The sequence below is a fragment of the Python bivittatus genome, unplaced genomic scaffold (genome assembly GCF_059951505.1).
Source record: "Python bivittatus isolate LINGU-HERP-01145 unplaced genomic scaffold, Pbiv_v1 ctg000700_np1212, whole genome shotgun sequence".
Classification (NCBI taxonomy): domain Eukaryota; kingdom Metazoa; phylum Chordata; class Lepidosauria; order Squamata; family Pythonidae; genus Python; species Python bivittatus.
Genome location: NW_028277098.1, coordinates 11,629,318 through 11,773,496, shown reverse-complemented (window position 1 = coordinate 11,773,496; position 144,179 = coordinate 11,629,318).

Here is a 144,179-nt window from a genome sequence, read left to right as displayed (position 1 = left end):
ACGTAGTGTTTTTATACAAATGCTACAGGGTCAATTATTTTTTTCTAGGATACACTGACATTTTTGATACAGACATTAAGACAGTTTCCCATTGTTTAAACGAACTGGGGATCTCCAAATTCTTGTTCCAGTAGGTCTTTAAAATAAAATTCATTTATTCATTACAATATCTATAAGACTAATGAAGGCTAATTGTAGTCTTTTTGGTTTTGTAAGATGTGCTGATCACTTCTAATAATAAAGAAAATTATGCTGATCAAAATCAAGGTCAATAAATGTTGTAGTTGCAAATAGTGCCAGTAGGTGGCAACACACAAATAGATATACCCTTTTACATATGAATTTTTTTTTAATCATCATCCAATAATTGATATAAAATAAAAATCCAACATCCATTCAAATCAGTCCGCATTCTCTCTCAGCTTCATAAATTCAAGTTTCAGTCGATCTCTGATTCCATTATTCCCTCTCCCCACCTAAAGAAACACTAAAATATTTTGCTGATTTTTTTTTCAACCTTTTTGATGTGCGCAGCACACAGCCCTACTCTTTCAGGTACACTGAGCATTTGAAAATCTGGAGGTAGAGTTCCACTGAATATTTTCACTTGGAAACAAAATGAGGTAGATTCCTCCATATCTCCTTGAGTTTAAAATCAACCTGAATTGCCTCATTCCAACTGAGGAATTGAGTAATAGGAGAAATTTATGTGAGCATTTTTAAAAATTTAAATAAAAATAAAGTGCATGGAGAGGTATGGGGCTTAGATTCAAATACATATTTTTGTGACATAGAAACTTCACTTTAATATTGAGACATAACATCATTTGAAATGTAAAGCTTCTTTTAAAAAACACAGATTACCCAATCCCCTTCAAAACCAGATCTGTGGATCTGAAAGAAGACCAATTGTCAATTATCAGTCTGACAAGTTGCATTAAGGAGGATTGGATATTGCTACAATTTTCTAGCTAAACAAAAACACATTAATACCTAAACCTTTAAACAAATGCAAAGAGACGATTAGGCCAAAAAAAAAAAAAAGGACTTATTGATCAGAAATATAATTTCGAATCTATCAGTCACTGATTTCAAACCACTTTTTTGCACTTTTTCCCACAAAGGTATTTTACGAAAGCAAGCACAGCAGTAGTTTATTTTATTTTGTTTTATTTTGTTTCCTTTTCCTTTTCCTTTTTTTTTACACATGGTAAAATTCCCAATCTACATACCAGAGGCAAAGTTTCATGGAAGATTTTGAATCAGGAACAGTGCAAACTTGGCATCCATTCTACCTCAAGTGACTTAAACACAGTAGGGTATAGAAGATAGCATTCCCCCTGAGGTCCAAGAACCTGTTATTATAAAGATCAAAGGAGCAAACACTCCAATAAGGCAGCTAAATTGGAAAATCCTAGTAAGAACTCTACTCTACAATAGCACGCAAAGCACACAGAAAACTCAGATAAAGGCTTGAGGGCTGCACCTGTCTTTGCATGCTATAAAGATAGTTGGATTGGAGTTACTTTTGTCATTTTTATTTTCTATTTTATTTCTTAATTGCATTTGATTCGTTTCATTCTAGGTAGGGTTAGGAAGGTAGAAGGAAAGAGGGAGGGGAAAAAAGAGTAGAAGGAAACACAGTGCAAAGGTAAAGAATGGGTAGGAATCCAGTGGTAGATGGGTGCAAGGGAAAGAGAAAGATATGGAGACTGAGTCACCACAATGCTGTACTTTTGCACTTCTGGCCTTAGATATGACACCAGATTGATTGATTGATTGATTGTGTGCCATCAAGTCATTGTCAACTCCTAGCAACCACACAGATAGATTTTCTCCATGATGATCTATCCCTAACCTGTTCTTTCAAGTCTCCCAACAGTGCACTCACTGACATTGTAACTGAGTCCATCCAACTTGCTGTTGATTGTCCTCTTCTTCTGTATCCGTCCACCTTTCCCAGCATTAAAGCCTTTCCCAGAGAGCTAGATCTTTGCATAATGTGTCTGAAATATGACACCATATAACTGAATAATAAGAATAAGAATACCCCAGTGCTGATTTTTCTAATGGTACAACTAGGATCATTTGTGCTGATATCTACTAAGGTCACAGTTGAAGGCAGAAAGTTAATGCCTTCCCATCTTCTGTGGCCCCACTTCTGATTAACCTCCTACCACAGGTATTATTCAGATTAAGAAGAATAAAACATGTTAAATCCCTCTTTATATGTAAATATCATCCACTTTGACTCACCTGGAACTTGGGACAGAAAAGACCAGGGAGCGGGGTGAGGAAGAAACTAATAACAAAATGAAATGCTGATCTTTCTAAAATAAGCTTCTCATGTTAGTCTGGCCACCACAACTCCATTTCACTGTATTATGCTACTTTGACTGACATAATTATCATTCACAAATCTGCCCTTTTTATAAATCTTGTTCTATCCTTTGGATTAAGGCCTTTTTAGGACTAAAATGTTTTTTGCAAGATCTATGAAAATGATAAATAAAATGCTTTGGAATTTACATCACTATTCATGGATTTTTCCACATTAATATCTAAATTGGGCGGGGGGGAGACCTGCCTAAAAGATTATTCCACTTCCCGCCCCTCCAGTTTAATACCTAAAATGTGTAGGTCAAATACCTTTCCTTGGCCATTGTATTTAATCAGTTACACATAATTCATAACTAGAGGGATAACAAGGTTCACTCAGCTCAGCTCAATAAATATTTGAGAAACTGTATGAAAGAAAATAAGAAATTCATACTGCATTAATAAAGGCCAGCTGAACTTCCTAGGGTGGCACAAAGCATTTAATTTGGTGAAATATATTGCAGAAATTGAGAAGAGCACAAAACTTTAAAATATTAAATGTATAACACTTTAAATAACTCTGATGTCAGTCAAATGCATATGATTCATTTTTTAAAAAGCAGTCTTTAATTTTTTCTCCACTTATCATACTTCGAGTTTGAAAAACAAATATAAAGAAGAGAGATTTGCAATGCGATGTTGAAGTGTGTCTTTGTGTCCAAATGAATCCTTCTATTCAGCCCTTCTCTTAAACAGGGCATCATCTCCCATTGATGTTCAACACTTCATCGCTATTGAACATATTCCCTGATTTGCCTTATGCTCTGCAGGCCTCAGTATCTTCCCAAGAATACTGATACTGATTTTTGATAGCTGCAATTTAGCTTTACTTCCAGCATGCACCATGTGAATTCATATGATATGAAGTGATTCCAGGATAATATAGCTGTCAAAATGGCCTCTTCATAAAGTAGACCTTTCTCTCTCTCTCTCTCTCTCCACATGCACATATGCACAGGACCTGCATAAATAATTGTTAACTCTATTACTTATTTCTGTCATTTTGAAAACAACAATTCTGACTGTAAGATGTAGCAACTGTATGGGGCAAAGAAGTTTCTAACAGTTCCATAGTATCAGATTCTGAAAGAGCTGCAAAGGTTCAAATGCCAGAATTGTTCAAATCCAATTGCCAACAGACATAGCAGAACATCCTATTTGCCTCAATCTCTAGATCAGTGTTTCTCAAACTTGGCAACTTTAAGATATGTGGACTTCAACTCCCAGAATTCTGGGAGCTGAAGTCCACACATCTTAAAGTTGCCAAGTTTGAGAAACACTGATCTAGATAAATGGAGTGTGAATTTCTTTTGGCTGAAATCAGGAGCACCTTGGGGGGGGGGGGATATTCCAGATCTTGCAGGAAAGGCACTGATGTAGTTGCATGATGCTAAGTTACCTTGCCAAGGAGGACATGCATACTGACATCCTAATACCATTCTGCATGGCCCCTAATGTTCTTTGGCTTCCATAAATTGGGTGTCATCTAAATTCAGAGCAGCAGCCATTTCTGTTTGGTAGAAATCAGAATTTGAAATTGATGTTATGCTTCCCAAGGCTATGGTTCCCCAAGCTTCTGACAGTGGTTAGGGACAGTGCTTAGAATAAGTAGCCTAGTAATATAGATTACAATGATCTTGGGGGTATAGAGCAAATATATTGGTTAAATATTTTCAAATAGTGAATATCCATAAAAGCTCCAAGAAAGTTTCTGTTTCTCGTAGCAGTATAATTATTTGGAACTACAGTATAATTACTAAATGAGGATTTTCAAATGTATGAATCAAATTAGACTATTCATTTTATATGACAACTTCATTTATTATAAGAAATAACATAAAAATGGAATCACATGCTTCAAAAACCTTGGCAGACTTCTTGAAATAGATCCAGCTATATATTGCTTTCCATGGGCTTTAGAAACACATAATAAAGCCCAGAATTTCAACATCAACTGGTAATTCACAGTTCATTATTTTCCAATTTGTTCAATATAAAGTTTTGTCATTTTTACGCTGCTGTTTGTTAACTCTGTAATTTGCAATCTAGAAACTGAAGTAGCTTAGCAGTTATGTGGCTGTAAAGCTGAAGCTGTAACAGGATTTCAAACAAATACAACAAGGAAGTTAAAAAACAAAAACAAAAAACCCAAAATGTTAATTTACGAACTTTGGTGTTCAGACTTCAGTCTGTGTAATTTAAATATTCAATGCCTTATTATTCTGTTTATTAATATTGATAATGATATTGCTTACAAATGAATCGCTATCCATTCATTCATACAGAAAAGGTATTTTTGTCACAATAAGCTGCTGGTGTGACAATTTTCTTTTCACTACAGGGTACCTCAGTTTTGAATCTGAGGAGAGAAGATACATTTCAGTGAGCTTTTCCCCAGTTGTAATCTGACTACAGCCCAATATGACAGGACAATTTTTTTGCTGCAGTGTTCTCATGACATTGCCTTCATTTCACCCCCAGTCCATGAGTGAAACCTTATCTGCCCCAGTGTTAAAGTAATATTTTTCTCCTTATTCCAACACTGTCCAAGGTCAGCCTCAATGTAAATGTGCTTGACTTTGTCACCATTACTCTGGAAGAAAATCAGATGACTGGCAGTGACTGGAACAGAGTCAACTGGCTAGGGATCAACAATGGGGGTAGCACTTTTCCTGTGAAGGTAGTTTTCTGACAACTCAAAGATGGGTGAACAGTATTGCAACTCAACAATGAGGAAAGGGCCAGATTGGGAATTACGCCTCTCCTTTTTTTGCTTCATGCCACCAGTACAAACAATTCCATCAGCAGGAGAGATTAGTAAGAGCCATTGTTCACCAATCAAAAGTCTCAATGGCAATCACACTTTCTTGTTTGCATTATCCAGCAACTGTTATTCATCATCAACACTTGGGATAACTTATAGCCAAGATACCAAGCTTAGAAACCATTAAGAATTTGATACTCCATGAATTTAAACTTTCTTTTTAAATAATCTAATTTAGTGATCCCCAATCTTTCTAAAGCACACAATCCCACACTGTGTGAAGTACTTCTTGTATTTATTCTGAATCTGGCATATTCATTTTCATTAGATAACCAGAGGTTCTAGAAATTATACAGCTTTACCTTTTTGTAACTTTACCCACTATTACCATGTTCTTCCCTATTCATCTTTTTTCTAAGGTAAAGAATTCCAAATGTGTAATTTTTACTTATAGGGGAATTATTCATTGGAAATACATTTTTGGTACATTTTTCAGTTCTATAAGATTTTTTTTTTCCTTTGAGCTAGGCCAACCACTATTTTAAGTGTGATTGCACTACAGGTGCAATATTCTTAGCAGTTTCATTTCCAGCACTTTCCCTAATAAAGTCCAAGGTTGAACTTCCTTTCTTCACAATAGCTGCACTCTAATGAGTCCCTCTTTTCATCCAGTTATGTCCCAAACCCCAAACAGTTCTTCCCTGTACTGCTGGCAGCTCTGATTCCATCTGCATATATGCAGAGTTAGATTATCTTTTCCCACAATGAATGATAGATCAGTATAAGTAATCTTGTATAAGAGGCATATGCAGAAGTGCCTCTGCTATTTTAATATTCATTCCTTCAAGATCTTTTCTGAGATCCTCATCATTTTCTTTTCTATTAATTACCCCATGGAATTTGAGGACATAACTAGACTTTATCTCCTCACTTTTCACCAATAGATTCAGATCATTTACAAACAAGTTAAAGAACAGCACATACCATAGATCCTTGGAGATATCCGTTTTGCACATCTCTCCATTGTAACAATTGCTCATTGATTTCTAGTTTCAGCCTTCCCTTCCTTAACAAGTTACCCATTCTTAAAAGGCCTTCATTACCTTCTCTTATCCCATGAATTACTAATTTGTTTATTGTAAACACATAACAAAAGCTATTTTTATTATTTACTATTGATAGAGGTCCTACATTTATTTACTATTTATCATCTATTATGCAATGGCTCTACCTTTCCTATTATGCTTATAGTCCACATCCTGCTATGGGAGCAGAACAAGAAACTTGCTTGTTACAATAAGGAAGGATCTGAAGATCTATATATAACTCATCTATTTTTTTATTTTTCAAAGTATTCAGTAATATTTGTCTGGATTATGCTACATTTAAGAAATTTGAAAGGAATTTTACTGCTGTCTGAAACTCTAAATATTTTCAAATGGGGAATTTGAAGGACTACTAAGCTCCATCAAATATAATATGACGACAAATTTTAGGAAGATTCTGAGGTCTGCAACCATGGCATGGGATTTAGAAATATACAGAAATGTATAAATCATTATGTTTCCTTCAGAGGAGCATAAACATGTGCTGCAAATTTCTTTTACATGAAGATTTTATCATCAGCTGCAATTAGTACCTGAATTTGGCAAGCCTAGCTGTCAAACTATTGACAGCCATTCTGTTCAAGAAGAGCACTCAAGAGGTACTTTCGATAACACCCTAGGAGAATTTATTGGTAACCTGGAATTATTCAAGCAGGTAACTGTGCTGGTTCTGTTGAAGCTAATTGGACATGATGGCTTAACAATAATTTTAAATTGTATTGATTTAAATAGGCATGTTTAATTCTGTGTACAAATCACAGAACTATTGGAATCCACCTTCAGTCAGAACTGACATTAGAGTCTCAGTTGGATATGGAACGTCTGCTTGATTAAATGTTAATGTCCCCCCTCTGCACTCTTTAGATTCTGATAAATCTCAGTATTTAATCAAGATAGTTCCCCTTTAATGTTTTAAGTTCTGAATAGTCTTTTTCCCCATGTGTGTCACTAGCCAATCCAGTAGCGCATCCCCCTTAAATATGCTCATAAGTTTCTACATCATCCTGCATGATAACCATCAAATCTTGGATTTTTTTCAGGTCCTCAGACAACAACATGGCAATATCTGCCCACAAAAATACAAATATATTCTCACCTCTAACTAACACCCCTATAACAGCACCATAAAAATTCCTTATGCATTTGTCCATATCATGATAGATTAAATAACCAAGGGTAAATCACACAACCCTGTCATACTCTTGTTCACTGTTGACACATTTACTACACAGTTTTTGTTTGTTGCTTTATTTCCATCATATGCTGCCTTTATCACATTCAGCAAAATAATTTAACTTGACCTGTTGGGGGAGATGGGTGGCATACAAGTTTAACAATAAATAAAATAAATAAATTAAACACTCAATAATTCAAGCCTATTTATTATATACTTTGTCTAAATAAAAATGGTACAAACAATAACAATAATAACAATAAGAGGAGGAGAAGGAGGAGGAGGAGGAGGAGGAGGAGGAGGGGAAGGCATTTGACGTCTGCCACATGATTGGATAATGAAGTGCCTAGAAATAACAGGAATCAGTAGAAGCATCAGAAGCTTTGTGCAAAGATCAATGGCACAATGGAAGACACAGTTGCTGGTCAATGGTGGTAGGCTGGGAGAGGTTAATATCAAGAGAGGAATCTTTCAGAGAGACTCACCATCATTACTACTGTTTGTCATTGCATTGCTTCCTGTGTAAACAACACTGAACAAGTCAGGCCATGGTTATCAAACATCAAAAACATCTGCCAGGCTATCCTTTACATGGATGTTCTGAAGCTGTATGGAAAAACACCATCTGAAATAGAATCACTGCTCAACACTGTCCAAATATACAGCTAAGATAATAAAGATAATAAAGTTTGGACTGGACAAATGTGCCACCCTTACCCTCAACAGGGGAAAAATAGTGAAACCTTAAGGAATCAAGATGCCCTATGGAAATAACATCAAGAGTCTGGATGAAGAAGGTCACTACAAATATCTGGGCATCCTTCAAGCTGCCAACATCAAGCACATTGAAATCAACAAGAAGGTTAGGAGTGAATACATCAGAAGAGTGAAGAAGATCTTAAAGTCAAAACTCAGTGATGGAAATACCAGCAAGGCAATTAACACCTGGGAAATTCTAGTCATTAGATACATAGCTGGAATAGTGGAGTGGATTCAAAAAGAACTAGAAGCCCTGGGTAGGAATACCAGAAAAATAATGACAATGAATCATGCCCTTCATCCATACAACAATGTTGACAGACTCTACTTACCAAGGAGCATAGGTGGATGCGGAATATTGCAAGTACACCAGACAGTTGAAGAAGAAAAAAGGGCATTGGAAGAATAACTGAAGGACAGTGAATGCATTGAATGCATTGAAACTAGTACACCATGAAGGCTTATTGAATACTGGACAGACCAAACTGGCCTAGAAGAAAGACCAAATGAAGAACAGAAAAGAGACATGGCAAGGCAAAGCATTAATGGCCAGTACACACACACACACACACACACACACACAACTAGCAGGCAAAGCAGGTAACAACAAGACCTGGCAATGGCTAAGAGCAGGAAAGTTGAAGAAAGAGACAGAGGGGCTAAATCTGGCTGCACAAGACCAAGGTCTAAGAACAAATGCATATAGACCCAGAATTGAGAAGACAGCAACAGACAACAAATACTGCCTCTGCAAAGAAGCTGAAGAAACAGAACCTACTTAGCTGCTGCAAGAAGATTGCACAGATTGACTATAAACAATGGGATGACAAAGTAGCAACAATGGCGCATTGTAATATCTGCAAGAAATACCATTTGCCTGCAAGCAAGAACTGGTGGGACCACAAAACAGACAAAGTAATAGAAAATGAAGAAGCTAAAGTGCTCTAGGAATTGTTGATAAGAAAGACAAAAAAGGCTGGATAGTGGACATTGCAATACTGTACCTGGTGACAGCAGAATAGAAGAGAAAGAACTGGAGAAAATCACAAAATACAAAGACATGCAAATAGAAATAAAATGATTGTGGCAAAAGAAAGCAAAGGTACAGTGGAACCTTGGGTTACGAATGCTTCTGTTAACGAACATTTTGGGTTACAACCAGCTCCGGCCGCAAAATTTTGCTTCGGTTTGTGAACTCCGCCTCGGGGTACAAACAGGATACGTGGCCATTTTCCCTCCTGTGACACGGTCCATGGCCATTTTTCCGCCCCTGACACGTGGTCCACGGCCATTTTCTGCCCGACACGTGGTCCGCGGCCATTTTTCCACCCCTGACATGTGGTCTGCGGCCATTTTTCCTCCCCTGACATGTGGTCCGCGGCCATTTTCTGCCCCTGACACATGGTGTGCGGCCATTTTTCTGCCCCTGACATGTGGTCCGCAGCCATTTTCTGCCCCTGACACATGGTCCGCATGTCAGGTTCAGCCGGCACTGCACGCCTAGGAACTTGCCCAGCCGCGCTTTAGTCAATTTCATCGCTCGAGCGCTAGCGCAGAAAGAGGAAATGCGAAACCGCAAGCTAACGAATGGGCCACCTGGCGCCACTTCACTAATCTGGAGCGGATGCCTTGTGTTAACGCCAGAGGGCCGCGGGCGCTATAGACAAAGGAGAGAGCCGCAGAATTGAGGAAGAGATCAGCACGCGAGGGGATGCCCCCGGCTGTGTGCGCGACAGAAGCCCCAACAAAGGCAACGACCACGCCACAGGCAACAACAATCAAAGAAACAAGAGAACTGGGCTGAACCTGCCATTCCAGTAGAAGCGGGGGATTACAGGGGCCAATCTGCAATCTAATTTGTAATATGTAACCTAGCAACGGGGCCCGCGGGGGGATTGAGACAACTATAAAGGAGTAATGTAAATGTACCAAGGCAGTCCTAGCTTTGCTTGTAACCGCTACATTCAGAACTGGTGGGACCACAAAACAGACAAAGTAATAGAAAATGAAGAAGCTAAAGTGCTCTAGGAATTGTTGATAAGAAAGACAAAAAAGGCTGGATAGTGGACATTGCAATACTGTACCTGGTGACAGCAGAATAGAAGAGAAAGAACTGGAGAAAATCACAAAATACAAAGACGTGCAAATAGAAATAAAATGATTGTGGCAAAAGAAAGCAAAGGTATAGTGGAACCTTGGGTTACAAATGCTTCTGTTAACGAACTTTTTGGGTTACGACCAGCTCCGGCCGCAAAATTTTGCTTCGGTTTGCGAACTCCGCCTTGGGGTACAAACAGGATACGCGGCCATTTTCCCTCCTGTGACACGGTCCGCGCCCATTTTCCGCCCCTGACACGTGGTCCGCGGCCATTTTTCCATCCCTAACACGTGATCCGCAGCCATTTTTCCGCCCCTGACACGTGGTCATGGGGGGGGGGAACTCTCCCTCTAAGCAATAGCCGCCTCCCTGTCCTCCACTCCAGAACGGATTAACGGTAATTACATTGAACCTTATGGGGAAATTTGCTTCGGGTTGCGACCAATTCGGGTCGCGACCAAAGTCACGGAACGAATTAAGTTCGTAAACCGAGGTTCCACTGTAGTTCCAATAGTAATAGGCGCCTTGGGTGCAATCCCAAAACATCTGGAGTACCACTTGAACACCATCGGTATTGACAAAATCACCATCAGTCAATTGCAAAAGGCAGCTTTACTTGGACCAGCTTCCATTCTGTGATGATACTTTTAACATCATCAAACAACAGCTTCTCCCTATCCCAGGTCCTTGGGAAGGGCTTGACACGTGGATAAGAATGCCAAATCCAGTCTAAACATATGGCTGACTGTGCAACCAACAATAATATAAATAATAAATGTATGTGCCACCCAACTCTCAGTGATTCTCATGCATTTTCAAACGGGGCTTCTTGTGTAAAATTAAATGTGTATACTTATGACAATCATAGGACAATATACTCTTCCTGGAAATGTTGTAAGTTTAAATTTATGTCCATGCTTCATTATGTACAGAAGCTATTGGAACACTGCAATAGATCATTCAGACACAATTTCTGCTCAAACTAATCGCAGAAAGTGGGTGATCTGTTAGGGTCTGTTAAATCTGTTAGATGTAATGAGCTATCCTGCAAAACAAAATGTGTACTGGAACTATGGTTTGGAGTAGGGAAACTTGGTCATAGTCCTTCCTTAGTCATGGAAGCAAGCAAGGTGACTTTGGGTTAGTAACTTTCTGTCAGCCCCACAACAGTGTCAGGTTCTCCAACCAGCTGGCTGAAGAGCAAACCCCTTTTCACTTCACAAATTGATGGTTCCACCATGCATGCTAGGTAAGTGAAGTGCATACAAGCAGATCCTGCAACAATGCTGGAAAAAATACTAAAAAAAAAGATAAAAAGAGGGAAACAATGAACAATGCCATACCTAGATAAGATTCATTTCAATTGAGCTTGTCCATCTCACACTGAAAACAATCATGGATATAAAAAAATGGAAAGCAGGAAGGCCACACATTGCCTATTAAAATGACATTTTTGCACTTTATGACTGGTACATATATAGAGTAGGGCATTTAATATTACATCTTTCATCTAATATTTTCGCTATGGTTGCAATTTTTAATGTGAAGTTTATTTTGCAAGAGGTTAAGGATTTAACTGTGCAAATTTAAATGGGAAAATCCTTCAGGACAAAAATGGGATTAAATCAGTCTCATACTAGAGAAGCTGGATCGAGTGGTCTTGAAATGTATGGAAATATATCGTTTAAGGTAAGAAAACTGACATCCTTAGCAAAAGGATTAGATCCATTGAAGCATCAATGGAATTTTCTTAGAACCCATTAATAGTAGTGTGCAGAGATCTGAAGTTAGAGGACAAAATGCAATTTGGACTATGCACGGGCATGCACATAGCACCTATCAGGAGTGCTTTAAAGCAGCTGAGTCTTTTCCTGGGGTTGTGTGACCTTTCACATCTGACACAGAATCTCAGGAAACAACATAACTCCAGTCTGGGCCATTATGATGAAAGAATACTTGAACACAATATTTCAACTTAAGCCATAGTGGCTCAGTGGTAATACTCTCTAGCTTTTAAAATTAATGAAGACAAGAGAAAGAAGAAGGGAGATATCAGCCAAACAATCAGCTAATAAGGTTCTCTTAAATTTTATTCCTTGCAGTTAACAGATTGCCAGTAGCTGTTCCAGAAACTAAAAAAAAATGTATTCCTCCATTCACTTGGTCACATTCTCACACAACCTAAAGTAGCTCACAGGGTTTCATGCTGCCTCCTCCTACCTTGAAGAAAAGGTTGGATGAAAGCATTAACAACAACAACACTTCACATGTAATTTTAAGGACAAACTTCTTCTGGATCAAGACATTGAGAGGTTTAGCAGTTTCATACTATTTGTTTTAAAATTTAAATAATTTAGCAATGATAGTGTACTAAAAAAAAAAGTTCCAGGAAACATATTCCTGAAATCATAATGGCATACAGTACCAGTGATAGTACAAGTAATAGAAAAAATTTACAACACTTGTGCCAGATGACCACTAAACGTTTCAGAGAATTATCATTCACAAGCCACTCAAACTCAGCAGTACAGTATAGCAGGTAACCAGGTTTCCCAAAAAAGATATTCCACAATTCCTTCCTCCATGCCCTGTGTGTTTCAGCAACTAATTTTCAGAAAGGAAACCTTTCTCCTTTACAAATGAATGAGATATGATTTTCACAGAGCTGCTTGATTTTACACATAATATACAGTAGTTTTTGGCTTGGCTCAAACCCATAAAACTGTACAGGTAGTCCTTGTTTAGCAACTGGTTCTCTTAGTGACCATTTGCAGTTACAGCGGTGATGAAAATGTAACTTTATGACCAATCCTCATATTTACAACCTTTGTAGGTCTATAAAGGAAAAGAAAGCTGAAGTAAGATCATGAGCACGGTTGTGGTTTCACTCAGTGACTGGTTTGCTTAACAACTGAGTTGCTGATCTCAATTGTGGTTGCTAAATGAGGACTACTTATATGGTATTCAATAAACCATAATGAAGCAGATTATGGCTTAGTATGATATGTGAAATCTATAGCTGAATCAGATTAGCCCAGAATTGTTGACACTGATTAGCAGACTGAAAGACTGAAGGCTTTCTCAGCCCTGCTTGAAGATGCCAGGGATTCAGCTGATGATATTCTGCAGGCAAATGTACAGCCTATCACTGGGTATCTCCCAAATTAAAATCATCAACACTTTGGGGTCTAAAACTCATAAAATAACCAACTGGGCTGAGTAGGATGTTAACATGCAGTAAAGATATTAGGGACGATCTATTATATCCACCCAGATAGACAAGAAATGGGTAGGAAAATTCCACACTTGGGGTAAAATTCTGTGCTGTATTTAGTTGAATCCCAATTCAAACAACTTTCACAGGAAAATGTTTCTACAGGATTGAGAAAATTAAAATTTAAAAAATCTTGTTTCATCTTGAAAGGGATGAGAGTACACATATTAAACAGTAAAATACCAAAGAAGGAACAAAGAGGGATGATCCATGAAAGAATAAAGTTGCAGGAAAATGTTAGAAATAAAGGGTTTAAAGCCATGTATTTATCAGGACAATAACTGAAATGCTTTGTCAAAATGTAACGCAGGCTACATTAGTTTAGGAACAATTCATTTATATTCTGAAGAGCATATGAAAACCTTTGACAATTTTGGATTTTGGCTGGTCCTAGTAAATCTGTTCGATAAAACAGCAAAAGACTCCCCTTCCCAACCCTGTAATACCTGTATCTGTTCCAGATGAATGCATGAAAGCCAGCTACAATTTGGAATTAATCCATGAATGCACCCTATCACCATGTGGCTTTGAGCAATGCTTATCCCATTTTTGTTATCTTTTATTAACTTTTTATTTTGAAACCTCTTTTCTTCTTTTACAAACAGTTCAGGTGAAAAAAGAAAAGAAAACAAACAAACAAAAAAACAGGAAAAGAGAGAGTTGAAGGAAGGAAAAAATTTTGTTTTGTTTTGTTTAATTAAAAATAGTATATCCTCCTTTTGAAATCATCAGTCTCATGATCATTTTAGAAATGGGCTTATAAGTACCTAACCTGTGCTTGTCCCATAAATTCAAAGGATAAGGAGGGAATGTCTCAGGTTTTGCTTTTAAGAACATGCTTCTGGTCCATATGCTACATACATCTAGGGAAAATGAATAAGCAAATATCTGTTTAATGATCAGAACCACAGGCACCTGCAGATAGCCATGATGATGCCAAAATGATAAAACATGCATCATGGCATAAGAATACAAATTGTACCCTCTTGTACTTGCATTGCAATGTTGATGGCAAGTATGGATGGAGTAGAGTTTGCATCACAACATTATTATGCATGTTTTATCACGCCCCATCCCCGCCCCAACACACTCCTGTCATTAGAATTCAAAGAGGGCATAGACCAAGGTGTCCCATGGCTGTGGCTAGGATAGGTTCGAATGTACTGCACATCTCTTAGCCAATTCCTATCAGCATCAAACTCAGAATTCCCTAAGTATTCTGTGTGTGTGTGTGTGTAAAACAAATGGTGGCAGGTTGTTTTCTTGCCACAGAAGATGTTTTTAAAGAACAAAAGCTTTTTCATAACATTGATCTTTTCGAAAGAAAACCTAACCCTGTTTTGGTTATAATCAATCTGACCACTAACAGGGTCAAGCTGATTGGACTTGAACTCATTGTTTTTTCTCCAAGCTCAATTTCAAAATTTAAAACAACTTTGTCATGCATATGGCATCAAAACCCATTGGGGGGGGGGGGGTATCTTCAATCAAATGGTTGATACCACCAACTTGATTTTTTTGACTCCCCCATGGACACCGTTGTATCTATTCATGATTGCACAGGGACAAGCATGCCTTAAGTAGAATGGTAAATTACAGAGGTTAAGTTCACTAACGACTACTAGGAGGACTATACAACCAGTTCCATTCTTCTAGAACTCATCAGACATAGGTAGCTTCTATATGTTAGGGGTGTGTGTGTGTGTGTGTGTGTGTGTGTATGGATGGATGGATGGATGGATGGATGGATGGATGGATAGATGGATGTTCAACCTTTTATTGGGACTTGAACTCACAGGGTTTGCATGTTGATAACTATACCACAATGAATTTATCTGATAGAGATACCTTTGGCCTGGGTGTCATCATCTTGTAAGAAGGAAAGGACAAATGTAGGTTTCATAGGGAGTGGGCTAAACTGGACTGAATCAGTCTGGGGTTATTTTGGCAGCTAATGGCAGTTTGTGGAAGAATGACCTAAATAATTTACTTTAAATATTTCGTTTCTTTTCTATGATGTTTGCTTTTTCTGTTTGTTTGTTTCTTCCCCACTCATTTTTATCTATGTAGCAGAAGAGAGAAAATGAAACCTTTTCCCTTAAATTCTTCCTTGAGACTTAAACTACAACAACAAAAAACACATACATGTATAACTGGTCCATGACCATAATAAAATTCTCTCTCTCCCAAACACATACACACACACACACGCACACTTTACATCTTTCAAGGCAATAAAGATGGGTGTCTAAATATATAATAAAAAAGAAAATTGAACATTCTTTCAGCCAATGAGAGCTGATCATTTTTCTATTCCTAAAACCTATTGCCAAAATGAATTGCTTGTTTCAGTTTTAGGAGAATAGATCTACTTATTGCTAGCAGTAGCGTAATCACCCGCTGTTCTAAGTGGCATCTCCAGAATACAGCAGCTCAGAGCTTTTATCTGCACTGTAGTCAGCCTAACCAGTAAGCAGTTAACTTGAAAAAGGAACCATTAACAAAATGCCAGACCTAGATAGCAATTTCACACAGAGAAGCAGTGCTGTCAGCATATGGTATATTTGAATAAATAAGCTCCTTGGTGCATAGAGATGATAACACAGTTTCCAGCAAAGTTCCAGTTACTGGAACTTGTGGGAGCATTGATTTTAATAGTCAGGCCATTCTGAAGGAATCCATATGCACTAAGCTCCCCAGGATGAAGGTAATCTTCTGATATTTTACTTGAAAGAAAGTTATTGTTCACATCTAAATCAGTTTCTTAAGGTATAAAATACTTTTTGTCATGCTTGTATACAACTGTGGCCCAGCTAGTTAGCATGGATTTAAGTTGGTGGATCCAAGGAGATCTCCTCTCCTCTCCTCTCCTCTCCTCTCCTCTCCTCTCCTCTCCTCTCCTCTCCTCTCCTCTCCTCTCCTCTCCCTCTTCCTCTTCCTCTTCCTCTCCCTCTCCCTCTTCTATTTCTTGTACGCTACTTCAGCCTTAGCCAGCTGTAATTAGCAAGCATACCATCTTCATAGCAAAGCTTTGATAGATAGATAGATAGATAGATAGATAGATAGATAGATAGATAGATAGATAGATAGATAGTAGTCCTTGTTTAGTGACTGCCTCATTTAGTGACTGTTTGCAGTTACAACTGTGATGAAAAAGTAATTTTGTGACCATCATAGGTCTGTAAAGCAAAGGAAAGCTGAAGTCAGATCATAAGCACAGTCATGGTTTCACTTCACAACCACTTCACTTAATGACCGAGTTGCTGGTCCCAATTCTGCTGTTCTGGTCGCTAAATGAGGACTACCTGTATAATTGTGTGTATGTATGTATGTATGTATGTACATCTGTGTGTACACACACACACACACACACACACACATTCCCAGAGGGGGAGGACGAATCAAACATAAAAAGAAAACAAATTCTGAGACATCAAGTAAAAAAATCAAAGAAAAACTTAACAATTATAAAGTTGATGTGTTCAAAGTATGGCACATTTTAAAAACAGCAGAACAAAATTCAGCCACATTCAGAGAAATAAAATCATGTTGATCAGATAGTAACAACTATAAGTAATAAGGATCTGGATGGCTTGGTAATTTAACTACATGAAAAGTTACTAGCTGGAACCAGGCATCTTATAATTGGGGCAATATAATAAAATGTGGGTTAAAGTCTTTGAATGGGATGCTCATTCACTGATTATAATAAAATTTCCTCCCCCTCCAGAATGTTTAAAATATTCAATCTGTTATTTTCCAACCTCCTTATCTTTGAGATTTCTTAATTATATGATCTAACTTCTAGAATGGCATTAAGAATGGCATTCTTCCATTTCCTTACTTTATTCACACATTGCATTTTTTTTTTTTGCTGCAGTTTTGTGATTCCATTTTTTTCTTAAAGTTTACCAATAAATAAGTTTGCACAATTGCCTGCAATTTTAATCAATCCCCATTTCCAATGGGGCATTTTTGTAATGTCAAAGAGAAAAAAGGGCTTGCTGAAAACAATGGCAGACTACATGTATCACTTTTGAACTTTTTTTTAAAGTGAAGGATTGAAGCAGAAGGCAGAGTAAAGCATCAGGCTGAGTGAATTTATAGCAGGGTGGGGAGGAGGAACAATGGGAGTATACAGGTAGTACTGTTAACCATGATCTTTATACATGACCTTAGTTCAAAAATATTGTCATCTTCTGGATATAAAGAGAACATTGATATTTCATATTTTCCACTCTGCCTTCAAAAGGTTCAGTGTTATTAAGTATAGTAATAACTTTTAAAAGCCTGTCTTCCCTGCCCAAAACTCCTAGGAATAAAGACAGACTGTGGAGTCCTTGGTGCTCTCTGAGCTTGGTTCTTTGCTTGGAGATGTTTCATTACCCAACTAGGTAACATCATCAGTGCTGGTGTCTGTGGGGTTTGTTCTCTGTTTTTATACAGTAGCTTGCCCTGCCAATGTTGATCAGGGTGTGGATTTCTCCTTGGTAGTTCCTTGATTAGGGCATTGTTTTCTGCTTGATTGTTTGTTTAGGGTTAATCCCTGCTTATTTGTATGTTGGTTGCTGAACAGAATGTGTTCTGGCCTTTTTTTCCCCCCTTCTTAGCTTTTTTTGGTCTCTTTTGAATGATGTATAAATGTGGTTTATCTCTATGTGTCTATTGATGGCTGATGTGTTTGAGTGCCAAGCATCCAGGAATTCCCTAGCATTTTGGAATTTAGCTTGGTCTAGGATGCTCACAGTTTCCCAGTTGAAACTATAGTGGAGTCTGTCCAGGTGTTGTGAGCTTAAGGAGTTTTCATTGTGTCTTCTGACTGCTAGTTGGTATTCATGGATGCCCTCTGCTAGTCTTCTGCCTGTCTGTCCTACATAATAGCTGTTAAAGTCCTTACATTGTATATTGTAGATGATTCCTGTTTTTACTTCTTGGGCTACTTTTGGTTTACTTAAGATGTTTTGGAGGGCTTTAGTAGGTTTGTGTGCCAAGGTGATGCCATGTGGTTGTAATAATCTGTTTGTTGTTTCTGAGATGTTTCTGATTAATGGCAGTGTTATCCCTTTCATAGCTTGTGTTGGTTGTGCTATAGTGGGTTGAGTGGTCAGGCATTTTTTGATAATGTTGTGTGGGTGTCCATTTTGTTGGAAGATGTTCTATAGGTGGTCTGTTTCCTTTTTCTGGTGTTCTGGGTTGCTAAGGAGACAAATAATCAAGCAGAAAACATGCAAGCAGAAAACAATACCCTAATCAAGGAACTACCAAGAAAACCACATCCCCATCAACACTGACAGGACAAGTTACTGTATATAGACAGGGAGCAAACCACACACTCACACTGATGATGTTATCTAGTTGGGTAATGAAACATCTGCAAAGCAAACAACCAAGCTCAGAGAGCACCAAAGACTCTATAGTTTAACCCTGAGTTACATGTATTCTCTTCTATTAATAAAGACAGTGTTTAGAAATAAGGAAGAAAAAAGATACTTAAACAAACCTTTAAGTGATTATAATTAAAGTAGGAGCAGGCTCCTAAAGTGTTAAGAGTGTTGTTTTCAGCCATACCTGACACTTTTATTTGTCTTTGCTTTTCTCAAAAAATGAATGATGATGACAGTAGTTCCCATCATAGAGGCTCAGTTTTAAGCATGGAAAAGGAGCCTTTTTGTACTAAGGCAACTTAGCATTCAGCTGTACTAAGGGACTCTGTGTAGGGCTTCTCCTATAAACAATGTACGTTTATTGTACCTTGCTCTCAAATATTAATCTGCTCTGAGGACTTTATGTGAAAATGATTCTGTACTTTTATTTCTTCTTTGCAACCAAGAACTTAATTCATGGGAGACAAGTATTTTACTTCCATTTTGACCATAATCCAAAAAGAAAAAAATTACATCCCTACATTATAATTAAAAGTGAAATTAAACATGGTGAGTATTCTAAAGAAAAATATGGTAAAGTACAGTAGATGAAACAGAAAGAAGATACAAGAGGCTATTTGAAAAAAATCAAATTAAAAAGAACTGATAACTGGGTGTTTGATTTTTGACAAAGAGAAGCTGAGTTATTAGTAGAAAATTTTCTGGTAAAAGAATAACATATGGGACAGGAGGACTGGACTGGGTGCTGATATGAATATGATGGCAGGAATTTAAAATAGGTTGTAGCTTTAAATTCAAAATAAATATTAATTTTCATGAATATATCCACCTGCTTATTGAATACAAAACTGTTAGAAGTTGAATTGGTGATCATGTGGCATCAAGTTGATGTTGACTCTTAACAACCACATAGATAGGTCTTCTCCAAGATCGATCCCTAAACTGGCCCTTCAATGGTACATCCATCATCAGCATAACCCATCCACCTTGCTGCTGATCATCCCCTTTTTCTCTATCCATCCACCATTCCCAGCATTATTCCCAGGATTTCTCAAGGGAGCTATATATAAAGTGTCTATTTTACCATGTTTTGTCTGAACTGTGGCTTCCTATCTTGTGTATGGTTTTTCATGAGGACAATGAGATATACTTGAATTCCTATTTTCCTAAGCACATTCCACAGCTGGACATGGCAGAACAATCAAAGCCCTTTCTATAATCAATGAAACACATACTGACCTTTTTGTTGTATTCTTTGTCTTTCTTAATTATTCTGCATGCATCAGCAATATCTCTTAATTTCTCAGCCTTTTCTAAAACTAACTTGAACATATGGGTCTAATCTTATTGGAAGATCCTAAGGATTATTTTGCTAGCATGTGAAGTTAAGGATACTGTGTGATAGTTTGCATACTGTCAAGTCTCCTTTCTTTGGTATTGTATGTAGACTGATCTCTTCTAATCTATTGGTCATTGTGTCATTCTCCAGATTTGCTGGCATAGTTTGGTCATAGTTTGGTTAGAAGTTTACTGATTCTTCTTCTGTTGCTTGCCATATTTCTATACATACTCCATCAATTCCTGTAGCCTTATGACTTGGTAATGACTGGAGTTTGGATCTAACTTCATTTTCTAGTACTAGAGGTTCATGTAAATGAGGAATATCATCTAAGATAGCTTGAATGTTGACATCTCTATTGTATAGAATTTCAGTATACTTCTTCCACCTTATTTTCAATCAGTTACTATCTGTCCGTTGGCATCCTTTAGCATACCAATTTAAGATGGGAACTTCCTTCTGAGCTTTGAGATTGAACTTGACCATAAAGCTGAACAACCCCCTCTTTTTCTGCATTAGTGGTTGGAGTATAAACTTGGATAACAATCACATTAAATATTTGACACAAACTGTAATTGATATTATTCAATATCTATATTGTACCCAAGTAATATTTTTGCTATATCCTTTCTGTCCATGATAACAACATTTAATTTTTCATGTCCTGAGTAGTAAACAGGATGATCTTCTAACTGAAAGTGTCCAACTTCAGTCCATTTCAATTTACTGATGCCTAAGCTGCATCAACAAGAGTTGAGATGGCACTGTTTCTTAAAAGAAATGATGTCTCTTAGCATGCCTGTTTATAAAGTAGAACTCCTATATGCCTCCTAAGATAAGATAAAAGTCTTTAGAAGAGAAACACATTTCTGAAGCTGTTGGGGGTAAACCTCATGCCTGAAGGCATACTATCATCACTACCTCTCCATGCAAATCTTGCTAATGATATGTGTCAATCAAACTCAGAAAAAGACAAAAGGAATTCCTGGGCAAGCACTGAGGGACCCAGAAGGAGAGAGAGGCACATATAAGAGCTCCTCTTGCTAAAATTCTACAGTTGGGCTCATCTGAGTAAGAGTACAGAATGTAATTTAAAACATAAAGGTTTGGGATTTATGTATTGGTATGTAGTATCTGTCTTCTTATAGCAGTTATTTGAGTTATCTCAATATTTTGCTTGTTTGGATTATTTTTCATCCTTTTTGTTAAACTTTCACTGGAAAAATAAAAGTTCTCTTTTTCTTTCAAATGAACTTTGTTTCCTGAACATTCTTTAACGTGTATAGTGGATAACCTCCATACTGAAACCAATAGAAACTCAGCTCATCACATCCCATAGTAAGTTCTTACATGAAGTAAATTGTCTTGCTGTGAGGCTAATGTACAGAATACCCTGCACCTTTAGGAAGCACCATCAAGTGGGCCCTTTTTAATCATAGAAACTGATAACCTCTTCTCTACTTCTCCTCTCTCCAATCATTTATAAATTGTAATGTATTAATTAAATTGATAGCCATCTATTCAACTAAAATAGTGTTCAAGGCAGCTAACAGCAAGAAAATATAAGATAAAATGCAAAGTTATAATGGGAGCTTAAAAACAAATTAATAATAAAAAATCACCATCCATCAAAGCTTACTTGAGTAAGTCAGCTTAAAAGTAGATATAGGTATGCTACTGATAGGAGGACAAACAAGATGATGCTAATTTACCTTCCAGTCAGACAGGCAATCTAAGTACCATTTAAAGGCCACCCATTTTTGTTGCTGTTTTGCTTTTCTCCATTTTTAAAATTTTTCTTTTCTTATACCTTTCCCCCCCTTTTTATGTTCTTTTAATTAAATAAGTAAAGGCAGGGGAGGTGAGATCAACCTCAACACAGTTGCAAAAGAAGGTATATTTATGGGCTCCGAATGAAAAATACAAGAACAAAATTATGGGGATAAGTCTAACAAGGTCTTTTTTGCTAGATCAGCATATGAATATCTTTGTGAACTATTAAATATTGCCCACTATGTCTCATATACTTATCTACGGCTGGAGACAGGCAAGATAAAAGTTGAGGCAAAAGTATGTCTCACTTCCATAAATCTTTGGCTAAAGCTTAACTTTAATCCTAGAGGTTTAGCACCATTAATTCTCCAGGATGACTATCAATCTATCTGGATTAAGGTTGTAAGCTCCTACATCTGGGCTTCTCCCCCTTGGTTCTTGAGATGGATTATGATCAGGTGAAACAAACCTTGAAGCAGAGGATAAAGGACACCAACATCAGGCAGATCTAGGAAAGATCCAGTCTTCCTGTCATCAGCAAATGCTAGATACCTAGTTACTCCAGTTCGCTAACTCACACACAGTTAGAAATACCCAGCCACAGGAAAGCGTTTTCCCTTGTCCACTGCCATGCTCTACTTTCTCTGGTTTTGGATAGTAAATATAAAAAAGTAGTATTGCATGAAAGGCTCTGTCCTTATGATTCTGGAGAAGTGGAAACCATAGAACATGTACTTCTTTCTTGCTCCTTCTATAGAGACATTCAAGCCAATTTTATCCTCCTTCTGATCAACAAATATTCTGACTGCTCAGATTTGAGTTATGTTATTACAGTGGATATGGCTTAGGTTTTGTGCTGCATTATGTAAGATCTGCCAGACCTTCACACCTCAAGGTCCTGATATATAGGTATATTTTATATAATTTTTGCTATTGTTGAATTTTATATAATTTTATATAATACTAGATATCATCACATTACAGTCCAGATTTAGCTTACCTTTCTATGATTTTACTTATGAATCTCAGACACTTTATAGATGTACTGCAGCCTTCATAATGAATTTTTACCTACTGGTTCCTTAAGCTAGACTGTTATAGGTGCTTATAAACCACTTTATAAACACAATATATTTCTTATATCGGTCTGAGATCTCAATAAAGACTGTCTGATTATTAAAATTTGAAGCTTACTGTATCTATTTCTCATGATTTTATAAATATTCAGTTTGTTTGTTTGTTTTTTCCATCAAAAAATCAGGGAAGAGAAATGTTTTCAATCTACTCCAAATCCATTTGTCTCTTTCTCCTGGTACAAACTGTTTCTAAATCCAGAGCAGTATATTCTGCTCTGTTCTTAGTAAGCTTAAGAGTGTTATTAATATTGTATAGGAAATTTCTCCATTTCCTAAGCAGAGACACTGGTAACCTTTTCCCCATCAGTTTATTCATGATTTCTTTTAAATTCAAAATCCATTCAGAAACATTCTTTGAGCTTCGCCTGGACGCATCAATACTTTGTTGTACAAAGTCTGAGAAGAGCCCTGTGAAAAAATCTAGCCTTGTTTTTGTTATCATTTTGTTTTTGCTATTATTTTGTAGTTGTTGTTTTCAATTTCTATTAACATGCCCTTTTTAAAAATTTATCCTACTTGTCTAGAGAGTGCTTCTGACAAAGCTTTAAAAGGGAGACTCATCTGAGAAGATATGGTCTTTTAAACAGTCTTGTTCAAAATCAGGCTTCGTGGGTCATAACCACTACTTTGAAGCTTGCTCAGAAGTGGGCTAGTGGGCTTAGTAATGCCTGCCCAGGGTACTCACCCACCCACCCACCCACAACTCTTGCCCGTTGGCCTGCTTGCCTAGGATTTCAGTCATGTGAGGTCCTCACTTAACAACCATGTTTAACAGCCTGCATGGTCCTGGGGTTATGACAGCAACCAGGACTCCTGGGATTGCTGTCACTAAGCAATGTGGTCACGTGACTTCACATTTTACAACCACATCGCTTAGTGATGGAAATTCTGGTCCCAATTACCATAGTAACATTTCTAATTCATGTTTCTTAAATAAATATATGAATCAGATTGCAGTTATCCTTCAGATAATAGAGTTTCATCAATTTTGTGCTATAGTTATTGGTTCAAATGTTATATCCAGAACTGCATATATCTGGCAAATAAAGCATGATTAGAAAAATGCAGATCTTACAGATTGTTACATACAAATTACAGATATTACAGAAAGCTTCATTAACAAGTAGTTGATGTCAAACCCACAACCTTTTTGTATCAAAAACTAAGAATATTTGTAAAGTTGACATTACAGACATCTGTGGTTGTCATTACAGAAATATGTAATAGTTGACATTACAGACATTTGTGGAGTCCAGATCTTCCAGTCTCATATAGACACATGCAGACAGACACATATATGAATGATTTTAACTCCTCTGTCTTAAAATCACTTTCATTCTTCCATTCTTCCAGTTTTTTTGCAAATCACAAAAGATGGGGAGAGTCTGTAGTCCCCTCAAAAATGAGGTGGGACCTAGGGCCATAGGTTGCCTACCCTGGCTTTACTGGTTCCTATAATTTGATTCCTGAGAAAGCTGATGCCCTCTTCCAAATGCTGGAATCAGTTCTTTTTTGCCACATGTCAATAAATACCTGTTCCTCTTCACTGCAGCACTCCTAGCCTGTTTTCTGAGTGCCCAAGTATCTTAAGTGCTAAAAATGAAAGGCTATTACTGCCTATTTTACATTTCTTGTGTTCAGTTGCCAGGCTTATAATGGAAAAAGCACTGAAAAAATACTGCATGAAATTGATGCAATTATTAGAAAATGCAAGAAGTGATTTTGCTATGTTCCTGCTCTCCCAGTTCCAGCTACCTTTGACTTGCTCCATACTTTCTTTTGTAAACCAGGCAGTCCCTGTTATAAAAGGACCACTAAGGGAAGGGTTTTTTTTTTTCCTCCACCCTTTCCCTTTAGTCCACTGAAGTGACAACAAACGGTTTTTTATGCTGTAATATTGAGCAACACAAGTTGATGGAGAAACTTATATCAAAAAGTTTTTTTTTTAAATCATGGCCTATAATCACGTAGATTGCTATTAAATATAACTCTTGGAAGCATTAGTAGTGTTCAGAGAAAGGGAGGGAACCCATGACAATTTAGTTGTGAAGCTGCACGCTCAACTGTTACAGAAGAAAATAAAAAAGGATCAGCTCAGATATTTCCCCCTATAATTTTAAAATAATCATTTAGTTCTTTGCCATGGTATTAAGTCTTTAAGAAAGAAATGGAAGATGTTGCTAATGTGCTGATCTCTTTGTGAATGAGATCCGGGGCTAATGTTCACCCTGACCTGATTATTAGTCTATGTAGCAAGGGCACACTGCTGTAATTATATGTGAATGTGTGGAGAGCGAGCTCCAGGAAGAACTGGAAAGAAATCAAAGTATTTCTGAGCTGACAATGGAGATGAAGTTATTCCCAATTAGGGATGGAAATCTGAATCATTCCCTTCCCCATTATAACATTCTTTTGAAAAGGTGACTTGATGAATCCCATCAGGAAATGGCCACAGGTGTTCACTGGGGCTTTGGGCAGATGGCAGGGTAGCTAGCAAATGTATGAAGCTGGCCATCACATTAGGCAGTGTCATACTGGGTGGACTCATAAGCTGAGGTATCTGATATAATTGCAAGTTAATGCCTATAAGCTGAACTAAAGTAGTTCCTGGGAATTGTTGTGGCACCTTTAACAAGTACACTAAAAAATTAATAAGCACCCACAAAATTGGGGTGTTATTGGCTTTGAGTGTGTCCATTACATGAAAAATAGCTAGGCCTAGAGTGCTTTAAGAGAACTTGATAAATAACATAGTTAGGAATCAAGAACAGTCCTTTGAGATGCTGTGGCTGCTCCCTGCATTAATACTTCCACACAGACAGGTCAGCAAGACTCACACAGAGAAGAGCCCACAGTGATGGTCACTGGCTTCAAATTGGCAGGTGTGATCACACAATAAAGACCCACTACTCTTTTATGTGTCACGTACACTGCATACATATAAAAAAGTGGCAGGGCTTTGATTGCCCAGTCACACCTGCCATTTGAAACCAGTGACCGTCACTGCAAATACTCCTTCATAGAAAAATCATGCCTCCAGTTAGCTAACTTAATAGCAAGAACCAAGATGGAAGTAAAAGGAAATGTAAGCAAATTAACTCATGGAACTAGAGATTATACTGGAAGAAAGCAGCTAAATTAATTGGATGAAGAGGCTGCACTGGAAGTGGTAAATTTGATGCAGTCTCTAACTTTCTCAGATGATTGCTGGGGGATTTTGATTCACAAAACAGCTATCATGGGAGACAAACCAGTTATAGAGCACTTTGATTGATTGATTGATTGATTGATTGATTGATTATATGCCATCAAGTCAGTGTCAACCCTTAGCAACCACACAGATAAACTTTCTCCATGATGATCTGCCCCTAACCTAGTTTTTCAGGTGCACCCATCACCACTATAACTGAGTCCATCCACTATGCTGGTCATCCTCTTCTTCTCTTTCCTTCCATCTTTCCCAGCATAAGAGACTTCTCCAGAGAGCTAGGCCTTCCCACATTGTGTCTGTTCAGAAGAAGGGTCTGTTCAGAGAGAAATCAGAACTCCATTTTTTCCTTTAGAAAACACTTATGGTGAAACATATAAGGGAGGATTTATTTCTAGACAACACAGTGATTTCCTCCAGCATCCCCAGTAGTTACATGCCTCTGAGCATCACTCAGTTATTTACTTCTAATTATCATTATTGTTCTCATAATCTACAACCTTGACATTTCCAATCAAGAACTTCACAAAGCAAAGTTAGTAAATAAATAATTACCAATTAGTGTTTTGCTTTGATGGGAGTACCTTTGGGTTAATGGAATGCAAATAGCTATTTGTTCCCAGAACTTCAGATTAAATTTCAATCAAAATATGCCCCTCTCCAAATAAATAAATAAATAAATAAGTAAGTAAGTAAGTAAGTAAGTAAGTAAGTAAGTAAGTCATTATTATTGTCATATTGGGCTGCCATTTTACCCTAAATGACTTAGGAATAGATGTTGTGCATTTTTAAAGATCTAATACTGAAAGACTTGTTTTTATTAAGGTATTGAGAATTTAAATGTTGCTTAGAAAATGCATGTGTGTAGTGTTTGCATTTTAAGATGATGGAATTATATAAGAAAATATAGTTCAGGAATGTTCTGAATGAGAAGAAGATTACTTTCCTTACGGGTATCCTTCCTAAATCAGAATGGTTGCTACCTGCTCTCTGATTGCTGTGACAGAACAGCACATGTGTCTCTTCTGCAATGTGCTAATTAACAGACATGCAGTTCTCTTCTCTTCTCTTCTCTTCTCTTCTCTTCTCTTCTCTTCTCTTCTCTTCTCTTCTCTTCTCTTCTCTTCTCTTCTCGACTTCAAGTCAATCTTGACTCTTGGCAACTGTCTGGACAAGTCCTGCAGTTTTCTTGACAAGATTTTCAGAAGTGGTTTGCCATTGCCTCCTTCCTAGGGCTGAGAGAGAGTGACTGGCCCAAGGTCACCCAACTGATTTTGTGCCTAAAGCAGGACTAGAACTCACAGTCTCCTGGTTTCTAGCCTGTGCAGCCTTAACCACTACACTAAATTGCCTCTCACTTATAACATTTGGATACATGTAAAGAGGAAAGGGGCACGTAATCTGTTAAAAAAAAAAGTTTACCACATGTAATGACACAGTTTCCATGAAGCAAGTGTACAATAGGCAATGTAGAATGGTTGTGTCCCTTGTTTATAAAATGGAAATACCCCAGCTATCAGAAAGTGAGGTTTATAATACTGCTGAGATAGCTCAACACCCATCAATAAATTATAAATAATGCATATTAAGATTTCCTAATCTATCCTTACAAAATCAAATCAAATCAGAATCCAGGGCACAGAACTTGTACAGAAGAAAACATAACAATATTAGAAAAGTAGGTAACAGTGTTGATAAAATTGAAAGGCAGGGGGAAAAATAATATTGCAACTCATCACACACAGAGTATAATGTTGGCCCCAATTAAATCTCCCTAGGGTGGGTAATCCAGAATCCAGATATACTCACAGAAAAGATTCTTTCTGTGACAATTCTTTGGCATTTCTTCACATCACAGATTTCAGGGTACTCCTCATTAGCACTATCTACCAGGTTAGCTAGATCAAGATTGGGAAAAGTTTTAGTGGTCAAGGGATGGACCATTTAGGGAGGCTGAGGACCATAAAGTAGGTGGGGTTTGGAGAAGAGCTTTGTGGGATTCTTAAAAAACAAAATAAAACAAAGATATCCCCCCTTCCAAATCTCTGATATACCTATTTTATGGGTTATCCTGCAGTTTTCATGTTGTTTTGTATCTTAAAAAGATGAGAATCTGTGCTGCTGTTTTTAAATAAAACAGACAGAAAAATCTCTGAAGACTGCAAAAAAAAGCAGTCAAGGAGGTTTGTTGAAGACTATGGCTGCATTGCCCATTCCTGATCTACATGTCACATAACATTAATTCCCTGTGCAATCTACCTTCTAGTTACAAATATATTTGTGTTCCATGAAGTTGAGAGAAAGTCCTCACACTGTTGTTAGATGACCCTTCAAACATATGAATTGACATTGTGATTACTGAGTGATGATCCTGCATCTGTGAACAAACCCTAAGCATCCAATTGTAAAGTCACTATTACTAGCCCATAATAAGCAATTCTGCTGATATTTAAGAGAAAGGAAATTTGATAGGCTTAAGTTACGTTTAAATGAAAATGAGATGGTTCTTTATTATTCGCCTTTCAAGGCACCGCGTAGTCATATTGCCATTTTGCTCCTGACAGTCCTGAAGGCAAGACCCATAATTTAAACTCTAGAAAGTGTTCCGTGTTGGGAATGCCATAACACAAATCTATTTTAAGACTTCTTCACAGGTTCAGACTTTCTTTGCATACACAGCAAATGAGTGGAAAGCAGGCAGAGGCAGCCCTTGTTCCTACCTACACAATCTACAAACTGAAACTTGTTTATATGTCTTCAAATACGCATACGTACTGGAAGGAAGGGGGGCCCAGAAGAAAGAGTGGTCTTTTGTGAAAGTATTCCTGAAGATGGTTACTTCCATGGATGCATATTACCTATAATTCTATGATCTTTTAGTGAGGAGTAAAGCATGCTGGTAACTGCCTTTGTGAAGGGAACTTTTTAAAAGAGAAGAAAACTGCATTATAGCAAGTTTTATTCCCACCATGATACTGATCGGAGAGTGACTGCTATTTTTTCAAAGGTTCCAGAAGGAATACATTTGAAATCCAGTGAGAAGAAGCATTTCTGCAAACTGATAAAAAGTGTCAGAAGTGTTGATTGTAAATTGGCTTATTTCTTCCTCTGTTTCATGTGCTGTTTAAGAAATTGGTATTTGCTGTCTCTCAAAAACAAATGGGTCAATTCAACATGCCTGCAATATGAGTCACATGGCAATTAGTGGATCCTAGGAGGATCAGAGCCAAGGTTGTTTCCTTTTTAACTGTCTAGAGTGAACAGTTTCTTTAAAAAAAAAAAAAAAAGATATATTGGTGGTTTTGAATTTGTTTCCACCCCCGGGGGGGGGGGAGTAAGTAATTTTAGTCCATACAAAATAAACAAACAAGCAAACTTTCTAGGGTAATAAGCACACCCCTGCACACCCCCAGAATAACTCATTAAGTAGAAAGCATTCTTGCCAAAAGGTGTTTATCATTTTGTGGCAGGGCATTGCTGTTACAAGCAGAATACAATCTACATTTATTTAGTGCGTGATTTCCAAAGTGTTTCAAAATAATAATTATTATTTCTCCTCTACCTCTGCATTTTGGCTTCTGACTGATATGTGTGTGGAGGGTGTAGATCAGAGTATATGCACCTAGCAAAGAAGAAGCATTTTGGGAAGGGCCTTGTCAGAGCTTTGAGAATAGAAGAGACTTGCTTACAAACAATTCCTAAGCTTTTGAAAGGAAATATTGAAAAAAAAGAAAAAAAAAGAAATCCCTTTTTCAAACTAAAGTATTCTGACAACTGAGGCAGAAAATATGCATTGTGCTTTCATGCCATAAAATGAACAAAATTACTGTAAAAGTAATTGACAAATTACTATTCACAGTGATGTTCTTCTCTGAATCTGCTACCTGAGCAGGTCCATTTATGGGACATCCAGTATGTTGTGTGGCACACGTAGGTTTGTCCTTCAACAGAGGGGAATAACTGGATTCAGAACAAAGACAACAGAATGATACTCATGCACTCCTAAGAAAGGCCGTAGAAGTGTGGCTTAATGCCACACTCAAAGAGAATTTAAGGGTTTAAAATCAGAACAATGTACTTAAAAAAATTAACCCCAACATTTATATAATTATGGTCAGATACAATATGAAAGCAATAAAAAAAAGTCACATCAAAAGGGGAATAAGTCTGAGCTGACCCCCATCAAAATGCCAGGTGAGCCCTCCTGGATAGAAAGTATTCTATAGTTAATGTGACACCCCAGAATAGGTCCTGTATCTTTGATGGTGGGGAATACCTGAGTAAGTCCCACTGCATTCAAAAGTAAGTGGTTATAGCCTAGGTTTCAAAACCCAGAATTTCCCAAGAATCATGGTGGCTGGGGATTAAGGAAGCTGAAATGCAGCACGTTTGGAGGGCAGAACATCAATCTTATACGTATATGCTGATTATGTATATGTATATGCGATACACACACACACGAATGAATAAATGACAATAGGTCCCACTGGAATTCACTTCTATGAAGACATGTATAAAGTTACACAGGTGTTTAATTTAATTTCATTTAATTCAGTGGAGCTGCATCTTTTCAAATGTTGCAACATTTCTCATCAGTTTTAATTTCAAAGTAGCTTGAACATGTATCTTTCTTAAATACACACAGAGAGAAAGAAACCAAAATATCAAATCCAGTATGATTGATTATGTGCCATCAAGTTGACAGATATTCTCCAGAAATTAACACATATTAAAAACAAAACAAAACCTGGAAAAATGGAATTAATTGCACACCATCTAAACAGTAGCAAATCAGCCAATATTCTATCTTTACATCCAGAACTTTTTTAATATGCATGAATTAATTCTATAACAATTCCCAATTAGCCACATCTCAAATTAGTTTACAGATTTTAAAAAGATGAGAAGGGGAAAAGCAAAGGGTGAAGAGATAGACTTTCAAAAGGAGCCTCAAGAATGCAATGGGGATAGGTAGGGCAGCTGCCCTCAGAGAAGGCCAACCTGAAACTAATTGGAAGATGATATTCTTTCAGTTGCTATGATATGTTGGTGATGATTCAGCAATCATCCAGATCATCATGGGAGAGGTATCCTGATCACAAGATGTTAAAAGTTTTATGTGTCAGATACAAAACCAAGAATGTTTAAAGTCCTTCATGATTTAGGGCCTGGATATCTGTGGAACCACCTTCCCCCAATAATATTGCAATTCACTGTGGGTCTCTTTGGTCAGGGGCTACCATCTGCAGGGAACAAGGAAATGCGCTTCTTTTAACTGCAGCCCCTCCTGTTGAAGGAGGACCCTACTTCCCCTCAGACATCTCCTTCTCTCCTGGTTTTTATGTATTTTGTTTAAATATGGCACAACAGGGCCAGAATGTTCTGACTGATCCCTCTGGTGAGAACAGGTGTTTTAACTTTGGGGCCACTGATTCCCACTTTTTCACTTACAGATTTGCTGGGTTGTTATTTTTTATGTTATGTTAATTGTGTTTCATTTGAAATTACAAAGATGGGGATTGTATATATTCAGAGTCAGCCAAAACTGGAACAACTTGTAAATAATAAACAAACCTGACTCAGTAATTAAGGGGTAGCTAAGAGTGTTTTAGAACCATTTTAGAGACAATCTCCTCCTTGTCCTTTATCTGACTGGAGTCAGTAGAAATGAATTTGGGATCTTCTGCAACTACAGCATCTGCTTTTCCATCCCTTCCTTTCCACCCCTTCCTTTACTGTAGCCACCCCTTCTGTGTTATTTTAAAACTACATTAAAAGCTGCCTTCCGAATGCAAGCATTTGGAATTGTCCCTATGGATATTTGTTGCAGTTCTGATATACATGGTAGCTCTTTTCCTTATTAGGCTGCTTGTGATTTAATTAATGATAGATTTTTTTATCATGATCTGCTTTTCCAATTAAAGTATTTTATGACTTCATGAATCTATTAAAGAATTTCCCAGGAAGTAATTAATTAGATTTATTATTTTTTTTAAAAAAATCCACTGGTATGACAACAAATTGAATGGACGCAAAGGAGTGCATATTATTTAAATAATGTAATGGCATGCAACATTTTAGAAAATGCTTATCTTCTTTTAATTGCTCTTTAAAGACTGGGTTATCACATCTAGCATAATCTGGGTGCAATCCAACAAAGGCAGTCATGACTAATATCTTATTGAAAACAATATGGGATTTATCACAACTAATGTATTCCCTCTGTATTTTTTCTACCACATCTGAAAGGATTATCAAGAGCTGCAGACCATAAAGCCCCAAGAAAGCAATTTTGATTCTCACCCAAATTTTAACACCATCGATAACTGCTCCCAAGACATTAAGTAATATGAGAAAGGATCCTAATTTTAATTCCTATAACTCTGCCTAAAGAACCACATGTGTTTAGGTAGCTCTCTCATCAGTCATGTTTCTGACTTTAACACTGAAATAAATAAAGTCTCCTTAGTGCCTTCCAAGTGCTAACAAGGATTACACAGGGCGTAGATCTAGTTACCTCCTCTGCTTACGAGTTGTCTAGAAACCAGGTAGAGACAAGGAAAGTTGGTTTCAGATCTGGAATTATGTTATGTATAAAAAGAGTGTTCCACATTTGCATTGCTTTCAAGCCTACCCTGGTCTGCTTAGAGAATGTTTTCAAAAAAGCAATTGTAGCTCTCGTTTTAACACAGTAGCCCGTCCTGAGTTTAAGAAGCTACTTTCCCAGCAAAATCCCTTCGGCTTCTATCCAATTCACCTTAAATAAGCCTACTGCTGACAACTTTTTAGCTTTAAGGGGCAATCTTCCTTTCCTTCCTTGGATCCAATAGGAAAAATATAAACCTATAAACCTAAGTTCTGAACAGAGAAGAACATCACGGCTTGCATTAAGGAAAAAAAAATAACCATACAGATAGACAGTATTACAAGAAACAATTTAAACAATATTAAGTTATTAAACTAGGAAGGAATGAATCCCTCTGTGTGTCCTGAGAGACTTACTACTATAATAAATAGCAATACATCTTCTCTGTCACCCACAGACTGAATGCTCTCCTTAAAGATGCAGAACATTTCAAAAACACAGTAGATACCAAAGTAGACCAATTCTCCCCTCTACTCCTTGGTAAACCTACTCACTGTAACAACTACCGCTTTGTGGTTAGCCTCTCTCATTTGCTTCCTGGCTTCTTAATCATGGATCATATCTCTCATCTACTTCTCTAAGCTTCTTCAAACTCTGGGCCTCCCCCAGCCAATGAACTTGGTGATTTTCTCACTGGTGAAAACTGCCCAGCCTCTCTTCATGTTGGCCAAGCCTGGCAGCCAATCCAAATTCCTTGCAACCTCCCCAGACTGCCCACTCCCCCTGGTTAGTTCTACAAAAGGGAAACCTAAGTGCAAACTTAGTTCCTCATTCCCTTTACCTCCCCAAGCTGTCTTTTACTAGGCAATCGTCTCCTTTTCTTTTTGAATCTCCTTGTGTTTGTGAGTCTGTCTGTGTCTGCCCTTTGCGGTCACAACTTTTTATACCTTTCCATTTCTTTACTCTTTGGGACACACTCCCTCCTTTCTGGAAGTCCCCCATTTTTCTGGGGTCTGCACTGTCTGCCAAGAAGCTCCTCATGTTTTCCCATGATTCCTATTTTGATTTACCTTAGTATCTGAGGATCCAATTTCTCTCCTTCTAAATTCCCCAAGTTATAGCCATGTGCAACCCCATCTCTAACTTCTAACAAACCCCAACCCATTTGCACCAGACTCTCTTATTTCCCAACTCTACTAAAACTTTCTGCATCAAATAATTGAAACTCTTGAGCATGTTTTATTTATGAGCCAAGTAAAATAACATGACATACCCAGCCAGTAATCAGACACTCTGCTGATGTTTGGCAAATCTACATTACATTCAGAATGAAAAAGAATGCTCAAACTCCCACTTCACAGCCACAGTCACTGCTCAGGTTGGAGTCTGAACTGAGTCATACATAAAACACTTGAATCCATGGATCTTTAACATGTGCACTTTTCATTTTTGTTACTTATGTCCAAAGTATTTAAATGAAAAGATGTAGATCCAGTAAAGATGGACTAGGAAAGATTGCTCCCCTGCTTTCAGTATTTGTTTCTTTTAGTTTCTTAATATGTATAACTCATTTGTCCTTCTGGAGCTCAAGGTGCCTTTTCCTCCTCCATTTTTTTTTTTACAACAAACCTGTGAGGGAGGTTAGGCTGAGAGAAAGAGTGACTGGTTTAAAGTCACGAGTGAGCTTCTATGGCTGACAATGAGCTTGAATTTGAATCTCTTCTGTCCTAGTCCAACACCTTAAGCGCTACAGCACACCTCATTTGCTTCATTCTACCTAGTTAGTATAGTTGGTCTGACTCTTGCAGATGTGTCTAAGATTGAGGAGACAGCTATTTTCCATATGAATACAATGAAGAGGCACAAAAAGGTTGAAAGGATTGGGAAAGCCATTTCAAATTCTTCTGAAACTGAGATCTAAATTCCAGGGGGGAGGGGGATACCATGTGGGAAACCTGTCTCAGAAAGATTTTTGTTAGAACTTTCCAGAAGAGGAAAGGCAAATTTGCATAAATTGGGTATAGAATCTGGTGTACAGCAGATGCCAGATATAATTTAATTTACAATTAAATTAGAAAAACATATGAGGGAAGAGCTACATTGGAGGATATAAGGATAGGGTCTTGATTGACGTCACTTATAAATGATGGCACACTCTTTGTGTTATGAGCACAAAAAGATCCATTAGTTATTGCTCATTTATCTGCCTTACTAAACACTCTAACTCTAATCTACTCAAGACATTTATCTAACTTTAAATGCCTAGCTATCATGTTCACTGCATGCAGGTCATTAAAACATCATGCAAATGGAGCATTACTGCTGGCAAAGTAGCATTTGGAGACCAAAAGTAATGACATTTGAGTGGCAGTAAAACATTTATTAGCAAAGCAACTAGAGGAGAAGCTGGACTGCAATATATGATTTATAGTTTAAAATATAAGATCCAGGTCATATTTGTGAAAGAAAAGTTCTAAGAATGATCTTTGGTCAGTTTGAATTAATGATAGGTCATGCCTGAAGCATAATAAGAGGGAAGAAGGGCACTGGAGGGTTCTATTTCAGAAAAGGTTACTTCTGCATACGACTTGCCGAAATTAAGAGAATGCATTAACTGCAATTATGGGGCAAGCTAGATGACACCAAGGTTGTAATCAAGTGACTTGTCCATTTTTCATTTTTGTTTTTGGTTGAATTGCAAAACAACGGAGAATTGATCCAGATTGGGACCTTTGCATATGTCTCACATGGTCTAATAGTTTTCCCACTCTTTAATTTGCTTTTAAATACCCCCTGTGGTTGCTTTTTAAAAGTCCATTGGTACCAGATGAGTTATTTAATATCCCCTATGCATTTCTGGATTTCATATGTGTTTTTTTGTTTTTGTACTTCTTTTTTTTCCTTAAAAAAAGAGGAGAGGCTGAAGAGAAGGATTAAATTTGCTCTATCTCATATATAATTATTCTTTTCCAGATTTGGCCATTTTTGGACTGGATATCTTCTTGTCATGTAGCTTGCTCCAAAGTTAAATAGCATAACCTGGATTAATTAAACAGAATAACCTCAATTAATTTCAATTAAAATCTGGAGTAGACATAACTCTCTCTGTGTATGCAAGCATGACCAGTACGAGATTGAAATATTCTGGAGATGCACACAGAATGCTGAGGATGTAGGGAAAACATAAATAGCTTTTTGAAATTCTCCACCTAATTAGTAGGCAAAAAACATTTTCTTAATTTCTCCAGGAAAGAGAAAAAAATCCTTCTACATTTCTAAAGGGCAAAACTCCCCTTTAATGTTGACAATAATCCTGGAAAACACCAAGGGAAGAAATTCCCTGTGATGCCTTCCCATGGGATTTAATTGAAATATTAAGAAACCAGGGAATTTTGTACAATAAAATCCAGGATATATACACATATTCTCATCACTAAATAAGTGCAATGATGCCTAGCTCCACCCATGAGAACACCTTTGCAATTCTCTTTTCCTTTTAAATAATTTTGAGAGCAAACTGTTTTTGATCAAACTGAGTGAGAACAGGTAAGGGGGAAGAATAGAGAATTTATCTATCTGACACTTGATGAATGCAAACAATAAAAGCAGTAAAATCAAAGGCACATAGAGAGGGTGTGCTTACAACATGATTCGTTTATTTCTGCAATAAAATTTACTATTGAATTAGGAATTTTGCCTTTGAGAAAAGGAATTCCCAGAGAAATAGAGCACTGTTTTAAGGAAATATGTTTCTAAATTTTCTTTTACACTGGTAAAATCAAATCACTCATCCTTTTCTTTCCTGACATCAAAACTAAAACAGCCCCAATAAATTCTATTTAATCTTCTGCTCAATTTTTTTCAGGTTTATTCAGAGTATTTATACAAATTATTTTGAATGATAGGATAGAAAACAAAAGTGAAACAATTTACCATGTTATTTTTTCAAAGTTCTTAGCAAATTGGTGGATTTTTATCCTTTATATTTCTATATGCCTGTCTGCGAATATATTAAAAAATATGATTGGCAATTTTCAAAATCTTAACATCATAAACTACATTTTATTCTTCCTAATATAGAGATTGGTTCTTATAAATCCATTCTTTTTCCATCCATTTGTGTTCATAAGCCTAGACCTTTGGATTTCATCCAGTTGAACTATAAAAAAAGCTTTTGAACATCACATTTTTCCTGTAGGAATGTTCTTGGGAATAGGAAGGGAATGAGAAAGAGATAAACTAGGTGCTGATTAAAATACAGAGGCAGTAATTCAATTTAGAGTGAGCTACAAATAATTCATTTTGGAAGGAGACTAAGCAATAAAGATGCAAGTGGTCATTAGAGTAAGAATAGATGAATTAGTTACAAAAGTAATAACTTGAAGACTTTGTAAAAAATGATTCACAAGTATTCTTGCTTAGGTGGAGAAATAGCAACGTTACAGCAGTTTTACAGAGCAGCAGAAAAAAATTGCAATTAATTCCAGGTGAGGAGAACATTCCAAAATTTTCTGCATGGAACATCACAGAAAAGACATCCCAGGAGATGGTAATGACAGTCATTTCTATATTGTATGCATACATATTTCTCTTATTCCATATTCTATTTTTGTTATTGAAGTTTTAAAATGTATTTTTATTCTTATTTTAGTATCTGTAATCCATGGAAAGCTCATGAAGATTGAAGCAGTATATAAATTGCATAAATCAATAAAAATAAAGATAAACATTGTTGCTAAGAAAATTAAATGGTTCTGTGCAAGAAGTCAGTAATCCATTCGATCTACTGGTAGGGAGAGGAATGTCAATGGCACTCAGGCAACAGTGGAGAAAAATACTTTCCCTCCCCTATTCAGTCCTCTGGAATGATATTGCCAGGGTGCACAACCACAAACTCATAGGAGATGCAGTTCTTTTTTTTCATTTATTTCTCAGATTACATTACAGGTGCGTGTAGATAACTGTGAAGATGATACTCAGAAACAATTAAGACAAGATAAGGGACAGTCTTAGGAAAGGAGAAAGTGTTGAGAAAGAAACTGGATAATCTCACCTTTCATCTGTTTGGCAAAAGAAGGGGCAGAGAAAACCTTTGCCACACTTTCCTACAGCAATAGAGTTCCAGTAATCCTTGTGGTATCTGTTTCCTTACCTGGCACACCTCAAAGGGCTGACAATCGTTGTCAACCTTTCATTCATGTTATTCATCTTATTTGAACTTCTTTTTTCTCCTAAACAAATCCTCAGACAATTTCAGTAAATGTGCTTTAAATTTCAGTTGAGGGGAAAAAAAAGTTAATAGCTCTATAGACAAGCTATATATCCTTTAGATGGGGCAGAACAGAGTCATGGTAATTGTTCCACTTCTAGAGTTCTAAGAAGTGCTTCTCATGCCCACCAAAAAATTATTGATTTGTTTTAATAGAATCACTTTTTAATGTACTCCCCATGCAAAAAGAGTGAAAGTTAGTGGTTGATAATTGTTTTATTATTGCCTTAAACTGGCTTCTGTTTAAGAAGATAGATAGATAGATAGATAGATAGATAGATAGATAGATAGATAGATAGATAGATAGATAGATAGATAGATAGATAGAAATCTGAATCTGAATCTGAATAGCTGGTATGGTGTAGTGGTTAAGGAGCTGGATTAGGAGCTGGACTAGAACCTGGGAAGGCTCAGATTCTAGTCCTCTCCTAGGCATGGAAGCCAGCTAGGTGATCTTTAACTGGTTGCTTCCTCTCAACCCTAAATCAGCATCAGGTTCTGTGATGTCTCTGCAATTTTCCAGGCAAGATTTCAGAAGTGGTTTGCCATTGCCTCCTTCCTAGGGCTGAGAGAGAGGGAGTGGCCCAAGGTCACCCAGCTGGCTTTGTGACTAAGGTGGGCCTAGAACTCATAGTTTCCCAGCTTCTAGCCTGATGCCTTAACCAACAAATAAAAACATTAAAAACAAGAAAAAAAATACAACATAGACAAAAATGAAGAGTAAAGCTGGCAAGGATGACAAAAACTGCACAGGAGCAAAAAAGGAACAAGCCCACACAATCCAAAGGGAGTTTCACTCACCTTTGGCAAAGGCCTGAAGGAACAGCCAGGTATTCAAGGCCCTAGGAAACATCAACAGGGTGGGGGCTGTCCAGATCTGGGGGAACCTCATTCCAGACGGCAGGCACTGCTACAAAGATGACATGCTTCTGGAGTCCTAATGTTGTTGTTGTTGTTCAGTTGTTAAGTTGTGTCTGACTCTTCGTGACCCCATGAACCATATCACGCCAGGCCTTCCTGTCCTTCACTGCCTCCCTGAGTTTGCTCAGTTTCATGCTTATTGCTTCAGTGATGCTATCTAACCATCTCATCCTCTGCCATCCCCTTCTCCTTTTGCCTTCAGTCTTTCCCAGCATCAGGGTCTTTTCCAAAGAGTCCTCTCTTTGCATTAGGTGACCAAAGTATCCAAGCTTGAACTTCATTATCAATCCTTCCAATGAGCAATCAGGGTTGATTTCCTTTAAGATTGACTGGTTTGACCTCCTAGCAGTCCAGGGGACTCTCAAGAGTCTTCTCCAGCACCACAGTTCAAAGGCATCAATTCTTCGGCGCTCAGCCTTCTTTATGGTCCAGCTCTCACAGCCATACATTACTACTGGAAAAACCATAGCTTTGATTATGCGGATCTTTGTCGGCAAGGTGATGTCTCTGCTTTTTAATATTAGGAGTCCTAATAGATGGCACTGTTTAATGAAAGGAATCCAGAGTGGCTGGATAGATACTATGGGAGATAGGTGGCCCCTGAAGTAACCAGGCCATGTAGAGTCTTATAGTAGTGACCAGCACCTTGAGTCACACCCAGAAGCAAACTGGCAACTAGTGCAGCTTGCAAGGCAGAGATGTTACACTGAGGCATACTCATCACGGCCTGCACCACTGCATTCTGGACCAGATGAAGCTTCCAGGAGGTCAACACCCAACTCCATGTGCAGCATATTGCAATAGTCAAGCTGTGAGGTGTCCATGTCTTGAGTGATTGTCTGAAGGCCCCCCTGGTCTAGGAAAAGCAAACCCCCCTCATTACATCATGTACTGATGCACTTCTTTGCAGGTACTAGGTAAGTATAGTGCAAAATCAGCAGACTCTGCAACTAAACAGGACAAATATTAAGGGGAAAAAATCTATAATGTAATCTGCTTGAGGAAATGTACACTTCCCCCCTTCTAAAGTAAGTACTATCCTTTCTAACACAGGTTAACTACAAGGCACACTGCATACAAACCTGAACAAGAGATAATTAACTTCCCATATTTCTTAATAATAGACTCATTTGTCAATAAAGACCTTAGGATTAGTATGTTATTAGCAAGACTTACTGCTAAAATTCTGCTCATCCTGCTGAGAAACTGATATTACCGTTTTTGCACAGCAACACAGATTTCTTGACCAATCTCTGCTCAATTCAGTGATTGATTTGTGCTAAGTGAAAGGTTTAAGAGACATCTTTGTTTCAAAAGCGATTTACAGCTTGGCAGAATATCAGAACAATTTGGCATTCCCAAGGTAATAAAGGCACCAAACGCTTGACATGTTCTGTAGATGAGATATCATTTCAGTACATTCAGATCTTCAGAGAAGTGTTAGTGAGGAGGCCTTTGCATTACCAATTACTGTATTTTAAAACAACTGTTTTCATGCAATTTATCTTTACAGAAATACTATTCAAATGTACTTGCTTAGGTAAAAAGGCCTGAACATGCTCATTTGGATGACCTGGGGACACTGATAACCACAGCAATTTGGTTGACCTTTCAGAGTAGCTTGGCTACATCATGCACGCTAGCAGAACCAAGACTTTTTCCTCCTATCCCCTGGGGTTTTGAAGAAGAATTTTGGAAGTTGTGTTAAGCCTACTTCAGGATTACCACTACACTTTCAATGCATTTCCCAGCTCACAATGGCAGGAAACAGGGCTTTTGATTTTTTAGCAATTATAGTTGGGAGGAGTATGGGGGATCAGAAAAAAAAATAATAATTTGTGGGTGACATTTCAACCCTAATTTAATTCATGAATATCATTGGGCTCAATTTCACTTTCACCATAATATACTCTGCAGAATATATAATTCCATTTCTCTTCTGGAAGCCTGCCCTGTATGTGTGGAAGTATTTTGTATTTTCCTCCCTCCTCAATCTCCTACCCAGATCTTCTCTCTTCTCCTCTTAACTCTTTTGCAGTCTCTTCAGTCCACTCCAATCCTGTAGCCTAAGTTTCTCAGGGCCAATATTTCTGAAGGTATTGTTAATCATTATGGATTTTTTTCCTCTTGGAAAACTGGAATTGCAAACTTATTAAACACTTATAAGACATTTTTGCTCAATAATTTCTATTTAAGAATCTATTTAAAATATTTAGGATGCAATGAAGCCTACAGTTAAGCACTGTTAAGTTTCATTGATTTTGATGGGATAGTTAAGCCTGACCTCTGCATTACTTTTTTATTGAACACAATCATATCAGATAGTGGCTGATTTGGCTGGATTGACTGTCTCTTGACCTGGATTTTGTATTGATGTATAACATAGGATTAACCTGAAGGCAAAAAAAGCTATAGCTTTCTTCCCATTTTATGACTATAATTAAATAATGTAATATGTGTGTGTGTGTTTGCACTTTTCATAGCCCTTGTTCATTGGCATCATTAATTTTAATGAAGTACCCAATATACCAGTTATTTAGTACAAAGTATTCAGAATTACTTTTCCATTATATTTAGCTTTCATCGAGCTTCCATAAACTCCTTCATAAATTATCATTTTATTATTAGATTGCTCGTTTATTTAAGGAAGGTGTCCACTGTAAATTTGTCAAACTCTGTCAACATAAATACAGCTCTCCAGATACAACTGATACATAAACAACATTTCTGAAGATTATTCTTCTATGACAACAAGGGCTGCAAAGATCTATATACATTTATCCATGAATCACTTCCATTGAAATGACCAAAAAAAAACCAAACAAACTTATTTCTAAAGATATACTGCATACCTAAGTAACATGGTGATAGGGGGAAAAAAATCACAGGAAATTGCTGATCTTCCATTCATAATTTTTAGCACATTATTTTTAACTGTGGAAAATGTGGAAGCCCCAGTTAACAAAGAAGACTGCCCATGAAACTTTCCCCATCCTGGCATCCTTCACAAGTGTTGGGACTGCAGTGCCTAGAATTCCAAGTAAGAATATCAATCTAGCTCTCTACTTCAATAGATTTCAGATTTTTACAAGGCCTCTGCTCATGTATGAATATCTGCTAGAACAAGCATAACTGGTTGGTCACTCTCACCTATCTCTAAGATTAGCACAGCTAAATCATCATCATCATCACCATCACCATCACCATGACCACTACCACTACTAGCAGTTATATCTGTGACTTCATTGACTTGTAGATTAAAAAATTATAACGGGCTACTTTCTTACTAAATGATTGTGCAGAACAGTGCCCAAACATTTTGGGACTTGGGATCTAGTTTACTTGGCAACAAGTAAAAGGGGAGTGGGAAGAGCAGAAAAGATGCGCGTACCTCAGGAATGGGTTCTGAGGCCATCATTCCCAAGGGTACTCAAAAAGTGGAGCCAACACTGCACTTTATACACAATGAAATGCATAGATGTTTAAATCAGAATTGACAAATGTCAGCTTTGTAAGAATTAATAGTATCCTTTTGTTATTGCTGACAAAGCCATGTCACGGCTCTTTGGCTACACTGGGCTAAATATATTAAGAAAGATTAGAGTCCTTTTTGATTAGCATTTTAGAGTATTTCAAAAATTGTATCTTGCATTTTGAATGTAATGAAAAGAATGATAGCATATGGATGAACAGCAAATGGAATATATTCTTATTATTATGAAAGATCTGAAAAATGTACTTTGCAATAAGCAATTTATATTAAGCAAGCTCAGGAGAGGATACATAGTTCAACTAAAGATACATAAAGACTCTGCATGTTTTACTAGTTATATAAGGATTAAGGATAAATAATAGAATGTGAATCTCCCAGAAGCTTTATTATCTTTTGTTGGCAACCAGTAAATAAATTTGTTTTTCCTACCCTAGTTTATATTCAGAGACTTTGGAGACTGTACAACATACATAGCAGTTCATATAAATGAGAGAAATTGAGCCTTTTTGCTCATCTGACAAAGAAAATTTGCTGGAGCTTATCCATGGTTGGCTAATACAAATAATAATAAAAAAGTCTTGTAATCATACCCTGAACTTCTCTGCACCTCATATTTTCTATGCAGCATGTATTCATTTGTACAGTGTTGTCTTTTGTTCCTAACATTTATATTCTACAGTTCCCCCATAGAACTTATGTTGAAATTCAAGTTGTGTGTGCATGTGTGTGTCTGCCTATGTACCTGCCTGTCAACCTACCTACTACCTACCTATATATCCATCCATCCATCCATCCATCCATCCATCCATCCATCCATCCTCCCTCATAACAACTCTATGGAATAGGTTAGGTTGAGAAAAGGCTCAAGTCACCTACAGCTATGATGGGCAAAATGGTGGAAGGCATATTAAGGAACAAGGTGACTAATACACATATCAGAAATACATTTTTGTATCAAACCTGAATTTATCATCTGTTCTGCATGAAGAATCACTTTCGTTCCCAACTTCAGTTCATGTCATAAGCCCAATTTAGGTGGAGGGATCACTCCTTTTATATCACTGTTGCTGTGATAAAACAGTTGGAAGTGAAATATTCACACTGATTTACTGGAAGGCATCCTAAGACCTTTAAGTAGATCCTCTTGCATGTTGCACTGAACTACTATCCTTGACAGAAAGAGTTTCTGAATCCAGCAGATCTTTAATCAAGTCTTTCCTTTCCAGACACAACACGATTTGTTAGATTAACTATTGGCCCTTTGGATATTTTTGGGTTACCACTCCCAGCAGCTATTAGCGAAAGGCTATACTGATAGCAACAGTCTAATCCCATCTAAGTATACCAGGTTAGGAAAGCTGAGCATTCAGTTCCAAGAATAATTGGCCACTGAAAATCATCCCTTTCCTCATTTAGTAAATTCCATGATGCCATTATGAAATGAAGGTTGAGCTTGAGGCTGATTGAAAAGTCCTGCTTGGATGAATTAGATGAGGAATAACAAGACCAGTAAAAAGCAACTTTCTCAGCATGGGTCACATCATCCTATGTGGCCACTGAGTTTCTCTGAAAATGCAATCTTGGGCTAAGTGAAGAAGCTGTTGCTTGAAAGAAGCAGAAAATTATTTCTTGGGAAGAATAAGCACTGAGAAATTTCTCAGTGGGAGTTTACATGCATGTGAAACCAGTAGGGCACTGCAAAGCTTCAGAAGGGTCTTCACTTTGATATACTTTCAAACAAACTGCTCCCTCAAAACTATTTCATGAAGCAGTGTAACCCACTCATTCTATGAACAAAACAGCCATTACGTTTCACCTCACTCTGCTTAGGAACTCTCTTCTCCCGCAGAGCTTGTACTACAGAAGAAGGTTGACAGGAGATGAGTCTTCTCCCATAGCGCTGACTAGGCAAGGCAACTTCAGTGCATGCTGCAGGCTATCTGGCAGTGTACTTGCCCATGTTGCTCTGTCTGAAGCCTTCTTGGCCCTTTTGGTGAGCTGTTCTGAAGAGACAAAGCATCTAGTCCTGGCCAGTTGCAGACAGGAAAGGTTCCCAATGTAGTTGGGACCAGGTGAACAGCAGGTTCCTATTTCTTGTCAAGGCTCTAACCAGTGCCAAGAAGGAGTTGTTCATGTCCTCCCAACTGTGGTCTGGAGGGGACTAGCAGTATATCTTTAGTACTTTTCATAAGCCCTGATCAGTGGTGTACCATGAAACCCTCTGGCAGGTGGAGAAGAGGAAAAAAGCAGCACCTTCTACCTGCCATTATGCAGAAAACAGCAATATGTATTGCTATATATCACTATATGATTATTTTGTGTAGCATGGCAGATCATTGCTATTAATAATTACCAACCAGTGTTACCTGTGGCTGATTTGGAATTCCTGACTGGGTAAAACAACTGAGGAATTTTAAGGAAAGTTCAAAGACATGTAATAAAATAGGAAACTTTCCCAAATTTTAAGGAAAGTTCAAAGACATGTAACAAAATAGGAAACTTTCCCAAAATTGCAGTTGCTATAAGCGGGGGACGGGGGGTGGATGGGCAATGTCCATTAGCTGATGTAATTCTATCTGGGAATTTGAGAACACCTAAAGAATTGTTCCTCTAAAATATATCTCTAACATTACCTCCAGGGTGGTTTTCTAGCATATCCTAAAAATAAAAGAATAATAAGCAATAAAACAACCATAATAGTTAGTGGCAGCACTTCAACAGTTAGTTCAAGTACCCTCTCCCCTGCAAGAAAAATATCACAAATTAAAAGCCAGGAAAAATACCGATGAAATGTCTTTGCCTGGCACTTACAAGATAACAGTGTAGGTGATGAATGACCTTCTAAAGAAAGATTGATAATGTGTGGGATGGGCAGTGAGAGACACACTGAAGTGTCTCTGTACAATTTGTGTTAGATGAAGTGATCAGAGCTGAAACTTTCTTCATTTTAATCCTTGCTTGTATGCCAGTTCATAAACATTTAATTTTGTGTGTGCATGTATCCTTCCTTTTCAACTTTATCTTTAAAGTTAAATAAATGAAATAGAAAGTTAAAAGGGATAAAAATGAATCTAGTGCCTTGGATTTAAGGCTCTTTTTATTCCATGCATTAAATGATCCAACTGCTTTTTTTTTTTTTTTTTTTATAATGAAGAACAAGGAGGGCAGCAAAACCACAGATGACGATTTAGCAGCCTGCAACCTTGATCATCCTGCACAAAAATTACTAGCCAAATTGGAGGTACCATAAACATTGGACTTTCTGTTTGATTTTCCAGTGCTCAAACTGAAATGAATTCATCCCACTGGCTAACTACTGGAGCTTGTTTACAAACCTGTTTGTCTGTCTTTGGGTAGGCATCCAATCACAATGAAGTCATTTTCCCAAGCTCCTCTTCCCTTGAGCTGTAGCATAGAATGAAAAGTCTTCTCCCCTCCAAAGACTGTGCTTTTTATTAGCTGAATTTTAGGAAGAACATCTCCCCTGTAGGAAAGAACTTTTGGTGAAATCCAATTTTTATAGATTTCTAGGCACATGCTGATTCATTTGTCTTTTGGAGTTATGGGTTAAATTGAGAATTCTGACTCAGCCTTTACCTTACCATGTGGATTGTTGATGGTTGTCTTAAAAATATGTGGTTCTGAATGTTGTGTCGAGAAGAGAAGAGAAGAGAAGAGAAGAGAAGAGAAGAGAAGAGAAGAGAAGAGAAGAGAAGAGAAGAGAAGAGAAGAGGTCTATCACAAAATCACATGTTTTAAAAGCCTGGGTTGGAACTATTAAAGAAATAACAAATAATATATTGTTATATATACAGTGTGTGTGTGTGTGTGTGTAAGTTGTTATTTGCTTAATAATTATTTTATATAAACTTTAAAAACTGTTTCTTGAGAATTTAAACTAATAGTTACTGTCACTGAGTAGCCCTCAAAAGTCCAGCTAGTAAAACAAGTTGTAAATTAAAAGTGAAAAGAAAAGTAGAAGTAAAATGTAGTCAGTGGCAATGAAGCAGAAAAGAGAAATGTTCAAAACATTTGTTACTCATGGTAACTCTCACCTATTGCAGATTTTTTGACTAGGAGCATATTGAAAGTGTATGCTGTTTTAACACAAATACTGTCCCCAAATACAAGGGAAGCAAATCCCAGTCCACCTCAATCTTTAAGCCCCTTCTTCTTGAAAACTCTTGGCACCTACCTTGTGCCTATTTGGCTAAAATGTGGCAGAATTCACCCACTTACAAAAATACCTACTTATTCATCATGTTGTGCCTTTTCGAGGTAAGTAACATTATACAAGGGCAAAGCATAGAAAGCAGGAACTGAAATATTATCCCAAGCAGGTTAAAGGCAGAAGATTAAAAAGCATGTGTGTGTGTGTTTGTGTGTGTGTGTGTAGAGAGAGAGAGAGAGAGAAAGCACCCCAATACTATTCAGTGTACTTCTCCATTCTATCATACCACTGCAAAGCATCCTTGCTTGCTTCCACTAAGTCTACATACTACTTCATATGCTGCCTTTAAAAAAAAAATAATGATAATAACTTCTTGAGGATTTCATCACTTCCATTCTATCATCATTTTCTCATCCTTCCACTTTCTCCTTGCCCATTCACTCTTCTTTCATATATTCATCCAGTTCAGAAGTGCTATTATATTTTAATATAAAATAGTAGTTAAATATATTATTCTATCAGAACACAGAATTATACCCATTTCTTCTTTTCTCATGTTAATGCCTTGGAGACATGCAAAGCTTATGTCCGAGACTCAGTAAGCATCCCTCATGCTATGCATGAATATTTTTCTTTGACGGGAATGAAACTGGCAGCTTCAAAGAATTCATTTTAAAAATAAATTTCATATCCACATCTAAACTGCCTTAAACCACTGTTACATTCTAGGTGTTGGGGCTGTAGCTCCTCTGGCCATTTTGTTTCGGAATGCTGGGAGTTTTAGACTGAACATGTCTGAAGAAGGGTGGACTAGACAAACAACACTGCCTTCTGTGCTAATGCTCAGATTTGCCCCTTGTAGATTCTAGGTTTTCTTTTTTTCATAACCCCTCCCTGCCATCTTCTTTTGTCCACTGTAAATTCCGAAACTAAGCAACTCGTGATTATCTCTGGCCATCCTGAATAATTGGTTTAATTCAAGAATGGATTTGACGCAAACATCGCATCACAGGGTTACCATTTTCACTCCATACCAAGCACTAAAGAAAGCTGGATGAAGTGTGAGAACCACTGTAAGTGTCCAAAGCTGTAACTGGTACTAAATAACTTCATTCATTTCAACACATTTATGTGGGCACCATCTACCAAAAGAAACTCTTGGCAGTGAACAAGAATAAAAATACAATGCAGACTGCACTTGTTTGGCAACTGCAATTCATTCCAGCGAAATGGTCACTAAGCAAAATGGTTGCTAAGCAAACTTGTTACAGAGAGAGAGAGAGAGAGAGAGAGAGATCTGCAAAGATCACTGCCATCTCATTTAGATAAAGTTTTCTCATACAGCTATGCCAGCATTAATGCCACTCCGGCATGTGTCAGGTGTGTGAAATTGTAAGTGATTACAGAAAAGGTCAGAAAATGATTTTTTTTTTTTTTACTACTGTTTATTACTATTGTATTTACGAATGGTCACTATCTGAGATAGTCGCTAAAGAAAGACTACCTGTGCAATTTTATACACACACACACACCAAAACTAAAGCAAAAATACAGTGTTGAGGCCCCAATAAAACTTGCATCCATAGATCAACCACATCATGCCAGCTTCATCAACTTCCTTAGCATTACATTCAACCGTTGCATTATCAGCCAAGTTGCACATTCTACAACTGATCCATAAGGAAATGCTGTATCATATGCTGTTTTAAATGTTTCATTGTTGAGGTTTTTTTGTACACTACCCAGAATCGCTTTGTGAGAGACGGGTGGTCATATATATTTGATAAATAAATGAAGATTGAAAGATTAAAGAATCTCAGTTTATAGTAGCATGCATGGGGGGAAAGTATTAATTCCGATTTACAGATCACTAGATTAAATTCTGTAGGAATTTAAAAACTGGTATTATTATTGTTGGTTGCACAGTCACCCAGATGTTTAGATTTTTTTTTTTAGATTTTTTTTTAATCCTGCCTTTATTATTTTTATATAACTCAAGGTCACCACACCATACCTAATACTCCTTCCTCCTCCTATTTTCCCCACAACAACAACCCTGTGAGGTGAGTTGGGCTGAGAGAGAATGACTGGCCCAAAGTCACCCAGCCGGCTTTCATGCCTCAGGCGGGACTAGAACTCACAGCCTCCTGCTTTCTAGCCTGGTGCCTTCACTACTATCCATCTATCGAGTTCCTCCCAAGGACCTGGGATGGGCAGATGTTGTTGTTTGATGGTGTTAAGGTATCGTCACAGGATGTAAACTGTTCCAAGTAAAGTTGCCTTTTGCAATTGACTGATAGCAATTTTGTCAATCCCAATGGTCTTCAAGTGGTTTGGGATTGCCCCCAAGGTGCCTATTACTGTTGGTACTCTCTTTGCTTTCTTTTGCCACAATTATTCTATTTCTACTTGCTGATCTTTGTATTTTGTGCTTTTCTTCAGTTCTTTCTCTTCTATTCTGCTGACTCCAGGTATTGCAATGTCCACTATCCAGACTTTTTGTCTTTCTTATCAATAATTGTTAAGTCTGGGGTGTTATGTGTCAGGTGCTTGTCTGTTTGAATTCTAAAGTCCCAGAGCACTTTAGCTTCTTCATTTTCTATTACTTTGTCTGTTTTCTGGTCCCACCAGTTCTTGCTTGCAGGCAAGTGGTATTTCTTGCAGATATTCCAATACACCATTGCTGTTATTTTGTTATGCCATTGTTTGTAGTCAGTCTTCCTGCAGCAGCAGCAGCAACAGCAGCAGCAGCAGCAGATGATGATGATGATGATGATGATGATGATGATGATGATGATGATGGTTGGTTGCACAGTCAGCCAGCTGTTTAGACTGGATTTGGCATTTTTATTCACCTATCAAGCCCTTCCCAAGGACTTGGGATATGTAGATGTTGTTTGATGACATTAAATTATAGTAGTAGTAGTAGTAGTAGTAGTAGTAGTAGTAGTATTTTCCCACTGGCTAATCTGTAATTTTACTGAACCTGACAACTTCAACATTTCGAATCCCATTAAAATGAATAGGATCCATCCAATGAATTCCCTCTATAGTGCCTTTAAAAATAACATAAATTGCAGACAGCCTATACTGAAACGATGCCATCTGTGTGTTTCAGCTCAGCTCCAACTCTGGGGAACAGGTCAGAAGCAAAGGAGGACTTCATCACAAAAAAATAATTTGTTAAAGGTCTAACTGTTCTGGATATCAGTCCAGGAAGACTAGTTGGACATAAATAATCATGGGGGAGGAGGATGCATTTGAAAAAAAAAATGTTTGCTTGTTTTAAAGCAGTCACAAATTTTTAACACAATGTATGTTTCATTACCAACAGCCAGATTCCAAACTATACTGAAGCATGAGTGCTTACCAAATGCCCACCTTTTCAAACTGGTTTCTGAAGTCTACACTACTTTTAGAACATCAGAAGGAAGGACAGTTCAAAGTATAGTTTATGGAGAGGGTTTCTCTCAGACAAAATGCCTGACCTTTAACCCTCCATCATCTGTTACTGAATAGGTAACCCCTAACAGCTGACACAGATGCCTTCTGGTTGTCCCAAGTACAATGTGTGGAGTACCAACAAATATTTAGCCTGAGTAGGAAGCATAAACATTTCCTCAGAACAACAAGGTTCATTGCCAGTTCCATAGACTTTTATGCATTCTGTCTTAGATTTTGAGCTTCTCTTTTCTCTAAAACGTTTCTTGAATGGAAGTAGGCTTGGGTTGTTGTTACTGTTGTTGCTGTTTTTTCCCTGCTACATTATCAAAAATGTTCAGGCTGGAAATGAGGAAAAATTGTGGGATTTTCTCTCTTGTTCTTTTTTTAGCCTGGGCTGCCACTGACAGCATACTGTGGGCTAAAGACAGAATTGGTTTTGGATTATTCTTTTGAACCTCTCCTCTACACCTGCAAAGGTGTGCTTCTGTCTGTGTGCCATAGATGTTTGAATGCTAACAACATAAGCCTAAAACTAGGCAATAAAATTTCCCTCATTTGGCAGAATGGAAATGGCAGAGTGAGGAAGCAACCGGGTGTTAAAATAACTGCAGTAGAATCCATGCTTTGGCCAAAATAGTTGCAGCCATATCTACAAGCAGGTCTTCTCTCTTTCCTGTAGGTTGTATGTGGTTTGAGAGTTGGCAGAATCAATACATTTTCAAAATATATTTCAAAAATGTCTCTCAAATAGAGGTTTTGCTCACTTGAGGGTGGACTCAGTCCCAATCACTTTTTTTTTTTTTTGGTTCCTTTGAGTCAGTGCTGAATCCTGGTGACTGCCTGGACAAGTCCTTGCAGTTTTCTTGGCAAAATTTCAGAAGTAGTTTGTCATTGCCTGCTTCTTCCTGGGTCTAAGAGAGAGGGACTGGCCCAAGGTCACCCAGGCGGCTTTGTGCCTAAGGTGGGACTAAAACCCACAGTCTCCCAGTTTCTAGCCTGGTGCCTTAAGCACTACACCAACCTGGCTCGTAATCACATGTATACCTTCATAGAAACATGACCACTAGACTAAGAAAAAGGTTGGTTATGTGGAAATATAAATATACTGAACATTTTAACATGGATAGAAAGTATTTGAATACGTATTTTCTTCCTTGAAACTAAATTACTCAGAATGAACAAATGTAAATGAAATCACTTCCATCAACGTTCTTCATATGTTCTATGCAGTGAGAGAAGACCAAGGCTGCATTTACTGTCACGATCATTGCTACTGCTTCCCCAGCCTAGCTGCTTCTCCCAGTAAAACACATAAACAAACAAACAAAAAGCACAGAAATTCTGCCCTATTTAAAATTTTAAGTGTGCAGGGTCCTACATTATGCCAGGAAACTATGCACACAGAATATTTTCCCCCTCTTCAATCATTTTGCAAAGATGTTAGCAAGCTGTTGAAGCTATCGTCATTCGATCCTCATCACATGAGATCTAGAATGCTTGAATAGGGCTTATATATTTCTTTGATTCATTCTCCAACTATGCATTTTCTTCTTGGGGCAGGGGAATCAATACATTTTATTCGTCTGAACTTTTCCGCTCAACTCCCTGCTCTCTTGAGATTTGTTTTATTTGAAACATGCTTGTATTACCCTTCACCCTATTCTGATGTTTGTTTTGGTTGATTTAGTATCAGTTTTCCATCTCTGGGATGTCAGCATAATGTACAAGCCATTAAGCACAAACCAACTGTTCCAACCAAGGCTTTCTGAGTTTTGCTGAAATCTATCAGGACTGGGGAAAGAAAATCTTGCTCCAGATACCCATTTCTTCCTTACTTGTCAGAACTAGAAGACTAGAATGTTTGTGAGAGATTATCCCAGAAAATGCTGGCAGAGTTTCTGGATCTAGATCCCAAGAGATCTTTATTACCCCAGGATTAGCTTTCCTCCTCCTGTTGGTTTTGAGCTGATTGCCTCAGTCTTCAAATCTCAAAAGGTAAATTTGTGTATGCCAGCAATGTGTATTCATGTTTAATAAATTTGAGCATTCAGAGACCAGCTGTACAACTCTCTCAGTAACAAGTCTCCATATTTGCATTCACTTTTCTTGGCAACTCATCCGAGTTTGAATATACCAAAACTGTCAAAGCAAGATGTAAAGCATATTTATTTTATTTAGCAGTTGGTGGGGCTGGAAGGGAAAGGTTGTTCCATTAAAATTTCCCAGTATTTGGAGAGAGGGTCTGAATAAGGAAGAACAGGCTCTAACTTAACTGAGGCAAGACTGACTGGCTTTAGGTTTTGAGGACCATGAATCTGGATCGGGGGATTTTCCACCTTTGGCTCTGGGTGGGGTTGCACTCACCCATTCAGAGCCTGTGTGCAATTTGGACTCATGAGTCTTGCTTGAAGAGCAGATGACAATCATGGCCAGGAGGATCTCCACGTGACTCCATTTTATGGGCCAATTGTGCCCACTTCTGGATCAGAAAGCCCTGTTCATGATCAGTCACACCTTGATCACCTCCCAGCTGGACTTCTACAACATCCTTTATATGGGGCTACCCTTGAAGACTTTCTGAAAACTTCAACTGACCCAGAATTCAGTGGCATAGGTAGTAATGGGTATGTCCGAGCCCTATGGAAATAGCTCCCCCTGAAATGCAGGTGGCCCTGACCCTACTAGCTTTTCAGAAAGCCATGAAGACCTGGCTCTTCTCCCATGTAATGGGCCAGGATGGCAATTACGCCTGCTCTGTTGGGAAAGGGTTTGTTATTTCCAGCTTCAACTATGTATGCACTGTTGTAGTTTGTAATACTAGTTTTATACTGGTTGGGTTTTGATTTTTCTTTATTTTTATTGCTATACGCTACCCAGAATTTATACGTTATATAAATTATAATGTATAAATTCTATGAATGAATGTATGAATGAATGAATGAATGAATGAATGAATGAATGAATGAATTTTATGTTTTATGATCTTGTTCAGACTAAATGGTGTTTAATTTTTGAAGATGAGCTATTTGATTTCTAGAAACTACCAGAAACCAATGAAATTTGGAACCTAAGCTGTAAGCATTTGCATCTTTTAATATATATATATTTGGATGTATTAATTTTAAGAAGCCAAGCATAAGTTCAGTCTATTCATTTGAAGTTGTATAATGCAAGAGTTCATGTGACAATTAAGTCCATAGTGTTCAAGAAGTTCATTGAAGAAATTTGGGAATGTAGCTAAATTCTTACAACCCATAACTCATGGCACCCTCACTTGTACTGCAATACTATCTATGCTCCAAAAGCCTCATGTGACCCTCAGTGTAAATGAATCCATATGTTTTAGAATCTGTGCCATCATAACATCACTTGCAATGGCCATCACACAGGATGAAACTAAAGCGTGGCTGCCAGGGTTGAAAAATCTGCCTTCCCTTCTCTAAAGACAAAAGCCATTGAAATGGTAGACCCTTTTTCTAAAAATTAGAAGTTTATTATGATTTTTTTTAAAATAAAAGTTGTCACATTGGAAAAACCCAAGGTAGCTTACATTCAAAAACTCGATTAAAATAAACAAATACCGAAAATAAATAATGCTTTGGGGAGTACTTACAAGGCAATTTCAACCATGCTGGATCAATCAACACTCAGAGCAGTCACTGGACACCTATGCCCACTGCCTGTTTGCAAAAAATACAGTATGTATTCCCAATATATACATCTTCTATGCATTTTTATCTAATATTCCATTGTTTGTGAGCAAATTTATACTTTTTTAATGGAGAACTCCAGTGCAACGTTCAGAGGATAACTATGTCTGAGGTTGGACAAAAACACACAGACATACACACCCATGTATTGACATTTATTCCCCAACCCTAGGTGGTTCAGAACAACGGGAGAGCCAGTTTGGCCTAGTGGTCAAGGCACCAGGCTAGAAAGCAGGAGACGGAGAGTTCTAGCCCCACCTTAGGCACGAAAGCCGGCTGGGTGACTTTGGGCCAGTCACTCTCTCTCACCCCATGTCAAGTCCACGATGTCCAACTCTCAGTTCTGAAGCATTCTCACGCAACCAGGCTTGGGTCAGATAAATACTTCTTTATTAAGAGGTACATGTAGCTTGTAAACAGAACATTGCTAAAACTAACGCCTTGGGTAAACCTCCCTCTATTTATCCCCCCTCCCCTTATTGCCTGGCATCGTGACTCCTCTTCACCTGTTGTTGACCTCTCTCCTTCCTCCCCAAGCTTCTTCCGGGCTCTTTGGGCCCCAGCTAAATTGCCCATATATGGTTAAGCTGCTTCCCAACTCCCATTACAACCATTAACAGCCACCCCCCCCCCAAGGTACAAGTGGCAGAAACAAATCAATCCAACTCCCAACGAATGCAATACAATGGAAAACAAAAACAGTTGGGTGATGCAGGTTCTGACACCCCAACTCCCCTCACAGGGTGGTGGTGTGGGGAAAACAGGAAGAAGAAGGAGTATTAGGTATGTTCACTGCCTTGAGTTATTTATAAAAATAAGAAAGGCGGGAATTAAAAAATCTAAAAAAAAGTAGCTTTTTTAAAAAGCATGTATGTATGTATGTATGTATGTATGTATGTATGTATGTATGTATGTGAAAGATTTGCATGGCTGCCTATCTTAATTCTGGGAGGCTCCCAAGAGCAATAAAACCACTAACTATGAAACATAACCATAAAACAACAAAACAGTAAAACGATCAAACAAAAATCCTGTGCCTTAATCATCCTCTTAGGATGCCCTGCAGCAAACTCCAATTACCCTTATTCTATTCTATTCTATTCTATTCTATTCTATTCTATTCTATTCTATTCTATTCTATTCTATTCTATTCTATTCTATTCTATTCTATTCTATCCAATCCCATCCCATCCCATCCCATCCCATCCCATCCCATCCCATCCCATCCCATCCCATCCCATCCCATCCCATCCCATCCCATCCCATCCCAGAGCCTCGCTAAAAAGCCAGGTCTTAATGGCCTTCTGAAAGCTAAAAGGTGGGGGCCTGCTGAATCGCTGGGGGTGGGGTTTCATAAGGTAGGCACAGTCATGGAAAAGGCACACTTCTGAGGTCCCACTAGATGGCAAGATTTCAGGAAGGGGACCTGGAGCGTACCCCCACCCTATTTGATCTAGTGGGGACAAACAGATGTTCTTAGGGAGAGGCAGTCCCACAAATAACCAGATCCCATGCCATGTAGGGCTTTAAAGGTGATAACCAGCATCTTGAATTGCACCCAGAAGGAAACTGGGAGCCAGTGCAGCTCACACAATAGAGGTGTAACATGGATGAACCTATTAACACCCAATACTGTCCATGCCGCTGCATTCTAGATCAGTTGTAACTTCCAAATGGTCTTCACGGGCAGCCCCATGTAAAGCACATTACAGTAAACCAAACAGGAAGTTACTAAGGCAAGGCCTCCTGGTCCAGGAAAAGGTACAATTGGCACACAAGACAGATCTGTGCAAAGGCCCCCCTAGCTGCAGCTACCAGCTGCTCATCAAGCAGGAGCTATGAGTCCAGGAGGACCCTCAAACTGTGGACCAGCTCAGTCCAGGGAAGTGCAACCCCCTCCAGAGGCCAAGATGACAAGTCTCCAGACCCTGGTGGCCAAAAAGCCAGAGCCACTCTGTCTTTCCAGGGTTGAGCAGAAGTCAGTTTTCCCCATCCAGATCCTTACAGCCTCCAGGCACTTGTTCAGCACCACAATAATATCACCTGCCTGGCCAGGGGTAGAGATGTATAGCTGTCTATCATCAGCATATTAATGATACCGTACCCTGTACTGTCAGATGATCTCACCCAGCAGTTTCATTTCCACAAGGTAAGACTTTATCACCGCAAGGTAAGTCCTAATATAGGTTCTTACTTGTACTCAGTCGGCTTCATTCTTTGTCTTCCTCCAGCGATACTCTAGGCATCTCATGTGTCACTTCATTTCTCAGAGCTGCTTGGTAAACCTTGGCACTCTACAAGTTCCACGTGCACAGAGAGTCCGCATAGGCACAATTTGGTCAGTGCCCCCATTGCCTGCTTGTTCCAAGCAGCAGCAAGGCCAAACTTAGTGTCAGGGCTTCGGAAGAAACAACCTGAGTTCCCTCTGAAACCACACTGGGTCCATCAGGTGCCTGGGGCAGGCCAATCTAATACACCCCACCTCTCTGCAGTAAGGGGCAGCTGTTGAGAACTCTAGGGCCAACAGGGAGTGGTCTGTCCATGGCAAGGACAGTGCCAGTGGTCTGTCCATGTTAATGATGTTAATCCAGATCATGATGCCACTGCCCCAAGGCAAACACCAGACCCAGTGACTCAGGCTATAAATAAGTTGAACCAGGTCCATGGCTACTATGGTGGCTATGAACTCCTGTGATGCCTCAGATCCTGGGCCCACAGACAGCAAGTTGAAATTCTCCAGAACCAAAAACCTAGGAAACTCCACCATCAGCTCTGACACAGAGTCCAGGAGCACAAGCAGGGATACAGCTATACTGCAGGAAGGAAGGTAAGTGAGCAGCAATCCCCACTGATCCCTATGGCCCAACCTCACAAAGAGGGTCTCACATCTAGTGATGCCTGGGGCAGGGCCCCTGGAGGCCATCAGAGACTCAGAAATAACAACTCCCTAACCCTGCCTTGGAGTCATGGCTGATGCTACACTCAAAACCTGGGAAGGCACATTCAGGCAAGGGAACCTGCTTTCAGTGCCCAGCCACGTCTTGGTGATACAAGCCAGGTTGGCTCTCCCATCCACAATCAGATTGTGGATAAGGTGAGTTTTATTGCAGGTTGACCTGGCATTAAGCAGAAGCAGCTGGAGACCAGAGCCACCAAAGCTCTGGAAACTAGGTCCTGGGGCAGAGCACAGGGGTCCATAATGCAGTACCAGTATTAAACACCAGGGCTGCCTTCCCTGAGAGTGGCCCACCCCCTGTCTCCCACCATACCTCCCAGGTCATCACCACTGCAATGCCCTCCCCTATCATCTCCCCTCTCTCCCTATCTAGCTCCCCTCTCCCCCAGTGCCCCATCCCCAAGGCACTAATCTCAATGTAAGTAACATAGTTCCTCCAAACGTGCCTTTCCAGGGTCTGACAGGGTCTGGCAGCTTTGAATTAGTGGGATCTAAAGGCTTTTTGTTTCCCAAGACATGATTGATTTGGTCCCATAAGCTCTGTTTGTCTGGAACAGATGTAGCTAATTCCCACTCTTTTCTTTTCATTGAAGAAAAATGTAAAGTACTGTACTAAAAATACTGTACAGATATTATATATCTATAGGACCACAAGTTTTTAAGACCCAAATTAGATATGTGTGAGTCACATTTACTTTAATCCTAATTTTAGAGGAATGTGAAGGGACGCAATAACTGTTTTGCTCACTCTTTCAATTTAAAATATCTTGTCCCCGTTTGCTCTTCCAAACATAAAAACATATTTGTATCCTCCACCAAGCCATTTTGTCTTAAGAAGTGATAACAGTTGTCAAGGTAAGAAGCACAGGAGAATTCAAGGCTGTTATTTTTCTTTTTTTTAAAAAAAAAAAGTAGTGAGAAAGAATCACATGAATTGATAATAATTACTTTGGGCCAAGAAGTTCCCACTGATTGCTCTCTAGAACACATAACCCAGTTCTATGGTTGTAATTATTCCCTACTGAATTTATTTAAATTTACTCCTGTGCAAAACATTGCATTCTTAGCCACAAATAACTTAGGCTAAAAATAAGTGGTTAATAATTTATTTGGCGTAAAGGACAAGACAACTCATAAGTAATAACAAACTCATTATGGAAATATATTTCTTATAAAGTACCTATGTTTATGTATGTTTCCAAAATTGTACCAAATTCAGAATCCTCTCTTTATAGACTCCTGAAATATTGTTTCTGTTATTATAAGTAAATACGTAGGTAAGTAAGTAACTTACTAAGTTAATAATTAAGCAGTGGAGTCCTTGGTGCTCTCTGAGCTTGCAGAGGTTTCATTACCTAACTAGGTAACATCATCAGTGCTGGTGAGTGTGGGGTTTGCTCCCTGTCTATATACAGTAGCTTGCCCTGTCAGTGTTGGTGGAGGTGTGGTTTTCTCCTTGGTAGTTCCTTGATTAGGTTATTGTTTTCTGCTTAATTGTTTGTCTGATGTTAATCCCTGTTTATCTGGATGTTGGCTGCTGGAAATGATGTGTTCTGGTCTTTTTGTTTCCTTCTTAGCTTTTTTATTGTCTCTTTTGAATGTTGTGTAAATGTGGTTTATCTCTATGTGTCTATTGATGGCTGATTTGTCTGAATGCCAAACGTCCAGGAATTCCCTAGGTTTTTGGATTTAGCTTGATCTAGGATGCTCTAGGATGAAACTATGGTTGAGTCTGTCCAGGTGTCATGAGATTAAAGAATTTTCATTGTGTCTTCTGACTGCTAGTTGGTGTTCATGGATGCCCTCAGCTAGTGTTCTGTCTGTCAGTCCTATATAGTGGTCATTACAGTCCTTACACTGCATGTTGTAGATGACTGTTTTTTCTTGTTGGGCTACTGGGTCTTTTGGTTTACTTTAGATGTTTTGGAGGACTTTAGTTAGTTTGTATGCTACAGTGATGCTGTGTGGTTATAATAGTCTGTTGGTTGTTTCTGAGATGTTTTTGAGGTATGGTAGTGACATCCTTTTCACAGCTTGTGTTGGTTGTGCTATTGTGGGTTGAGTGGTCAGGCACTGTTTGATAAAGTTGTGTGGGTATCTATTTTGTTGGAAGATTTTGTATAGGTGGTCTGTTTCCTTTTTCTGGTGTTCTGGGTTGTGGTTCTGTTCTATCTGTACCCATCTGAATAATGTTCTTACAAGCTCCTCTTGTGGGAGGTTGGGTTGGTTAGTGTGGGTTCACACGGGTATAACAAGAAGAAATGCAAGAATAGTGTTATAAAATGATTGATTGAATCCACTCCAAATAGAGGTTAAAAATTAGTTCTTTTATTCTTGTGTTATTTGGACAGAAAGCAAAGCAAGAGTTTAATCAGTGTTTAACCAAAGTTGATTAATACATACAATTTCTCTAGTTTCCAGTAGTATTTATTACAATAAAATATATGCCCATTAAGGCTATCAATAAATGTAAGTGCCCACCTAGGCTAACAACAGTATATCAATAAACAATTCTGCCCTACTAGGCTACCCAAGTTGCTGTAAATATTCCTGCCCAACAAGGCTACTCATTCACACAAAATACTTACATACACTCTCAACACAGTTGATCAGGCTGTGCTAGAGTGGGCTGGGAATCAGACTCAGGGCGTCTCCTGCTCCAACAAGAGTTGTCTCGCACTTCCAAATGGGCATGGTTTCCATCCTTTCTTTTATACCCAACTTGTTTACTTAGAATTCATCCAAGTCATCATCCAGGTACGTTACATGCTAGGAATGTTTCGTGTCTGTTCAGTTAGGTAAGGCAACTTGTAGAATGGCACCTCTCGTCCCGTTATCTCAGAAATTCATGATGTGTCAGTTTATTCCTTACACCCACCAGCGTTCCAGCCGTATCAGTGTTGAGAACTCATTCGTACCAGGTCTGGCATACATGCCAACATTCTTACATACCAGCAACGTGAGTTTCCTAGTAAAGTTCATGAATAGGATAAACATGGCTGTTCTATGGCTATATGATTATATAGATTTATATATATATATATAAGGCTTAAATTCATTACAATAGTAATCATGGAGAGATGTAGCAGACACCCCCCCCCCTTTTAAATATCTAGAACAGTTTAACTTATTTTGTTATTCAACATATTTGTTTGAAAACTGGGGCAAAGTAGTTTAGTGAGCTACAGTGGTCAGGTTGTCACAAAAGTGTCCTCTAAATAATAGGGATGAGGAACAAATCTCTTTGATTCACTCCTTAATATGAACTTAACATAATTTGCACTTCTTGAACATCTACATCAGGTTGGACAACCTAATTCACAACCAGTGGGCTTGCATGCAGCATCTTGGCCCATTTTTGTGTTTTCCTAAAGGTGTGTAGAATCATATTGCTGAAATTGCTGATTTTTAGATTTTTTGAAGGTTTAGGGGAGGGGGCCTTTTTAAATAAAAAAAAAAAAAGTCCAGAATAAGGGTGGAACAACTTCCCTAATCCCTCCATTTATTTGTTTATTTGTTATAAAGGCCAGCATGTTCAGCCCTACTCCCTCTAATAACATACCTGATTTTTTGTACTCACTATAGCTTTTGGAAGTCTAATTAAACAAAACAAACAAAAAAACAAAAAATGGCCCACCACTGCAAAAGGTTGGCCTGCCCCCATTATACAGACTGAAGCAGACACTTCCTTTTGAGGTGTTCACCTTTGTGAATTTTGAGACGCAGTTTTGGAAATAAAAAGGCATCTAAAAATGTGCAGGTTAAAAGAAAATGTATACTTCCTCCAAGATGTATGTTTGTGAAAAGACAGTGAAAATGTATTATGTGCACAGTTATTAATGCAGATTGCATTTTCAGGGATTCCAAAGAATGAATATAGTTTGAAGAAGGGGGGCTGTTCTTGTTCCAATGGTCTTTTATTTTGTACACATAATAACATTCAAAAAGAGCTCACTTTTTCTCTGAGGAACACCTCCCCCCCCCCCAATGTATTAAAGTGTTGCAACTTTCTTCCTGTGATCTCAGTTACTACTTTTTACAAACAGTTTTAGCACATCATCCAATCTTGTATCAATTTAGCATGCTTTAACTTTTAGTTCAGTCAATTGGATCAAGTTTTTATAAGGTTCTAACTTATGTTAATTAACAGCTAAAGCAATATGAAAATAAACAGTTATCCATCAAAAGAACCAATTCATTTGTTTTGTTTCAGCAATGTCTTTGGAGAAAAAAATATCATCTGGTACAGCATTGTTTCAATTTGTAATCTTACGAGATTTATTTCGAATCAGGTCCTTTTGTCAGAGAAAGAACATTGTGTAATGTATGTATGTATGTATGTATGTATGTATGTATGTATTACACAATCTAGAAAACTTAAGGTTGACATAAGGATGGGTTGTTGTTGTTTCTGTTTTCCTAACTATAAGGATGTATCCTTAGGGATTCAATATAGATTGGCTGTTGAAACTCTGGATCTCTCTTAGAAGATAACAGGTTCATGAGATAGTATTTGATCATCCACCATCCCCCAAAAAGTCATTTGTGACCAGCCACAAAGGTAAAATTTCTCTTGAATTGACTCTTGGTAACTATAGAGATATGGTCAAATTCTTTTCTTGGCAATAATAGAGATATAGCTTGCCACTGCCTTCTTCCAGGATTTTCTCCCCACCAACTTCCCAGTTTTGCCTATAGTCCTAGGCTCTTTTGGTGGTCTTCCATTCAGAAGTGGGTACTAACCAGTTCTGACCCTGCTTGTTTGTTTTTAATGAGGCAAAGTCAGTTAGATATCATCTGTACTGTGACTTCATGAGGAAACCCATTTTTTAATTTCAGTTGTGTTTGTGCCATTGAGTGATTCAACTGTTCTGAAAATAATGGTGTATTTACAGTGGACTTTGGGGATAGAGAAAGCATGAGTGAGTTGTTGGGGAGGGAAGAAAAGGGCTTGCAGAAAAGTTTACGCAGTCCTGGGAAAGTGGGAAATGTGAGAAGCTCAAAATAACCCTGCCTTGATTTTGTTTAGGGTATGATGCAACAGAGAGAAACTCTGACAGATTTTCAAGATTCAAGAGCATTCCTAGAATCCTTACCATGCCTGTTTCTTGGCCTGGCCTTTCTCAAAGGACTGGTAAATAAGGTTAAGTGTACTAATGCTATACCTAGAGATTTTCTCATACCTTCATATGAGCAAAATTATGATTTAAGTGGGGAAGAAGAGGAAGAAAACAAAGAAATGCTTGAAGTAAAATTTGGCTTAAAACATATTTGTCAAGGGTCTTTCCATTTAATTGACATTAATCTATTGCCTTTAACGATGGTTAATAGTACTTTAACCTCTCTCGTCAGAAATAATTGAATAAACCTTTTAAAGTACAGCAAAGGGCCCTCCCAGATGCTTGATTAGCAATTAAGATCAACTGTCCATCATTGCTAAGCAGCTGCGAACAATTACACTTTCAAAATATTCTGAGGTGAAAACATATTGCAAGGCAAACATATTACATAATCATTATTCACTTGTATTAGGTAAACAAAAGAAGGAAGCTTAGCTAGATTAGTGTACTTTTAAAGCATTATCACACTTTCTCTGGCAGTTTTCAGAAGAATCCAGTAGATAGCCAAATATGATGAGTAATTGCTTGTTCAGTCATTAAGTCGTGTCCAACACTTCATGATCCCATGAACTATGTCGCGCCAGGCCTTCCTGTCCTTCACTGCCTCCCTGAGTTTGCTCAGTTTCATGCTTCAGTGATGCTATCTAACCATCTCATCCTCTGCCGTCCTGTTCTCCTTTTGTCTTCAATCTTTCCCAGCATCAGGATCTTTTCCAAAGAATCCTCTCTTCGCATTAGGTGACCAAAGTATCTGAGCTTGAGCTTCATTATCAATCCTTCCAATGAGCAATCAGGGTTGATTTCCTTTAAGATTGACTGGTTTGACCTCCTAGCAGTCCAGGGGACTCTTAAGAGTCTTCTCCAATACCACAGTTCAAAGGCATCAATTCTTCGGTGCTCAGCCTTCTTTATGGTCCAGGTGTCACAGCCATACATTACTACTGGAAAAACCATAGCTTTGACTATGCGGATCTTTGTCGGCAAGGTGACGTCTCTGGTTTTTAATATGCTATCTAGGTTTGCCATAGCTTTCCTCCCAAGGAGCAAGCGTCTTTTAATTTCATGGCTGCAGTCTCCATCTGCGGTGATCGTGGAGCCCAAATAAATGAAGTCTGTTACTACTTCCATTTCTACCCTTTCTATTTGCCAGGAACTGATGGGTCCAGATGCCATGATCTTAGTTTTTTTAAAGTTGAGTTTCAAGCCAGCTTTTGTACTCTCCTCTTTCACCCTCATCAAGAGGCTGTTTAGTTCTTCTTCACTTTCTGCCATTAGGGTGGTATCGTCCGCATATCTGAGGTTGTTGATGATTCTCCCTGCAATCTTGATTCCGGCTTGTGATTCTTCCAGCCTGACATTTCTCATGATGTACTCTGCATATAAGTTAAATAAGCAGGGTGACAGTATACAGCCTTGTCATACTCCTTTCCCTATTTTGAACCAATTGGTTGTTCCATGACCAGTTCTAACTGTTGCTTCTTGGCCCACATACAGATTTCTCAGGAGATAGGTAAGGTGGTCTGGTACCACAATCTCTTTAAGAATTTGCCACAGTTTGTTGTGATCCACACAATCAAAGGCTTTTGCATAGTCAATGAAGCAGAAGTAGATGTTTTTCTGGAACTCTCATGCTTTCTCCATGATCCAGAAAATGTTGGCAATTTGATCTCTAGTTCCTCTGCCTCTTCAAAACCCAGTTTGTACATCCAGTAGTTCTTGGTTCACGTACTGCTGAAGCCTAGCTTGTAGGATTTTGATCATAAGCTTGCTAGCATGTGAAATTGGCGCAATTGTGTGATAGTTTGAGCATTCTTTGGCATTGCCCTTCTTTGGAATTGGAACGTAAACTGACCTTTTCCAATCCTGTGGCCACTGTTGCATTTTTCAAACTTGCTGGCATGTTGAGTGCAACACTTTAACAGGATTATCTTTTAGTATTTAAAATGACTCAGTTGGAATACTGTCATCTCCTCTAGCTTTGTTGTTAGTTATGCTTCCGAAGACCCACTTGACTTCACTGTCTAGGGTGTCCAGCTCAAGGTCAGTGACTACAGCATGGACATCAGGGACATTAAGATCTTTCTTGTATAGTTCTTCTGTGTATTCTTGCCACCTCTTCTTAATCTCTTCTGCTTCTGTTAGATCCCTGCCTTTTTTGTCATGCCCATTTTTGCACTAAACGTTCCTCTGATATCTCCAATTTTCTTGAAGAGATCTCTAGTCTTCCCCATTCTGTTGTCTTCCTTGATTTCTTTGCATTGTTCATTTAAGAAGGGTTTCTTATCTCTCCTTGCTATTCTCTGGAAATCTGCATTCAGTTGGTTATATTTTTCCCTTTCACCCTTGCTTTTTGCATTCCTTCTTTCCACAGCTATTTGTAAAGCCTCATCAGACAGCCATTTTGCTTTCTTGCATTTCTCTTTTCTTTGGGATGGTTTTAGTTGCTACCTCCTATACAATGTTACGGACCTCCGTCCATAGTTCTTCAGGTACTCTGTCTACCAAATCTAATCCTCTAAATCTATTCATCAGCTTCACTGTGTACTCACAAGGAATATGATCTAAGTCATACCTGAGTGGTCTAGTGGTTTTCCCTATGTTCTTCAATTTAAGCCTAAATTTTGCAGTAAGAAGCTCATGATCTGAGCCAGTCAGCTCCTGGTCTTGTTTTTGCTGTCTGTATAGAGCTTCTCCATCTTTGGCTGCAAAGTATGTAATCAATCTGGTTTCGGTATTGACCATCTGGTGATGTCCATGTGTAGAGTCATCTCTTGTTGGAAAAGAGTGTTTGCTATGACTAGCTTGTTCTCTTGACAGAACTCTATTAGTCTTTGCCCTGCTTCATTTTGTACTCCAAGGCCAAACTTGCCTGTTATTCCGATTATTCCTTGCCTTCCTACTTTAGCATTCCAAACCCCTATGATGAAAAGGACATCTTTTTTTTGGTGCTAGTTCTAGAAGGTATTGTAGGTCTTCATAGAACCAGTCAACTTCAGTTTCTTCAGCATCAGTGGTTGGGGCATAGACTTGGATTACTGTGATGTTGAATGGTTTGCCTTGGATTCGCACTGAGATCATTCTGTCATTTTTGAGGTTGTACCCCATTACTTCCTTTCCCACTCTCTTATTGACTATAAGTGCTATTCCATTTCTTCTAAGGATTTCTTGCCCACAGTAGTAGATATAAATTCACCCATCCCATCCATTTTAGTTCGCTGATTCCCAAGATGTCGATGTTCAATCTTTTCATCTCATGTTTGACAAAGCTTGCCTTGGTTGATTGATCTTACATTCCAGGTACCTATACAATATTGTTCTTAACAGCATCGGACCTTCTTTTCACTTCCAGATACATCCACAGCTGAATGTCCTTTCGGCTTTGGCCCAGCCGCTTCACACTTTCTGGAGCTACTTGGAATTGCCTTCTGCTCTTCCCCAGTAGCATATTGGACACCTTCCAACCTGAGGGGCTCATCTTCTGGGGTCATATCTTTTATCCTTTTGACATTGTCCATGGGGTTTTCTTGGGAAGGATCCTGGAGTGGGTTGCCATTTCCTTTTCCAGTGGACCACATTTTGTCAGAACTCTCTGTCATGACCTATCCATCTTGGGTGGCCCTCCAAGGCATAGCTCATGGCTTCACTGAGTTACTCATGGCTTCACCATGACAAGGCAGTGATCCATGAAGGGGGAATAATTGCTAGGATTGGAAATATAGGATTAATGGTTCTTTCTAATGCAACTTAAAGACTAGCAGAGGACCCAATGGTTTTCAAAAGATTCAGTCCAAAATGGAAATGGGTCTGGAGATATACAATTTCCATTGCAAGTTTTAAGATTGTTTTTCTCTTTTTGTCTTTCCTCTCAATATACTTTTAAAATATTTTATGTGTTATGGAGCCTCTGCAATAAATTGGCATGCTCCTGTTTAAGATGCCATTAACCCCAGGATACTCAAATCCATTTTCTTTTACCATTAAGTTTCACACGCACACACACACACACACACATGCACACACTTTTTTTTCCCCAACATTCAATAGAAAGTGAAAATACTAAAGAATTCCTGTGGGGCAGAATTATACTTTTACTGAGTTTGTGGTTATTCTAAGTCTGTTGATCTCTCCCTCTGGACTGTATCATTTTGACTATGATAGGATACATGCTCACTTCTCTACTACTACTACTACTACTACTACTACTACTACTACTACAAAATGATGTTCCTTTTGAAATGTTTTGATCATTTCACTTTATGTTAGACTGGCTGAAATATATGTATGTATCTTCTTCTATTTTGACCTATTTTGAATACCATCTTGACCATAAAGAAGGGGACTCTGTAGAAGTAGAACCCCTAAAATGATTCAGCTAGGTTTTGCTTATATTATCATGCTTATTGTGCATATTCTTATCAGAGTATTTGGTCTGCTGTAATTCCCAAGGACCAATAGCTTTTCTTTCTATACTTTTGAAATAAAGATTTTGAATTCCATCCCCCCCTTCCAAGATATGGACAGTCTAAGTATTCTACTCTAAGCAGTGAACTTCCTAACTCTTTTTTGTTTGTTTGCTGTTGATAGAACTTCCTACTCATTAGTCAGTTGTACCTTTTTTCCTCTATTGTTTTGTCCTTTTTCCCCACTCCATTATTATGTTTTCTTTCATGTCATTTATATATGCCACAGAGCTGCCAAGCAGTCACACTTTTTCTCAATATCAAGCCAAGTTTCTACTTCTAGTTTCCTATCAATAAAACCTGAAAGTTCTTGATGCCCATCAGTTGGACCTCATGGCCATCCCAATGTGAGCTGTACCACTATGGGGACTAAGAAGCATGCTTGTCCACATAGTTAACCCTTTATACATAAATGTTGTGCATTAAAATATTTTATAGTATGTTAGCATGTCAAGGATTTTGCAGCTAACTCTGTTGGAAGGAAATCTACACATGTAGTAGAACTTTCTGAAATTCTATGTTAATTGTGGGTTGTATTATGAGCTGAATTTATCCTGATGTCTCTGCATACCTTCTTTCAACATTTGTTGAATTCAGCTTAGATGTATTCTATAGCTAGGTTCATTTAACATGCTAGCCTAAACAGTAGTCTGTTAGTTTGAAGCACAAATTGGCTTATTTGACAGTGCTAGAGGCAAAAACAGGCCTCAAGAGGGGAGGGGTTGCAGTCCCTCTGTATAGATTTATGCAAATTAGAGTTTGTATGTGATTGGATACAGCAGTAAGTATTTGATTGAATATAACACATTCTGAATCTAGTGAGGTCAGTGAGTCATTTAAGGTGTACCTATGAGGTAATGGACTACAAAGACAACAGGGTTTTGAAAGAATAGAGGCAACGTTTCATGGACAAACTTTCCTTCTAGAAAGTTACTGTTATGGGCTTTATCAAACTGTCTCTTGTTCCCAGAATCTATGTTTGCTCTTGGTATGTTTTCCCAGCCTATCAACGTTCTTTGGCCTTCTAATGTTTTATGATTAAACTGACACTTTAGTTTTTCTGGGAAAGTATATTTGGGCAGGGGGTAATTGCCTAATTTAACATCATGTAGTGCTTTGTTTTCCTTGGGAAGATATATTGGGGTTTTACCTTGACAACCCTCCCCCCCCCAAATCACCTTCATTACTTAGAACGGTGTACAACCAATACTAGTTATGCTATATCTGCAGAAGCTGGCAAGTGTATCCATCTGCATTTCATTCTGTCTCCTTAAAATGTTGTTTCTATTGTATTGTGTTTTATATGACCCAAAAGTGGTATCTTACGAGGGTTTTTGCTGTCCAAATTATATTAAAAAACCAGTGAAAAGAAAGTAGTAAAATTCCAAATTTATGCTACTCAGATGTCTTGTTAAGAAACAAACAGCATACATCAGAAGGAGCATTTTATGTGCAACTAGAAGTATTTGGATACTGCTGAGAGCTGCTCTTAATTTAATATCAATAAAATATAGTACTTGTGACAGTTGGGCTTTTGAAATCCCCAAACACCATTCTCTGGAATGCATTAAATCCTCATTAAACTGCTTCAACATGTACAAACATCCTTAAAGTGCATGCAAATGAAATGGCATCTGTAATTGTTGTAGTAGTATGAAAGCGGGCTTAATGATGATGAGAACAAATCAGACTGAGTTTAAATCAAGTGTAGATGAGGTTTATCAAACAATTTTATGAAGATCACCTGAGAGAATTTGGATTGTAGCCTTTGACACAAGAATGGGATACAATTTGATAAACCTAACTTCTAGAATTATAAATACAAGCCCTCTATTTCTTGACATGGAGAGAGATTACATCCTCATGTTAATCACAGCCTGGAAAGAGTTTAACAGACCCAAAGAAAATGAATTTGTAGTTCTTGACAATACCTGACTTGTTATATATTTAATTAATGGTTAGTCTACCAAGCAATCCACAGTATGCTTATGTTATCCATGAAACAAACATTTGGACTCTGAGACAGAATCTCCTGCAGCTTATTTCTCCAGATGAGTCAAAATTAATGCCTAGTTAGATTAAACAATTATCTTTATTGTTGTTTGTTGTGAATGCTTCTTAAAAAGGGGAAGTGCAGTAGCCATCTCAAATTCTTGAGCCCTAAGCTAGGGTCCATCTTTGCACTCATTTCCCCAAAAGAAGCAAACAGAGGTCCCTTCATACATCTCCACTCTCCTTTCCTCAGACAACTCCAAGTAGGCAGGAAAGTCTCATTCTTCCTGATGAAAGGTCTATCTCAAAAATACTTAGTTTCACAATTTATGCTGAAATGAAAGCTATAATTATGACTGCCTCTGAACCTTGTATCTTTTTCACAGCAATTAAGATGAGACTGTTAATTATCTGGAGCTATTCTATGTTCCTGAAAACCATAGTCAGATTTGACAAAACACTCCATTTTTTCCCCTTATTTTTAAACTATGATTGCTATAAGGTGATGGCCTTCTTCCATTCCAACTAGGAAACATGAAATCCATAACCACATTTCCATGACTTGTTCCTCATGGTTTATAACTTGTTACAAGCTTCAATTTAGATGAATTTTAGGATTACAAGATTTGTACTGATGAATAGAATCTTTCACATCTAGCTTAAAATGTTGGTTTAACAACAACAAAAAAGATGGCATTACTACTTTTTATATCACAAAGCATATAAACTTTTGGTGAAGCAAACTTTTCTGAGCATAATCCAATGGAAATAGTTTAATCAGCCCAAGCATCAGGTTTCTTTACTACACTTGAATCTGTGTGTGGATCATTCCTATTGTCTGATATAAGTCCATATTTTTTGTTTTGTTTATCACTTCTTTGACCTGTTTACCATAAAACATTGCTATCTAGTCTTCAGCATTCTCACAGTTTCCTTTCCACTTGAGATGATCTTGATTTTGATTTATGTTACTCTTTTACATTCCCAGTGATGGGGAAAATTAGCATAGTCAAGATGGATCTTTTCTCAGCATGAGCTACCTTCTTTTATACTCATAAATTATTATCCCACATGTCATTATGGACTTTTTTTTTTTAATATGCTTGGCAGAAAATCTTGTAGTTACTGGAAACAATTGGTATAAGTTGGATAGGAAACCAATTCACCCCCCCCCCTTTAGGTTTCAGTAGCCCTTTTAATAATAAGCATATGTTAGTATGATAGTGGGGTCATTAGACTTGTAGACTGACTGCTATAATTCTAAATTAATCCACAGAAACAGAACTGCCTTTGATGTGTTTTCACTAGTTTTGTGGAGACTCTGTAGCTGCTTAATAAATCTGTAGTAGAATAGCTAAGATCAAAAGAACCACAGCTTCCAAGAACCTAATAGCAATATAAAGCAACATTTTGCAATGATAATGCTGAATATGACAGAAATTTAATGTATCTCTTAACATCAGCATAACTTTATTAGGAGGCAGCACATGGTCCTTACCCAGAAATCATCAATATTAAGACATGATTTGTGTGAAAAAAAGTGATCATGTCATCAAGCTGTTCCTGGAGTGGACAATTTCATCCATTCTAGAAGATTGCAAGAATAGATGCTTCTAAGATAGATGATAGAGATACATATCATGATCATCCAATGTGGGTGTGTGGGTGTGTGTTTGAAAAAGAGAGTGTGTGCATGAGAATTAATATATTTATTTGAGTGACGGACCCATCTAAGAGGCAATATAGGAAGAAAAAGCCTGGTCTTTTTACTGATTGTCATAGAATCTATAGGCCTGAGTTACCTTTTTATCCCATGAATATATTTTTAAATTTCAGTTCTTCACTAACTACTGATGGTAGACCTTAAAGGATATTTCTTTTTCTCTGCCACAAATAGCAATGAGAATCTGATAAGCAAAGCCAGGTACTCTGTTGCAATATACAGAGGGAGTTGGTTTCAGTTTTCAAATTACTCCCTTAATATATGCCATCATTATCATTTTGGATCAGGATCTTTACATCAGTTGCCTGCTTAATGAATGGTAGGACTGAATGTGATATTTGTGTGATAGATGTGAATAGGATGTTCTTCTGCACTATACTGCCAATACAGACACTTTGTGGTAAAATCTTTTTTTGCTGAGTTAGCTAAACCAGAATAGCAGTTCCAAAAACTACAGTCAAGTCTACATTGGCTTGCTTGAAGTTAAAAAAAAAAACAAAAAACTTCCATATTTGAGTTCAGCTTGGCAAGTCAATTGGTGAGAATGCAAGTAATACTGCAGTACGCAATCCTCTGAAGGCAGAACCATTTGACTCACAGAGATAGGGATGGTTTCAAAAATATAACTGTACATTCCTTTGATTTATTTATTTTTAGTATAGAAAATATTGTTTTATCCTGATTAATATGTTCTTGAGGTGTTTTTTCATTTATAGTTTTTTTATGTACATATGATAAAAAATGTTATTTCTAACACTCACAATTCCCTGAAGAAAAGATTGTGTTTGAAATTTTGTTATACACACACACACACACACACACACACACAGTATGTATATATGTACGTGAGTGTGTGTGTGTATATATACACATACATACATACACAATACCATACTTCTTTCTTTTTCATTATGTTTTGGTTTATGTAATTCTTTTCAACTTTAGTGGAAAGTGAATTTATGTAATACTTATTACATAATAGAAACTTGAATAGGAAGCAAAGGTTCCCTTACAAGGTATTTGAATGAAATAAGGGAAATGAAAGCATTATACCAAAAATAGGAAAACATCACAATCTATTTTATTTTGGGCAAAATATAGTGGAAACATGATAGGAATAACTGCCATTGTGTTCAAGTGAATGCACAAACACACACAAAGTTTGTGGAGAAGGGATCATGTGAACATTTTCCCTTTTTCATTGGTGACTATGTCACTACAGATCAAGTATGCTGGAAATTATTGTAATGCCCTTGGAGCAAAGTTTTGTCTTCTGTATGATATGAATTATCGATCATCTATCTATCTATCTATCTATCTATCTATCTATCTATCTATCTATCTATCTATCTATCTATCTATCTATCTCTATCCATTTATTCATCCATGCATCCAATGTTAACTCTTAGCAACCACATAGATAGATTTTTCTCTAGGAGAATCTATATCCAATCTGGCCCTTCAGGTCTTCCAACGGTGAAACTATTGTCATTTCAAATGAGTCCATCCACCTAGCTGCTGGGTGTCCTGTTTTCTTTTCTTCTACGAGTCCCAGCATTAGGGACTTTTAAAGAGAGCTAGGTCTTTGCATAATGAATCCAAATATAATAATTCGAGTCTGATCATTTGTGCCATGAATGAGAACTCAGGATTAACTTTTCTGTGACCCATTTGTTTGTTTTCTCAACTATTCATGGGTATTCTCCATCACTAGAGTTCAAAAGCTTCAATCCTCTTTCTATCCTCCTCCTTCAAGTCCAACTTTCACTTCCGTAGAGTGTCACACTGAAAATCATTCCCTACATGATGACATTTGTAGGTTTAGACATGTCACAGCATCTGAATTTGTTTTCCAAGGCCTTCATTGTTACCTTATCAAGTGGTAGTCAGTGACATATTTGTTGACGGATGGTTCCTTTATTGTTGATAATCAATCCTAAAAGGCAGAAACCACCCACTACTTCCATCTCTTAATTGTCAATGCTAAGACTGGTTGCTCTATCTATTGTCATTTGGTGCATATATTCAATCTCAGTCCTGTTTTGTTTTTTCATTGTGCTTCTTGACCATTACTAGAGCTTCCAGATTATCTGCATTTTCAGCCATCAAAGTAGTGTTATCAGCATAATGCAGGTTATAGGTGTTTCTTACTCCAGTTTTAAAAACACACTCATCTTCATCCAATCCAGCTTCTGTCTGTATATGTGTGTGTGTGTGTGTGTGTGTGTATTCATATTCAGCAATATGTATTTATTTATTGGTCTCTTCAAATCAGTGTTGACTTCTGGTGACTGCCTGGACAAGTCCCTGCAGTTGGCAAGATTTTAGAAGTGGTTTGCCATTGCCTTCTTCCTAGGGCTGAGAGAGAGTGACTGGCCCAAGGTCACCCAGATAGCTTTGTGCCTAAGGCAGGGCTACAACTCCTAGTCTCCCAGTGTCTAGCCTGATGCCTTAACCACTACAGTAAACTGACTCACATTCAGCATATAGGCTGAATAAATAAAGGACAGAGTATATAGTCTTGTCTCCTTTTCCAACTTGTCTGTTTCACCATCTGTGACTGGACTGTGGCTTCCTGTCTTGTGTATAAGTTTCTCATCAAAGACAGTGAGATGTTCTGGGATTTCCATTTTCCTAAACACATTCCATGTGCAACATGATTGAAAAAATTGAATAACTTTTTATAACTAATAAAACACATATTGACTTATTTTTGATATGCTTTGGCTTTTCTTAATTATTCAGCATGCATCAGCAATAACGTTTCTCCTTCCTCAGACACACACACACACCCTATACTTTAACTTTATCATACTATACACACATAAAAAGAAAATTAGAAGAAAGAAAAAGATATGAAAAGATAAAAGAAAAAGTGAAAAACTGTAAAAGTCAATGAAAGAGAAAAAAAGAGAAAGAAAAAGAAAAATATCTAAAGAAGCAACATCCTATCTTCTTTGTAGCAGTTATAAGTATGGTTATTACCATTTCCACCCTCCCAAATTAGATATCATGGTTCCCTTCTCCATCGTCAACCTTTTTTAACCAGTAAATCCCAAAATCACCAATTCATTTTTGTCCATTTTCAGCAAAAAGTTCGTAAAGGGTTTCCATTCTTTTGTAAAAGTAACGATATGTTCCTTCCCTAATCAGACAAGTCAGTTTAGCCATTTCAGCAAGTTCTACTATCTTCACAGTCCACTCCTCCATTGTATTTCTGTATTTTTCCATCTCTGTGCGTATGGTAGCCTCACTGCAATTACCATATATAAAACCGATCATCCATGAGTCTTTTCTAGTTGACTACCCATAAAGTCCTAGTAAAAAAAAGCTCTGGTTTTAACTGAATATTAAGTTTTAAAATTCTCTCCATCATTGTATATATCTGCATCAAGGTTTGTTTGTCTGTTTGTTTTGCTTTTTCGCAAGTCCACCACACATGGTTAAAATGTCCCTTCATAATTTTCACATTTCCAGCAACAATTAGAAGTACCTTTACACATGTTAGATAGTCCCTCTGGTGACATATACCAATGGTGTATCATTTTATAGAAATTCTCTCTTAAATTATTAAACAATGTGAATTTCAGTACTTTTAACCACCTCCTTTCCCCCTGGTCCATCTGTATGTTGTAACCAAAATTCTTAGCCCATTTAATCATGTACTTTTTAACTTGTTCTTCTTCCATTTCAAATCTCCACAATAAATGTGTAAAATTTATGCATTTTAGCAATGACATGATCATTATTTGTACGTAATTCCCTTTCAAACTGTTACATGCTGTTCTATATCTGGTAAGGTTTTATTCATATTAAACCTCTCCCTTAATTGTACATATGAAAACCATTGAAAAGTAAATCCTTCTGCAGTCTATTGTTCTCTTGATTTCATCTTAAGTTCTCCATTTTCCTGTACAAACAAATCTTGATATGTTAACCATACCAAGGCTTGGGTGACATTGTTTTTTATGGTATGATAAATTTAAAGTAAATCTAGACTTTAAAATCATTATATTAGGAATGCCATATTATGAATATGGAATAGATACAAACCCAGGCTATGCCCCAAAATACTTTTGTTGGTTCAAGAAGCATTTTATAGAAAAGAAGCAGCGGGCAAAGACAAATGGCTTCCTTAGCCTTTTCTAAAGCCAGCTTGAAAAACTGGCATCTCAGTTTCCACGTAGGGCTGTAATCTGTGTTGCATGCTTGTAAACATTATTTTGCTAGTGTGTGAAGTTAAAGATATTGTATGATAGTCTGCACACTCTGTTAAGTCTCCTTTCTTTGGTACTGGTATGCAGACTGACCTCTTCCAATGTGGTGTTCTCCAGATTTACTGGCATAGTTTGGCTAGAACCTTACTGATTCTTCTTCTGTTACTTGCCATATTTCAGTGGGTATTACCTCAATTCCTATAGTTTTATGACTGGAGTGGTGGTTTAAATCCATCCTTCTTTATCACTAGAGCTTCTTGTAAATAGGCAATATTTTCTAAAGTATCTTGGATGTTGAGATGGGCAGCTAAACAAATTGAATAAATAAATAATTAGTTCCATCTCTGTGCCAACCATACTAAAGTTGTAATGCAAAGTAAAAGACAATCAAAATACAATGCTCATCAGCTGGGTTTGCAGTGGTCCATGCAGTTGCATTCACTCAACATGCTAAGTCTGTTTAGTCTCAATTTTGGGTGTTTTTTGGGGGGTGGAGGTTGTTTGCTGGTTTTGGTAGCTCACTGTGATGGGCCAGCTTAGCTATTTAATCAGTATATTGTTAGATACTGAATTAACTCATTTTCTAGGTTCAAAGTCAAGCACGTTAGGCAAATGCAGCCATAGCATGATAAAACTATTCTTGGGCTATAGCACTAGCACCAGCTGATGAAAGAATGCTGAATGGACTACCCTGAACCTGAAAATCAAACAAGAACAGCATGAAAAAGAGAGTGTTAGATTTTTTTGGTTTGTGATATCCAATTTTCCAAGCACAAGCACATGTGAGCTTTTATTACATTAGAGGCTGTTTCCTTAAAGTGGGGATAAGCAACTTTATATGGTATAGATCTTCTGGTTACATCTCCCATGATTGCCTTCCATTAGCCAAGCTATCCTGCAAAGTAACAGAAAGGAGGTAATAAATTGCAAGCCTGAGTGAAGCGGAATGGGACTTTTCAACATGTCATCCACTGAGTCAAAATTGTATCCATAATATTATTTACTATGCGAAATGTAACCACACTGCTGTTGTTTTTCTGTAATGTCTTTTCTTTTTTTAATTTAGAGAAACTGCTCAGTCTTCTTTTGGAGTTCGGCAGCCTAGAAATCAATTAATTAATTAACCTTCCTTTCACCAGATGTATATACTTTGATATTATGTTAAATATTATTATTGTTGCAAATCCCATCAGTCTAGTTTGGTGCTAATTATATTTCTTTAGTCAATGTAGGTATGTATTTGTGGGCACATATGATGATTATCCAGATTGTATAGCTAACAGGAGGTACCTGGGTGTGCATTTTATTTGGTTGTAATTTTCTTTTTTTCTTTTGGACAAATGGGAATAAAATTTCCAAGGTCTGTATAAAATATAAATGAATTGCAATACTGCTATAAATAATAGAATTCTCCAAGGCCTCTCAACAAATTGCCTACTAAGAACAATTCTTTGCAACTAGTAAATTGGAAATATATACTTATCTCCTGCTATTTGTTCACTGGGTTGCTATGTTATTTCTAAAATGTGTTGGTCAAGAGCACATGAAAGCTCCTTTGTTATTTTCAGAACTTCTGGGGAAAAAATGGTGAACTGAAGATGGCTCCACAAAAAGTGGAGCCAACAACTGTGGCAAAATGAAGAGTTGGCAAATGGACTGGCTCTTCATAATTCCTCGGGACAAGGAGAGGACTTGAGATCTCCCACAAGTGCTCCATACAGTTGCTTCTCACAAGGAGACTGCAAGACAGTGGTCTCTGGCAGCATTAGACCTCTGGGAGACTTCTCCTATTTAACATCAACATGAAACCATTGGGTGATATCATCTGGCACCAAGGGATGAGGTATCATCAGTATGCTGATGATACTCAACTATATATCTCCATCCCTGGTGACCTAAGTGATGCTGTAGTACAGCCTTTCACTGTGCCTGGAGGCTATAGGGGCCTGGATGGAGGACAACGGGCTTCAACTGAACTCTGGTAAGATAGAGTGGCTGTGGGTATAGGGAGCCTCAAGATCTAGGAGTTTATCATCTTTGTTTCTTGACAGGGTTGCACTACCCCAGACAGACCTGGTGAGTAATCTGGGGGTCCTCCTAGACTCACGACTCTTCCTCAAAGAGCAGGTGGCAGTTGTGGCTAGGAGAGCCTTTGCACAATTTTGTGTTGTGTGCCAATTATCCCCCTTCCTGGATTGAGAGGCTGTCCGCATGGTCACTCATGTCCTGGTCACCTCCCGGTTGGATTACTTCAATGTGCTCTACATGGAGCTATCCTTGAAGAGTATCCAGAAACTACAGCTGGTGCAACATGCAGTGGTATGGACAGTTCTGAATGCCCCTAGGGGGCCCATATAACACCTCTGTTACGTGAGCTGCATTGGTTGCCCATTGTCCAGGTCCAATTCAAGGTGATGGTTATTACTTTAAAGCCCTTCATGGCACAGGATCAGGTTATCTGAGGAGCCATCTCACCCCCATTATATCAGCCTGCCCCACTCAGTCTGGCAGAAGGGGCATGTTGTGGATCCCACCAGTCAAGGAATTTCAACTGGTAGGGTCTAGGAAGAGGGCCTTTTCTGCCATGGCCCCTGCTCTGTGGAAAAACTTACCACCTGAGGTGCAATGTGCCCCCACTCTCACAGCCTTCAGGAAGAGTGTGAAATCTTGGCTATGCCAGATGGCCTGGGGGCTTGCACCATTGGAATTGGCTTGTGAGGTAATTGATTCTACCCTCCCACCAACTTGAATGTTTTTAGTCTTTTTATATATATGCTGTTTTTATATAGTTTGACTTTTTAACTAAATTAATGTGGATATTTATATCTTTAACTGTTTTTGGGTTTTACTTTAATTGTGAGCCACCCAGAGTCACCCTCTGGGGGAGATGGGTGGCATATAAATTTAATAAATACATAAATATTTATTTTCTTCTTTCTTTACTATATTTTTATTTTTTCTTTCTTTTCTATTTTTCTTCTTTTCTGCACTTTTTATTTTATTTTTTAGTTTGTATTAGTTTTTATCTTTTTAATTATAATTTTTAATGAAATTACTATAATAAAACAAGGCTCCTTTGTTATTTTCATAATAACATTTATAGGAAAAAGAGGGGGAAAAACAAAATCCTGAATAAATGTTGGGTACAACGTAGCAAAGTCCTGTATAATTTGAGATTCAGCAAGTGAAAGTCATCTCTCAATGAATATTATTTTATTTTATTATATTTTTATTGTATTTTATATTGTTTTTATTGTAGTTTAATATTTATTGCTGTTTTATTGTGAACCACCCAGAGTCACTTTTTGTGAGATGGGCAGTATCTAATACAGTGGTACCTCAGGATACGAACTTAATGCGTTCCGTGGCTCTGGGTGTATCCCGAGTTGGTCGTAACCCGACGCAAATTTCCCCATAGGGTTCAATGTAAATCTGGTTAATCCATTCCGCCCTCCGAATTTGGTCGCACCCCAAAGCAAATTTTCCCATAAGGTTCAATGTAATTAGCGTTAATCCATTCTGGCATCCACGGACCACGCGTCAGGGGCGGGAGAATGGCCGGGCGCCGCGTGGCGTGGTGGGAAAAAGGCTGGGCGCGGTGCGGTGCGCCGCGGCGGGAGAACGGCCGAGCGCGGCATGGCGGGAGAACGGCCGGGCGTGGCACGGCGGGAGAACGGCCGGGCGCCGTGCGGCGCAGCGGGAAAACAGCCACGGACCACGTGTCAGGGGAGGGAAAATGGCCACGGACCACGTGTCAGAGCAGAAAAATGATTGTACCCCGAGGCAGTGTTCGAACATCGAGGTAAATTTTTGCGGCCGAAGCTGGTCGTAACCCAAAAAGTTCGTTAGTAGAGGCATTTGTATCCCGAGGTACCACTGTATACATACATACATACATGCATACATACATACATATATATGGTGCAGAAATTGGCAACTTTGGGCTGAGAGCTCTGCTTGGTTTTTAAATGGGATAATAAAGACTGCATTCTACAAAGAATGGGTGGAGCCAGGACAAAATGAAATTGGATTTAATTTGCCTTTAATTTTAATTATAGATTGCTAATTACTTTTCAATTGTTTATTTGATCATCTTCCTCCTCTATCACATTAAAAAATGACAGTTTTGTGTAATTAAGGGCAATCAAGACCCCAGCATTTGTATGTTATTCTATTCTCTTCAGAACAAGCAGAGAAGGATCACTTTAAACTATTTCTCATCACCATCTTCCTCCTTTACAAGAATTGTCTGTTCATGCAACATTGTGTGATGGATAAGGGATCATTGTAAACAGAAGAATAGAAAAGAAAACATTGCAAGGAAGTTTTTGTTCTTCTTCCAAGCATCCGAGGTGAACTGTATACATAATATGACTTTCCCTAAAATTACAAAGAGAATTTGGGTGATATTCCTATTTTGTTCATGCGCTTTAGGCTTGCCTGTTCTCCTCCAAACTGGGGGGGGGGGGGGAGGAGGAGGAGGAGGAGGAGTTCATTGGCAATCTTGTACAGCACTAATTCTGTAACAGGTTTTAGAAATCTGAGGCCACATTCAAAGCTTTCAGGAGCCACCTATGGATTTAGGTTGTGTTTCTGAATTAGCTTCACATCATTCCACCTTTTTATTTTCTTAGACTTCAAAGGATTGTCAGGCATCACCCAACACACATAAATATTCATTTGCAGCATAGAACCTAAAATCCCCAATATGTTTTTTTTTCCACTTCTCCTGAGTCCTTGTGTCTAATACATTATTATTAAGCAATCTTCGTTTTGAAGGCTTCCACCGTTTGAAAGATTTTCTAAACTGAATCCAAATTTAAGATAGAAGTATTTAAAAACCCATGAGAATGAACCTTAAAGATTTCTATCAACAGTTACCACCTGAACAGACATCCAAATTACCTGGTTGCATTTTCTCCCTCTGGAGTGAGATATATAATATTTTTATTTAAATCACAGTCACTATTTCTAAATGTGTATCTATACATATATTAATGTTATACATAATAATGTTTTATCTTTTTGATGATGCTCAGTTATCCAACTCAGTTACTAAGCTGTGAAGTAGAAAAGAGATGATCATAATGATGATGATTAATTTTTATAGGATGCTGAATACTGGATCCCTAAGAATAGGTAACATTCCATTTGGTAAAATCTGAATTAGTAACACTTTTTATTTTTTATAGCACTTTATATTCTATGAATTATGTAATCCATCCAGCAAAGACAAAGCCCACCAGTTATGCATAATGGACCCTGACATGATGGAAAGCCTATTGTAGTTATTGTTGTCTAAGTAGGGTTGAAAATAAGATTTGGCATGCCATGATGAATGACTGGTGGACTTAGTAAATAATATGTAGTGCAGACCTGGCATATGCCCTGAAGCTGTACCAATGCATAGCTTTAGAGTACTATATTTTTGCATGAGGAAAGTTTCATCATCAGTAATGTGGGGAAAAGTTTTCCATCCCACACCACTAAACATGAAAATATATTAAGGGGCTTATAAGTGAGGAATGGTGAGCTAAGACATCTCCAAACGAGTGGAGATGATGATCACTGCTAAGACTGAAGGACTGGTGATTAGATTAGTTCTTTTTAGTATGACTTGGTGGAATTTAGTTCAGAAGAAAACCCTTCTACAGTCAGAAGGTTTTATTTACTCCCAAGTATTCACTAGGAATTTATTCCAATACTAGTGTGAAAACAAAATGGGACTTGATTAGTGCTTGCTGCTCAGCAATTGAAGAAATGGGAAAAAAGATAACGTGTTGTGATAATGTCAAGAATATCCAAGAATATGGAGACCGTGACTTCTGACATATGCCAGTACCATCAAAACTTCAAGAAAGACTAACACTTATCATTCATGAAATGTCAAATTGATCAAGGCAATGTTGAGAATCAAGTTGCTTACATGGAATGAGTGTTTACTTACAGAATAATATGACTCAAAATATTTTAAGTTCTCACCTTCCCCCCTCCCAAAATAATAGTTACAATCATATAAATATATAACTTTGTACAATAAGCTATTTAAACAAGTATTTAAAAAACAAAAATCCAGGAAATGATACATATACTGTATACTTCATTAATTTAAAAAAGTCTAGTTAATTCTTTTACATCTTGAACAAAAACCATTTGACAATTTAATATGTTCAAATGCTTTTTTTTAGCCTAAAATCAACATCAGGCCAACTCAGGTGATCACAATAATGAAAAGTCTTTTGGCATTCAATAGGCTAAAATGGAAATCCATGCCACTCAGAGCAATCACTAGGGGTGTGCAAATCAGGTCCAATTCAAATGAAATATTTAACATGGTTCAGAAAATTGATCTGATCTGATTTGATTTGAAGCTATATAAACCTCCAAATCAGACTTAATTTAATTGGGATTATTAAAACACATGTACAATGAACAAAAAGCTTCTGAAAGAGTTTAAATTTGGGTGTGTTCAGTTTGATTCAATGAATGAAGCTAATCTATAAATTTGTTATGTTGGATCAATATGACACTCTGATTTGATCCAAATTGAGCGAACATTTATGTAATTCTACTGATCTCATTCTATTTTTTTCTAATACTTATAGGAGAATCTGTCAAAATTGCAGTGCTGGCTATGAGAATTCCAGCAAGGCCAGAGCAAACAAATTGAAACCAGATCTCATTTGCTTTGTGTCTTGCTCTGAACAACAAACCTTCACAGCACAGATTTGCATCCTTGAATGTCTGCTTGCATCTGCTTCCAATTCTAGTGTTTGTCAAGAGAAGCCTAACATTGAAGAAACTGGAACTCTCTCCCAATCCTTGGAAAAACAGACATAAAACATGTACCTACATTTATTAGTAATTTGATCAGATATTTTCCAAACGATGCCTTCAGTATCTGTTTAACATGAGGATGAATTCTAGGGAAAGTCATTCAAAGAAATCGACTATACGTATATTTGTGTATTTTCAGTCTGCCTGTGTTTCAATATATTCTTTGTTCAAAGATCTGACTTGATGAAAGGTTGGGGGAAGCTAGATTCATCACACCCTTTTATGAACACTGAGAGTCTGGCAAAGTTTCATATGGAAATCATGGGTTTTGACACTGTCTTATTTAACTTACCAAAGTGTGTTTGGAACCATGATTTTTATATATGAAGTAGTAGGGCTGTGCAAAGCTTTGAAGGGTTGCTTTGATTTGATTGTTTAATTTTTTTGTATTCATTCACTTACAAATTTCATGTTGTTTTTTTGCCAAGAACTTTCACATTATGTCTCAGCTATATAAAGATGGTAAGTAAGTAAATATCTACCTATGTACGTTTTAGAAATTTATTTTTGGAGGGGGAAGGGAATTAAATTCATTATTAATTACATCACAAAGTTGTTTTTGTCTTGCTTTTTAGCTTTTTTGCTACTGTTGTCTCTTTTTCCTAAAACAAGCAAAGCAAGAAGTTTTGGAACAGCCTTAATGTATTTACATATTGCATACAAAATCTAAAGGAAGGCAATCACTGACATTAAAATATAATTAAATTCTACCAACAGGGCATTCTTGCTCTGCTATAAAGTTAGAGATGGTTTTAAGAAACAACAAATGAATGTTTATGTACCAGACAAACATTCACATATGGAGGAGTTCCTGTAAAATGTAATCTGTTTGTAATACACTGTATTCTTAGCTCTTTCAATTCCATAATCAAACTTATTAGGCCCTCTTCATTATCAAGTATTCTCAGAATGACTTAATAAAAATGCAAATCAAGAACAAATTAAACACAATACATCTAAAAGGAAGTCATTATAAAAACACCCAAATGCTATCATCTGATATTGTATTTCTCAGCAAAGAAAAATCAAGGTACGGGAATGTGTGTGGATATTAATTTTGATTAATATCTACTTTTTGACATACACACAATATTTTCTCACTTGCTAGTAAAGACAAACTAAAGAGAGGTTCTCTTCTTTGTCATATCTATTTTGATAGGTATCTGTATTGGATTTATTTGCATTTCATTTGTATACCTAAGCAGAGAAGTTACCCTATGACATACTAAGATACTTTATGATAGTAAGCAAGGTAGCAGTATGGAGCTGCCATGCTGGTGCTGCAGATCGGCTACCACATATGCTCTTTCATATTCAGAAACATATGAATACTGAAACAACATTGATATCAAGTTACCAAGTTATTATTTTGAAACCTTTTGTGCATGGTTTATCTGTCCAGGTGAATGGTGTTCTGAAAGGATCAGAGTCATAGAGCAGTGTTTCTCAATCTTGGCAACTTTAAGCTGCGTGAACTTCAACTCCCAAATTCCCCAGCCAACTGGCTGGGGAATTCTGGGAATTAACATCCACATATCTTAAAGTTACCAAGACTGAGAAGCACTGGCCTAGAATTACTTCTGGATCCATCTTCATCATTAAAGGCACAAGTGTTCTCTGTTATGAAGTAACTTCTACCAAACTGAGGGTCCCAATAACAGCTCTACTTGGATAGAGAGACCCTTGGCATGGTATTCCATGTCCTAGAAACTCCCTGCTTAGATTGCTGCAATGCTTAATGTGTGGATTGCTCTTGAAGATAATCCAGAAATGTCAGTTTGTATATATTCTGCAACAAGTTTACTTCCTGGAACTTGGCACTGAGAACTTGGGCTGTGTAAGAAGTGCTTCACATTGGCAAAACAAAGCATTTCCTTGAAGCTGCTTCACAATGCAACAGAGGCACCTCACTTCTAAAACTAAAGTGAAGAGACATGGTCATTTCACTTTGGCCTGTTTCAGAGCCCTTCTTAGCCTATTTTACAGCTTTCACCCCAAAAGGAGGCTGAGAAGAGCCTTTTTCAGCAAGTGCTGGAGAAAGTTGAGATCAGTCTTCTTCTACAGAGCTAGCTGAAGGAACTCTCGGGCTGGGCTACACCAATATAGGTTTATGGAGGATTCACATCATACAATGGAGGTGCTCAGACTTAATCCTCATTTGGTGTTCCCAGAGCTTTTGTCACCAGTCCAGGGAAAGACAACCTTCATGTGATGGTCCCTCTGGCCTCTCCAAGACCAAGCTTTTGGTCAGTGTATTCCCAAGTGGGAAACTGGTTGTGCTACCTGCCTGGCCTCTCTGAGAGCAGAAGCAACAAGATGTGATAGCCATGAGTTTTGACCATTGAATACTAGAGGGGTCAGACGGGTGAAAGGCAAAGTAGCCTCACTGGCTTGCCTCTTTGTGATGTGAAGAGTAAAAACATTGGCTAGCCAATGCTGGAGAGAGACATATATTTATTTTATGTATTTATTGGTTGATTGATTTGATCTGGATGCTGCTTGACTCAGAGTGGCTCACAAAATGAAGAACAAGATAAAAAACAAGTAAATGGGAATACAGTAACAGCAACCCAAGAAAGAAAAGAAAAGAAAAGAAAAGAAAAGAAAAGAAAAGAAAAGAAAGAAGGAAGGAAGGAAGGAAGGAAGGAAGGAAGGAAGGAAGGAAGGAAGGAAGGAAGGAAGGAAGGAAGGAAGGAAGGAAGGAAGGAAGGAAGGAAAAGAAAGAAAGAAAGAAAGAAAGAAAGAAAGAAAGAAAGAAAGAAAGAAAGAAAGAAAGAAAGAAAGAAAGAACTGTTGAAGTGTATAGCAGAGCTGCTAGACAAGGCTCTGGTTTTAGTTAGGGGTTGCAGAATTTTAGTCAGCTAGAATAGAGTCAGAAAGAGTTTTGGCAAGCAGGTTCAGACAGCACATGTGGAGCAGATGAATGATGAGTAGGGAAAACCTTCAGTGCATGCCAAGGGAACTCCAGTTTGGGCAGCTTCATTGGTGAATCTTTGTTGCTTTGCATAGCCCTAATACAGACACATCATGCCAGCTTTTTATGATCTTCATTGACTCAGTTTTCAGTTGCAGTTCAAAGTGCAGTTATTGATCTATAAAACCATTCATAATTTCAGGTCATAACACCAGAATGTTCCTACCCATAACTGGATTATCTTCAGAGACTTAGCTGCAGGTGCCTTCCATAATGAATCCTGAAGTGGTTTTTTTTTTTTTTTCACTAGTAGTCCCAATGCTAAAATGTTCTTCCCAGTGAGATATATTTCATGCCAATTTTGTTGCCTGTTCAATTGCAAGCAAAGACACTATTATTCTCTCAGGCATTTTCATCAATTAGCATGTTTATCTTAAGCGAATTTCCTGTTTATAAACATTTAGAATACTTTAATTACTGCTTCTGGTGTTTTATAATTTTGTGTTGTGTTCTATTGTATATTTCAGTTATTTAGAATTTTATATGGCCTTTGTAAGCTGCCTTGGAAAAATCAGCTTTCGAAAGGAGACAAATTTAAAAAATAAAACAAGCAAATAAAGTGAAGTACCTTTCCAATAAAATAAAAGAAGCATTCTTATTTATTTTGCCCTAGACACTGAATACAAAATATGAATATGAGATGGCAATACAACATCCACAGTTGTTTTGCCCGGTATGCTAAACTAGGAAATGATTCCTAAGCCATGCCTTTACATAAATTTTGCAACCAAATTCTCTGTGGAGAAAGGAGAAATAGAAGTCTCTGTATTTTATGCTGGAAAGAAACTTATTTCTGACCAAGCAACAATATTTATGTATACAATACACACAAAGACACCCAGAGATCAGCAACATGTGGTATATGGACCATAGGCAGCCCTTATATTCCTCTGTGAATGCCCAAGCTGCCACTATCATATCTAAATTATTTAGTGTCACCAATGATTCTCCATCCCACCTCAACTGTGACAGCTGTCCATGTATTCCTGTTGTATATTTTCTATTTAATTGGTCTCTTATCTCATGCATAATGGCAGACAGGCAGCATGCTAATCCTACTACAGTGAAACAGATCAGATATTCCAATCATTAAATTTGGGACCTGGATATCTTAACTTGTCACTGGCTTTCTCAATGATTTTTCCTGAAAGTAAATCACTACCATAGTTGCATTATCCATCCTGCACTAGGTGGTGTTGGTGAAAGGGACTGAATTTAAAGTTATTTCTAAATTAAGGCTAACAAGACCTGCAAATTTATACATATGTACATAAGGAAATCCAGCAAATTATGCTAAAACATGGAGAAGTGGTATTCTCTGCTTTAGGGGCTAAGTTTACTGTAAACTTCTCACATTCCATGAAATAAACATAATAAGTAACACAGGGCTGCCAAGAATAACAGCTTCATGTTAAATTATCTTTGAACTGTGGTGCTGGAGAAGACTCTTGAGAGTCCCCTGGACTGCTAGGAGGTCAAACCAGTCAATCTTAAAGGAAATCAACCCTGATTGCTCATTGGAAGGATCGATAATGAAGCTCAAGCTCAGATACTTTGGTCACCTAATGCGAAGAGAGATCTCTTTGGAGAAGACCCTGATGCTGGGAAAGATTGAAGGCAAAAGGAGAAGAGGATGGCAGAGGATGAGATGGTTAGATAGCATCACTGAAGCAATGAGCATGAAACTGAGCAAACTCAGGGAGGCAGTGAAGGACAGGAAGGCCTGGCGCAATATGGTTCATGGGGTCACAAAGAGTCGGACACGACTTAACGACTAAACAACAACAATATCTCCCATGTTCTGGCACCCTCACATTGCAGGGTCACAGCCTAGGACATATAATTTTAATTTGACCTTCAGTCAATTAGCTAAAAGTTGTGAAACCCCAAAGTTTGTATTTTGAAAATTTTTATTTTTTAAACATAAATACCTGAAATTTCAGGAAATTACTAAATTTCATGAGATTTTAGGCAGGAATGCTGAAATTACATTCATGTGAAATCTCTAGGATGTGATCATTGTAACCTTGTAAAATTTCAGGAACATGTGAGACTTGAGAAAGAAAGACAGAGAGAGAGATTATATCTGGATGGTCATCAAGCAAAATAGTGCAGTGATACCTAGTATTTGAAAAGATTGCCATCATCATATTATGGGTTTCTTTTCCTCTGGTTCCCATTATTGTCTACTGTTGGTGAGAGAAATGTATGGTGTAATTTAGGAGACAAAGGCAAATTACGCTAGTTAGACTGAGGACAAAGGAGAAGATTATTAAGCATAGGTTTGCCATTAGCAGTGTCTTCTGTGATATTCCAACCTATGCAATTCTCAGTGATATTTCCAGCAGGAAAACCTCCAGCAGAAGAAGAAGACTATGTTGTTCTCAGACTTTGTGTCCCAATAACTGGAGACAATGAGGTTTCTATTATATGCACTACAGCACTTCTATATAACTACAAAATAACTAATTCAAAGTTTCTCTCTGAATCTGTCATCAGTTATAATCATTTTAAAGATAAATACAGTAGAATATATGAATGCATGCTGTTTAAATTCCATGCAATTGTTTTTCCTATATACAAAGATGAATCAAAATTAAAGTGAGAATTACAACTCTGCATACATACGTCTATGTCGTTTGTGATAAATATTTAAAATGTGAGTATTATAAAGGTTAACATAAACCAGAATCACCATATTATAAAGGATAAAAGAAGACCTTTATCCATCTTTCATAAAAGTTTTCTTCTAGAAATCCATGATTAAGGAGAGCAGGCTTGTAATAGTCTAATTGTGTATTTTTTTATGTTACAAAAATAATTATCTCAGATTTTTAACAAGTCATTGCTTATCAGTTTTGCTAACAGATTTAAATATCTTCAATGGTTTGTCTGTCTAGTTTATAATGCAACTGCTTACTGGATAATTGTTTAGATGGAGATCTGTTGATGATGATGATTTATGAAAGAGCCCTTCTGCAACTTGCTGCCTCTAGATTTATTAAACCAACCTGTTCTGTTTATTTCTCTCTATAGAATTTACTACTAGTAGGCCTGCACTGTCATAGCACTAGCAGCTTCTAGTCTCAGGCTGAATCTTGCGTTCCTCTAGAGAAATTCTAGCCAGTTAGTTGTTGGGGAGAGAGGTGATAAAAATGGGATTGGTTACATGGCAGTGGCTAAATCTTGGCCATTTTCTTAGTTAAATAATTGAAGGAAGTAAACTCTGAAGCAGATTTTATCTCTTTGTAAACTGTAGACAGCAAATATTTCCAGCACTCTATTTTTTTCCTGAATGAAGGTCCACATTTGAAAATGACAGATTACCCCCCAGACCTATTTGAATGAAGCAGGCTACTTTTACGGGGACATACATGTTTATTAAACAGATGAGATCAACACAAAAACATGAAGGAGAAAGAACACAGAGAATAGATAGTTTATTAGGTCCAGGATGTTTTTTGGTGAGAACATTAGAAGAGCTCTGGTTGGTCTGGTCCATATAATGCAAGGTGTTATCTTCCTCAGTCGTCAACCATGTGCCTTACTGGCAAGACATGAAAGCAACAGCTTTCTCTCTTTGTTGATTCCCCACATTGGAATTTATACTGCCTCTGAACCTGGCAACTTCCTATATCCATTATGACTACTACCATAAAGTATGTAAACTCTCATTAATTTTCTGTAAGGGACCATACAATTAGCTGACAGTATGATACTGTGAGTGTAGAAGAGTAGCATAAGAGAGATGCACAAGACAAATGTTATTATCCAAAATAACACCTGTCCTCCATTTTAAGTAATACTTAATACTTTCACTAAACTAAGAACCTTCATAACTCACCAACCACTGAACTAAGCACCTTCAATTTAATGCTGATTATAGCAGGAGGTCCTCAATTGAATCAGTCATGTATAAATCTCATTATGAGCTTTATTATGGTGTTTAATATAATAAAACTAGGCTGCAATTCATTTCATCTATAAAATGCTTGCCCATTGGATGCACATAACATCTTTCTATTAGCAAATATATCAGAATGGTTACCTCATGTGGCTAATCCTGTTGTCTCCAAATGCCTGACTGGAATCAATGAGATTTGGGGATACAGTAAGCATGAATTATTCACTGTTGTATTTTTCCTATGTATATGTAATTCTGCACCACATTAATACTTCTAATCTTATTGAATTATTTGGCTTTCCTGAAATTCCTTAAAAACATCTCCCAAGGGTTCCTCATTTTTTAAAATATATTTCCCTGATATAGCCTAATATTACTTTCATATATCTCTACTAGTTTCTCTCGTAGTATTTACAAAGAAAGAAAATATGGTTTGGGGACAGAAAGGCAACATGATGCTAACAGCTACCAGTGTGGAGTCCTTGGGGTTCTCTGAGCTTGGTTGTTTTCTTGAAAATGTTTTGTTACCCAGCTGGGTAACATCTTAAGTGCTAGAATGAAATGGGGTTTGCTCTGTGTTTATATACTGTAGCATGTTCTGCCAGTGTTGCTGGGGGCTTGGGTTTTGTTTTATTTTTTCCCTCTGGTAGTTCCTTGATTAGGGTTTTGTTTACTGCTTGATTGTATGTCTGGTGATAATCTTGGTGTTATTTTCTGCTTATCTGGGTGATGATTGCTGGTGAAGAGATGTTCTGCTCTTTTGTTTTCCTTTCTATTGTTTCTTTTGAATAGTGTGTAGATGTTGTTTATCTCTATGTGCCTGTTGATGGCTGCCTTGTCTGAATGCAAAGCTTCCAAGAACTCCCTTGCATTTTTGGATTTAGCTTGGTCTGAGATAATGACAGTTTCCCAGTTGAAACTATGGTTAGGTCTGTCCATGAGTTGTGAAATTAGGGAGTTTTCATCATATCTTCTGACTGATAGTTGGTGTTCATGGATGTGCTCTGCAAGCCTTCTGCCTGTCTATCCTACATTGTTACATTCCTTACACTGCATGTTGAATAGATGACTCCTGTTTTTTTCTTGTTGGGCTACTGGGCCTTTTGGTTTGCTTAAGATGTTTTGGAAGGCTTTAGTTGGTTTGTATGCTATGGAGATGCCGTGTGGTTGTAATAGTCTGTTGGTACTTTCTGAGACGTTTCTGATGTATGGCAGTGTTATCCTTTTCATAGCTTGTGTTGGCTGTGTTGCAGTAGATTGAGTGCTTGGAAGATGTTGTATGAACCCCATTTCATTCTAACACTGAAGATGTTACCAAGCCAGATAATGAAACATTTTCAAGAAAACAACCATGCTCAGAGAACCCCAAGGACTCCACAGTTCAACCCCGAGCTACATATATTCGCTTCTATTAGCTACCAGCATTTACATGGAGCTCTAAGTTAAACAACCATTTAAATGATTTGCTCCCCTGTTACACTGGACCCTCAATTTCCTTCAGTGTTTTGCACAATACCATGGTCAAGCCAGCAGGCCAAAAATGCTGATTGCAGGGAACACTTCACTTCCACAATAAAGTATCTCCTTGTTTGAAAGAAATCAATGTGCCTTCAATAATCCCCTGTGGAAAACAATTCTAGTAGAAACATAGGAAAAAAATAATTCTAAAATGACCCAGTGATGACCTTTCCAAATAAAGATTGGACAAACAACATCTTCAACTCTTCCCATTTGCTCTGCTAATTGCTGGATCTTGGTAAAATAATGACAGATGTACAGTAGCAAAACAATATTGGCGCAAGGTAATGTTACGAGATCCACGAACTCTTTACAGGCCATTCCCCTCCCCTCTCCCCCCTTTTTTTTTCTTTTCCAGAGCATTTTTATGTTTTCCAACAATTCATCCTTGGAACTTCTTTTGTTAATCAAAAGGTGTCTCCAAAACCTTGCTGAATGTATCAAGAAAGTAATTTAACTCCTTGCCTTTTTCTCATTAAATTGGATAATGTGCTAATTATTAACTGCTTCTTAAATCTTATATACCAGCCTCAAATATTCTTTGTTCTGAATTCCCCATAAATTGTCAAGTGCTTGCTATTTGATTGCCCTGTGTACTATTTATCTCAAATATTATTTAATGCATTGTCATGTTTATTAGTTATAGTTTCATGTTTAGATTTCTGGACCACAACCCCTGTTTAATAACTTGTAGTTTAATAACAGGATTGGTGCTATGGGAAGCCCCAGTCTATAATATTCTCTTCACTTCAATTTCAGGACCCAGAAGGGACATGAGTATTATACATACACAGCCATTCTGCACATTGAAGTTAGGTTGTTACTCATACTAATGATACTTCCTTAATCTGGGTGAGGAAATTACCTCAAGAGATGTGATATTCAACTCCCAGAATTCACCAGCCAGTATGCCCATTTCTGAGAACGCTGAGAGGTAAAGTCCATCCATCTGAATGGTGCCCAAGTTGAAGAATGCTGCACTAGAGGTTCAGGTGTTTATTAAGTGAATAGGGACAGATGCTTACTTTCTAGAAAGAAAGGTATTGCTGAATATTGTCTACTTCTATTCTGTGCTTCAAAATTAGCATCAATGAGAGAATAGAATATGAGGAAGGTCAACTTTAATCATAATGTTGAAGATCATTGGTAATATTTTTGTTTTGTAACCTGTGACTTGAGATGGATTTTGGTATATTCATGAGACTTCATCCAGTATCACCTTGTTTTCATCCTTACTTCAACTCTTTAAGGCTGCCTAATATGTCATAAGAACTTTAAAACCTGTCTTGGTACAACCAAGTGCAGTTGCTTTAACAGAAGTGTAATATGTAGACAGCCAGGTGTCTCAGCTAGCAGCCCATCTGCTCCACCAGTTGAAACCCTTGGATCAAGCACAAGAATAGACTTCATTGTAACAATTTAAGTATGAGGTTATATGCCACTATATATACAACCAATAATAGATTGTTGTTGTTGTTTAGTCGTTAAGTCGTGTCCGACTCTTCGTGACCCCATGAACCATATTGCGCCAGGCCTTCCTGTCCTTCACTGCCTCCCTGAGTTTGCTCAGTTTCATGCTCATTGCTTCAGTGATGCTATCTAACCATCTCATCCTCTGCCGTCCTCTTCTCCTTTTGCCTTCAATCTTTCCCAGCATCAGGGTCTTCTCCAAAGAGATCTCTCTTCGCATTAGGTGACCAAAGTATCTGAGCTTGAGCTTCATTATCGATCCTTCCAATGAGCAATCAGGGTTGATTTCCTTTAAGATTGACTGGTTTGACCTCCTAGCAGTCCAGGGGACTCTCAAGAGTCTTCTCCAGCACCACAGTTCAAAGGCATCAATTCTTCAGCGCTCGGCCTTTTTATGGTCAAGCTCTCACAGCCATACATTACTACTGGAAAAACCATAGCTTTGACTATGCGGATCTTTGTCGGCAAGGTGACGTCTCTGCTTTTTAATATGCTATCTAAGCTTGCTATAGCTTTCCTCCCAAGAAGCAAGCGTCTTTTAATTTCATGGCTGCAGTCTCCGTCTGCGGTGATCTTGGAACCCAAATAAATGAAGTCTGTTACTGCTTCCATTTCTACCCCTTCTATTTGCCAGGAACTGATGGGTCCAGATGTCATGATCTTAGTTTTTTTAATGTTGAGTTTCAAGCCAGCTTTTGCACTCTCCTCTTTCACCCTCATCAAGAGGCTCTTTAGTTCTTCTTCACTTTCTGCCATTAGGGTGGTATCGTCCGCATATCTGAGGTTGTTGATGATTCTCCCTGCAATCTTGATTCCGGCTTGTGATTCTTCCAGCCTGGCATTTCTCATGATGTACTCTGCATATAAGTTAAATAAGCAGGGTGACAGTATACAGCCTTGTCGTACACCTTTCCCTATTTTGAACCAATCGGTTGTTCCATGACCGGTTCTAACTGTTGCTTCTTGGCCCTCATACAGATTTCTCAGGAGACAGGTAAGGTGGTCTGGTACTCCCATCTCTTTAAGAATTTGCCACAGTTTGTTGTGATCCACACAATCAAAGGCTTTTGCATAGTCAATGAAGCAGAAGTAGATATTTTTCTAGAACTCTCGTGCTTTCTCCATGATCCAGCGAATGTTGGCGATTTGATCTCTAGTTCCTCTGCCTCTTCAAAACCCAGCTTGTACATCCGGTAGTTCTCGGTTCATGTATTGCTGAAGCCTAGCTTGTAGGATTTTGAGCATAACCTTGCTAGCATGTGAAATGAGTGCAATTGTGCGATAGTTTGAACATTCTTTGGTGTTGCCCTTCTTTGGAATTGGAACATAAACTGACCTTTTCCAATCCCGTGGCCACTGTTGCGTTTTCCAAACTTGCTGGCATATTGAGTGCAGCACTTTAACACCATCATCTTTTAGTATTTTAAATAACTCAGCTGGAATACTGTCATCTCCACTAGCTTTGTTGTTAGCAATGCTTCCTAAGGCCCACTTGACTTCACTCTGTAGGATGTCTGGCTCAAGGTCAGTGATCACACCAGCGTGGACATCAGGGACATTAAGATCTTTCTTGTATAGTTCTTCTGTGTATTCTTGCCACTGCTTCTTAATCTCTTCTGCTTCTGTTAGGTCCCTGCCTTTTTTGTCCTTTATCATGCCCATCTTTGCACTAAACGTTCCTTTCATATCTCCAATTTTCTTGTAGAGATCTCTAGTCTTCCCCATTCTATTGTTTTCCTCAATTTCTTTGCATTGTTCATTTAAGAAGGCCTTCTTATCTCTCCTTGCTATTCTCTGGAAATCTGCATTCAGTTGCTTATATCTTTCCCTTTCACCCTTGCTTTTCGCATTCCTTCTTTCCACAGCTGTTTGTAAAGCCTCATCAGACAGCCATTTTGCTTTCTTGCATTTCTTTTTCTTTGGGATGGTTTTAGTTGCTGCCTCCTGTACAATGTTACGGACCTCCGTCCATAGTTCTTCAGGCACTCTGTCTACCAAATCTGATCCTCTAAATCTATTCATCACCTTCACTGTGTACTCACAAGGAATATGATCTAAGTCATACCTGAGTGGTCTAGTGGTTTTCCCTACATTCTTCAATTTAAGCCTAAATTTTGCAGTAAGAAGCTCATGATCTGAGCCACAGTCAACTCCTGGTCTTGTTTTTGCTGTCTGTATAGAGCTTCTCCATCTTTGGCTGCAAAGTATATAATCAATCTGGTTTCGGTATTGACCATCTGGTGATGTCCATGTGTAGAGTCATCTCTTGTGTTGTTGGAAAAGAGTGTTTGCTATGACTAGCTTGTTCTCTTGACAGAACTCTATTAGCCTTTGCCCTGCTTCATTTTGTACTCCAAGGCCAAACTTGCCTGTTATTCCGATTACTCCTTGACTTCCTACTTTAGCATTCCAATCCCCTATGATGAAAAGGACATCTTTTTTTGGTGCTAGTTCTAGAAGGTGTTGTAGGTCTTCATAGAAGCGGTCAACTTCAGCTTCTTCATCATCAGTGGTTGGGGCATAGACTTGGATGACTGTGATATTGAATGGTTTGCCTTGGATACGCACTGAGATCATTCTGTCGTTTTTGAGGTTGTACCCCATTACTGCCTTTCCCACTCTCTTATTGACTATGAGTGCAACTCCATTTCTTCTAAGGGTTTCTTGCCCACAGTAGTAGATATAATGGTCACCTGAATTAAATTCACCCATTCCCGTCCATTTCAATTCGCTGATTCCCAAGATGTCGACGTTCAATCTTGTCATCTCATGTTTGACCACATCCAGCTTGCCTTGGTTCATAGATCTTACATTCCAGGTACCTATATAATATTGTTCTTTACAGCATCGGACCTTCTTTTCGCTTCCAGATACATCCACAGCTGAACGTCCTTTTGGCTTTGGCCCAGCTGCTTCACTCTTTCTGGAGCTACTTGGAATTGCCCTCCGCTCTTCCCCAGTAGCATATTGGACACCTTCCGACCTGAGGGGCTCACCTTCCGGCATCATATCTTTTAACCTTTTAACATTGTCCATGGGGTTTTCTTGGCAAGGATACTGGAGTGGGTTGCCATTTCCTTCTCCAGTGGACCACATTTTGTCAGAACTCTCTGTCATGACCTGTCCGTCTTGGGTGGCCCTGCACGGTATAGCTCATGGCTTCACTGAGTTACGCAAGCCCCTTCGCCACGACAAGGCAGTGATCCACGAAGGGGAATAATAGATACAGGGTTGTTTTGTTTGTTTGTATTGAACAGTAGAGCAAAATTTCAACTGCAGCTGAATCTGAATCACTCATTTCAATCTAAACTTTTCTGACTTATAAATACATTTAAAAATCTCTGCAACTTTATGCAAAAACATTTTTAAGGTCACCCTGATATTTGCTTGTTATACAATCAACTGCTAGTGACTTCATGAGCACATTAATGTAGGATTTCTCTTGGGTGGTGGTAGTGGTGGTTGTGGTAGTACTACAGAGGTTATTTGTCCTAACTATCACAATTTTTTTTTTTTTTAGAAAAACCCTCCCCAGTCTGTAGCTCTGGTATTTGTTAGTGGCCTTCCAGCCATGGATTATTCAGGTCTGATCCTGTCTAAGATCACCCAAAGTTGTCTAACTCATTTTAAATTCTGACGCATATGTGTCTAGCTGTGAAAAACCACAATGAACCTGAAAGAACATGAGCATGACTGAGATTTACTTATTGTGCTATGACATGGTTGGTTTAAACAGGTTTGATTGAATAAGCAACAACTCATAAGGTATGCTAAGCTATGAACCATAATGCATAAACTATAATGGCTAAGTTCACACAATATGTTAAACCAAACAAACCACAATCTGTCTTAGCACAGCTTGTGAGCCCAGCCTCTTTCTCACAGGTTTCCATGGGATATACTTAAACTAAGTAGAAATCATGGAACCTCTTCTTTGTTTACTCAGTTATTTCTACATATTTAGTTATTAAGAAAAGAAATAACCAGAAATGTTCCAGACTATTATCTTTAGGCTCCAGCATGGTTGTACACCAGTCTGGCTATACAGGCATCCAGGTAAGAGAGGGAAAAGGATTGTTTACACTCAAGATATTGCATAATTCCTCAACATTGGCCATGCTTCCTAGGGATGAAGCAATTGTAGTTCAGTAACATCTGGAATACCACAGGTTGCCTAATCCTGTTTTATAGAACAGCTAATTCTCTAATTTGACTTATTTCACTGACCCGTTGAATCCATATGTGACATCTTTTACCAGTTCCGTCTGTCACTGCTTTATATCCTTTCAGATGACGTCAGTCAATGGATTCCTGTAGAGTTCCTCACGATTACCATGATTCCCCAGAACACCAGGAGACAGGAAGGAAGTGGAACATCTGAAGGCACATGAAGAAAAATAGGAAATACTGCAAGTGGGCTTTGGTAAACTCCTTGGTTGCCTTCTGCTTTTCTGCAGGGTCATCGCTATTTCCAGGCCTACCTTCAAAAACTAACATACCAATCTGAGCAAAACCAGTAGCTCTGAGGGACCACGTCTCCCTGATAACATCTGCCCATCCCATCAGATCCAGCAGAAGAGGCATGCTGCAGGTCCCATCTGTTAGGGAATTACATCTGGTGGGCCTGACAAGGCCTGCCTTCTCTGCCATGGCACCTGCCATATGGAACATCCCCCCCCACACACACACACACACAAGTGAGGTCAGCTCCATCCCAACTTACTTTCCAGAAGTCCCTCAAGACCTGGCTTTGTCATCAGGCCTGGGGGTCTCAGGGGACCAGTGAGATCTTGAGGTGGCTGCTTTGCTAATCTAATCTCTTGTGTGCTGTCTGTACACATTAAATAAATAAATAAATAAATAAGACTGTAGTGAACTGTTGCATAAACTCCTGTAGTGATTTCTCTTTGCTGCAATTTTCTCTCCACAAATCCTACATCCAAGCCAATCTAGAAGTGCTAAAACTGAACATTTCATCCCTGCATACTTAGTCATATAAGCAAAATCTAAAAGTCACTCACATTAACACCTTTAAAAAATATTCCTCCCTTTTTTTAGCTCATTATTGAGATTCTAAATTTTAATTTAGCATGTAAGTTAGCTGAAGAAACAATAAAAAAGAGTTCTTCATAAATAGCTTGTAAAAAGAAAAAAAAAAAACTTCTATGCATACCTGACTGTGGGATAGGAGATAAAAATAGGAAGATCTCAAGAAAGCAGATTAGTTGTTAAGCTGTAAACATGTTTATTAGCTCATTGCATACTTGGAAGCTATTGCTTGTGACAGATTACACACACACACACCGGAGTATATTGTGCATTCAGTTAAGAACTAGAGCACAAGAAAGTAAACAACATTCCTGTACAATCCTACTAAAGCACTGATCTTCTGTGGTGGGATAAAGGCTGGAAGATCTAAGCATGAGGTGCTAATAGGTTGGCTATTTACCAAAGTCCATTTTATATCCTCTGGGAAAGCCAACTGCAAAACAGAGATAAGTCTGAAATTCTCCCATAATGTTTAGACTTTATATCTTGGGACAGCTGTGGTCTTATTGGATCTCTCAGATACTGTCAAAATGCAACTGAGGAAGAGACCTTCTGCTCTCATTTTGGGAATGTTAGAGTTCTAGACATAGGATGGGGATTAAGAAAGTGTGATAAATCTCTTGCCAACATATCCTTCTGCTGCACTATTGACCTCTCCCTTCAGATTCCAAATACTCTATGGCAAGCATGTTGAGTTCAAAAACTACTACATATACTTGGATGGCATTAGGCAGAGAATAATCTGACTGGGCAAACCGCATCATAGACTTTGCTTATCTGGGGCATTATTATATATTATCAATCTTGGTGGATTACACTGGGATGCAGTAAGGTTCTTACCAAAGGTATATTTAGACATAATGAGACCCAACACTACGGGAATCTGTAGAAGCTTTATTTGGTGAGCGCTAACATACAATAAGGCTATGTGAATCTCTCTCTCTCTCTCTCTCTCTCTCTCTCTTTCTTTCTCTCTCTCTCTTTCTTTCTCTCTCTCTCTCTCATATTCCCTCCCTCCCTCCTTCCCCCCTCCTCTTTCTCTCTCTCTCTCTATATATATATATAGAAGAGAGAGAGAGAGAGAGAGAGAGATGTTATATATATATCTAACAAAATTTTAAAAAATGAATTAATAAATGAAGATATGCATGACTACATCATTTCATCAGTATGGGGAAAAAAGAGAGAGTCTAAGCCTGTTCCTTAACTTTGGATTACCACAGTTTCTGTTTTCAGAGTTCTGCTTCATCAAATGTACATATAATTCCATCTGAGGGGTTTTTTTTCCCCCTCCTTGATCTCTTGGGACAAGTATATTAGCGTGTTGACAGCTGGCAGATAGATGAGAGAGAGAGAGAAAAAAATACCTAAAGGAATTAGACTCTGTAAGTCACAGATGCATGGTTTATACTCTCATTTACTGTCTATGAGATTGTTATTTTTTTAAGAATTGACATATGAGGGAAATTTATTTTATAAAGAAAATGAGAAAGAAAATGGAGAAATGGAATATTGGGGCTTTTAACAAATATTTAACCATATGAACAGAAGAAGCCCAATAGATGCCTAGAGGATAAAATGATAACAAATACAGCAAGGGAAGAAGGTCAAGTTGAAGAATGGAGAGTACTGCTTTTCTTTGACATAAGACAAAGAGATTGTGTCCATAGATGCAGCTTTAATTGAAATCATATTGAAATAGCCCACCTTTTGTGAGGATGCTAGTCAAGAGATCTGGATGTGGAACAAAGGTGAGGGTATTGGTGAATAACTAGCCAGTTCAATACACTGATTGCATTTGCATATCGTTTAATCTAACATATGATCAGAGTAGAAAATTAAGCATAATTCATTGGATACCTACCTTGAGGTACCTCTCTTCCAACCTTCAGATACAGAGCTTTGTAGATTGACTATAAAAGCAAGTAAGAAGTAAGACATTAGCAGCTGTGAAAAGGGAAGACAGTACAATAAATCTTGGTCAAAATAGGATCAAGCCATATGTATTTTTCCCCCTATGTTATGATTATGCTTTTTAATTTTATTCTTTCTACTTACTGTATGCTTTCATATACCTTTACTACATTCCAATTTTTATTTTTCAAGTTAAAAAAAAAATCCAAATCATGGAAACTCACATATGCACATGATATTTTCAAGTTACAGCATGAAGTATAACTAAATTCTGATTCTCCCTCAAGCTCTTTGCTTGGATCAGATAACTGGGGGGCAGGGATCAGTTGTGAGCAAAGGAAGAAATGATGTTGTGCCAAAATTTGCAGATGAATCACACTAGGAAAAGATGAGGTTATGATTTGGGAAAGAGGTGCAAAACTAAAATAAGGAAAGATAGAGGCCACTTTGGAACACAGGACCTCTCTCTGGACTTTTTTATAGTGGGTTACAGAAAGACTAGAATACTCAAGGCTAGGATCTAACCTACTATATACAATTAGTCCTTTACAACCCTAGGCTTTTGACTCAAACAGGGGTGTCTTTAGGGTGTGGAGGAAGGCCATGATTGCAGGCACAAGTGATCCACATTTTTAATCCCCCTCCCTTTAGACATGTGTCAATGTTGCATGCATGTACAAATGAGTAGGATTTCAATCTCATCGAGAAATCTACCACCTTGTTATTTTGCTCCATCATAGACACTCCTAGTGTCCTGTTTCAGGTTTCAAACTCACACAGTTATCAGGTGATAACAGTAATTTACTCAAGGCTGAGTAAGTAAACAGCAGATGAGGAATATAGATTAAAATAGAGTATCTTGGAAAGAAAGCTTGCCTGTTTAGTTTTGTTTTGAACAGGAACACACAGAAGAGAAATCAAAATCCAGTCCAGTTCAGAAAGCAAAGCCAGGTTCATCAGCCAGTTCAAACATCCAGAGTTTCAGGAATTTTTTTTTTACACAAGCAGAACATACAGGAATGCCAGAGCAGGAGATCAGACAGTTGTTTCCATCAGAGAAACATGGATCAGGACTGCCTCTTAAATCAGGCTGCATCCAGCTATCTTTAATTAAGATAGTTACTCCCTCATTGAGTGTTTTCGGTCTGCTGTCCGCTCTGCTTGCTGAGTCTGAGGGCTTGGGGGCCACACCTCATCATCTGACTACTCCAGCTATTTGGATGGGGCCTGTGTTTCAGGTGATTCCTGGCTTGGTGTCTCCTGAGGCTGATGTTCCACTATTTCAGCTAGAGCAGCTTCTTCAGAGTCTGAGTCCTGGGCCATGACACCTGGTCTCATCCCCATTCCCATACTCCTGCTGGTTGTGGAACTGAAATATGAGATTTTATGAGGAGTGATAGCTATTGCCAGAAAAAGTGCACATCCCTTTTTAGTGTGCAAAAGCATACTGTGTGCTTCTATCTCTGGGAGAAGTTGCCCATTTTTCTGATGTTCCTTCACCTATATATCATGCAATTATGACTATCCCTTGCTTGTCAAACCACACTGATGAATTCACTAGAAGATCTGAGATTATTGGGAGCTGCTGTAGATTGGCAAATTATCTGATGCTGACTTGTGCATTTCTGTGTAGCAAAACCCATCCATTTATCTGGGCAGAAACAATATCAGCACATTTTAGACTAGCTGAAACTCTTGTTCACTACCATTGTTCTCAGCTTCACTCTCCAGCTTGCATTTTGACGATGAATTACTTTTTAAAGAAGGGATAGCAAGCATATTTGAATTAACCTCAAGAAACTGAGTTATCTGTTTTATTCAAATGCTTTCTTCACAAAGAATAAATGTGGTTTCCTTTGACTGAAAGTAATCTCAGTGCATGCTCAATACCTCATTGTGACACATTAAGCCTTACAAAATATTCATAATGAAATGATAGTGTTCAAACTGTTTTATAATGAGAGTTGAAACTGATAAAACACAACGCTTTACTATTAGTTGTAATGTAACACATTGATTCATAAAACAGTTTTGAGCCACATGAATGTTAAGATAATGGAGACACTTTGACTCTCTTATACAAAACCTAGATAGTCTATTGGGATGTAGAGAATATATAAATTGTTACTGAAATACGACATGGAAATAGAATGGATAAAAAATTGCATGATAAAGTAGATGCAAAATTTTAAAGAAATAATACAACAATTGGAAGAGTGATGGAGAAAAAGATCTATAAAATTTATTCCAAGTTATAACTTATGGGAGAACTGATATAAAATGTTTTTCAGTTGTATATAACTCCAATAATTACCAAGGCAGACAAATCATGTAACAATAAATGTTGGAAATGTGATAACAAAAAGAAACATTTTAGCTGATGTGGTGGTTATGTAAAAAGAACTCCAAAATTTAAACTGATGTGGTCAATAGTTGGGGAAATAAGAGAAGAGAGCAGAGAATGTATTACTGGAAAGTTTTTCCATAATGTTTTTACTTATATAATATCTATGCTTAGTAGTTGCTTCTTTTTGTGTTATTCACCTGTTACTATTCAGTATAGACCTCCTCCCCACCCACTTTGTATATGATTATTCTAAATATCTTTAAAGAGAGAGCGAGAGAGAAAGAGAAAGAAACTAATGATAAAGGATGTGCAAAACGTTCTCATATAACCTAATAGGAGATTATGTATCTTAGGGGAAACAAAAACAGAGTATGTGAGCAATGTAGTCATTCCTTAAATTTTAACTTGTTCCATTTCCTCCTTTCTTGTATTTTATTGCTTTCCTTATCCATTTTATTCATTCATTCAAGCATTTATAAGCCACAGATGCTGCAAAATGGCAAAGGAGTATTAAAAAAATATCTCCCCTCCATTTAAAGAAATAAAATATAAAACAGCAGTGCAAGCATTACAAAAAGTATTTTTTTTAAAAAAAAGTCAGTTAAGTTTATAAGAAAAACAGGCTAAAATATTAATATAGTAATCTTTACAAACAAAAGAAAACCCTGTTGATGGAAAAATGGAATGGAAGAAAACAAACAGATCTTCTGAGGAAGTAATTTCTATCAAGCCTTTCCATGTTTTTGCCAGCATTACTTGATGAAAGGCAAAAGAGAAAGCAGGATTTTTTGATTGATTGTGTGCCATCAAGTCAGTATTGATTCTTAGTGATAGCACAGACAGTTTTTATCCAGGACAATCTGTCCCCAGTCTGGTCCTTCAGGTCTTCCAATACTGTATCTACTATTGCTGTAATTGAGTTCATCCATCTTGCTGCTAGTCATCCTCTTCTCTTTCCTTCCATCTTTCCCAGCATTATGGACTTTTCAAAAATTCTATGTCTTTGTATAATGTGTCCAAAGTATTATAATTGGAGCCTGGTCATTAGTGCCTGAAGTGAGAACTCTGGGTTGATTTCTTCTTTGTTTTTTGTTTGTTTTTCTTTTTTATTTTCTTCGCTATCCATGGTATTCTCAGGAGTCTTGCCCAACACCAAAATTCAAAAACATGAATACCATTTCTATCCTGCTTCCTCAAAGTCCAACTTCCGCCTCTATAGAGTGTCAAAGGAAAAATTGTTGCTTGCACAATTCTGATTTTTATAGGTGTGGGCACATCCAAGCATCTGAATATTTTTTCCAAGACTTTTCTTGTTATTCTACTAGTCTGATAGTCTGATAGTTGTTCCTAAAAGACAGAAGTGATCCACGACTTCAGAATCTTCATTCTCAATTCTTTGTTCTTTCTTAATTCTGGTTGTTGTACCTGCTGTTATTGGATTAGTCTTCTTCATATTTAATCTTAGTCTTTTTTTTTTTTCATTGTGATCATTGACTTTCCTTATTAGAGATTCCAGATCATCTGCATTTTCAGACATTAGAGTAGTGTCATCAGCATTCTACAAGTTACTGATATTTCTTCCTCCAGTTTTAGAACCACACTCATGTTTTTCCAAACCAGCTTCCTTCACTGTATATTTGGCATGTATGTTGAATAAATAAAGGGAAAATGTACAGCCTTATCTCAGTTCTTTGGTAACATGGAGGCAATCTGTTTTGTGATGTTCTGGACAGACTGTGTGTAAGTTTTGCATGAGGACAATAAGATATTCTGAGATTCCTATTTTCCCAAGTATTTTCTATAGCATGGAATGATTGACACAAATATCTTTCTAAAATCAATGAAGTACATATTAATTTCCTTTTGGTATTCTTTGGCTTTCTCAATTATCCAGCATGCATCAGCAATAATGTCTCATGTTCCTCAGTTTTCTAAAGCCAGCTTGGACATTATTTGAATGGACTAAAAATTAAGATTGTTAGAAGTAAAAGGAATATAAAGTTGGTTTATTTGATTAAGGTTGAAATAGATATGTTGTTATCTTTGGTAACCCTTAATGAACTTTTGCTGACACTAGGACTGAAATGATGATACTTTATGGCTTTGTTTATAAATAAGAGATGGGATATGGGAAGAAGACATCATTCGCTATAGTTTAAGAGGAGGTGATAAGCTACTAAAAATGTTTATACTTGTGATGAAGGTGGGAAGTCATTTCTTTATATATTTCTTTTCTTTACTATATTCTTACTTTTCTTTCTTTCCTATTTTTCTATTTTACATTAATATTAGTACATTATTACATTAATATTATTACATTAATTTCTGAAAGGTCTGCACCACAGCAATTCGTCCAGTGCTAACCAACACTAGCTAATTCACCCAATGCTAGCCTTGATAATTTCTTAGATTTAAATATTTCAGAAAATTGGACAACCAATGATTCTATCACCACTGGAATTCTTTCACAGCATATTAGAGGAACTCCTCACAATTCTCATAACCTATAACCAGCATAGTCAAAGGTGAAGAGCAACATTTGGAGACTGGAGTTTAAGAAAGTCTAGTATTCAACAGATCATATTTTGATACAGTATTGAAGTACATCAAATCCAAAAATAGCTCTTGTTTTATTTTTATTTCTTTCCAATTCCTCTGTTCAGCACTTTGCTTTCAGTTTGTTTCACTGAAGGAATAACTAAAATGTAAAAACTGTAGGACTTTTAAATATGCCACCTTGCTGAATTCAAATGCATGAATTCAAATAATATTGAAGAACATTCCCAGAAAAGGAGGTAAAAATCAGTTTTACACAGAGCTTTCCAGTGCTGCTTGAGATGTTAAACTCTCAAAGAAGAAAAGAAATTACTACACTTTTTATTTTAAAAAAAAAACATTGAAAAAGCAGCAGCTGAGGCATAAAAAGTGCACATAAGTCGGTTTTCTAGTGCATTTTAATACCTCTTCAGCAACTTTTGGAGACAATTAATGCACTCTGCCTAATGTGTGAACCTTTTGAAAAGTCCAATAATTATTTCAGTTGAATATACTCAAACACCTCTCTCTTTCATTTAAGGTACAAATCCATTCATCTTTATAACTGGAAATTAGACTGTTTTACTGTTTTACATATTTTAAGATTATGTATTTTAAAAAAAAAAGATGTTTCTTGCCATGTAGCCTGGACTGGAAATGTGCAAACCATTCTCTGTTATTTCCATAGCTAATTCTTCACCATTACAAAGGGACACTGACTGATTTGAGCATATATCCCTAAATATACATTTGCAAGAACAGAGGGTTTTGAATTCTTATTTAATATGTTAATTCAGATGTCAGATGTGGCATATTGTTCATTCAACTTGATTTCATTGCAAGTGGCAACACCAGAGGAAATATAATGGGGAGGCCAGTGACCAAAAGACACTTGAGAGTATATTTCATATAAAGCAAGTAAGCAGATCCTATTGATTTGGTTTAAGGTGAGATTACTTGATCAAAATTTCCTTTTCTCTGCTTATTGGACACTTCAGATGAGAGTTAGGAAGGAATAGAAGTCAACCTTATGCTGGAGATGTAATATTGGGGGGGGGGGCCTTGACACATATGATTTGGCTTGTTCACTAGTGTCCCATTTTGGTCTGTTATTCACATTGTTGTTAATATGTTTGTGGGAAGGCAAATAAGTTTTAAAAATATTAATGTCAATCAGTCAGATCAGTTATTATGGTCAATGACCAGATGTAGATACAAAGATGTAACAAGAATATTACAAGGGGGGAAAGGGAATGGGATAAAGGTAGATGAGCAATTTACATAAAAGAGAGGAGAAAGAGGAGGAAAAATAAAAATGGCAGGTAAGAACTGAAGTACAAGATCCTGTTTAAAGTAGGCAATAAGAATTCAAGCAATGCTTAACTGATAAGTAAGTACAAAGCTATATTGCTGTATGACAGTCTAGTAGAATATTAAAATACTAATATATTAAGACATCCAGATAATTAAAAATCTGGTGATAATATGTAGAAGTATACACTAGAATAATAACGTTCTACCCGGAGTTTAATTGATGATGCTTACTTAATATCTACTTAGTTGTTTATTATAATAATAACTTAGGGTTATATAAGAGGAGGAGAGGGGAAAAGGGGAAAGAAAAACAAAACAGCCCAAGGATGTTGGGTTATCAGGTTGAGTCTAAAGTTAACGGCTGCCTAGTTTTAACTGCTACAGTGCACTGTGCGGGTGATGTCATGATCTGAGTTTGAAAGGAGGCAGTGGGTATAGAAATCATCCATTCTCCCTGGCACTTGCAGTGAAAGGGGAAGTATAATGTTGTTTTGAAGGTCCTTCTATACATTTACAGTAAAGGAGGGCATGTTGGGTTGTATCGATTTCCCCCAGAGTTGCAAGATCATGCATGCTGGGGTAGAGGGATGTTGGCATACTTGCCATATAGAAGCACCAATTATGCCTAGCCCTGAAAAATCCTCTCCTCAGCTTAGAGGAAGTGAGAATGTACAGGAATGCCCCGGAATCTGTATCTAGTAGGATTCTAGAACTTTGAACAGCTGACTTCAGACTGACATTCAGTGCAACACTAGCTTTTGGCCTAAGCATAGTCCAAAGCTATCAAAGAGCCTACAGGCAATCCAGCAGTCATTGTCATGATGGCATTATACCAAATTGTGGAATACATTCATTTATGAAGAACATTGGGCTTATCAGCTTGGAGTGTAGCTAAAAAGAAAATTCAGAGAAAGAAATATGTGGACTGAAGATGTGTGTGCATTCTCAGCCTATGAGTTTGCTCTTTATTGGTGGGGGGAAAAAAATCTGATCAATATGATTCGGTGTGACCAAGTTTTAATGTGTTGTTTAAAAACTTGAGTCACTTTGATGTATTGTTACATTTTTATTTTATTTGTTTGTTTTGTTTTGCTTTGCTTTTTATTCCCAGTTTTAGGCTCCAGATAGAATTGATCCTGGAAGACTACTCAGAAGGACACCTGAACAAAACAAATTGATGTGAATTTATCAAGTGACAGAAAGACTTCTTTCTTCTGATTTGTTTATCTCTGTGTGATGGACAGCTCAAACAAAATGTCAATTCAACATGCAGTGGGAATGAGAAGAAAATGCCATCTTTATCACTGAGGTTATTAGGAAAGAGACTGGAAATCCAACAGCTGATAGCATTCAATGTCCTTTATATAAACTTATCATGCAGTCATATTTAAAGCTCTCATGTGTTGGATGAATTGGCAGCTGATGCAAGAGGGATAAAATATTTCTTTATTCAAAGGAGAACAACAGAAGTCACAAACATCAGATGGGGTAATTCCCACTGGCTTAGATGGTTTCAAAACACAATTAGGCAAATTAATGAAGAATTTGTTTATTAATGGGTATTAGCTGAAGTGACAATATGAACCACCATATGTGGAAGTAGAATATTGGCAAGAAGAAATGGCTTTAATCAGATCTACCAAGACTTTTCTTATAGTTTTATGTTTCTTTCCTTGTTGTGGAAGAATAATTTGGAAGCAAGTAGAGTTCTTGAACCATCTGTGTTCCATGATTTAGGGCAGAGGAGATAAAGCAGAAGAAATTGGAGGGGGAACTAGCCAGTGTGGTGGACAGTTAGTCTGGAATAAGTTCGTGTGGCCTATAATATGCCAGTGACTTCACATCCATTTCCAAAAATCTCATCATCATTAGTGGTATTGACTTTAAGTTCATTCAAGCATAAATCTCCTAGTAAACTCAGTAGTAGACTACAAGAAGTCCTTTGTTTGAATCAAATAAAACTACAGTGCATTTGTATGGTCCTGCCTTATGTCCAAACCTATTTTTTAAAGTAGATAAAAAAAAATGTATCTGTGAGATTAATAGCCTGTAGTATGGCCAGTAACACCATCAAATAGTAACAGTTCACCACATTTTATTACAATAATAATCTTACCACTATATAGAAGCTTAATTTCAATGTGTTACTTACATGCTTAATTCCTTGATCAAATAAACCATATGTGTGTGTGTGAATGAGAAACCTGTGGCATTTCCTACTTAATCAAGATTTGCTTTACATGAATGATATGCTCTCTGTCATAAGGTCACTTAGCATACATTTCCAGTCCTTTGCTCAGTTTTTAGTCTCACATCAACAAAATGAGTACATGTTTTCAAAAATACCTATATATGTTTAATTTTGTGGTCAAATTCAACCTCCTGGTGACAGAATCTCTTTTTCATGACTTTCCTTCTCCTTCTCTTCCTCCAACTGCCCAACTCCAAGCAACTCTGGGTGATTTATACTTTGAAACATACAGATCAATGAAATGAAAAGGGCACAAAAGTATGTTCAGAGAAAGCAGGCACAACACACCAAAGAAAAGTGATAGGGGCTGAACAACTATCCTATTCCTAGGCCTGTGGAAACATCCAGGTTTTCAAGGACTTCAGGAATTTCATCAGGGTGGGAGCCATACAATCTCTGCTATTCCATATTTTGCATGGATATGTACTTATTGTTGGGAACCTACAACAGTTTTATAAGATTGACACTGCTTACACAAAGTAGTGTTTGAAAGTATCTATTTTGTAGGTAGTTGAGTATATAACTAGTTGAGCATATATAGAGTCATTTTTAATTAGTTTTATTTTATATTATACTTTATATATTATTCATATCCCCCACCCAATATTTTCTATTCCTAGACAATGTATATCTCAATTTAAAGCCGTCTTCTAAGGCCAGAATCTAAAATGAAATATCTACACCACTGTCATTTCTGTTGGCATCTCATCTTCTAAGAGAATCAAGTTATGAGATGGAGAGAAAGCAGCATCAGCAAGAGAGCATGCTTGGGTTTGGGGTTCTATGAATTTCCTATATGAGGTTTCTTGTTAGCAACAGGTGCGGCTACCAGATCTGCTCCACAAAAATTCAGAAAACCATTAGCAAAAAGTTAAAATTTTCTGTATCATTTTGCTGCCTTCTGAGCAGTCACTGGATTTTTCCCACCCAGATATGGCGAAATGCTTTGCAGGAGATAAAGTGCTAAGGCTACATAAAGGCTAAACAAGAATTCTAATTAAAGTTTCTTCTATGGAAAGAAACTATTGTTCCTCATGTGCTGATGTTTTAAAGATATCAAAGCTCCCATCATCCATTTTGTTATCCAAATAAAAAGTGACACTTTACCCAAATATTTTCTCTATTTACAAATTGGGAAGTTGGATTTCCAGTAAAAAGGCCTTTAGCACATATGGTGTCACAGACACAAGTGCTGATACATCAGCAGGTTGCCTCTTTGTAGCCCTGGTGGGTTGTAAATCTATTTCCACTTTTTGTAGAGCTCTATATCAGGCTAAATGCTATTTTTAAAGGGAAACAAGGGGTTGCAGAAAAAGGGATAATATCACCATTTGTATATAGCATAGCTCTGCAGGGGCTGGGGTTTCATTTTAGTAAAATGGAAGCTTCCAACCAAAAGAGAATATAATGTTTATGTGACAAGAACAGTAGCACCAACAGTCCAAATTCACAGGGGGGCACAGGAACATTTTTTTTTGCCCACAAGAGCCTGAAAAAAGACCCTACTGCTTTAAGAGTTCCATTAAGGTTGTCCTGCTTTAATGATCTAAATCACTTAAAGACTCATTGCTTTAATCATTTGATTGAATAAAGCAGGAGGATGCTTTTTCAGTGCTCCACAGAAGGCTGGAAACAAAATGTACCTGCCTTAATGAATAATGAGGCTCAAAGCATTTCTGATTCTTTTTTTTTTTCCTTTTTTTTTCCTTTAAGCATGCACAGCTCTACAAAACAGTTGACTCACTCATTTCATTTCCCCTTGGATTGAATTTGAAACTTAAAAGGGAAGGGAGGAATCCAGTGTGAGAAAAAGAATAACGATGAAACTTTTTTTTTTTTTTTTTTTAGAAATTTAGAGGAAAGAAACATATAGTTAATGAGATTATGTCCATTGGTTGGAACTACTTTTTAGACATCAATCATAATATCCAAAGTCTATCCCTTCCTTCATTCTGAGTGCAGATTTGCCTTGGACAGGAAGCTGTTGATTATTTGCTTGCTATTTAATTTGGAGAAAAGCCAAAACATGCAGGACTGGCTACTCCATCTTGAACAGTACATTCCTACACTTTCAGCACAGTGCTCTCAACCAAGGCCTTCGCCTGTCTCTCTTTCTCCCCCCACTCCCCATTCCAGTGAAAATGGTTTTGACTCCAGCTCCACTACAACGAGGAAAGAACATCTTCGCTCCTTATTCACATTATTTTGTGCAAAACTCCTCCGCTTTATGTCTGAAGTCTGGTATGTTATCTCTTGCAGTTTCATACCATCCTGTCCCAACCCAACCAAATTATACTTTAAAAATAAACAGATCTGAAATCAGAATGTAGCATGCTTCATCTCCTCAGAATGAGTTAGGCAACCTCCAGTTGTTAGTTTTAGAGCTAAACAAAAAGTTCCAACATCCCACACCATTGGCTATGCTTTGTAAGGATACTCAGAATTGTTATTTACAATGTCTGGAGTACCACAGATTGTCTACTTCTTTGGGGTGATTTTCATTCTGTCTTGGTGAAAATAAATTCATAAATAAATAAGCATGTGAGTTTGTCCCATGCTCAGGCATGAGAGAATAGAGAGAAGTCTGACTGACTTGCATTTTGGATGGATGGATGGATCAATCCAATTCTGGGATAATGGATTTTTTTTTTTTTATCTGCACTCAGTCGTTACCGACTGCAGTGACTGCTTTTGGACGAGTCCTTTGCAGTTTTCAAGGCAAGGTGTTTCGGAAGTGGTTTGCCATGGCCTCCTTCCTAGAGCAGAGCCCAGCTGGCGAGCGCAGGAGGCGGGGTTTCCGCTGCTTCGCACCTTTTTCGGGTGAGCGCGGCTTCTGGCTTCCGCGCTACCGGCAACTACTCCCGACTCCTTTTGCAAGGCGCTGCCAGCATTTTTCCTCCCACCAGAGTAAGAGTACCCATTTATCTACTCATGTAAGTTTTCGAACTGTTGGGTTGACAGGAACTGGGGGAGGAAGCAGGAACTCACTCTGCTGCAGGAAGGCTGGGCTCGAACCGCTGAAGTGTAGACCATTTCTGGCCAGCAACTTTCAGCGTCATTAAGCCTCTGTGCCACCGCATCCCCCTGGGATAATGGATAGAAGCTCCAAACTAGTTAGTGTGGTCTCTGCATAGTCCTAGGTAGCCCAAGTGAAAAGCAAAAAGCTGGACAGAGAAAATTTATAATCCAGTGCCAGTTATATCAAGACACTGGAATCTGTTCACCGTGTATTCTGAGAGATACATGTTTCCTAGATTTGGGCTGAAAAAGGCTTATATAGGACAATTAGATGTGATACGATTTTGTTTATTTTAATTTTATACTCTTTTCATTTAAGTGATACAAGTATTACAAAAGGATTCACTTTCTAATTCATTCCTTTCCTACATTTATTTATTAAATAATAAAAACATCATATTGACAGAATCAATTTCCAGGGTTACGGTTCTTACTTTCTTGAATGATGAAGTATTACAGCCTCATGAATTTTTCATGTCTGGAAAAGTGTGTGTGTGTGTATGCATTACTTCCAATCTTTCCTTACAAATGAATGATCAGAAGTCCTTACATGGTCAACCCAGGTAAGTAAAGATTCAGCTGATTTTCAAGACAAAGTACCAAAAAAATATGATTGTCCCATTGCTGGAATGAAATCTCATTCCCCACCATCATCTATTTCCTCTTCACTTGTATGACTTTTTATTCAAGAAGGCATGTATGTAAATAATTGGATGCATGTCATCAGGCAGAATTTCATCAATGGAAGCAAGAAATAAAATATTAAAGTAGACCAGAATAAGGCTGTATAGAAATAGATGGTAGAGAAGTTTGTAAAAAGAACCGTCTTTTATGTCAAGCCTTAACACTTAGTTTTCCATTGATGCCCCTCCTGACACTGCTTCCACTTCTTTTTAGTCCTGAATTGCTATTATGTCTGCAAATATTCTATATATTAGAGGGGAGTAGAAATCATAAAATGATGAAAGAATAAGAAAAGACTTAAAATGTGCAAGACACATGTTACTGAATGTACAGCCAACTGCCATAGACTGTTGCAGTCTCTACTAGTAATCTTATAAAAGTGGTTTCACTTTTTTTTTTTTAATATGCAGTGATGACACAGTAAAATTATTCCTGGTCTACAAAGAACACAATCTGAAAGTGTGTGAAAGGGAGAAATTGTACTGAAACTGTGCCTATATAACTTTAGGAAGGCTAAGCTTTCTCTCTATGGATACACACAGACTATTTTTTTTTAATGAAATAGGGTTCAGTATTCCCATTCTGCATTAACAGCAACAACACCAACACCCCAGACTTAACAACTGTTGATAAGAAAGACAAAAAAGTTTGGATAATGGACATTGTAATACCTGGAGACAGCAGAATAAAAGAGAAAGAACTGGAGAAAAACACAAAATACAAAGACCAGCAAATAGAAATAAAACAAATGTGGTAAAAGAAAGCAAAGAGAATACCAATATTATAGGCACCTTAGGTGGAATCTCAAAACATCTGGAGCATGACTTGAACACAATCGGCATTGACAAAATCACCATCAGTCAATTGCAAAAGGCAGCTTTACTTGGAACAGTTTATACAGTATCTTGTAACAATACCTTTAACAACAGACAACATCTGCCTATCCCAGGTCCTTGGGAAGGACTTGATAGGTGGATAGAAATGCCAAATCCAATCTAAACATCTGGCAACCAATCATCATCATCATCATCATCATCATCATCATCATCATCATCATCATCATCATCATGTTGTCTCTGTGGACGTATACTATTAGCCAGTTTAACTCTTATTGATTTTAATAGGATAAAAATAGATTTGGGGACCATTTAGCTTAGAAATAATGCTGACAACATAATGGAGGTTTATAAAATAATGTATGGCATGGCAAAAGTCTGCCTAGAGGATTTTTTCATCGTCTGCACATATGACAACTCTGGGTCATCCACTGACACTGGAAGGCAGAAGAATTCCAACAGATGAAAAGAAGCATTTTTAAAAAATAGTTGATCGATCTTCTCTGTTTATTATTTAATCTTACTGATTACAATCCTTACTCAAATTAATCCTCATTCTAACTCTCATTCCATTCCTTTCTCTGAAACTCTTTTCTCATTCCATTTCAATCCATTCATTCACAATGGAGACTTTTTTTCTAGAAATTGCTTTATTTTTGCTGTAGTTTGTTATCATGCGTCTGCCTTCAGTAATGTCAAACAAATTAGATGTACATAATTTATTGTCCACACAACCATAGAGATAAAGCTAGAGAGTCTAAGCATGAATTACCCTTTTTAGTTTCCTCCATAACCCCAAATCCAACTTTGAGAAAGCCAAGCATAAAGTTGCCCTACCTATTTTCTGATAATTTGTCATATTCCTTACCAAGCACACCTTTGCAATGCCTCTAGTTTTCATACCAAAATGTAAAATCAGAACCTGACACCCCAGCCAACACCCTTAAATACATCAACAAATACAGTCCTCAGGCTCCAACCTCACTGTGTCCCAGTGCTTGGAGGAGGAACCATCTTTTTACGGATTCTGGAAAGCTAAAAGTGTGAGGGCCTGCTTAATTCCAGGGGGGAAGGATGTTCCACAGGGCAGGGGTGCTACTAAAAAGGCATGTTTCCTAGGTCCCAAGGATGGCAAAATTTGAGGGAAGGGACCTGGAGTATGCCACCCTATCTGACCTGGTGGACCTGAGAGGCAGCCCTGCCAATAACCAGGCCTCATTCCATACAGGGCTTTAAAGATGATAACCAGCACATTATATTGCACCTGGAAAGAAAGTGAGAGCCAGTGCAACTCACACAGTAGCAGTGTAATATGGGCAAACTGGGAAGCAGGTGTATCATATTTCTGTATATTGTTGAAAATGAGTTTTCCAACTCTTCACTTGACCGTCAAATATATGGTATAAGGCAGTGTTGTCCAAACTTGGCCACTTTAAGATGAGTGGACTTCAACTCCCAGAATTCCCCAGCCAGAATGGCTGGCTGGGGATTCTGGGAGTTGAAGTCCACTCATCTTAAAGTGGCCAAGTTTGGACAACACTGGTATAAGGACGTTACAGAAAGAGTGGGAGCAGCAGCAGTGTCCTTCTGTTTCTGTTGTTATTGTTCCAGGTCAAACAAATTACAATAACAGTTGTCATTTTAATGCTACTATTACGGTTGCTGCTACTTCAAAATTTAGTATGGAAAATAAATGACAACTTAATATCCATCAGGAGATAAATAATGTTGAAGGTTGTACAAGTCATTCAAAGGAAGCAAACTGATGCAGCAGATACTCCCAAAGCAAAGTGTTTGTACTTTGATGCTTTTATTTCCCCAAGCAACCACACTAGACAGGGATAATAAGAGATGACATCTCCACTAAAGTGTTGCCATGAACAGGAAACTTATCTAGTCCAAAATAAGAACAGGTGGTTCAACGCTCCCCTCTCCAAATTCTAGAATGTGAGATATGGTTATCTACCTGACATAATGAATGTTAGTCAGGTGAGGTACATTTCATTTAAATGATCTAATTAGGTCACTGAATAAGTCAGGAGAAAGATCTTTTGGGGGGTATAATATTTTTTCTCTTGTTCTAAATTGTACAAGAATTCAACTGTTAGTTTCTGTCACTTTCAGATTTGTCTCTCCCATTTCTGAAGGATCTTCCTTATTTCTGTTCAACTTCTAATATTCTATGGCTAGATTGTGGTCCAATTATATCAGCTTATTATAAAGATGTAGTTTGCACCTTTCCCTTCCTTTCCTTTCCTTTCCTTTCCTTTCCTTTCCTTTCCTTTCCTTTCCTTTCCTTTCCTTTCCTTTCCTTTCCTTTCCTTTCCTTTCCTTTCCTTTCCTTTCCTTTCCTTTCCTTTCCTTTCCTTTCCTTTCCTTTCCTTTCCTTCCCTTCCCTTCCCTTCCCTTCCCTTCCCTTCCCTTCCCTTCCCTTCCCTTCCCTTCCCTTCCCTTTCCTTTCCTTTCCTTTCCTTTGATGCAGGTTTGTTGTTTTAATAGAAGCCCAATAAATGGGCTTCGACTTAATCCTTCCTACCTCTGTTGTGACTTAATTGATAATTTCTCTCTGCTGTACTCCCATGTATTTTGAAAAACAAAACAAAAACCAAAGTCCATTTGGACCAAATTAATTCAGTAATTCAGAAAACAGAACTGAGATATTCAGAGGGTAACTTTTACAAAGATTTCCCCTACCCCGTGCAATTTGCCCTGTGCAATTTGCCTCAAAGCTTACACTGTGGATGATCAAGGGTTGGTTCCAAATGTACCCTAGTATTTCAAGACAAACATGCAATTTCTGAGTGTTGGGTAAAACAGAGTCAAGTACATTTTATGCTTTAAGGTAAAAAGAACCAAAGAAAGGAAAATATATTTTTGGGTGAGAGACTACACATTTCCAGGTTGACTCTTTCTGTTCCATTGTGTCATTAGAAGAATTCAAGGTAAATAAAAGCAACTTTGGTAACACTCATATGTGAGATTCTATAAAGAACACTTCTATTTCTCACTGCTGCAACCAATTATATTTCACAAAAGTCAAAAGGATTTCCATCTCCTAATAATCACACAAAAAGTGCACATTTATAGGCTGTTTTCCCTTTCTTATTGTACACTTTGAACACATTTTCAAAACTAGAAATGTGGTTATTTATACCATATATTTTAATATTTACAAAAACTTTTTTTTAAAAAAAATCACAGTATTTCATGTATTCAGCTCAATGAAATATGATTTATTGGTCAAGCATAAACATAACTGCACATTGTTCTCTATTCAATTTCCAGTTGGAATAATTCTTCTACAATTCAGCTAAGTGTCCAAGAAATCCTCCACTGCCACCCAGCAAGGGAAAAAAAATAATAATGCTGCTATTTATTGTGTCTACCTAATATATATTACACACAGGAAGAAGAGCATTTTTATTTAAACAAACAAAAAAATCTTTTGAAGGTCTCTTGAACTTTTGCTGAAGTATACATTTTGATCATACATGATAGTAAGTAATAATTCAGATTCTTGACAAGAGAACAATGGGATACTGTTTTTCTGGTCTGCTCTTAACAATATAACAGCATTATACCTGTCAGAGCTGAATTGTATTACCTTCTTTTTTTCTTTTGGACTGCATTGCTCATGAATGACCTAGAAAGATAATCCAAATAACACTCAATTTTTCCATTAAGTGAAACCAAGCTTTCATTCTGCTGTATTTTGCTAGTTTCTTTATCAAGGTTATCAATTCTTAGAAACTATGCTATGGTAAAATATTTAATTGACTGTCCCTATGATCTCTCCAAGTGTAAGAGTTTGAACTGAACTTTATGCAATTCCAGAACTTCATTTAAATCCAGTCCTAATTATAGTAAGACACAGATTGCCTTTATCAAATTTTGATTAAAGTTACAATGCCACTAATCAACCTGTGAACAAATGGATTATGATTATAAAGCCACTCTCTCTAGTTTATAACATAAAGAAAATTAAGATTTCAAAAAGGAATTATGAACCATTATAGACAACTAAAGGAAGTTCAGCAACTGCCAGTATACTAAGAATCTCTTCGGGCTTTATAGGTCATGGGGGGGGGGGGAATGTGGTACTCTCCAGACTATAACATTCCTTGCCATTCACCATGCTGATGGAAGATGGAAGGAAGTTCAAAAGTCTGGCTGGTATTAAGTTCTCTTCTACTGCCCCATGATAAGGTGCCTGCAAGAGTGACGCCATCTCTCAGTGGGAAAGGAGTGCTTCAGAGATATGTGTAGTAAAAAAGGAAGAAGTAAGTTCAAGGGTTTTGAATGGATGAGGATTGATTACAAAAGTGAGGAACCTGTGTGAAAGAAGCACACTGAGATGGTTTGGCCATATACAGAGAATAAATGAATCTTGAGTCACAAAACAAATATATGAAATAAGAGTGAATAGGTTGAGAGGAAAGCGGGGGGCGGGGGGGGGGGAGACCTAACCAAGTCATGTTAGGAGGACAATTTATGAGGGGTTTTTTTTTTGGTTTGGGTTTTTTTTGGTTTAGGTTTTTAAGAGAGATGAGAGGTTGAAAGAACAAAAACTCATGTATGAGACAATGTATGGAATGCAATGTATGGAATGTATACCTTCCAATGTGTGGAAGGAGGTTTGCAAGGATATGGTGTTAGTGTAAACTGGATTTAGCTGCATTTCCTTTTTTTCATTATTCCAGATCGTGAATTTTCGTTTCTTATTATTTCATACTCCCTTTTTGCACTTTATATAAAATTGCTTACCCGAAAAGGATTAGGTGCAATAAGTGTGATAGGCATGCTTGTATGCAATGTACATAAAATAGGAGGTTGGGTTGATATTTTAGTGAAATTTTCTTGTGTTTCTGCTTTCTGAATCTACAGTAATATTTTCACAGATACAGTAAATCTATCCCCACAGCCATGCCTCAACTGGCTCAGTGGTTTGTATGGGGGTATCTTGTGAGGTCAATATAGTTTGTATGTTGAGGATATACATTGTTTCACCGTGCATATCATTTAATTGAAACCCAAATGTTAGAAACTTGGTGTCAGCCCTTTGAAATAGGCGAAATCAAGGAACAGGCATGGCAGGGATTCCAGAAATGTTCTTTATTATTGTAGGATAGAATACAGAATTGTGAAAGCCTGTCAGAGTTTCCCTCTGCCCAATCATATAACAAACAAAATCAAGGTGAGAATATTTTAAATTTCTTGCTCTTTCTTCTTTCTCAGGATTGAACAATCTTTTCTGAAAGTCCCCCCTTATTGGCTCACTCCTTCCCAAGCTTAAGCCAACTTTCCTTCACATTCAGAAAACAAAATGATGTTGTTAAGCAACCTTGAGAAGAACAGTTTTCTAAAGAAGCTTACATCTTTCTACTGTCTCAAATGCTTGAATGGGAATAACAAATAAGAAAAATAACCCTAATAGCAGCATTAAAAATAATCACAATTATAAACTCTGTCCATATCAATATGATGTAGTTGATTCAACGGAATGATCTGAACTCAAGTACTCTAGATAATTGCCTGACAGTATTTGAAGAGTAGGGTGATTGTGAGAACAAAGGAAAGCCATCAAAGCAGAATTCAGTATAGATCAACTCTTAATTCACAGTGTTGCAGATTTACGCCTCCACACATTTTCAAGAGAAATTAAGATTAAAAGCTGCCAGGCACTGTAAGATGTGAGAAAGGTGACTATTCAAGCAAGGTCTTAACACACAGTCCTACAAAGACAGCCATAGTTCACCACTGATTAGTTGAAGTTTGAAGTGGAAGAGAAGACATTAAACAATAGTCATAAAAGCTACTATTAGGGAACTGTCAAATACTCCTTTTCAATTAGGAAGCTTCTTGCTTATTTCCATTTTCTTTTTCAATCCCAGCCACTCTCCAGGGACAGTTCAAATAGCCAGGTATCATCGAAATTCTTCTCATCTGACATTTCCCCCTGGTGTTTGGAATCTTGAAATGCCTAATCTTGTTTCTGAAGTGGAATCTCTGTGTTTATAATCTCCCCACCTTTGGTTCTGATTTCTAAATCATATGCAATCAGTTATAAATGCATAATTAGACATTACTTGTTTCATTTGTTTCCACTTTAAATTATTGGTGCACATCTGCATATTTAGGCCATCAGTAAAAATAATGTTGATGGCTCTCGATTGTATGCAGAGATTGGTAAATCTATGTACTTTCAATCCATAATACTATGTCTTTCCTCTTTAATTTGTTTTAAAAAGTAAATCACTTGCCTAAAGCTTCATATTTTAAAGCATACTGAAATTTAACAAATTATTTGACACATTCAAAATGAGATAAATGATTCTTAATTTTCAAGTTGAAATTTGATAATAAATATTTTCCTCTCTAGAACAATATTACCTACTCAGTAGTTAAATTTTGCTCTGCAGTTATGAAAATCTGCTCTCACTTAATATTTGGCACATTTAGGTTCTTACCAAACAAATCTATACCATTCTCTAAACTGCCAGTTGTCCCATTTTTTCTCCCTTTGTAATGATCAAGCATAAGTTTATTCATTTTTGTTTACATAAGTATTTTTAAATGTGCTCTCAATGGTAAGTAACCCTTCATTTTGTTTTGCAACAGTATTAACAATTTGATTTGATTTTAGGCCTTAGCCAGGTCATACGTTTTAGGTAGCTCATCCAGACCTCACATCTTCTATTTTGATAATATGTTACATTTTATTTCTTGCCTTTTTTGTCTAGGGTTAAGGGTCTAGGTAGGAGGAGGAAGAGGTGGAAATAGCCTTCCTGCTACTTCCATGTTTTGTTCATCCTGAAGAAGAAAATCACAGTCTTGGAATTATCTAAATGAAAGTATGGTTGGGAGGGAGAAGATTGGGTAGGTGACAAATTGTAATGGGAAAAAGGAATGACACTGAAGAACAGGAGGAAGAGCTGCGACCAAGACAACTGTCAGATAAAAGAAATCTGAGTCTGGCGCAGAAATAGAATTTGAGTAAGCATCTCAGACATGACCTTCCCTCATTCTCATGAATAAAAAGGGAGGGAGGGAGGGAGGGAGGAAGCACATTCAGACTTGCAACATTCTGTTGTTGTTGTTCAGTCGTTAAGTCGTGTCTGACTCTTCATGACCCCATGAACCATATCGCGCCAGGCCTTCCTGTCCTTCACTGCCTCCCTGAGTTTGCTCAGTTTCATGCTCATCGCTTCAGTGATGCTATCTAACCATCTCATCCTCTGCCGTCCCCTTCTCCTTTTACCTTCCATCTTTCACAGCATCAGGGTCTTTTCCAAAGAGTCCTCTCTTCGAATTCTGTTACTACGACCTTATAATAAAAGTAGTATTAACTTGTATGTCTTTGGTTTCCAAGTTTGGTCTACCTTGGAGGGCTGACACAAGCTGAAAATCTCTTTTTAAGCTTTCAATGCAAAGAAAGAAATATTTACAGCAGACTGAGATTTGGTCAAAATATATTCTCTCTCATTGCATATAGCAGGAAGGATATTTTCCCCCATAAATAGAAAACAATAAAGAAAGGTACATATCTCTCCATCCTTATTTCTGCTTTGCTGCTCTTCAGTATCAGGAATTTAGAATAAATAAATACCCTCTGAATTTGGATAATTCCAACACAGCAATAATACTGCTTTGCTCCTGGATTATTTTCCCCAGACAGTGGCCTCAAGATCATGGACGTGTAGTTTTCTTGGAACCAGTATGGAACTGGACTGTCAGTACCTTCTTCCATTATTTTCTTTTTCTTCACTGTTTAGCATAGTCTATATCTAGAGCTTCCTGGTGGTATTAACCATGCCAGATCTTGTTTGGTTTTTCAAGACAATTTTTCTCTTATAGTGTGACTTTCTGAATGTACAACTTTCTGTGAATTTTAAATTTATTCCTCCTCCCATTTCTTGTTTTCTTTGTGTGAGTGACAAGAATGACTTCAGAGAGTGGGGGATATCCCTGGAGTTGAGCAGCAAAAAGCAGGAGGGGATAGGCAAGCAACCAGTCAGAAGCAGCAAGATATTGGGAGAAGACCTCTAAGGGCTACAGGATCTAGACAGAGGAAGTGTTTCCTTCCCTTCAGGATGGGATGGCATCTCATCCCATTGACCTAGTGATCATGCTGTGAAAGCCAGCTCAAGCAAGATCACATCCTGCTGTGACTTAATCATTAAGGGAGTTAACGTAGCATGTATTACTGAGACTTGAGTGGTGTTCATTTGATCCAGCTCAGTGCAACATCGGTATAAAATATCAGGAGGGGAGTTGCTGTGGTCAAGAAAAGCATAATTTCAGTCCCCAGAAAACTCTCCAAAATAGGGCAAGCTATGAGGCTGGTCACTGGACCAAAACAGCCTTTCTGATCTAGATGACTGCAGTTTTGTCACTATAGTGTATCATCGTCATTATTATTGGTTGATCGAACATGCCTATAATCTAATATTGTTGCTTGATTACTCTGAGTTCCTTCTATATGTTGTAATTCTTGCAAACTCCCTGGAGTTAGTTCTTCTGGAAGTTTCAGTAAAGCATACAGCAAAAAAAACCCCACTCCTGACTGAAGTGTCTTTTGTTTGGTCAGGAGAAAAGTCACAACAGTGGCAATAGGATTTGAAAAAGCCACATAAGCCTTGCCTGATCACAGGAGGCAGAGAAAGGGCAGTTGAAAAGACAGAAAGAAAACAAACAGAGGAAGAATAATGCTGAACTGGTTGCAGTGAGTAAACAGAAAGGCAAGAAAGAGCAGAACAGAAGATACTGTGTTTGATAGTGCCAGAAATGATGGGACATTATATACAAAGAGAGTTGAATGGTTTTTCAAGACACTTGGGATAGTTAACGAAAAAACAATGTGCCTGTCTTATTGAGTGTTATGGAAGACAAAGAATACAACTTATTGAGAGGATTAAGTCCCCATAAAAATCCTCACAATTCAATTTTGCTGAACTAGTAAAAATAATAAAGGACCATTTGGTGCCCAAATCCTTATTTTTTGCAGAGGCTTTCAGATTTCACAAGCATAAACAAAAGGAGGGAGAGTCCATTGCAATATATGCAGCTGGACTTTTAAAAAGTCTGATTATTGCAAATTTGTTGAAGGGGTAAATGAGGCTTTGAAAGATGTGTGGAATTCTGAAAGAAAACGTTTTAAAAAATAATTTATTTATTTAATCTATTAAAATAAAGGCAGGTTTAACATTTAAGAGAATATTTGAAATTGTTTTCTCCATGGCAGATGCTGGTAGAGATACTATGCAGCTACAGTTGGGAATAATGCTGAATGTGAATAAGCTTGCTTTAGCATACAAACAGAGAATAGCAAAATGAACTGTGCTACCATTGTGGCAGAGGTTCTTACATAGCAACTCAATGCAGATTTAAAGAAGTAACCTGCAGAAAATACAGTAAAGTGAGACAAATCCATGAAATCCTGTCACTCAAGCAAATATTTGCTAAACAACTAAGCCATTATTTTAAAGGCGGGCAGTGGTACATGCATGCTATGAGTGAAGAAGTGAAGTTACATAAGGATAGGAAACTTGGAAATCTATGGCGTAAAAGGTTAAATGAACCAGAAATATAGTGAAAATCAGAAGTGAATGACAAAATCATATCAATGCACTGGTTGTGCTGTACCTATTTTATCTTAATGTAAATTTGAGAAGAAAGCTATTTTGGTGTAGTGGTTAAGGCATCAGGCTAGAAACTGGGAGACCAGGCACAAAGCCAACTAGGGGACCTTGGGCCAGTCACCCTCTCTCAGCCCTAGGAAGGAGGCAATGACAAACCACTTCTGAAATCTTGCCAAGAAAACTGCAGGGACTTATCCAGCCAGTTGCCAGGATTCAACACTTACTCAAAGGCACACACAGAGACAAATCTGATAAGCAATTAAAAAAACTAAGATACCTGAAATAAAATTACAAATTTATGCTCAAGAAAAGATACATCCTAATGGAATAACTATAACCATAAAATACAATAACCAGCAAAGTATGTTGGATGCATATGGTGTGAAACAAGTGCACTAGTACTCTGAATAGCTGAGGAAGATGCAGTTGGATTGGAATATATCTAAAATAAAAAATCAAGGAGACTGTTGTTGTGTTGTACCTGGAAGATGGGAAGTAATAACAGGGAATAGAGAGAAGACAGAATTACTTAAACACCTTCTTTGCATCTGTCTTCTCTCAGAAGAGAAAGAAACTCCTTCCTAACAAAACAAAGAAAAGTATGGGAAAGTCTATTACCAGCTTCGTTTGGTATACCAACTTCACTTTTCCTTGGATTGGAACGAACTTATTATTGTTCATACACTAATGGCTACATCTTTTGGCTACTGTGTGCATTGTGTGTGTTTCCTCTTACACTTGGTCCAGAAGCTACACCTGTTGTACAATGCAGAAATGAGGGTCATCTTTGGAGCACTGCTGCACACATAGTACACTTCTGCTGAAGCACTGCACTAACTACAAATTAGCTACCAAGCCAGTTCCATTGCTTTGCTTTGATTTATAAGGTCATTTGCAGTGAAGGACTAGGAAGCCTTTGCCATTATCTATGGGTTCAGTCACTAAGATAATCCAAAGAGGTCTTTTTGAAGTGCTGAGATTGACAGTGTGATCCTTCAGCTACTCAGGCACCGGCCTTCTTTGCACTCTGGAATGCTCCACCCACTCTGACATTTGTAAGATGTTTCGATGGTTGAAGACTTTTTTTTTTTTTACTTAGAACTTCCCTTCATGAATGTTAGATTATTTTGCTTTTCATTTCTGTTTTTTAATGAATATGGGTTTTATGTCATTTTCATGTATTGATTGCCTTGTGTTGTTCTTATTACTAGGTGCTTCAAATTGGGATTGAATGGGAAGTATTAACAACAACAAGGACAGCAAGCCTGCTGGATCAGATTAAATACCTTTCCAATCTAGTTCCCAGAATATTTCAAATTCCTTGGGAAGGTAAGCTTTCAAGCAAGATAGGAAGACAATAACTGACTCTTATCAATCAAAGACTATTAATGCTTCTGGAAGAGAGCATTTAGCCATCATAATTAGCAGCTATTGGCAGATTGTCTAATCATCCTTTAAAGCAGTCTAGGTAGCCATCATTCTGCCTTGAAGTAGTAAATTCCCTCTTTTAACCACATCTTCTGTGAAGAAATACAGCGTTGTGTGCTGTGGCAAAAAACAAAAACAAAAACAAAAGCCTATATTTTTTCACTGTTCATTCACATTAATGGAAAAGAAGTCACTTTTGATTTTATTTGTTTCTGAAGGAGAATATAATTTTGGATAAATCTCACAACGTAAGCATAGGGTGCTTATGATTGTGTCAGTTATGAGGTAGGCAAAGGTACCTATGAAAATCTGCAGCTTTCATCCAGTCTCAAGAGAAACATAAGGAGGGAATTGTTCCCATGAGGCCTTCCACCAAAATAAATTATAAAGCAATTCTTAAGGAGCCTTCCTCTTTCAGGCAAGGAAAAAAAAAAAAAAAAGGAAGATCAGTTTTAGCATAGTGTTAATATAACAGATGTCATGTGTGAAAAAGAAACTGCTGTCAACAGTGCTGAAACCTGGGAGAAAACAGATTTGTGTAACATATGCAGGATCAAGAGATTAATGGTATCCAGGAATGCCAGTTTACCCATAGCAATATAAATGATTCTAGTAGGGTGAGGAAGGATGGGGACCAGGGCTAGGGGAAAATCTGAAACACCAAGCACTGTTTGGTAAAAAATCCTTCCAGTACAAAAGAAGTAGGTGAGAAATTCCAAAGAACCTCTATTACCTGCTGTTATGTAGAAAGAGGAAGAAGTCTGATCATCTTCAAGGACTTTTATTTTCCTTGGAGGTGGGTGGAGAAACAATAACTAAAATGAAAGCAAAGCAATTATGCTGCTTGGACTACTACATCAGCTTAAATTAACTGGAAAAACATTAAAAAAAAAAACCCTAATCTCAATTCCATAAATACTTTGCCATCTTGCATATGTATAAGATTGGAGGGCAGAAATGAAGTACATCTATTTCTTTTAGAATTCTGTTGCATAATAGTTAATGACAGAATAAAAGGGATCTTGGAGAACAAAGAACAATGTTATCAAGAGAACTTGGAATTTGCTGCTCACTCCTCCACCCCAACTCCTACCTCACACTGTCAGAAGATATCCCATGGCTTTCTCTCAGCAATGAATTGTACAGGTGATCCTATTTAAGCCCCCTTAATGTATGTGAGTCCAACAGCAATAAATAACAATAAACACAAGTATGTAACAGTTTAACTGAAATGAATTATGATAAGTGCATTTAGCACTTGACTGACTGTGGCCATGTGTTATCTGGGAATTCTGGAAGAATCTGATCTTTGCAAAATCCATTACAAACTAGGCATAAGTGATTCTAGTTGATGACTAGAAGTTCCCTTCTGAATTGGCTGATGCATCCCACTGACAGAGAGGGAGACAGAGAGAGAGAAGATTGCATAAATATGCATGATTATTTCTGTGCACACTGTCCCTATTCTACACATTTTGGTAGTGTTTTTTGATAGTGTGTGTCCAGATACTTTGGACAAGCATTTTTTTCCACAACAAAGTATGTATCTTTGGATGCTTTTCCTAATGTACATATTTTGGCGGGCACTTTGGTGGGGTTTATTGGAACAGTTTCCATGTCAATCAAATCAAGATTTGTAACACCTTACTAGGCCTGAAATGGAATAGATTTTAGCAGTAGAGCTGCATCTTGTGTTCCGTCGCATCTTCTGGTCTCCATAAGGGAGAAAGGTCACAACTCAAAACTCAGGAAGAGTTCATGTAACCGTAGTGAAGAATGGAAAACCTTGATTCTACCCTCTTTATGGGTATACCATAGGAAACCTAGTTCAACACGTTAGCATTTTACTGTAAAGGTATCCATATCAGCAGAAGCCAATATTGGTGCTTCTCCTTATGGTTACTGGGATAGAAATACAAAAGAATTATAAAATTATATTGCTATTCAGTTTATGTTTTATTCATGTTAGAGCAAGCTGTAAGATCCAAAACAACATGCAATTTATTATCCCAGCAGTTTTTGAGTTGTATTCCCCCCTTTGTCTTATTTATGATGGAAACTATTTGTGTTAGGATAAAAGCCTTTCCTCCACTTCATATTTCTGTTTCTCCTACTGCTTGATCCTGCTGGGAAAGTCTAATTTTCTCTCATTGATACCTGCCTATTGCCATAGAAAAGAGATAATGTCTCAAATTTGACACAATTTTGCATTATGACTGCTCTGAGGAACGTATGTGACAATTCTGAAAAATCTCAGCTTTGAAATACTAACAGTGACCAATAGTTAAAGAAAAAAAGAAAGAGAAATAAAGGCTTTGTGTGGAAATTAAATGAGTTTGTACATAGAAATGACATCATTCCCAACCTGGAACTTATTTTAACCTATAGTTCAAAGATTCTCATTGGGCAACGAGGGCTTTGAATCTGAATCATAGGACTTCAAAGGGTTTAACTTTCCTTGATTTGGAATATGTTTTTAATTCTTGCATCATAAGCTATTTAATAAATAAATACTAGCTTCTACCTAGTGTCCGTGTGCCCTTGCATAGCATCTTAGCACTCATTTGTAGTTCAAAGTAGCCCCAGATGCAACTGTAACCTCCAACTCCCTGTAAAGCTTCTTTGCCAATCCTTGACTTTGACAGAAACCAATGTTGGTGAGAGATAGCTAACCCCTGTAGTGCAGCTTGATTAGTTATTTGCATTAATGTTTTCTATGAATCTCGCATGGGAATTCAGAAATATTCTAATTTAAGCCACTGTTCTAGTTAAACTTGCCTTTAATTCCTTTGAACTCTCAGAAATATTTCTTCTAAGCAAGAATTCCCCGTATTTCCTTTCTTTTTTTTAACGCTTTGTAGAATTCAGCAGCCAAATATTTTTTTGTTTGTTTGTTTTTTTGGGTGGGGTGGGGTGGGGTGGGGCGGGGTGATGATGTAAAATATAGGAGCAAAACATCCACATTTGGCCTTTGAGTAACTTGCTGGGTGTCGCACTACAAAAGATAGGGCAAAAACTTGGGTGGGGCTTGGATGGGGCTAAAAAGAAAGGGGGAAAAAACCCTAAATTTGATTTCATTCTTTAGTGTAATTAGATTCAGTTAACAAAATTATTCCCCATTTTTTCAATAATGTATTCCTTTGATTGCATTAAGAGTTACAATGCACTGGCAACTTCTGGCAAGAATCTTGGGTCCCCAATGAAACTTTTAGGAGCTACATGTGGCCTGTGGATATACTGTATATAAGTGACTCTAGGCTGCATTACAGATAAAAACTATCAAATCCTAGAAAATATATATATACAAGTTAAAAACTGCCAAATATTAAAATTAAACTAAAAAGTTAAAACTACAGTGCAAACTAAAAAGGTGGAGAGAGCATCCTCAGGCTACCAGACACCCCCAGTGCTGCAACCCCCATTGGGTCCCCATGCAAGTTGTCAGAGCCAGGTCTTATTGCCTTTCGGAATGCCTATTATTATGCACAGAAGGATGGCTTGGTCATAAATGTACCACAGACTTCATTGGGTATATTATCCCACCCAATACAGCAATCAAATGCATCCTCTTAATTAATTTTAACTTTTTTTTAATTTTAATATTTTATAGCTGAAGGTGTTGTGAGAACCCAGTCACTGCAGTTAGCTCTTTCTTCAATGTGTTGTGTAAACCATGAAATTCAGTCAATTCAATAAACCCATATTAAAACTAACCAAGTTTAATGTGTCAGGCAAATGTAGCCAATGACTTGCTTCACACATCACACTAAGTTGACTCTTCTGACAGATGAAAGGGAGAAAAGAATATTCCCCAAAGGCATTCTTGACTTTGTTTTGCTCCATCCTACCTCTTTTTTCCACCCAAAGATTCATCTAATCTATCCAACAACTGAGTCCAGATCAGAGCCCTTTATTCTTGTTAGTCAAATATTTCCTTTCCCTTGACTGAGACTGATTCTTCCATTCAGTAGACAGCTCACCACCCTGGAGAGCAGAGACCATAATTGGAACTGGCAGAAATATAGCCGCCATAGTGGTCTGCACGGCTTAGCTTGAGGAAGACACATGGATGGGGTAATGTGGTGGCAGGTCATGAAGGTTCAGTGTGGCTTTTGGGTTACTGGTCAACATTGCTGAGTTGTGCTATAAAAAACAACCACTGGTTTGTTGAACCAGACCAAGCTGATTAGATAACTTCCCTGCCCAAGCCCCTACATGAAGTTCTGATTGATGCTAAAGGAATTAGTGACAAACAGAAAGAGAATGTTTTGGCTGTCTTTGAATTAAACACATTCAACAGTTCTTCATTTATATCATGCATGCAGCACTGCACTTGTTTTAAAGTAATAGTTTAGTTATTTGCTTTTTAATAGTTAAATTAAAAGTTTAGCAAATATTTGCTTTTTCCTGAGTGCAGACCTCATGAATATGTCCCATTCTATTTCATTTTCTACAGGTTAGTCCTTAAAATCTGGATTGATCTGGTGCGTATGTAAATTTCTGCCACAATGGTGGCTAAAATGGCATAAATCAGTACTTTAATTCAGCCTTCTCCAACCAGGTCACCCTTCACATGTATGGACCTCAACTCACAGAACTGATTGAAACTCATTTTGCACTTCTTTTCTAATTAATTTATTTATCCTTGCTAGTATGTTATGCTTTCAGTTCCTATACAATGCTGTTTTTGAGAGTATTCTTACAGTTAGAATTTATTCATCAAACTCAGATCTTCTTGTCACTCAAGGAACAAGGTCACACCTCTATCCTTTAATATGTATAAATTTGGGGAAGCTGCATAAAACCCTACAAATTTAAGAATTTGATTTCTTGATTCCTTGCATGTTAGTCTTATTTGTTTACATTAAAAACATCAACAAGACCTTTTTGAAAATGTTATCAATCATCTTGTGACTGGGGGAATATACTTTAAATAAGCCAATTTCTTTGCATCGCTTATTCTTGTGAAGAAAGAATGCACATGTTCAGAAAGTCAATTGTAGCTATATGCTTTTTTCTTACATATTTTGCCCGTTCTTTTTTTTTTTTATAAATTTTTTATTTTTTACAACAAACACAAACAAACAATAACATAAAAAGCATAAAAAAAAACCATCTTCCATTTTAAACCGTGTGTCAGCCAGTTACCAATCATTTGTGCCATCCTTTCATAGTCTTCATTCATCATTTATATAGAATCTCATGTCATCTATCTAACACATATTTATATATTTATCAATTATCAATTATTATTCATTTGTTACTAGTAATGTAATAGATCAGCAAATTATATAATAGAAACTTGACAAACTGATATAAATTACTATTATATATATATATATATATATATAATCAATGGATAAAAATGATATAAATCCTATTATGAAAGCTGGTGTTATAGACTAGTAACATATTTTGCCCGTTCTTAATCTTTCTTTTAACTGTTTTTCTCTAAACCCACTCTGAGGGCCAGAACCTTTAATACCCTCAAACTCAAAATGCTGATGTGGAATTGAACTGCAGCTATTAGGATACAAAAATTATCTTTATCCTTCTGGAATGACTGTTCTTGTATTTGATTTTCAGTTTATTTTCAACTATTTGTGAAAGTGCTTGGCAGAAATTAGGCTCTGTTATATGACATAAGGCTATGCAGTTGACATATCCTCTCCTTTACCAGCAGAATAATTAAAGAACCAATAGCACTTTTTTCTGTGCTAACTATTTTTCTGTAGGTTAATTGTTTTTGTAACACTGTAACAATTTAATCATTGTTTTTAAAGCATTTTGTTTTCCTAAGGAGAAACAAGGCATAGCAACAAAGCTGGTTGATTGTGAATAGACATTTGAGTCCATGGTAAATCAACATGGGGATTATAATCTGATTCATTTACAACGCATGAGCTTTTTTTCCCCTACTAAATGTATTGCACATGCTTATTGACATGATTCAATCAATAATAGGTTATCATCATAACAAAAAATCAAATACTGAATGAAGGTTGCAATCATCACATTATAACAGGAACACATTCCTTGGAATTTTGATAGATATTTTTGCCTCACCAAAGCATATTTGTGAACATTGATCCACAAAGTAACATTTTTAAAGACTGGTCAAGGTAGGGCTTACTAATTATTACTTCTGATTATTATTCCAATCTTACTATAAATGCATGTCATAATGCTAACTGGATTCCTATTATACTTGATGTTGGGTTGAAAATGAAATCATTACTTCTTTTTGAGACAGAGTTAAATATGTTTCTACATTGAGAGAAATGATGCAGCAATTGGTTAATTATTTTTCCAAATTATATAGTAAGTAGGAATCTGATCTGGGGAAAAAATGAAGACTATCTGAATGAAATATTACTCAAAACATTTATGGATCAACGAAAAAAAAAGTTTTGTAATCAACCCGTACTAGAAGATAAAACTAAAGAGGCAAAAAAAAAAAAAATGTAATTGAATAAAACTCCAGGACCTGAAGATATTTCAACAATATCCTACAACTTTCCTAAGAAATTCTGGTTAAAACTTTAACTGAAGTAATGAATGAGATACAGGAAAGAAGCCTTTATTTAATTTATAAATTTTGTTAATGTATAAAGAAGGAACAGAATACACACAGACACAGACACACATAAACATACAGATAGACATTGTACACCCTAATCAGACTGGATTTGTCCCAAAGAGTTATGTAAGAAATAATATCAGACATATTTTGATTGTTAAAAAAAATTAAAAGTTTCTATGGTTGTTCTTGATGCAGAAAAAACCTTTAACAATTTGGAATGGCCTTTCATGCCTGCAGTTTTGAAAAAGACAGGTTCTGGCTCAGATTTTCTTACATGGATACAGAGTATTTATAAAGAAGAAAAAAAGAGAGTGCCAAAAGTAATACTAAATATTTCTTTATCATAACAATGCACTTAACAATACTATACAATACTATACTGAGGGGGGAAAAGAAAGTTGTCCCCCTTCTCTTTATTTTACTGGCATTGGAATTATTGACAATCAAAATCCATTAAGAAAATAAAATTGCAGGTCTTAAACTAACAATGAAAGGACATAAATTGAAATTATTTGCTGACATTGGTGTACCCGCAACTGCTCAACATCAAGACTTTTTAATACTGTTCATGGAAACATACAGCAATATGGCTTTGTGTCCAATTATCAAATTAATTTTAAAAAATCCAAATGTTGACATGGAAATTGGCAAGGAAGAACAGTTATTTGTTTCCTTCCTTGACTTTTGGTTCTATGTTCATGGATGTGTTCTGCTGATCAACAGGCAATTAGAAAACACAATGAAAATTCCTTAAGCTCTCAACACACAACTTCAACCACAATTTCATTTGAAAATTGTTGACATTTTAGACCAAGCCAGATCCAAAAATGGTAGGGAATTCCTAGAACCTTGGCATCAACCCACCTACATACCATTTAAATCCTGTCTACATACCATTTAAAAAATACAACCAAAACTCAGGGAAGGAAGGAAACACCCCAGAGCACATGGTCCCTAGCACCTTCTATTTTCTATTTTCTGCACCTTCTATTTTTTTCTTTTTCTTTTAGTTTCTATTACTTTTTTTTATCACTGTACTTGTGATTTTTAATAACATTACTATTAAAAAAGTGTGTGTTTGTGTGTGTGTGTGTGTGTGTTTAGCACTGGCCAAAATTATAGAATGTACTAGACAACCCATGGGTCATTGTTGCAGAGGTATTTCCTTACCTAAGCAGAGAAACAGAATGACCAAGGGCAAAAAAGCTATGGGAGTGTGAGCGACTTACGACTTGCTGCTGGCTTCCCCATTGAGTTTCCTTGTGGGAAGCTGGCAGGAAGCATAAAAAATCTTCCTTCCTTCCTTCCTTCCTTCCTTCCTTCCTTCCTTCCTTCCTTCCTTCCTTCCTTCCTTCCTTCCTTCCTTCCTCCCTCCCTCCCTCCCTCCCCCCCACCTCCCTCCCCCATGCACCCTCTGCACTTGAGCTGCACCTGCCACTCACACACACCCAATGCAGCATCCTCAACCAGTGCCACACCCTCATGTATGCTCCCCAACCAGTGCTGTACCCTCATGCACCCACGCAGCCCTGTGCAGCCTCCCCAACTTGCACCATACCCTTGCACACCTTCCCTGACCTGCACTCCAGCCCCACACTCCCTCCCTGCCCTGCCCTGCACTGTCACACACCATCTTCGACCCTTGCCACACCTCTTGTGCACCCAGAAGCTCCGCCCGCACCTAGCAGCAGCCACTGCCTGCTGACCTTGGACTTGCAACTTCCTCCTGGCTTCCCCACTGACTTTTCTTGCGGGAACCTGGCAGAAAGTGGCAGCAATCACAATTGAGTTTAGATTTCCTGCCAGCTGCCTCACTGACTTGTAGGAAGCTGTCAGGGAGCATTAGAAATGTCGATCACATGAACATGGCTGACTGTGGCAGCACAGCAGCACTGAAGTGGCCACAATTTTGCCAAATTTCGGGATGGGATTTTGGACACTTTCTGTAAATGCATTCTGCAACTTAGCCCATTTGAGGTACCTTGGTTGAAAATTTGTTGCCGTACGATGCACCATTTCGCCAATTGAAGACCTGAGAGTTTTAGTAGTATATAGATTTTCTTGACTGTCATCCCCAGAGGTTTATTAAACAAGGTTAGGATTCAGACAATGTTTTCTTTGGTATCAGCTTCTGAAGACAGATTGGTGGTGCTTTGATTTATGTTCTCACTACTCAAGACAAATGCAGAGAGCTGCAAAGTTGTCCAGCCCTAGTTATGGTTGAAAGAACTTGGAGCGGGGGAGGGGGGGAATGGTAAAAGTGTTTAAAAGTAACAATGGACCCAAAGAATAAAATTTAACAACTGTGCATTTGCAGTCAGATTGTTTTTGTCTACAACAGATGTTTCTTGGCACAGGTAGCAAGAGATGAAAAAGTGCTTCGAGCTAAACAAGCTAAAGTGGTCAAGTCAATTACTGTGCTTTCTCATCCTCCGGCCATAATTTCTGTATCTCTTCCTCCAGTCAGCAGTTCCACTTAAAAATGAAGTGTTCCAATTTGACCTGGAAGATGGATTTTGAATCCAAAAAGTCCCCATGCTCCAGGCAGTTGTGCCATTGTAGAGCAATTCCCATGGGAATTAAGACACAGTTGCTCTCTCTCTATTGTGCAGCCATCTCTGAAAAATGGAATGACTAGTAATGCTTTTCAAAAAAAATACATCATTAACTACTTGCAAGTTCCCTCTTTGCCACTCTTATCCAACACCCCAAAGTGGGATCTGATCTGGAATATGAAAATGAATGCATGATGCTGATTGTTATGATTTACACATTGACCTTTGTGGGCTATCCTTCAATAGAAATACCAGCTTTCATTTTTGTCAGTCAGGAAATATGAATATAGACATACCTGAATGTTCTGACTTTTTGCACCTGATGTCAGAGGAACCATAAAGACCATAAAGACACTGTCAGTCTCCTGAGTTAATGCTGGTGATGCCAGCATTATTATACTTTAATAATTAAAATATTATTATACTATCTGGAAGCTGACAGAGGATGTGGAGAGATGTGTATAGGAAGCAATGGGCTAGGCCCTTTCATTTAAGAATCCAAATTAATCATAAGTTGGAAACAATGATCTCCACATTTTTCCTGCAAGCATGAAAAATATTCACCCTTCCAAAAATTCAAATAATGCCTGCATATTCAGAAATTTAGAATGATGAATTAAAATACTGTACCTGGAATTTAACCAAACATATTTCATTCTTCCCACCTGGTAAGGATTTGACCTCTATCTGACTGGTTTACAAAACAAAGCACAGAATATTTTGCAACAGTGTCATGCTTATATTGGATTTGGGATTTATTATATCACTGTATCCAGTTAACTCTTTTTCATATTTCTTTAGCTTGGATCATTGCCTTCTTACTCCAAACACATGCCAGTAGTTCCATGAATCCCTAATAAGAAACCTTTGTGGATGTCCCCCCTGCCCCCATGGTAGGATTCTCTTTTTAATTGTGGATTGTTTCTTTTTCACTGAAGAGGTCGAAGTAAATGAGGCTTGAAGAGAAGAAGCAGCTTGAAAAGGCAGCTGTTAATTTATCTTCTCAGGTGTTAGTGGTTACTATTAGGAATCCAAAATGGATGGTTAAAATACCAGATGTGTTCAGCCAGAATTTTGGAGGCACATATCTTTCAAATTCTACCAGCATGAATCAAGACAAAGGGGGTTCTTTAGCAAAAAAATCCATGCTCTCAAATGAGCCACAAAGACTATAAGCCACTCCTGTTTATGTAGCCAGTAAAATAACTGGAGTTAATAAAATAAGGTTAGGAGGTAGAAGGGTGTTGGGTGAAACTGAGATGTTTCTCTAGAAGTCTTCTCTCTCTCTTGCTTGCTTGCTCTCGCTCTCTCATATCAACAGAGAATGCCCTGGTTCATATACTGAAGGATAAGCAGGGCATCTTTTTGACATTGTAGTAGTCTAATAAAAACCATTATCTCAAAAGTTATGGGACAGTTGTACCTAAGCGAGAAGAATTTCTTGTCTGAGCCATGCTATATCTAGGGAAGCTGTACCCACATTCCACATTCCAGTTCTGGTACTGAACCTGAACCGCTAACATAAGAAGGAGGGAGGGAAAAAAAAGAAAGAAAAACAGAAGTAGGGAGAAAAATAAAGCAAAGGCCCTTGTATTTACTCTAAGCTAGCCCAGTCAAGGAGCTTCATATTGTCTATCAGTCATGGAAGCTTTTACTGATTTTTTTTTCCCCTGCCTGAAGCACTAATAATTTCCATCCTCATGACATGATGAGACCAGGAATATGAGATACTACTATTCTACCTTCATTTCTTTGATATCAGAGTTCAGAACAGGTATAGGTATCTCCTTTTATCCTCACAAAAAAACTTCCATGCAAGATGGATTGGGCTGATAGACAATCACTGGCACAAGTTATTCAGTGAGCTTCATGATCAAACAGAAGCTTGAAGCTGAGACTTCCCTGTCTCAAGATACCATCGGGTTGGGTTGAACCTGTCTGCATGGAATTTCTCTACAGAAATGTTGGACAGTGGGCTACTCAGGAAAAAAGGCTAAAATGGGTCCAGGCACCTGCCAATGGAAGGGACTCAATCGCTTTCTCATTTACAGAATAATACAACATCACTTGGATTTCCTGATTTATACTCCTAAAGGTGGAACAAGTTAGAAAAGATTACCACTGGACCAACACAAAGTGAATCAGTCTATTTCCAGAACTGAGGATCCATCCTCAAAGTGGTTTGGCTGGTCCATTCACAGCCTAGTAAATTACAGCTGTCATTAGAGTTGGTAAACTGTGTTGGGATTGCTGAGCTGAGGTGGAGAAAATTAACGAATCCTTCAGGGACACTTTCACAACTTTCCCTTGCTGGAAGCTCTAATTCACCTCAGATGGAAACAGCTTTATGTAGCCATGGCAACAGCAGCAGCAGGAGTGAGTCTCCTTCTTTCTATTGTTCTGATTCGTTTCATCCTTGTTTATATGACAAAAAATAAACAGTTCTTCTATTGGTGTCATTGTTCAATTGCTTCTAACTCTTCACAACCTAATGGACATCATTTGGACATCAGTAATTCTTTCTCAGATTTCCTGGAAGCTCATGCTTATCTCATCAATAACAGTATTTAAGCATCTTGTCTTCTTTTTGATTGCTTTTGATTTTTCTGAGCAACAGGGTCTTCTTCAATGACTCTTGGCTTCACAGTATGTGTTCACAATATTTAAGTGTTACCTTCATTATTAGTGTACTAGTGCAGTCTGATTTCACTTCATCTGGTATTGAGTTGCCTGTTCTTCTAGTAGTCTAAAGTATTTTAACAATTTTCCCCAGCACCAGAATTGAGAAGCATCATTTTATTTCTTCATTCAGCCTTTCTGATGGCCTAGTGCTATTGCAGAAGACAGTTGTAAAGGCAAGGAGGCTTAGATGTTATATTCAATTTGTTTTTTCTGTGTTTTTCTGTACAAAATAGTTTCTCTTCTGTATTTTGTACATAGAACAGTTTGGTAAAGACTTAGGTTTTTAAAAGCAAGCCTCCACACTGTCTTCCCCCCCCCCCGCCCCCATGCAATTGCTTCCCATAATTAACTGATCCCCAAGCAGCCTAGCTCAAAAGCATTATCACCTTTTTTTCAACTTCAACTCCCAGGCCAGCTACCAGTACAAGGTGAAAATGACAGGTGAAACTGGTATTGTCTCACATACACTTTCATTTGCTGAGACACAAGAAATATAAACAATAACTGTGTTTAATTAGAAGTATGACTAATTGCAATAGAGTTCTTTATAAACTCTGAAACTCCACCTAGGGATGAGCTTCAGAACAGGCCATGCTTGGAACAATGGGCAAATCTGAGGCAATCTAGCTGCTGCCTTTGATGATGGAGAAGCTCTCAAGCATTGAGGGATGTTCTGTATTTGCTCTCCTATGTTGGATGTTGCCATGTCCTGTTTTACTCCCTTGCTGGTGAATATTTCCTACCTATCTTACATTCTGCGGTTAAAGTTAAAGTACTGGACACTAACTGTCCAGTATAGATAATTCAGGAATTTCCTATCATTTTGTTCAGCCACTAGTGAAATTGAGGTTTGGGGCAAAGATCAAGTATAGTGAAATGATAACAAAATTGTAAAAGCATTGGGATGAAAGCTTTTATTTTGTTGATTTTTAGTTCTATTTTGATTCCTAGTAGGTGTGAAGAACTGTAGCCCTGCATTTAATTTAACTTGGAGAAAATGTTGGCAGAAGTAATTTACCAAAATAAGAAGACTGTCTCTTAATAACAGATTCTTTCTTTCTTTCTTTCTTTCTTTCTTTCTTTCTTTCTTTCTTTCTTTCTTTCTTTCTTTCTTTCTTTCTTCTATATCCATAAAGATTAATTTTCAGTTCAGTTCATTTATTTTGGTCTTTCACCAACATTACGTATAAAATAAACAATATAAAACTAATCACAAATCAATTTTGTACCTCTAATGCTAGGTATAAATAATATGAAATATCTTTATAACAACATACTTGTAAGAGTACAATCTCTAAACTGAAAACTACACATAAATTCATCTATGAATCTAAAATCCATATAGTACTGTATAAGTTATACCTTAGAATAGCAATAAGGCTAACATCTATTGAACAACTTGCGTGGGTGTGTATACACATAAGTTGTTCAATAGATGTTAGCCTCTATAAGATTATAAAATTATTGAACTAACCTAATTTAAAATAACCCTAAATGTATTATATGATGTCTCTGTGTGTGCATGTGTGTGTGTGTGTGTATGAAAGGAAGAGAAAAGACATTTTAAAAGCATATAACTGGAAGATGTTTTGATTAAAAGTATATACTTTACCAGAAGATTATCTGGGAATCTTTTAGAGAAGAATTACATAATGCTAGCTGTTTCCTTGGCCAGAAAGGATTAGCTTCTCAGATTGAATAGGTATAAATAAGAGTTTGGGGATCCTTAGTGTGATCGCATTAGAATAAAGTAACTGATACATGTACGTGGCAAATAGTTTTCTTTATATAAGGCAGTTGTGGGGAATCTGTGGCTCTCCAAATCTTTGTCATGCCTCATTTTTTGTTTTAATCAATATCCCAAAATTAGGACATTTAGAATATTTCTCTATAGAAGTGGAGAAAGAAAAATGCTTGCTGTTGGTAGAACAGAAACAATATAATAATAATAATAATAATAATAATAATAATAATAATAATAATACCACCTTTAACACCATCAAACAACAACATCTGCCTATCCCAGGTCCTTGGGAAGGGCTTGATCGGTGGGTACATGATAATGATGATTTGCACAAGCAAGAAGGACACGCTTCAACATCTAAACCAAGTATAATATATAATATAATATTATATGATTCAAAACACAACATAACAATATAATATAGATTATTATAGTGATATTCCCATGCATTATATGTGGCTGAAATGTTGTAGAACAAAATGTGATGGGGGCTAATTGTTTTAAAGACATTCAGTGCCACAACACCTTCTCATAACATTCCATTGTTTCTGCATTTCAGCACAAAAATAGAGTTACAGTGCAGTCGTGTACATTGTATATCTACAGTGAAATATTCCACTGAAACAGATCAAAATAAAATTCTAGCCTGTCAGAAAAATCTATGCCTTAAATGCCCTAAATTGGTTAATAAAGCTGCCTGGCAACTACAGAGAACAAACTGTCTGTGAAAATAAAAATCAGCTGTGAGCAATTGTTAGCCTTGCAAGGTAGTCCAGACGAGGACAGAGGTCCTAGCTCTATCTTTATTGTAAGGTTACACTAACAGAATCTTGTATCTCAGGGCCATAAGATGAACTGAATTTTCCCTTGTGAGGTCAGACAAAGAGCTCCAACACTGGAAAGAGAGAGTTTCGTAAGTCCTTCCCCTTCCACCTGCTCCAAGGCTGCCTTTCCCAGTATCAGGACCTCCAACTTGGGAAGGTAGAGAAGGAGGAATATGAGTTGCTGGACTCAAAAGATCTAAGTTTTTGCAGCTCAAGCACCTCTTTCAATGGGAGAAAAATTAAAAGAAAAATAATAATTAATATAAACAAACAGCAGTAGGATGTCTCTTTGCTCTCATTTCTGCCAGCCAGACAGGATAGAAGATATCACAAAAACCCTGTATTCTGGAAATGCATGCAAGACACCCTAGGTCAGGTATAACGGACAATATATGACCCAAACAACATATATACATACATGTGTATTAGTAGCATTTTGGGTTTGAAGGCAAAAAGGTACTTTGGAATATATGGAACACTCATGATGTACCTGTCAACAGCTCTTTAGAGCAGCTGCATCTTTTGGGGGGATCTGTGGCTGTGCTCTGCAGTTGCAATGAGATCCTGAGGGTACTATCTTCAAAAGCATACTCTCTATGCTCCAAAACACTTTTGGCCTTCAAATCTGTTCTAATGCTCTATTCATCAGTTGTTGACTCCAAGATCAAGAGATGATTTGCAAACATGAATGGAATTATGATCTGGAAAGAACAAGAGAGGCTTCATACTGTTCCTGTATGTTGGCAACCCAAGTAGTAGAACATCTGAGTTAACTCATATGGTCCACCACTTAATCAGTATGGCAACATTGTTAGGATCTCTCCCTCCCTCCCTCCCTCCCTCCTTCTCTCTCTTTCTCTCTCTCACACACACACACGCACACACACAGAGCAAAGAAAGGAAAAAGAATGTGTGCAATCTTTTTAATTCTCCTGAAGAGTACAATGACCCATGAGCTTTCAGCTAATTTGGATGCTCATTTTCATCAAAATATTGGTTGCCAAAGATCAGTTGACTTTATTCTAAGAAACTGTAGAAACTCAGTAAATGCATTCCTACTTTTAAGAAACATTTTCCACAGTCAGAATTATGTCAGCCCTATCAGCATTTATTGATGCTGAATTTCCTAATCTCTTTTTTGTGTTAAATTGGAAAAATAGTCCTTTGTTCCCCCATCCACCACCACCTTGTCACATTTTATATATTCATACTTGTGAAATTGAAAACTCTCAACTGACAGTATAGTATATCTTTTATTTATACTAATATTTCCCTCTAAATAAAGAGGGAATCAAATGTCTAAAATGAACATCTTAAAAAAAGAGGTATGTCTCATAACCATCTACTATTATTAACTGAAAACAAATGTATAACCCATTTTAATACTTCTGTTGTATTTAGTTTCAGGTCAGTTGGTTAATACCAAAAGATAATCATATCATAAATCGTGAAATGCGTAAGCACGATTTATCAACACTACCTCTGCTTTCATTGCTATTCTGTTGTGACAGAATAAACTCAATTATGTATTTTAAAATTGCCTCATACCAGGAGAGGGCAATCTGTAGTTCCAGGAACACATTTGTCTCCAAAGTCCTACATTTTGAATCCTTGGATACTCCTCTGAATATGATTGCTGAAAATGGAAGACAGTTTCCTGCCACTTTGAAATAGGAAACCAGGGAAAACTTGATGTGTCATGGTTAAAAGCCTTAAATGTGATCTATTGAACAAAAACAAATAAATTAAACTGCACAAATGCACCCTGCTTGCATAGGTGTTGTGGCTTTATCCATTTTGTGGCCCTCAGTCCATTGAAAATAAAAAATTTCCCTTGGCTGCAAAAATGTTCCTCGCTTATCATACAGGGGAACAGAATAAACATACATTCCACATCTACTTGCAAAAATGATGTAATATTGGAGAACCTCCCATCACTTCTTCAATGAGTTGCCATCAGCACGGAATGTGGAGGGGATAAAGATAATGTTACTGTGTTCTTGAAAAGATTTGGACCTCCTTAGAGTCCTTTTCAGGAGGTCAGTGATAGCCTGTCTGGGTAGAATAATTTCGGATAAGTTGTTTTAAAAAGTTCAATCTATATTAGACTGCTTCTGAGCTTAAAAAAAAAAATGTGGAAGTTACTAATTCTTGCGACAGCTGCTCCATTTTGTGGTATCTATAGTGATAGATGCCAGCCCACTACAGTTTCATAATCTCAGTTAATTTCCCATCTATTTTCCCTGCTAGTTAACTGTCATCAAATTGGGCTTGACTTTTGGTGACTGCATGGACAAATGCCCACTGATTCAACCTGTCTCTAATGAATAGAAGCAGATCTTCCAAGGTTATTCATGTAATCCCTTTTATCCTAATCACCACATTATCTGTTATCTTCTCCTTTTTCTTCTCCCTTAACCTTTGTCAAGCATAGCTTTTTCTCCTAGTTGGTCAGCAATGTGCATCATATGCCCCAAATATATGATTTTCTGCTTGTTGATCATTATTTCAAAGGAACAGTAAGTCTTGGTTCTTCCAGTCTGTGGTTTTCTTAGTAACCATTCCTCATCCACATTTCAAAACTGTTTATCTTAATTCTGTCACTATTTTATGGAGCGCTTTATGACTGCAAAGGCCATTGTTTTAACTATTCTGATCTTTCTTGTTATAGAAATATACTTATCCATTATGACTGTCATCAAATTCCTCCTCAGGATTAACTTTCTCTTTATTTCACTAGCACATTGCCCATCTGTATTCTTGAGCTCAATAAAACAAACTGTCTACTATACCACCTTCATTTCCTCCCCATTGGTTTTGAGTTCACTAACCATGCTGCTGATCATTGTCTTTTAAATATTTGATATTTACCTTGATTTTTCCCTTTTCTTTTCTATTTTCATAATAAGTTCTCCTAAGATCTTCTTTTCTTCTGGATAACAAATAGTGTCATTTGCAGATCTCAAATAGTGCTTTGCCTTCTTGTTTTAATTCTACATATGACTTTTGACCACCAAATAGCTGAAATATGTTTTTATAGCTTTAAAATTTAAAGAAAAATGTGCAGGGAGGTATTTTTGACCAATTCTATTACAGTTCATGCATACACAGTCATGACTTCAAATCCGTGATATCAGAATCCAGTGATTGCCTGAACATATGAATAGAACAGACCATCTCAGTCATGACACCTGATTTTCAGATCATCTGAGCCACAATCATTTTTAATAGAGATGGGTAAGATTGTTATTCAGTGCAGAACAATCACTGATTTATATGCTTGAGAGTTAGGCTTTGGAAAGATCACTTAGTTGCATATAAAAAGCCAAGCGGAAACTGGAGGCACTTAAAGAGGACATTTGAACTGGTCTAAACACCAAACACTACTCATGCTAGCTTTCAGTTACTTTTGTCTATTCTACCTGCATGCTAAATATTCTAAATACACTGCTGGCAGAAACAAATGCTCTCTATTAATTTACAGTGAAGAGGCAATAAAACTATTATTGAACGGCACCCAACAGTACATGTACCATGCAGAGATTTCCTTTTGGCAGAATCTAATTTACTTTACCATAAACAGCACTCAGTAATTCATTGTGATGCAGCAAGAGAAGAGGATGAGTGGAGCAGTCATTGTTTTAAGAACATTTTATCACCTATTCCTACTGCGCTCATAATGTTAGGCAGAGGGTGAGTTCAGAATGACTGCTTTCCATTCATTGCACAGGGGACTCCGCTGCATTATATGAGGCACCATATGGGACAATCTGCTTCTATGACTGGCTGATCTGCATGCTAAGCTAGCATGCTTGTGATCTTGGGTTTGAGCAGGCACGTTGCTGACTTGCTAAGGTTAAATAGGTATGGCCCAATTTTTTATGCGAAATGCATTTCAATGGGCTGAGCAATTTTATTCATTATTTCATTTGTAGGACACCGTTCGTCCAGGAATTCTTAATAATCCCTCCTTTTTTCTTTTTTTTGGTCATCCTCAACACATTCCTGCAGCGGTTGGCTAGGTTGAAAATTAGTAGCTGGGATTACGCAGCACACTATGCTTCATCTGGCTTGTTTAATTCGGAGTTAGTGCTACTGTGGTTTGTGAATTACTTGTGGGCTATGGTTTATGGCTTACTGCAATGTCTGAATCAGTCAACGGTGGCTTATTCATCCAACCAGGGTTCCTGACATTATGCTTTAGCACAGGGATGCATAATTTTTCTTCTGAGTCTAAAGCTGCATTTAACCATTGATGGCAGGCTTGGGGATTCATACTCTGAAAGTAACAGGCGGACAGAAAAAATGCTAAATCTGGTTTCATTTACATTTACATGTAACGTAAATTAAAGCTGGTTAATATAATGCATGTATTAATCATGTTTTTTTTTTTTCTGTCACAAGCTAACTGACAGCTTGTACAATCATGAAATCCCTCGTGATGTCTAGTTCAAAGCTCCTTCCTTGTATATTTAACCCACTGGTTCTTGTCCTTCTACCATTACTTCATCTGTGTGGCAGCCTTCATATATTTTCTATCATATCTCACCTCAGTCATATTTTCTGTAGGCTAAACATCCCCCAGAGAGCCAGTTTTCTGTAGTAGTTACAGCACTAGGCTAGATGCTAGGAGACTGGGAGTTCTAGTCTTGCCTTAGACGCAAAGTCACACTCTCTCAGCCCTAGGAAGCAGGCAATGGCAAACCACTTCTGAAATCTTGCCAAGAAAATTGCAGGGACTTATCCAGGTAGTCTCCAGTAGTCAACACCTGCACTAAAAAACCAAGAACCAAACCAGTCCTTTAACCATTCCCCATAGGGCTTGGTTCCCAGACCCTTCACCATCTTAGTCATCTTCCTCTGGAGTTGTTCCAACTTGTCAGTGTCATTTTTGAACTGTGGTGCTCAGAGCCAGACACAATACTCCAAATGGGGTCTGAGCAGGACAAAACAGAGTGGAAAAATCACTTCCCATGATCTGGACTCTGTGCTTCTGTTAACATCCCTACAATAGGTTCGCCTTCTTCTTTTTTTTAGCAGCTGCATCACACTGCTGGCTCAAGTTTTACTTGTGATTGACAAGAAGAGTCAGATTTCTTTTACATTCTGTGCTACTAAGCCCAGTCTCTTCCATGCTATACTTGTGTCTTATATTTTTTTCTACCCAGATGCAAAAAATAAAATATTTTTTAAAAAAACTCTGTTAACTTTCATCTCATTTGTTTTAGCCTACTGCTCAAGCCTGCCTAGATCTTTCTGAATCTTTTCTCTTACATCAAATGCGTTAGCCATCTCTCCTACTTTGTGTCAACTGCAAAATTAATATAAGCATTCCTCCCAGCTCCCTCATCCAAGTACTGTAGTTGATAAAAATGTTGAACAGCACAGGGCCCAGGACAGAGCCTTGTGGCACTTCATTTGATAACTTTCCTTCAAGCTAAAGTTGAGCTGTTGATGAACATTCTTTGGGTGTAGTCATTCAACCAGCTATGAGTCCCTCTAACAGTAGTATTGTCTAGTGCATATATATCATCTTATGAAGGAGGATATCATAAGGCACTCAGTCAAAGGCTTTGCTGAACTCCAGGTATACAATGTCTATAGCATACCCCAGGTCTACTAAGCTGGCACCTCTGTCAGATAGGGAGATAGGGTGGTATATTTTGTGACAAACCCATGCTGGTTCTTGTTAATCGTAGCATGTCTATCCAATTGCTCACAGACATGAGGCTTGATGTTTACAATTTGTGTTCAAAACATTTTGGAAGAATCAAATATTAAAACAGATCCAAAACAAAAAAGTATACACTTAAAGTATATAATTCAGATTTAATTTTTGAAGACAGTGGAAATGGATGAGCTGTATTTATCATATGTCATATATAGGAATTTTCTTCTTAAAGCAATAGAACTATGGAGTTAGGTTTAAATGATATCCAAGAGTTTAAACATAAGTACATGTATCTTATCTATAGATCTGCAGTTATAACAGAAGTGTGTTATCTCTCTCTCTCTCTCTCTCCCTTCCTCCCTCCCTTTCTCTCTCTCTCTCCAGACACTCAACTATAATCCGTGTTTTATGGCTACCTGATGTTTCTTGTGACTGAAACAGAATATTCAGTAATGTAACCAATTGACCAGTGGAATTATTAGGGCTTTTCAAATACTTTCTTAAGAATGAGACACTTATAAACAAATTTGAGAAGAATGAAAACAATTTTTGAAGAAAAAATTATTTCCCCAAATATTAAAAAAAAAAAAAAAAACAGCTGACTGTTAGGGAACAAATGTCTGGAACAAATCAGTAACAAGATTCATGGGATGTTTAACTGATTTTATGCTATTAGGATATAAAATAGATATGCTTAATCGAGGTTTGACATTTCCTATGATTTATTCAAAGCTTTATTGAGATTTTTTCCCCCTCTAAGAAAAAGGTTTAAAGGTTAAAAATTACAACAAATTCAATCCCAAACCCTTTGTTACCAGCAGCAATTGGACTGTCATCTCCTCAAGCACTTGTGGTCATATTTTGAAAAACAGGTTCACTTTGCCCTTGCATGCATACTTGATCCTGGAGTAAAATCTATCTATGTGGTCTCTAAGAGCTGACACCAATTTGATAACACATAATCAAAACCAATCAGTAGGTGCTTGAAAGACTGAAGCAGCAACAGACTCTACTAGGGCCACAATTAATGTAATTATTTCCAGTATTTTGCAATGGGGTGAACTATCCATGATCATTTGAGTACTGCTGGCTTCTGCCGCACTACCATTTATGGATGGTCTCTTATGTGAGCTATAATTCTTTAGCTTGTGTCTACCTGGCTTCTAATTCAGTGAGGAAAGCTGCCCCCTCCCTTTCATCCCTTGTCCCTTCAGGGAAGACAAGTTCATATAGATGCCAAATAAGTCACTTTTCTCCATCCCTTGTTCTCATAGTCAAAGAACACACTGAAGGAATCCCCCCTTTTCCATTTAAGATAGCCACCAAAGTATACTTGAGTATTGGTGTAGAAATAGAGTGTAATCAATGAATAAATACTCCACATTACCAATATGACCAATGGATTTAATCTCAATCTTCTGAATCTTTGAACCTCAGTATGCAGGTGGAAAATGATAGCCCCCCACCTCCAAAAAATGAGCAGAAGAGGAGAAAGAGGGTAAAGGACCTGGCTGCAACAGCATTCATTGCCCTTAGTTTGATTAGGCACTTTACTTTTACTAGTAAAGTGCCTAATCAAAGTAAGGCCAATGAATGTTGCTGCAGCCAGATCCTTTACCAACATTACTATAATAAATCAGAGAAGAACATTTCATGTGTATATTGTAATTGAATCTTCCCACCTGGAATCAATGAAGCTGCATCAATAGCTCAGACACTATTGTTCTACATTATAGAGACCCACACTTAGGTAGTTTCACAACTCTCTTAGCTAAGTCTCCAGGAAGGGCCAAGGGATACTATCAAATATATTTTATTAGGATATTTCTGTTAGGAGAATGGGATCTAGAAAGATTGAGGGAAGTAGCAAAGTGTTGTACTCTACTGTACATAAAAAAGATTATATGTAGAACAGCTCCATGAACATTTATTGTTTCTTTTCATGAT